Source organism: Schistosoma haematobium, chromosome 2 (assembly GCF_000699445.3).
Source record: "Schistosoma haematobium chromosome 2, whole genome shotgun sequence".
NCBI lineage: Eukaryota > Metazoa > Platyhelminthes > Trematoda > Strigeidida > Schistosomatidae > Schistosoma > Schistosoma haematobium.
Genome location: NC_067197.1, coordinates 5903471 through 6028113, shown reverse-complemented (window position 1 = coordinate 6028113; position 124643 = coordinate 5903471). Strand labels below are relative to the sequence as shown.

General features: G+C 34.9%; 5 protein-coding genes across 12 annotated transcripts; 3 read left to right on the top strand and 2 right to left on the bottom strand.

The window, feature by feature from the left end:
- Nucleotides 1-7432: 7432 nt before the first annotated feature.
- Nucleotides 7433-12666, top strand: NST1_1 (Stress response protein nst1; the record flags this gene model as incomplete). Of its 3 annotated transcripts, XM_012939605.3 has the most annotated exons (11): nt 7433-7534; nt 7570-7622; nt 7658-7715; nt 7751-7827; nt 7860-8091; nt 8120-8261; nt 8291-8497; nt 8532-8643; nt 9497-9705; nt 9739-9812; nt 12568-12605. In XM_012939605.3, the coding sequence occupies exons 1-11, from the start codon at nt 7516-7518 to the stop codon at nt 12603-12605; spliced, it is 1221 nt and encodes a 406-aa protein (XP_012795059.2). In that variant the 5' UTR covers nt 7433-7515. The 3 variants fall into 3 exon arrangements, with proteins under 3 accessions (XP_012795059.2, XP_051067339.1, XP_051067338.1); XM_051214190.1 differs by having other exon boundaries at nt 7860-8497; nt 12568-12666; XM_051214189.1 differs by having other exon boundaries at nt 7433-7622; nt 7860-8261; nt 12568-12666.
- Nucleotides 12667-14379: 1713 nt separating this feature from the next.
- On the bottom strand, nt 14380-27751 carry FAM32A. The gene is made up of 3 exons (XM_051214188.1): nt 27184-27751; nt 16678-16868; nt 14380-16647 (listed from the first exon to the last, which is right to left on the bottom strand). The coding sequence occupies exons 2-3, from the start codon at nt 16740-16742 to the stop codon at nt 16353-16355; spliced, it is 360 nt and encodes a 119-aa protein (XP_051067337.1). The 5' UTR covers nt 16743-16868; nt 27184-27751; the 3' UTR covers nt 14380-16352.
- A 14381-nt stretch (nt 27752-42132) lies between these two features.
- Nucleotides 42133-53398, top strand: UGP2_1 (UTP--glucose-1-phosphate uridylyltransferase; the record flags this gene model as incomplete). 2 transcript variants are annotated; one of them, XM_051214183.1, is made up of 10 exons in its annotated part: nt 42133-42261; nt 42300-42335; nt 42858-43073; nt 44556-44741; nt 45640-45773; nt 46156-46400; nt 47648-47799; nt 47941-48163; nt 49517-49785; nt 52363-52470. In XM_051214183.1, exons 2-10 carry the CDS (start codon nt 42324-42326, stop codon nt 52468-52470), a joined length of 1545 nt encoding a protein of 514 aa, XP_051067336.1. In that variant the 5' UTR covers nt 42133-42261; nt 42300-42323. The 2 variants fall into 2 exon arrangements, with proteins under 2 accessions (XP_051067336.1, XP_051067335.1); XM_051214182.1 differs by having other exon boundaries at nt 42133-42335; nt 42858-43210; nt 52363-53398.
- A 133-nt stretch (nt 53399-53531) lies between these two features.
- On the bottom strand, nt 53532-113717 carry C2CD5_1 (C2 domain-containing protein 5). 5 transcript variants are annotated; one of them, XM_051214179.1, is made up of 24 exons: nt 113599-113717; nt 113479-113565; nt 113406-113446; nt 113143-113369; nt 104764-104919; nt 101990-102050; nt 101308-101433; nt 98764-98813; nt 97872-97918; nt 94899-95004; nt 90800-91072; nt 85663-85891; nt 79898-80083; nt 77064-77121; nt 76902-76955; nt 76768-76842; nt 75326-75394; nt 74211-74306; nt 71805-71860; nt 70907-71174; nt 67731-68491; nt 61734-62030; nt 57703-57900; nt 53532-56240 (listed from the first exon to the last, which is right to left on the bottom strand). In XM_051214179.1, exons 1-19 carry the CDS (start codon nt 113635-113637, stop codon nt 71846-71848), a joined length of 1995 nt encoding a protein of 664 aa, XP_051067332.1. In that variant the 5' UTR covers nt 113638-113717; the 3' UTR covers nt 53532-56240; nt 57703-57900; nt 61734-62030; nt 67731-68491; nt 70907-71174; nt 71805-71845. The 5 variants fall into 5 exon arrangements, with proteins under 5 accessions (XP_051067332.1, XP_051067331.1, XP_051067330.1 ...); XM_051214178.1 differs by having other exon boundaries at nt 67731-71174; nt 71805-72114; XM_051214177.1 differs by lacking the exon at nt 70907-71174 and having other exon boundaries at nt 71805-72114.
- A 225-nt stretch (nt 113718-113942) lies between these two features.
- Nucleotides 113943-115890, top strand: MS3_00006080 (uncharacterized protein; the record flags this gene model as incomplete). Its single annotated transcript, XM_012939609.3, has 1 exon — nt 113943-115890. The coding sequence occupies exon 1, from the start codon at nt 113998-114000 to the stop codon at nt 115888-115890; it is 1893 nt and encodes a 630-aa protein (XP_012795063.1). The 5' UTR covers nt 113943-113997.
- Nucleotides 115891-124643: the final 8753 nt, after the last annotated feature.

Sequence of the window (124643 nt, the reverse complement as noted above, 5' to 3'; positions counted from 1 at the left end):
TTCTAGTCATTGACTAGTCGATGAGAAAGACGAGACCCTACTTTGAGTTCATTAGATTGTGGCTTGTGAACCTTCTTGCTATGACCACGGAGATTATTAATGCTTTAGTCACTGAATATCGGATAGATCATCGATCCCTGTCAAAGTCAAAAGCAACCAACGCGCATCGGCTAATCGCACGCAATGCACTGACCCATGCGATGGTGGTGCAGTTTCGCCTGTACCTACTTTAACTAATATTTCACTAATAACGTCCTTTGTGTTGCACGGCTTTCAAAGCATCCATAGTACCTTGATACGACGAAGGGGTAATCCACGTTAGGTTCTGACCTCGAGGTGCGACTTCGGATTTAGTTGTTTTGTCACGCCACTCCCCTCTAAATCGAGTAGGCCCCCAATCATTCGACAGAGATCATCAAAGTTGATGATCTGCACTTCTGTGTGTCCAGTCTTTTCTTGAATGAATTGGCTTATAGTGTCTATACCACTTCCACGGATAACAAGTTCCGACAGTTAATTATGCAATGGAAGCACCTGTGTTCCACCTGTATTTTGTCCATCCTTCGCCTTCGAACTCGCCTGTTATGTCCTCTGAATTGTCTTGGTTTATTATGAGGAAAATCAAAGGATTGATCAAGTCAAAAATGTTACATTAGTGTTTATTACACGGAAATTAGATCACCTCTTAATCTACGGTGAGGTAGATTGAAGAGGACTTACCTACCAAAACGCCCTGTATGGTAAACCTCGAGATTTCGAAATTGTATCGGTTACTGTCCTTTGTCCTTTTCCAACATATTTCAGTCACCTTTTAAGCAGTGTTTTGCCGCATGAACTCAATTTTCATGTTTGGATCGCAATACGGTCGTGCATACTGTAGTTAACATATCTGTATTCAACTTGGCAATGTCCATCTGCATTAAGCCTGGTCAACCATTGTATTATTTGTCTACCCGCTGTAATGTAGCATTGAGTATACTATGTAAAATTATGTATGGATCTGGTTGAGCGCGTTCTGCACATCAATTTCCAATCTATTCTCTCATTGTTTGTGAACAAAGACAATCAATTATTTATCCACAATCGATTAACACCCATGAATATATATATATGGATTGTTAACACTCACTTGTTTTCCTGTTTGCTTGCTGTTTGTACGATTGCGAGTTTCACTAATCTTGAACAACAAACTATTTTTATAATTGGTGCTTGGGCTTTTGAATAATCTCGAGTAAATTCATGATACTTCTAGGGTATTTAGCCTACATCAATACTCAGTTAATGGGATACTATTTATTAGAGTCAGATAGTGAGGAATTAACCTCCACACAACTTAGAGCTCATAGGGTTCTTAACCTCTTAGCTGCAACCACACAACAGTGGGTCGTCATCGTAAAGTCATGGCTCACTATTACTCCTAAATTATTTTGAGACAGAATTGAGGACGTTGACGATTTCCCAATGCTGTGACTATCTATTTTTCCGTATCTGATGCTCATGTAAACACACTTGACCACAACGACAGATATTAGCTACAACTTCAACTAGCCAGAATGTCTGAGTCGGCCTTTAGTTCATATGCACCTGGACCCCCTGTTACTTCTCAAACTGCTTCACCATAAGCTTAAAGTAACTTTGGAACATAACGATGTACAAGTGTCCGCTTACATGTAGTTTAGAAAGTAAGAGACCTAGAACAAAGCTTACAATACCCATCTAAGTATTTGTTTCCACGAAAGATTTTCGGTATTTACTCTTATTTTCTGCCTGAGATCAGCCAAGGAATCTTTGATCTACTTTAGAATAGGTCAGGCAATTCCTGGATTTCCCAGCTTTAAAAAGGGTCTATTGCGTGGCAGCTTATAAAATGCTTTGCTAAGGTCGGTGTAGACCACATCCAGTAATTTTCCATTATCTAGCAAATCCATCCACCTCTTACTATAAGGTGTGTTGTGCAAGAAAATTCTTTTCTAAAACCATACTGTCCATTGTTTAAAAAACTGGTTTCCGCTAGGGTCGTAAAAGCCTTTTTTCAGTATTCCGACTACAGTAATAATAATAATTTATTCCTAAATAACAGTTTGTTACATGAGGCATGTCAGTTTACATGTAAGATCAAACTGTTACAGCGGATACAGTTTTTACTGTAGTAAATTACTCAGCTGGGTTGATATTTTATAAGAAATGAATGTAGATGGTATGCACAGACATGTTACTCAAATTAGTTAACTGTACATAATTAAGCCGATAGGCCCAAAACACGAACTGTAGGCCAGTTAAACTTACCTAACAGAAGACAAAGGATATTGTTTTGAGACTGAGGACAACAGTCACTTGCTCATAAAAACAAAGTTTACGGCACAACAAACCTTTCTTCAGTAACATTATACAGTGACGGTCTATTTGGAGACAATCAACGATATCATAAATCTTATTGTGAATTGGGATATCATCCCATCATGCAATAAACGTACAGTGTAACGCAGTCGGATGTGGCGAATAAAAATTACAACCACAGCAAAATTCACAGAATAATCTAGTCATTTAATAAAAAATACATTATAAAACGACAAATTCTATGATAACATGAATGCGTACATGACCGTTATTACACTGGGCGGTACGTTAGGTTTACATGGAAACATTGCGGATAAATCCACCCTAAGGATCATATTGTCACTGTCATAGTTGATGAGCTTTATGAAGGTTGCATTGCGACGTGCAACTGATGGTCGAGAATAGATCCATGTGAAGTTGGAGGCTTCTAGAAACCGTAACCATATACCCCTCTGGAATATCTGAGGCTTTGATGATGGTGCAGGACGAAGCCACTCGTTCCACATCTGTTTCCGGTGGCATTGGGCCCTAACTACACAATCTTCAAAGCTGAACACTGGACAATCTGGGAAATAGATATTCGACATGTAACGCGGGAAGAACCCAACGATGGAGAAGGTGGAACAATGAATTGGATTAATTGGAGTTGATCGAATGGAATGGCTCGGCTTTGCAGGCGTGGTCCCAATTGAATGTTATTTTATATCTTTTATTCATACTAAACATATTGTTCTATCTCTAGCCTAAGCTTGTTCTATATCATGTATTGGTGATTGTTACAATACGATGAGTTGGTGTAGACGATGGCATGACTTCTACGTAAGATCTTATAGATTAGTCAGTTATATCATGACAAGTCTACAATTTTAGGATTAGGTCTATTAGTAAAGCAGCACTAATATCATAGTAGACCATAATTCTACATTGGTAAGCCCGACTAAATAGACGCAACCTATTACTACTAATCCTCATTTCCGCTCTGACTTTCTCGATCGATTTTTACTTATGTAAACCCATTATTCTAAAAGTCCTATGATTAATGCTCAAAAGTACTACCGTAATGTTATATTGAATAATACTCATAGCTTAATAATAAGAACTGGTCATCTATATTAGTTATTAGCTTTGATGGTTTATTGACAAGCTTTAATAGCATTTACATTCTTCAGCGAAATAAACTTGTTTAAACACCAAGCTCTCGCAAATATGACCTGTAAATAAAGTAAATATACATCGAGTAGCAACGTAAGCAAGGACTAAATATTTAACTGGATCTAATTCTTCATATTCGGTTTCAATTAATTTTGGACTTGAACAAATTCAGTCTACAATACTGTGTTAATCCATAAATTTAATCAAAAGTACCTCGTATGTAATCCAGATTCAAACCACTGTCTAATTCAAGTTTTTATTACTTGGAAGCGAGAATAACCCAGGCGAGTTTTGACCTTTTTCACTTTCTTGGTTCATTTACTATGATTCAAGCACTTCTTAATTTATATAGATTTTTCCCATTAGACTGGTAGTATATATTTCAAAGCAGCCACTCCCAAGACTTTTTGGTAGAAATATTTAATACTTTTATACTATAACATACTGTTAAAAGTAAGTGTGTTGTTAAAGACATTTCTTAGTCCCAGTTGCTTTTGCCACATATTAGTAAATATCACTAGGTTAAATGCAGGATCCTCTTATGGAAAGTTTATAACGCGTCGTATTTCTGCCTGAAGTTACATAAGTAGTCTCACCTTCAAAATTAGTTTTCTCCTTATATTCATTGTTTTTAAATTTTCATATACCTCCATAACCTGCATGTTAGTCTGGCTCGTACATGCGTTGTATTATGTCTCTATGTCTTTTAAATTTAAAAATCATTTGAATCGCCCTTAACATTTTTCAATGAACCCATTATAGTTGTTGTTGCTATAGGTATTTGGGTTTATAAATTGGTCTATCATATTTAGCCTAATAACAATATGTTTTAAATAATAAAGCCACCGAATTTAGGTACTAGCATACTGCACTAGTATAATAACTAAACTCTTAGGTAGTTGTTGGCCAAACATCTAAAATTAAAACTCCGGAACCTACTACGAAAATTAACATTAGACGAATATTTTTGAATTGAAATTTATGATATAATTAGGCAGCTCGGATTCTTTGACGCTACAAACTTCTGATAATTTCGATGAACCCAAAGCAACAATACCTATTCTCCACTGGCTAATCCCCAATCAACACTGCAATTAGTTAGAGATATTGGTTTCAGGATTTTGAAATAAAGTATTGCCATTACTTGACAATTACGTAATATGATTGATAAAATTAATGAAACTATTACCAAAATCGGTCAGCAAATTGACTTATAATTATCATTAATTAGTGTCGCTTTTCTTTTATTTTATTTTCATTCACTACAGATGATTACAGAATGTTTCTCTATCAGTTGCTCATTCAGTAAATATCTCAAATCCTTGTCAGTCTAATTGGAGGTTTAGCGACACAATCATGCATGCAAATAACCAGCATAAGCAGTCGAGCAATTCTCCTCCAAACCGAAAACACCAATGTCGAATTTACCCCAACACTGACTAGGGTTCAAGCCATAATCATAGACGTGAGTTGGGAGTGTGCTCCCCTTAGTCACAACTTATGTTCGACCTGATAATCACATGAGCATCACTCACTGTTAATTACCTTGTAAAAACTTAGTTAGCCAAATACATCTTGCAGCACCACATCACCTAGAAATGTGACACAGAGGCTTAGTTGATTTCAACAACTTTAATCACTATAACTCAATTAAATCGTATTCCGCCTTATGTTAAACTGCACCATCAGCCGGTAGGTATGAATGTAAATAAATAGTCTGTGGCAAATCAGAACACTGAGTCTAGAGCATCTCTCTTACAAATACACTTATGTTTAACGAAATGCTCTTAGTTATCTGTCCAAAAGTACCGTAATTTTTACTATTTTCATGCACTCGAAATCTTTTGATAACCATTCGTATCTATTAGTAGTATTAATAAATTCTATCACGGTCAAATAAAAATGAGGTCGAGAAAATATGTACTACCTATAGGTTAAGTTATTAAGCAACGGCTATTACTACGCATCTTACGGTGACTTATTAAAATATCCGTTTATGCAGTCATTTTACTATTATTATAATCCCACTTTTTAGCTCAAATAATCTACATACATTTTCATTTTGAAGATAAATGATCATTATAAATACTCAACTTAATAGAATCAGAATTACAAGACTTAATATTAGTTGTAGCAAGATGAACAGTAGTATTACTGACTGAATATATCCAATATCACCACATTTAAAGCACCCAGAATTACGAAATTTACAAGAATTAAAAGAGTGGAACCTGCCACAGGACAAACATTGACCAACCTTGTGCCCATTTTCGTGAACTGCATAGCAACTCCTCCATGAATTATCTGCATAACCTTCAGTATGCACTGGGTTGGGATGACGTGATGCAGTGGAATTTTTTATATCCTCATAAATCATTTTTCGAAATCTTCCTCCTTTATGACATTTGAAGTTTGCACGCTTAACATAGTCTAGCAGTAGATCCTTGAGAGTTGTATAAGAAAGCGAAATGGGCTTTTCCGGTAAAGCCAGAGTTTCTAATAAGCTGTATGCTTCTTTTCCGATGAATGTGAGGAAATGTGCTACAATATTAACATCCTCATCATCTTCCTTGGTCATAGCCCAGATTTCGAACCTTTCAAAATAATCCTCGAAAGCATCAAAATCTGAATGTTGTCCAACCGTTCCATCACAGGCTCCATCGCGACGCCAATATGATGATTAGAAGTATTTGAATTATAGTATGAACTAAGAATCCCAGAAATAACGTAATCGGATCATGAAATACTCGATAAACACTAACGAATGTACTGTATTTGAAATTCGAAATCAAGCATTCAACAAGTACAAAGGAATCATTATTCCATTCAAACATCACAGTAACCCAATTCTTGGTTCCTAATATTCTCACTTATATGTATATATTTCTATTTTTTCATGAAAGCTATGCTGCAAAAATCGTTTTTACGCTATTGAGTGTTTACGAAACGCGTGTATATGAGTTTGTTTTGTTTACCCGCCCACTTTGTGTCTTTACACGCACGAGAGTGTAATCAGGCATACACTCACATATCCTTTTTTTCCAGGGCGGCTAGAAAAGACGGAAAAGAAACGACGAGGTTTACGAGCAGTCAAAATATTAACTGCACGTGTTTTGTATTACTATATTGTACCACATGGCCTCTTATAATAAGGAAAATTACCAGACGCCGCTGAACATAGCAAGCTATCAGAAACGTGTTTACCAACGATAAAATCTTTGGGTTTAAACTTCTGGCTGGCCACGTTTTAGGGTCATCACTACCCCACTAGGGCAAATGATCTGTGGCGGTAAATAAATCCCCAAAATAAATAGCTCTGTAAGTCTTCGACATTTAATGCTGACCGCATTAGTTTTAATGGACCCTTCTAGCTGAAGGCACTCGGCTACGTGTCCACACCAGATCACGCGTGGGTGCACTGTGCTCAACTTCTCCTACATCGGTTAGCCAGATAATATCAGTCACTTTTGGATATATTAATGGCTTACCAACCACATCTTGGAACCTCTCTGTTTTTGACTTTTGATTTCACTGGGTTGGGACGTTTCAATTATAGGAGGTGTTACTGGTTAAGTTGTTGTCAAACCCCAAATACTTGTGGGATTTTCAAAACCAATTTACGGTTCGAATCAGTGAGTTATAGGACTCCCTACATGAAGTTATAGTAAAAGAACCCTCTACCGAGACTTTCGAAAGAAGGGTCAACGATGACCTTAGTCTTATAGATAATAAGAGGGACTACTTTGGATGTTACTTTTCGACCACTCCTGCTTTCAACTCAATTGTTTTGTCCTTCAGTTTCTTGTAGGAATATAACAAGAACCATGTATTCCCACTATCAAAATGTTCTTTTAATATCCAGACGCAAGTCTCAAGTAACAGATGTTTCGCCTAATTTTCCAAGTTGAACCTGAACTTTATAATTTGCATTGTTCAGCGGGAAGACGATCTCTCCAAGGTCACGTTGCCGTCGTCTTTTCACGTGGTGACTATCTATTTCCCTTTCTAGGCTTTGGATATTAAAAGATGGTCAGGAAATGCTTAAGTAAATTATGAGTATTAATATTACTCTGCCTGTAGAAAACAAAAGTAAGCGCGTAACCTGTCACAAGCGATACAAAATTATCAAGAAGGTAAATTCATAGATGTTTGTTCAAATACTGGTTAGGTAAAAGAGCATCACCGCAAGTTACTTAAGGAAGCTAAAAAGAACTTAAACCGACATCGTAGGTTTTATAATTTTAATTCCCAATGATTTCAGGAAAGGATCCTGGTGTCCCTAACATTCTACCCTTCAAAGAAAGTTTTCTGAAAGATGTTGCCGAAGCAAAAATGAAGGTAACGTATATTATTCTTGATGAATGGTTTAGCTAGAAGAAGCAAGACTTAAAAATATAGAGTATTCTCAAACTTATAAGTCTCTGAAACATGAAGATGTTTCTCACTCAACAGTTCAGCACGATGTTAAAGACGTTATAATCCAGTCTGACGTTATATTGGAAGTATTGGATGCACGTGATCCAATGGGTACGCGCTGTCCAGAGATAGAAGAAACTGTCCTTAGGGAGAATAAACGTTTGGTTTTGCTCATCAATAAGATTGGTAAGTGTTACATAGGTAACCGTTTTAGACCTTGTTCCGCGATCCAATCTCGAGGCTTGGGTAAATTACCTACGCAAAACTCACACGGTCATAACATTCAAGGCAAATACGCAACGCCAGAGTAACCATCTTTCGTGTGGAAAACCATATCTTCTGAAAGATGGAAAAATGTAAGTATTTAAGGTTTTGATTTGTTCAGGCCAAGTAAAGGGTTCGGAACTTCTGAATTATTGTCGTTGCTTGCAAACTACTCCCGTGATCCAAGCTCCAGTCTGTCTAACACTAACACTCGTCTTAGTTTGACCGTTGGTGTCGTCGGCCTTCCGAATACTGGCAAAAGCGCACTCATAAATACACTTAAAAGGCAAAAGGTGTGCGTCAGTGGTAATGTTCCCGGTTTAACACGGTAGTTGTTGGTATTTATTTGATTATGAGTTTAGTCAGTCTCAGCGTGTACGGATTGACAAGAACCTATTTCTTCTCGATACTCCGGGTACCTTGATTTCAAAGTCATCTGATGCTTCAGATCTTGTGTTAAAAAATTGTATAAAAGTAAGTGATACTATAAAAGTTTTTTGCTCAAACTTCACTTTTGGAATGTCGGCTTATAGTAATTAGTTATAACTAATGTGTACTCCGGTACAAATTTGGGTCAGGCCAGTTGACTATAGGATTCAACAGGACGCGATGAAATTACAATAAATCGCAGTCGATGTAGTAGTTGTATCAATGATTGTAGAAAAGATAAAAGCCCGAGAATATAGTCCTTTTATTTAACTGACGTTTATTTTTTATGTAGAATATTTTGACATGTATGTGTGACCAGACTTTTCTAAATGTATGGCCTAAATACATTACATTTCTCAGTCCAACTCTATTTGGTGCCTTATTGTACCACTATTTGTGTTCAAGTAAATAAACATTTTCATCCCATTTGGGCTGGAGTCAATATGAGTATAATTAGAAACGAAAAATAAACAACGGCGTCATTTTACAATACCAGCCGCTGACAAAAGTGCAAGGAACATAATAAGGAAATCGCAAAATAACTTTAAATTTAGCTCTACTATCCACATTTCGAATTGTGATTCTATCTGTGACGTGAATATAACATTTTCCATTGGGTTTTAAATAGCAACGCTAGATAATGTATAATAAACAGCGTTCCATTCCAGTGGGATACTTTTAACAAGATTAACTTCACATCTGTATATACTTTTTGTTGTCCAAAATACACGCTTTGAAATCAATTTTTAGGAGTAAAGAGACAGTGTTTACCACTTCATATTTGTGAAACCATCTAGGATGTTAGCTTGTCATCAGTTGTTCCGTCTCAGTTAACATTATCAATACGTTTTATCAGCAGCTACTAATTTTGCAACTGTTTATTCAAACTTTTTAACAGCCAGAAATGCTCCCGGATCCTGTTCCAGCTGTTGAAGCCATATTGCGTCGTTGTTCACAAGCGCAACTGGTTTCTAAGTATAAGATTGAAGAGTACAATAATGTTTCAGAGTTCCTAGTTAAGTTAGCACACCGTTTGGGTCGAATGAAAAAGGGTGGTATTCCAGACACCACCATGGCAGCGCGTTCTGTAATTAATGATTGGATTATGTAAGTAACCTGTTGCTGTGACATTCTTTTTAGTGGAAAAATCACTTACTCCACGGAGCCTCCGTATACTGATACTGTCGAAGAAAATCTCGATTTATCTTTAAAAGGTAAGTTAATATTTTCTACAAAGAAATCTGAATTTCTCAACATAAGAAACATTCTTTCATAAGCATCGCTAAGCTTCACCACCATCGTTTGTTTTTAAAGCAGCTTTTGTATGGACCAATTTTTTGAGTTTAGAAATATCATTTTTCCAAAAGTGATACAATGCCCGTCTCTACCGCCAATCGATACGTTCATGCGCTGTGGTAATCATTCGCGACTTGACTTAAATACTGTGGATTTAGCTACTTATATCCTCTTCTTTTCCCTGCCCTATTTACTTATGCCTATTACCCCTTGCGGGATCATAGGTCACCGACTAAGGTTCTCCAACTCACCCTTCCAGTTGTTTTCAACTGTCATTCATCCTTTTGATGTCTGCTTCCAATTCCGGGAGCAATGTGTTCCTTGGTCTCCTACTTTTCCTTTTGCTTTCAGGATTCCAGGTTAGCGCCTGCCTCATGATGTAGTCTAATGATTTTCACAATCTGTTTCCTATCCACTTCCAACATCTTTCCTTAAATTCTACTTCAGCTGGAAGCTGGTTTCTTATCTGACATATTATGTTTTTGCTGATGGTGTCGGGCCAACAGACACGAAGTGTCTTGCATAGACAATTGTTCATAAATACCTGTACCATTTTGATGATGGTTGTAGTAGTCCTTTATGTTTAAACTCCGTACAATGAAACCGTCTTGATCTTTGCATTGAAAATTCAGACTTTGGTGTCGGTTGACAGACAGTTGTTTTGAGTCGTAGATGTTCTCCAGTTACAGGAATGCCGTCCTTGCTTTGCCGATCCTTGACCTCACATTTTCATCAAATCCTCCCTGTTCATCGATGGTGCTGTTCAGGGTACGTGAAAGTTTCTACATTTTCTCTATCAAGTGTGATTGGGTTGCTGTTCTCTGAGTTGTATTTCAGGATCTTGCTTTTCCCCTGTGTATGTTAAAGCCTACTGCTTCAGAGACTTTTGCTACATTGACTGTCTTCACTTACATTTGCTACTGTGTATGAGAGCGGAAGGTTACGTTATGTGTGAAGTTCAAATCATCTAGCTCTATCTAAGCGTTCCATTGTATTTCGTGCTTCCCATGAGACATGGTTGTATTGATAATCCAGTCAACCATTATATGAAAGAAAGGGCGAGAGTAAACAGCCTTTTCTGACTCCGATACTCACTTGGGATGTATCTGTGTTACGTCCTTGATCTGTCTACCCACTTTTGGTTCTGAGGGTAACTTGTCTAATCTAGATTAAGATTTTAACGCGATAGGCTGACTGGCTTAACCTTGAGGCTAGTATGCGTGAGTTCGAAGTAGGGTAGAAGGAAGAAAACTATTCTATCACCTGATTGGCTGACGAGTGAGAGAAGACAATTCAACTGGGACACTACTCGACTTATAACCAATTCCGATCTGGTTCCCGATTTCAGATCAGTGTAAAAAGGTACATGAATAAATAGATGACCAACCGGAGCACAACGTACAATAATTAGGAAAATATAATTATGTCCAAAACTGGAGATTAGCGTGGAAAATAGAATACAAAATATTACGTTTAAATTACAATAGTTTTGGAACAGAAAGGGCTATGGCAGTGAATTACGCATCAAACGAAAGCTTATGATCTGTAGAATAGAGTAGAAACAAAAATAAATATTACTGTTTTACAAGTTTTGAATTAAATGATATAACGTCCAAAAAATAGATTCCACAGTTTGTCAAGGCTTCTTGTTTCTCTGTTCATATCAATCTGTTAGCTGCCCTGTATGCACCACTTTGCAGTGTGATCCGTCGTACGAATCTCGTCTGTTGTTGACGATCTCAGGTACACTGTAGTGTCAAATAAGACTTCATAAGGTTCTCCTATCCACACTGTCAAATGCTTTCTCTTGATCAGGGAAGTTAACGTATGTTGGCGAGTTCCATCCAACTGATTGTTCAACAATGATAGAATGGCTAACGCTTAATACGATGTCACCAAAGTATACCATTTTTATATTGAGCCAGCGTGTTTAAATACCTCATTTGTAGTTATCCAGCTTTTTATTGAGACAGAAACCAACACAGTCGTGAACAAATATGCGTTGGCCCAAGTTTCTATACCATATTAGCACGACAAGAGATAAAAATAATGTTGTAGGAATTCTAATAAGAAAAACAAAGTAAAAAAGTCTGTATGAAAGAATATTCAAATTCAAGATCGATTGGAAGATAAGGACTGGATGCACCCGCACTATTGCGAACGATTCTGAGCAATGTTACCCAGTCTCCATCCATTAATAACCGTTGTCGCACGGACCAACCAGTGAATTTGAGTCAAGTCACCAATTAATGAACTGGTACCATGTTCTAGTTTTACCGCCCCTGGCTTTTTTTCAACCTACGACTATGCCATTAAACATCGCCCGTCAAGGTAAGTTGTGGTCAGCCATTATTGACACATGTCTTAACAGCCTTAGTTGATGTTTCACCAACGGATTTTCCCCCTCTTCCAAATATCACGCCTAACCTCAAAATTGCCATTCCGTGCGACGCAAATAATGTTTCTATTAGAGACTAGGTATAAACCTATAGCCAGCTACTAAGTCATTGTTAACGACACTTCTCATCTGCCTAAGAAAACTGCGCCGACTCCAGTGTGCCTTGCGAAAAGCAGCTAATTTATCATGACTCTTATAGACTTCCCAATTGTATTTACAATGTTGTAAGACATGAGTTTTGAGTTTTTAAATGCGTTCTAATTCGTATTTTTCAGACAATGCAATGGATATCTCTGAATTTCCGACAAACTAATAGATGTAAATGTTTGGGAGTGTAAATATAACATTTAATGTATTTTGCTTTGACTGTTAAAGATTGATTTTTAATCATTGGTACATGGTTGATAATCGTTGCAATCCTGTGCAGATGTATTCGTTTCCACGTGGTCAATTTTTTAATTATGTGCTTAAATTATTTTCCTTACTGGCTTCATTTTAGGAGACCGTTGCTAACATATTATATAAGGTCAACTGGTGGAGAATTCTTGTATATTTCAGTCGTGATTTTCATCCAACTGGGACTAGTTCATGATGCAAGTTACCTTCGAAAATCATCACTTATTTGTATTTAGTAGTGTGTATTATAAATGAGAAGCATGTGCGACTATTCAATTCTGTAGATGCATAAGTTTGTGGAAACTGAGAAACATGCAAAAAATGTTGGATACTATGTATAGGTGCCGACCTAATTTTCACTTTGATTCTGTAGACTGCTACAGCTTGAATCTGTTCATCTTTGGGTTAGATTCTACGTTTTATTGAATAAAGAATGGAAGTCATGGTAGTACTTCGATGTAGTCGCGAGCTATAGAAATGGCTCTTGTTTTTTCATTTGCAGATGTATACGAATGATTGGTGTGATTTTAGTGATAGTAGCACCAGCAGATAAATCAGCTAAGCTCGTGAGCTCTTGAAACCTTAGTAGAGGTAGTCTAAGCAATTAACCAGCATTCTAAGTTTGTGTATTTGTAACTCATTTTCAAGTGCAGTGTCGAGTCACCTAGACTGTTGGCCACATTGCAACATGATCGATAGCATTCGATCTGCACTAATAAGGACTAGACAAGCATGACATTGATCACCACCCAGTGATCAATCAATTGTGATTACATCTCAGTCCTACAGGAGGTTAGTCACGGCTCGGATAGCTCAGTGGTAACGTCTCTGACTGTGAAGCTGGGTGACACGAGATCGAATCCGCCAGGGAGCATCAGTTCCCTCAAGATTACAGGTACACCTTGCTGACGAGTGCCAAGTAGCACGAAACCCGGGTCCAGGGTTTCCTGTTGACTACCTCCAACCACCATCTAAATCTCAAACATGCAAGGTTTTAAGAGTATTTTGACCGTTCAACTGACAGTCAGTGACTACTAACTAAAAATTAAGAGATATGCTCGTAGGGAATTTACCATCGCTTCTTGATATAATCCTGATTTCCCGATAGATCTAATGAACGCTAATTCACTGGTTAAAACAATGTATCATTTTACAGTTATTCTGTTGAAGTCAGTAATGTCACGAAATAAGTTAATATCACAGGAACGTCAATTAAGACATCTAAATCTCAGCTACAACGTAGGACCAGGCACTAATATGCATCGGTCCAAATTGCCATGCCGCATTAGCACAGCAAGCTGAACACCGGATTCATAGAGGTAGTTAAGTCAGTGGTGGTAATGTATAAAAGAAAGATTGCATATAACGAAAGAGTACAGGAAAAAAGATATGAAGCGATTTTAATCTCATAGTTTAAGGGAAGACAGAGTGTATACACCTACGCCATTGTGATCGATTCTGAGCCATGTCACCAAGAGTCTCCAACCATTGGTTACGATAGTCACGCGGACCCCAACCAAGTAGTCTGCATCTACCAACATGGCTCAGACTAGAAGTTAGTGACTTCAAGCATTGATGCCACGTTTTGGTTTGGCCAACCCTAACTTTCTTCCAACCATCCCCTACACCGGTTAGCATTGCACGTCGTGGTAATCGGTGTTCAGGCATACGAAACACGTGGCCCAACCATCTCAGTCGATGAAGATTAACAACCTCATCAACTGATTTACGGGCATCTTCAACTCTTAATGGCCACGTTTCGCAGCCGTAAAGTAAGACAGAACGAACTGCCGCGCAGTATACTCGTCCTTCTATTGATAGACGGATATCTCGTTTTCGCCACAGGTGACGTAAGTTGGAGAAAGCCGAACGAGCTTTCTTAATACATGCAGAGATTTCGGCAGACACCAACTCATTAGAGCTGATAAGACTTCCAAGATTAGTTACGTTGTCGACTACTTCACTCCCTATCCTTAATTCAGGTGTTGACGCAGACCAATCCTGAAGCAACAACTTGCATTTACAGGGAGAGAAGCGCATTACAAACATATTGGTATTGTTGCTCAGCGCTACCAAGACTGCATTTTATCAACGTGTTCACCAAACAGGACTATATCATCTGCGTATTCCAGGTCGACAAATGAACCTCCCGGAAGATCGATTCTTGAAAATTTAGTCGACGACGTTATTTTCAGCAGTAGGTCTATGATAAAGTTGAACAAAAATGGAGATATCGGACAGTCTTGTCGGAAACCACTTGAGTTTGCAAAAGCAGATGACAGTTCGCCATAATCTCTGACCCGACTGGTAGTGTCCGAGTAAAGAGCCTTCACAAGGTTTATGTACTTCTGAGGTACGCCTTTCAATGACAGACACTTCCACAGAACCCCTCGGTCTACAGAGTCAGATGCTGCTTTTAAGCCAAGAAAGACCACCATTGTCGGACGCCGATAAGTATGCCTGTGTTCTAGAACCTGACGAATGGTGAATATATGGTCGATGCAGCCACGACCAGGTCTGAAGCCAGCCTGATTTTTTCGTGCTCGTAGTTTACTAATCTTAGGCGACTGATAATTGTTGACGCTAGTATTTTAAGTGCTGTTAGTCAAACTAAGCCCTCTATTTTCACAGGATAATTATGACCCTCTCTTATATATTGGGACGATAAGTGATTGTGACCAGTTAGATGGGATAACGTCTAACTCCCAGATTTTAGCTAAAATATTAGTCAACCTAGTCGCTAAAATTGGACCACCATCCTTAAAGACCTCTGGAGCCAATCCATCTGGACCAGCTGCCCTTCCTCGCAACAAATTAACTATGGCCTTTTGAACTTTAGCTAGAGTTGGGGGACCTACTTCAATGTTCCATTCACACTGTCTGTGAATGGAGGGTAGTTGTAGAGTAGCTGAAGACCAGCTGAACTGCTCCTTAAAATATTCAGCCCATCGTTCTAAAAGTCTGGGCTGAGAGCAGATGAGGGCGTCGTCTTTTTCCGAGATAGTCTCACTTCAACTGGACTTATGAATTCCAGTTTCTTTTATTAGTCTAAATCTCTCTGCATGATGCAAACCAAAAGTAGTGACCTAGTGTTGTTTTGGCCGCTAGACTCTTCTCGATTTATTCGTTTGGTACGTATTATACTGTACCTGAGTGGAGTGAACATAAATAACATGGTTGAAATTTTACAACTACATTAACCTTTATAGTGCAACGGTGAAGTGGTTGAATAGTGGTTACTCAATTTTTAGTCAGTGAGCGTTTTTATATACTTATCAGCCTAGTTCGATTTGTGTTACGGGATAGTATCACTAGCCCCAATAGAAACGACGTGGCCCAAAGCCGATTGATGATTTAGTTTATTAACCATGTATGGATTTATGTACTCGGAGCTTTGAGCTACAGTTTGTGTGACAGAGTACATGAACATGAATGTAATAAATAAGGTAAATCATCATCCCTTACCTGTTATTAATGTGTGACACCCATGCTCGAACCCGATGATTGAAATTGAGGCAATAAGTTATATATTATTACAGTTAAACACAATTCGCAAATGTTTACAAGAAGCGATGAAATTACATTTTGAGAGTCTGAGACAAAATACATGTGGATAAATATATGAAATTATACAGAATATCTTATAACGCGTGGAACTCGAAAATTATTTAGTCCAAGAAACTTTCTGTATATCGAAGTGTTCAGTGAGAGTGCTCAGGTAGTTGTTAAATTCAATTATCCTTTGTTTATGCGATTTATCTGCCTTCGACAGCACAGATTCCAATATACGTTTGTCTCTACGTTTCTCCCACTCTACTTGAGACTTAGTTAGATTTGCATATATAGGCTTTGAATTCTTCGCTTCCTTGACAGTTTCATCGTTTGAATTCACTTCAGATGTATTGACAGCCACTTCGAGATCGTTTGGTGCTAACTTTTTGCTATGCTTTTTCTTTTTTCTAAAAAAATATTGTGGTAAGGCTACTTACTTTTTTATTCCTTGCCCAGATTTGAGTTTTAGAGAACTACATAAAACATCATCATAATCTGACATTTGTTGGGCAACAGCCAAGATCAAATTTTATAGAACAGAAGGAGCACTGAGACACGAGTCAAATCAAATTGCTTAAGCAACTGGAATTTGAAAATGAAAACTTATTGTTCCGTTCCTTGTATCAACCTGCAAGCAATTACATAGAAACTTGTCTTAATATCTTTAGAAATGAAAAGTAAACGTCTGAATCTTTCAACGCGCGTCGTGAACAAACGGTTAAAAAGGTTCGACTTTAGTTATGTCAACCAGTCAGTGGTAATGTTTTAGCCTAATAAACAAAACTTTCTGATACTGTATTTGAGTTACAAGTTTGACGGAAATTTGGTAAGAAGAGTTGTAATTACATTCGCCACTAACAAATCGATTTATTTTCGGTCAAACCAAGAAAACATCGTTTTGAAATTAGTTGGCATATAAGCTGAATTGCTGCTTTGTGCCAGTTTTATATAAGTTTGTATTAAGGTTTGCGAATAGTTAGTCTCATTTTGGATCGTATTCAGATTGACTCAGTGCGATAAAGGTTACCAGTTTAGTTTAGAAAAGAGCGGACACCCGATTTCCTGCTGGCATAATTTATAACAATACTAATTGTGATGTGTGTACATTAGTTTGCTAGTGGTGGAACCTAAATTTTAGAGGACTTATCAACTGCAGAATAGTGAGACCTATAGACAGATATACTGGAAAATTCTTCAGGTGGAAAAGGGTAAAGAAGATTATCATTTTTGGTGTTGCATAAAATCCGTATCTACTATTGAAGAAAATGTTCGCCGAAGCCAAGATTCACAATCGTCAATTGACTTAAGTAGATCTAGGTATGGTTTCTTGAGTTAAACACTGGATTCCATAAAATTTACCGCATAGTGTGCATGTGCGTTATTTGGATACTCACTTAGTAATCGGGATCACTATAAACATGTCAAACCTATACGGCTTTGAACAAGTTTTGTGTCTAGGTTTAAACATGATGGCGAATACTGAAATAGCGTACCAAATAATATAAAAAACTTTGCGTTTATATAGTGAAGCAGCCTCAAGAAAACCAAAATATAAACATTACTTAAAAAGGTGAGACTATAATTTATGGACCTTTGAGCGACGTCAGACTGACCTTGAGTGTTCACCTAATAACCAGGACTAAATGAGGGTTATAGACCTGTGTGAGGAATTCGAATTATGATTTACAGAGTTAATGGTTAGGGTTTAGAAATCAGATTCAAGCTCTTCATCACGAACTGACATCAGCTATAATGCCAAAACTCTATTTATCCAAATGGATGAGTGAATTTCGCGCCAAAATCCGGGACTTGTTATCTTATATGCGATTGGTTCGTCCATAAATTATACTCTCACCCTTAAGAAAATAAGGGGAAACGCGTCAAGAGATCTTTGTCGCCTGTCGTGAGAAAAAAGGATTCTTCCTTTATTGTCGCCCTGTATTCAAAATACTACTGAATTTATAGAGTATTGTCTATTTATTCCCTAAATGTACGATAGTGTTTACACTTAGCCCACATTTACGACTCATAACTCTGAATTGCTTGATTGTCTCTCTCGTAACCTCCATGTGCTGATTTTTTTTAGTATTTTTCATGACTTAAATGGAGAGGCAGACTAAAAACCAACATATAGCTGTTACCCTCTAGATAAACAAGGGTCGTGATCCCCTGCATAATCCTGCAGAAAAGGTAACTTTTTGTAGTGAGCCTGAAGTTAGGAGTTGTGGCCACGTCAGTCAAATATGACCACAGGAAACAAATAACTACGTATGAATCTTAGATTCACCCGGGCTACGAAGTTTGGAGAATTTTGGGGAGACTCCCGAAGTCAAATGGCCTTGACCAAGGTTCAGTCTCCAGTAACGATAGCAGGTTGGTGAACTTGTGTGAACCCTGACAGACTGCCTTCTAGTGAAGGTCCAGCTTCTCCATGAAAATATTCACTGATGGGGCTGATACCACTTGTTCGGGTGAGGCGTTCTAATCATTGATTAATCGATGAGAAAAACCGGACCCCACTTTAGGTTTATTGGATCGCCGTTTATGAACACTCTTGCTAAGACCTCGGATATCATTAGTGCTGGAAGGAGCAAAAATATAAGCCATATTAACACCCAAATATGAATTAAAGATACTTTGGAGCGCGCTAATTAAAAAGGAGAGTGGTATTTTTCCTCGCTGAGTAAATTTCTTTGTTTTGATCGTTTTTACGTATCAAGACTACTGTTTTCACTTTAATTGAATTCATTTCAGTTAAAGTATTCGACTAGAGTACCGTTTTTACCGTTCTCGCAATTAGTTTTGTCGTTAGTACTCTTGAGTACCTCATTTTCAATTGTATCTGTTAGTACTTTTGGTCCTAACAATCTACAGTTCTTCACTTTTTGGTCATTGATTATTTTTTTGTTTCTGAGTATCATCGCATCTCGTTCCTTTTTGAAAAGGACTCCTTTTAAGTGACCAGACGTCCGGGTTGTCGTTATCCCGTTGAAAGCGGCATGCAGTGCGACGAGTGCAAAAGCTGGTACCACGAAGTTTGCACGAACTTAACGCCTGCGGCTTTCAAACGGTTCAGTAAGAAGGGTTGCGTATGGCTTTGTCTACAGTGCTGTTCGGATGCGAACAGCCTGTTAACCGAGGCCACCTCACTTTTTGATGCTGCAAGAAGTGTTTTAACAAGCGTAGTCGGAACACGTCAAACAGCATTCGATCTATCGACACACAAATCCACATGAGGCAAACTAAGGTTAGTTCGATAGTAGAAGATTCACTCCGGTCAAAGAAGGAAAAGCAGTCTCCAAAGGGGCCTGCCTTAAACAAAAGCTCAAGGAAAGTAGGTTCTTCTGGTCCCCGTCTCCCAGATGGGATCCCACAGGAAACGCCTAGAAGCCGCAATCGCAAGGCTCGATCGGTTTCAGGCGGTAAACATAACCTGACCTCTCAGGTCGTCGACAACCCTCCAGAATCCAACACTAGGTTTGACGCAACTGTTGTTGCTTCTCCCAGCACCGTTGACGAGTGGGTACAGGTTGTAAATGTAGTGTCAGTTACTATGTTAAGCCCATATACTGTATTCTAACTTTCGGACACCCATTCTATTCATTCTACTTGAGCCATACTTTGACCTTGTTATTTATTCGCTTATCAGTCTTCACTGTTTTTATATGAGCGTATATGTGTGTGCACATCATATCCCATGACTCATTGCATGTCTGTAGCTTATTTTTGTCTGACTATAAATATTGAGTAACGCTTGACTAAAATGGAGTTGGCTTCCCAGCCATCTTCCCTGCGTGCCATTTTGCTTTGCTCTGTTTCATTCGCTTCATATACAAAATATATGTATTCACAAATCAATTCTCGTTATTCGACTTATTTAGTTCCGTTATTGACTAACGCGATTTAAGTCGATGATTATATGCGAGGATAGGTGACATATATATTTCAACAACAATCATCATTACGATCTACATGGAGTCAGATCCACGGGCCACTAAATAAGGAAGAAAAAAAGTAGCGATATGAAAGGTAATCCTACCCCCGCGAAAGTAGTCGTAAAATCGAAAGCTGACCATAGCGACAGATCAGCTATTTTTCATAGAATCAAGGAGAGCGAGAGCTCTGAACCCAAAGCTCGTTTTGAGCATGACATTGTGCTGATTAGGCAGCTGCTTAATCAACTCATGCCTCAAAATATCACCGGGGTCACCTTGCTAAAGGTGTACAGACTAGGGAGTCTAGCGGACTTGAAACCAAATCATTCCAAACTGCTTAAAGTAGTATTCAACTCTTCGAGCGAGCGTGACCTAATTTTACAGAATGGACACAAATTAAAGGGTTCAGGAGTCTTTATACAAAAGGACTTACCGTTGGCAGACCGTGTAAAAAGACGGGAAGCCGAAAAAGAACTACAACTTAGGTTAGACGCTGGCGAAAAGGACCTAAAAATTGTAAATTTTCGGGTTGTAAGGCTTCGACAGAGAATGATGCCGAAGCCACTCTGGGTGAAGCACGAAGCCACTTAAATAGGCTTCGGATCTGCTACACTAATGCCCGAAGCTTACTTAATAAGCAATCGGAACTAGGTGTACAGATTGACTCTACAAAGCCAGACATAATCGCAGTTACAGAAACCTGGCTGACACAGGCTATAGATAGTATGGAACTTGATTTCGAGGGTTTTACGTTAGTAAGGGCCGACAGAATACAAAAGCGTAAAGGAGGGGAGTAGCTCTATTCATTAGGAATGCTATCCCATTTGCCATTATCGACAGTGTATCCCATGAGAGTGGGACATGTGAATTAGTTAGTCTCCGCTTGAAATGCAAGGGACAAGAGCTGCTGATTGGCTTGGTCTATCGCAGTCCAAGCTGTGAGGTAAATGAAGTCCTGCTAAGCAGTCTCAATACTTGGTCACAAAGTGGTCGATGTTTAACCCTAGGGGACTTTAATGCACCTATGGTAGACTGTGAAAATCTGCGAACTAAATCGTCGGATAATTCTTTCGAGCAGGAACTAGTTGATGCGGTTATCACATGTGCCCTAGTGCAACATGTGAAAGAAGCGACTAGGTACGACCCGGACACTGAATCATCCTTACTAGATCTGATACTCACTCACGATGTGGATGACGTTGCGAACCTTCATTATATGCCACCCCTAGGTAAAAGTGATCACGCACTTTTAATTTTCGACTTCATATAACTGTCAGTCACGAGCACGCGTCAGTCCAGTCCAGACCCAACGTCTGGAAAGCAAATATACCAGACATCATGCACTCAGCATCGTTAGTAGATTGGACAATAGACCCAGAGTCCTCAATTGAAACGGCCTGGGATGCATTTCGAAATTCGTACTTAAAAGTTACCACACCCCACATCCCTTGGACTATACCAAGGGAGCCGAGAAACTCCCACCATGGTTCAGTAGGGAGGTCTGCATCCTTCTCCGTAAGAGAAGAAAAATGTGGGATATATTTAGGTTATTGGGGACTGATGAAACTAAATCCCAGTATAGAAAAGTCCGGAATACCTGTGCCTCGACCCTCTGTAAGTCTAGAAAGTTGTACGAAGAAAAGATTGTTAAGGAATCCATAGAATGTCCTAAATGCTTGTATTCTTATATAAACCAAAGGACAAAGAGAAGAGGAAATATTCCTGCTCTATGGGGAGGCAGTACTGCCGCGTCACTAGTGGAGGACGACTTTGGTAAGGCTCAAGTCTTCTCAAACTACTTCAGCAATCTATACACCATAGAAGCACCCTTCCCATCAGCGCATACGGGCCATCAGGCCTCCTGTCCCCCCCAAACTGAAACTGTAATCAAGTCGCCTCTAGTTCTGCGATATGACAACGGAAAAAGGTTAAGCTTGACCAGTTGAGCTTCATACGGAAGCTTCGCTATTCCGGGAATCAGCTTAGTTGCACTCCTCTGAACCTTTTCCAGAAGCTCACTGTCTTTTTGTAAGCAGGGGCTGGCCGCTTGTATGCAGTACTCAAGTTTAGGACGTACGAACACTGTATACAAAGTCAAAAACGTCTTAACGTCGACATGACTAAAAGCCCTACGTATTGACCATAACGTTCTAAAACCTTTGGCGGCTATTGCACGGCAGCGTGCATTAGTCTTCAAGTCTTGGCTAACGATAACTCCTAATTCATTATATGTCTGGACGACAGGTAGCTCAGTGTTATTCATCGTGTATGTATCTGTGCCTTGATGACCGATATGCATCACAACACTTGGAAGTATTTATCGGCAACTGCCATGTTTGAGACCATTCAGATAACTTCTTCAGGTCATTTTGAAGTTCTAAGCTATCACTCTTACATCGTATCATTTTCCATATCTTGACATCGTCAGCATGCAGCAAGACTGATGATGATAGGAGACGAGGAAAGTCATTTACACACAAGAGGAATAGCACTGGCTCCAAAACTGTACCCTGGGGCACTCCGCTAAGCACGGTTCCCCAGCTAGATAACTTTGAGTTCACCCGAACTCTTTGTTAACGCCCAACTATGAAGTCTTTTATCCACATAAATAGAATGCCTCCAATCCCGACATTTCTTAACTTATGTAACAGCTGGTTGTGCGGAACCTCGTCAAAAGCTTTGCTGAAATCAATGAAGGCTACGTCTACAGGTAACTTTTGGTCCTTAAGAGCGCACCAGCTTTCACGAGCCACTAATAATTTAGTGAGACAAGAGTAACCTACTCTGAAACCGTGCTGCTTCTCCGAAAGGATCCGGTTTTTGTCGAGATACTTAAACAGCTCCTTCCGAATAATCTTTTCGTAAGTAACACAGTTGTTAGGAAACGGGTACTAGGTAAGGATGGCAAATTAATTGATGGCGTAGTGAAACTTCATCAGTTGAGATGGCTGGGACACGTGTTACGTATGCCCAACGACCGACTACCTCGACGTGCTATGTTCAGTGGTATAGGAGTAGGTTGGAAGAAAGCTAGGGGCGGCCAAACCAAAACATGGCCCAAGTCCATGAAGTCACTGACAAGTGGACTGAGTCATGTTGGTAGCTGTAGATGGTTGGAGACCACGAGATGATAGCAACCGATGGTTGGAGACCCTGAGTGACATGGCTCAAAATTGTTTGCAATGGCGCAGGTGCATCCACTCTCTGTGTTCTCCCAAATTCTAATCTTCTGAATTCTTCATGTCCCTTTTTTCTTCTTTCCAAATTTATTTCACTGGATTATACTCTTTAAATAACATCTCCAAACCCTAATCTTCCTGATTACTGCTTATACTCTTATTACCTCTACCACTACGGGATTTGAATCGACAACTGCATCTCTGTGCTAATGTGGTGTGGCAACTCGAACTGATGTACGTACTTACGAAGTTCTATGTTGTTACTGACTGACTGAATAATCTTTTCTAAGATTTTAACAACCACACTAGTTAGGCTAACGGGGCGGTAATTCTCAGGTTTGTGTTTCGTACCTGTCTTGAAGACAGGACTTACTATGGCGTTTTTCCAGTCTTTAGGTAAACGACCTTGCGTTACGGATAGGTTAAGCATGTACTTAAAGGGCTTGCAACGAAGTTAGATAATTCCTTCAGTAGCCTGGAATGTAATTCATCGGGCCCCGTGGATTTACCTATGTCAAGCTTATTTAGTAGACCAAAGACATCGAGTTCTTTAATGGTCACGCTATCCAGTGTATGTGTGGGGGATCTGTATGCGCTGATGGGAAGGGTGCTTCTATGGTGTATAGATTGCTGAAGTAGTTTGAGAAGACTTGAGCCTTACCAAAGTCGTCCTCCACTAGTGACGCGGCAGTACTGCCTCCCCATAGAGCAGGAATATTTCCTCTTCTCTTTGTCCTTTGGTTTATATAAGAATACAAGCATTTAGGACATTCTATGGATTCCTTAACAATCTTTTCTTCGTACAACTTTCTAGACTTACAGAGGGTCGAGGCACAGGTATTCCGGACTTTTCTATACTGGGATTTAGTTTCATCAGTCCCCAATAACCTAAATATATCCCACATTTTTCTTCTCTTACGGAGAAGGATGCAGACCTCCCTACTGAACCATGGTGGGGAGTTTCTCGGCTCCCTTGGTATAGTCCAAGGGATGTGGGGTGTGGTAACTTTTAAGTACGAATTTCGAAATGCATCCCAGGCCGTTTCAATTGAGGACTCTGGGTCTATTGTCCAATCTACTAACGATGCTGAGTGCATGATGTCTGGTATATTTGCTTTCCAGACGTTGGGTCTGGACTGGACTGACGCGTGCTCGTGACTGACAGTTATATGAAGTCGAAAATTAAAAGTGCGTGATCACTTTTACCTAGGGGTGGCATATAATGAAGGTTCGCAACGTCATCCACATCGTGAGTGAGTATCAGATCTAGTAAGGATGATTCAGTGTCCGGGTCGTACCTAGTCGCTTCTTTCACATGTTGCACTAGGGCACATGTGATAACCGCATCAACTAGTTCCTGCTCGAAAGAATTATCCGACGATTTAGTTCGCAGATTTTCACAGTCTACCATAGGTGCATTAAAGTCCCCTAGGGTTAAACATCGACCACTTTGTGACCAAGTATTGAGACTGCTTAGCAGGACTTCATTTACCTCACAGCTTGGACTGCGATAGACCAAGCCAATCAGCAGCTCTTGTCCCTTGCATTTCAAGCGGAGACTAACTAATTCACATGTCCCACTCTCATGGGATACACTGTCGATAATGGCAAATGGGATAGCATTCCTAATGAATAGAGCTACTCCCCTCCTTTACGCTTTTGTATTCTGTCGGCCCTTACTAACGTAAAACCCTCGAAATCAAGTTCCATACTATCTATAGCCTGTGTCAGCCAGGTTTCTGTAACTGCGATTATGTCTGGCTTTGTAGAGTCAATCTGTACACCTAGTTCCGATTGCTTATTAAGTAAGCTTCGGGCATTAGTGTAGCAGATCCGAAGCCTATTTAAGTGGCTTCGTGCTTCACCCAGAGTGGCTTCGGCATCATTCTCTGTCGAAGCCTTACAACCCGAAAATTTACAATTTTTAGGTCCTTTTCGCCAGCGTCTAACCTAAGTTGTAGTTCTTTTTCGGCTTCCCGTCTTTTTACACGGTCTGCCAACGGTAAGTCCTTTTGTATAAAGACTCCTGAACCCTTTAATTTGTGTCCATTCTGTAAAATTAGGTCACGCTCGCTCGAAGAGTTGAATACTACTTTAAGCAGTTTGGAATGATTTGGTTTCAAGTCCGCTAGACTCCTAGTCTGTACACCTTTAGCAAGGTGACCCCGGTGATATTTTGAGGCATGAGTTGATTAAGCAGCTGCCTAATCAGCACAATGTCATGCTCAAAACGAGCTTTGGGTTCAGAGCTCTCGCTCTCCTTGATTCTATGAAAAATAGCTGATCTGTCGCTATGGTCAGCTTTCGATTTTACGACTACTTTCGCGGGGGTAGGATTACCTTTCATATCGCTACTTTTTTTCTTCCTTATTTAGTGGCCCGTGGATCTGACTCCATGTAGATCGTAATGATGATTGTTGTTGAAATATATATGTCACCTATCCTCGCATATAATCATCGACTTAAATCGCGTTAGTCAATAACGGAACTAAATAAGTCGAATAACGAGAATTGATTTGTGAATACATATATTTTGTATATGAAGCGAATGAAACAGAGCAAAGCAAAATGGCACGCAGGGAAGATGGCTGGGAAGCCAACTCCATTTTAGTCAAGCGTTACTCAATATTTATAGTCAGACAAAAATAAGCTACAGACATGCAATGAGTCATGGGATATGATGTGCACACACATATACGCTCATATAAAAACAGTGAAGACTGATAAGCGAATAAATAACAAGGTCAAAGTATGGCTCAAGTAGAATGAATAGAATGGGTGTCCGAAAGTTAGAATACAGTATATGGGCTTAACATAGTAACTGACACTACATTTACAACCTGTACCCACTCGTCAACGGTGCTGGGAGAAGCAACAACAGTTGCGTCAAACCTAGTGTTGGATTCTGGAGGGTTGTCGACGACCTGAGAGGTCAGGTTATGTTTACCGCCTGAAACCGATCGAGCCTTGCGATTGCGGCTTCTAGGCGTTTCCTGTGGGATCCCATCTGGGAGACGGGGACCAGAAGAACCTACTTTCCTTGAGCTTTTGTTTAAGGCAGGCCCCTTTGGAGACTGCTTTTCCTTCTTTGACCGGAGTGAATCTTCTACTATCGAACTAACCTTAGTTTGCCTCATGTGGATTTGTGTGTCGATAGATCGAATGCTGTTTGACGTGTTCCGACTACGCTTGTTAAAACACTTCTTGCAGCATCAAAAAGTGAGGTGGCCTCGGTTAACAGGCTGTTCGCATCCGAACAGCACTGTAGACAAAGCCATACGCAACCCTTCTTACTGAACCGTTTGAAAGCCGCAGGCGTTAAGTTCGTGCAAACTTCGTGGTACCAGCTTTTGCACTCGTCGCACTGCATGCCGCTTTCAACGGGATAACGACAACCCGGACGTCTGGTCACTTAAAAGGAGTCCTTTTCAAAAAGGAACGAGATGCGATGATACTCAGAAACAAAAAAATAATCAATGACCAAAAAGTGAAGAACTGTAGATTGTTAGGACCAAAAGTACTAACAGATACAATTGAAAATGAGGTACTCAAGAGTACTAACGACAAAACTAATTGCGAGAACGGTAAAAACGGTACTTTAGTCGAATACTTTAACTGAAATGAATTCAATTAAAGTGAAAACAGTAGTCTTGATACGTAAAAACGATCAAAACAAAGAAATTTACTCAGCGAGGAAAAATACCACTGTCCTTTTTAAATAACGCGCGTTAGTGATAAATTTGCACATGGTATGCCCTCATTTTTGTCTTGCAAAACAGGGAATTTACTAGGGCATTCCAAAAAAGTTCACAAGCCATGAAGAAATTACTTGTCAGCTGACTATCGACTTTCCCATCGAATCGTCGAGTGGAACTCATTACCTCAGCACGTGGTTGAGGCTCCATCCGACGATTCTTTCAAAAGAAAGTTGGATAAACTGAGGGAACACTATTGCCAGGTCTAACACAGGCCATCAAGCCTCCTGTCCTTCCCAAACTGAAACTGAAATGTCAGTACAAGGTCACCTCGCGTCCTACGATACGACAAGGGATTATAGAGGGGAATTTTACCAGTTCTGGAGGAATTTTGGGGTTTTTGTGCCATTTACTAAAGTTTCCCGAAAGTTTACTATGGCGGCTTCCCCGAAATCGGGAGGATGGGTACTAACGATGTTAAGCAGTAGATATGTTTGGAGTCTTTGATGGGGATGGGAAGTTGTTTAGTTGCTTTGGGGATTTAAAATTTAGGAAGCTGAAAGAGTGCTAACTTTAATTTACTCCATAAGCATCACTAACCTGCGTAACAATCTAAATGGGGGTTAGTTCCGGATAGCGCGGGATACCGATAGCGCATCACATCAATATCCAACGCATTTGCCATGAGATTTTTTAAACCTAATAACTTCTTTCCTCTCACTCTCTGTTGCTTTGGTACGGTTTTAGACATGTGCTGGTGTCTAATGAGTAGTAGTTTAGCCGCTTGATTGCAATAATTCTGGTCAGTCTGGTATTTACTTGTGGGTTTGTATATACATGTTGCGGTAAATAAATCCCCGAAATACATAATTCTTTAAGTCTTTGACATTTAGTGCTGACCTCGTTGGTTTTAATGGATATATCTAGCTGAAGGAGGTTGTTCACGCATCTGCACCAGATCACGAGTGGGTATGCCGTTCTACCCATCCCTTTCAACTTTTAGCCAGCTCAAACCGAATGTTCTTCGACATGCCGACCGCCTTTCAAATATACCTTTTAACTTCCTCATTTTTGATTTGACAGATTTGGCATACATCTATTACCGATCGGTTTCCGGTAAAGGCTTTGTCAAACTCCTAATACTTGTGGCACATTTATACCAATGGCTACTACTTTATCAGACAGGAGGTCGGTTGGCTGCAATGTGAAAATGATAAGGTGATAATTCGAGTGCCAATAGAAGAGGAATGTTTCAGGAACAAATTAACAAGTTAACTGATTGGTAGTGTGTAAGAAGACGTGAATAAGTGAATAAGAGGGAAAACTGAGATGAGGTAGCTATTGATATGGCAAGTATAATGCTGACATTATTGAAAATTGTGTATTATTGCATTTTTTGAAGAAACCCGAAATGGTTTCTTCACAACACTTATGTGCCCATAAGATGTTTGTGAATAATAATAATAATAATGGTCATCTAAGTGATTCATGAGACGTGCATCAGGCATAGCTAGCTCATGAAGGAGATGGTAATCTATTAGTGACTGCGGATTTGTCAATTCTTCGTTCGAAGCTATCTGCTGAGGGAGTTGTAATCTTTTTGGTTGATGAAGCATTCCAAATGTGAGCAATCCGCAATGAGAAAAAGTGAGAGCCCACATAATCGTCCGCTCCTTGATGTGTAATCTTCTGACGGTTGCATCGAGGAGCATAGTGATGGTGTTCGGGTAAAATACTCTTGTCGTTGTGTCTCGGCGTACTAAATATGTTGAATGCAATTATCAGATCACCTCATATTCTCTTGTAGTTCAACGAGAACAACCATAAGTGTTGGGGTCTGTCCTCGTAAGATTCATGTTTTGTACTTGCAATCCACTTAATCTCCCGTATCTGTATTTGATCTGAGGTAGTTGTATAGCTTTTGAAGCGAAAAGATACAAGTACATTGTGGCCTTCAAGATGGAGCCGGCTTAATGTTAGGGACAACTCTAGGGATGATTGCCTCAATTTTTCTTGTATGAAGTGGAGAGTTGCATTTGTCCTGACTGGATCCACATAAAATAGTTTGAGCTGGTGTCAGAGCCATTTCAGGTCACAGGTCTGATGTCACTCTCTGAGGAAAAATTCGGAAGCGAATTTCTGTGGAGAGCGTTGTTGCATTCTATCAAATAAGGCAGAGTGTTCATGACGTTTCATTTCAAATGGTTAAGTCTGCCACGTATTCCTTTATTGTTGTAAGGTCCTTAAGGATCTCAAATGAGTCCTTCTCGCCTTTTGTAGACTTACAGACTCATGCGTAGCCTGCGTAGATCAGTGCTATCAGGTTAATTTTATCTAATAAATCTTTAATAAAGATCAAGCATAGAATTGGACTGCTCCTTGTGAAACTCCTGATCATGGGATCTTCCGACTGGCGTGCATTACATTTGCTTTGTTATAAAAAATCGTGTTCTCTAGATGGTTTTGAAGTCAGGGCAAAAGTGAGTCAGTGAAACCCGTCTTTGCAACATGCATAAAGGAAAGTACATAAGTTATCACCTCAAAGGTTTTTGAGAAATCGGGGAATGTTACATGGGCCGGAATCTCAGGGTCTCTGAAGATCATCCAGCTTTCCAATGCTATGAGGGAACTGAATGCACATGACATGACCTTCCTGAATCCGTGTTGTGATCCATGGGGGATGTTGTTTGTGTCCATCCATTCCTGGTCATGTATATGATAAGTTATTTATAGTCAGCTCGCATTTGGCTGCTAGCTTGACCTGAAGACATATATCGCAGTGAATTTTGGCGTTCAATCCTTTTCTTAATTCGAAGTTGGTACAAAGTCTATGTGACCTATCTTATGAAAACAGACTGAGACACCTCAACTTATTTTTGTTATCTTACCGTAGAATACGGGGTGATCTAATATTGGCTTATCGTATACTGAACGATAAACTTGGTATTAACATGTCTTATATTTTACTTCCGTCTAGGACTGATCATTTGAGAGGACATTCGAAGAAAGTTCAAAAACCGAGATCAAACCTTTTAGGTCTGGAGTTTCGTTTCTCGCACCGAGTACTGAATTACTGGAATTCTCTAACGGAACACGTAATATCAGCACCTTCTATCGATATATTCGAAACGAGATTGGACCTCCACAGTATTACAAACTGCAAGGATTAATATAGGTCGACAGACCTCCTATCCTCATTACTGAAGAATGAAGACTAAAGAGTAGAACAAACAGAGGTATAATAAATTAGATTACATTCATATTATCCCTTGTTAGAGTGAAATGAAGTCAGAGGCTCCATATAAGAGAAGTTAGTAATAAAGAACAATGAGTTGTGACCTTCAACAAGTTGGGGTAAGCTCACATGAAGGAAGGGAAGTCAAGGTTAGTACAAGGAAAGCGGTTTATTAGAAGGGAGTGTGCATATAGGGGGTGAAGTGTTAAGAATACTAACGACTATGTCTTTTATTATTTGATTTTCGTCTTGCTTTTCTTTTTTTGCCCATCAGATGCCAGCCACACAATCCTAGTGTAAAATTCCGAGTTAGTATGTGGTAGGTTGTTTTAGTAGTATAAAATTAGAAACATGAGTCTGAGTGGTGAGCGTAGGAAGACAATCTATATCACAGATTGATTGACTTATTCTCAATCTCAAAGAGTCTGATACATTCAAAATGTTCTGCCCACACAAACACGGGTGGATTGAAGTCATCGCCCTCACCATCAATACTTGCTGGTCAGTAACTCCACCCTCCCTCCTTTTGTGATGTTAGGCTCATTTAAGCTTACTTTTGACATATGTCATATCTCACACAATCCTCTGTTTCACATCCTGTTGGAAAACACTACTTCTATAAGTACCATTTTACAAGTTTATCAGACAGTTACAAGTTGCAAGATGCAAGACCACTGGTAGTATGCAGTCGATTGTGAATTTCTTTTGACTTTTTAGGGTGGTAGTGACTGTCCCTTAGAGACCGAGTTTAGTTGAACAGTATCGATAGGTCCAATGAGTTACTCGTCCACTTCAAGTGAAGAAATAGGGTGGGAAAGGTTACTAACACAACTGCAAAGTAGGAAAAATAGGGTAAACTGAACTTGAAGTCCGTTTTGGTCTAGACATGTAGAGAGCCTATGATGTCTGATTGGGGCGCAGATGTGTTCGTACGTGTTAGATCAGTGCAAGTGAGGGCTTAATCAAGTAGTTTTACAAACGTATGTTATTCATCTGCCATGTGTATTTCGGAGGGAAGACTGTTGCATATTATTGATGAGGAAGAAGTTTTCCCGAGTTTTTAATCTGTAGTTCTCAACTTTGACCGTAGATACTTTGTTTCAAAGTTCGTATTCATGTGAATCTCTAGCAAGAACTATCTTACATGTTGAATAAGTAAGGCTTTTAAGTAGTTTGAAGTAGAGAATCAAATTAGACTTAAGCCTTCTCTCCCAAAGGGGTGCTATTCCTAAGATTTGGCATCGGGAACTGTAGCCAATGACTGAGTCAGTCTTAAGTATTTTGTGGGTGAGGTCTCGTTGTATTCTTTCCACCTTTAGTATATCATATAGGCGTAGGTTGAAAAATAAGAACAAGCAGTATTCAACGATAGGTCTCACACAAAATTTATAAGGAAGGATTTTAGATTTATTTCGAAATAAATTACGGAGAATGAAGCCAAGCAACTTCCGCATTTTGGGTGCTTTGGCTGAGATGTGTTCAGAGAGATTAAGACTGTGTGAGTAATGTACCCCTAGGTCAGTTACTGATGCCAGTCTGGGTAGTGTGATGTTGTTAAGTGTTAGTTTTATTTTAAGAGATGTCTTCTATACATAACTAGCTGCATTTATTTGTGTTGAGCTCTAACCTCCAGCGTTTGCACTAGCCGTCTACCATACTGAGTTCATGTTGGATTGTTTGCATAGTACTACGTACATCATAAATGTCAGTTTTATAGATGACTTCTAAGTCATCGGCGTAGAGGTAGGTCTTACATGTGCTAAAGCACTTGCATATATTGTTGATGTAGATTATAAAGAGCAATGAACCCAAGACACTACCCTGCACAACACCACTGGTTATTAGTGGAGGTGTAGATGTATTAGAGTTAATCTTGGTTATTTGGTATCTGTTCGTAAGAAAAGACTTGATCCATTGCAATGGAGATTTATAATTCCAAATGACTTAAGTCTGTTGACTAGAATATTATGAGTTACTTTATCCAAGGCTTTCTTAATATCGAAATATAGAATAACCACTAGTTTCTTCTGGCCACATAGGCGAGTAACCTTGTTAAAGAAGTCTATCAGGCATGTACTGCACGACCTTGTTCTAATGAAGCCATGTTGTGACGGGTCTACTAGATCTTCCTTAAGTAGGTGATCAGATAGTTGATGTTATATCACTTTTATGTGTGATACAACTGGAGTGATATTTATGGGTCTGTAGTTTTTGACCAGGTTTCTTGGTCCGGATTTGTGTTTGAGAAGAACATACGTTACCTTCCAGGTTTCCGGATATGTACCTGTCTCTAAAGATAATGTGTATATTTTAAGTAATAGCGTCTTTATGTCCGGTCCTGACATTTTATAATGGATTGAGGGGATGTCATCGGCACCAGGACTCGCATTTGGCTTAAGGGTTTTAATGGCGGTATGTATATTCCTAATGTCGAAGTTTATGGTACTAAGATAGTTTTCACCGATGCACTTTACGTCGATATCTGGAGCACGAGATGTATTCCTATTGTGGGAAAACCATTGACTTAATAGTTCACATATGACGGTTTGGTCATTATACGTCACTCCATCGTGCAGTAAGGAGTGAATGTTGTGGTCTGCGTTCTTATGCGTTTCGTGAGGAGACGACATAGGGCTTGGGCTTTAGATGCAGCAGCGAGCGCAGTACGTTCCTCTACCTGTTTATGCTTTTTGTGTTGACTTTGTACTCCGTCAAGTATAGAGTATATCTGGTGCAGGGCACTGAAGTCTTTGGATATATAGTACATCCTTTTCAGTTTTCGCAGTTTATACCTGATCTTTTGTATTATATAGGGAGTAATTGTTTTAAAAGCGATTTTAGAGGGTACAGTAGTGTAGATTTGGTGGTGGTATTTATTGTGAATCGCGAGTTGGCTACTCTAAATTCTATCGATTGACAAGCTTCAGATATCCCAGTTCGACCCCAATACTGTTCCCAATCTCCAATATATCAGAACACGAACCGTAGATGAAAAATCGTTTATGGGGTCAGGAGCAGCAGAATAATGATTTACAAACAAATGCATATTTATACAGTTAGGATTACTATAAATATTGATCAACAGAAAGATGACACGTTAAATAATATTGACCAATAGGAAAATGACACGCGAAATAAATATTGATCAGTAGGGAAACGACCAATAGGGAAATGACACCATTTAACGTTCAAGGGCAGCGTTAGACTTAACCGGATAACTGTTTTTGGGATATTTTTCTGAGTATCCCAACAGTATTAAATATTTCTAATGTTTCTAAGAGGTTATCACTGGTAAAGAAACTGCTCCAGTCAGGGTGCTTTATTAGAAATCGAAAGTTTTCCCAGTCAGCGTTTGAGTAGTCTCTATATTGGAAACGCATGTTTAGTGTCTTGAGTTTGTTGCACATGGCAAGAATCGGAAGGGTGCAGAGGACTATTTTATGATCGCGGTTGCGAAACTTTTTGCCAACCACCACTGATGTTGGTGTGACATTATAACAGAATATCAAATCAAGAATGTTGTGATTTCGTGTATGCAGGTGTACGTGTTGTTGTCAACAATGTATGTCTAAGGACCAAAGTATACTTTCAAAGCACAATGGGCCAGAATGTGTCTTCCAGTTGATGGTGGGGAAGTTGAAATCACCACATACAATTTTGTAAGTGAAGTCAAGCGAGACAGCCTGAGCAAACGATTCACTTATAATAGTGTCAGTTGAACTAGGAGTGTTAGGAACTCGATATATGCATCCGATTAGTATTTTACGTTCATAAGTATGCTCAGTAAGCCATATCGATTCAGGAAGTTTGCTGAGGACGTGGTCGCTATAGACTTCCGCTCTCAAATTTTTTGATACATAAACAAGATAACCACCACCCTTCTTGGTGACTCGATCACAGCGGAAGAACTCATAGGTGTTTATTTGTAGATATGTATCTGTGGTATCAAAGGACAGTCAACTTTCCGTTATCAAAACAAGTGAGGGGTTGTTTAAAAGTAATAGGGTGCGTAGGTGAGCCATCCTATCTTGTAGAGATCGAGCGTTGATTAACAAGTGTCAGATACGGTGAGTGTAAGGCTTTCGACAGTGTCTCACACAAACTTCTTCTTTTAAAACTCTCTTCATTTGGCATACAGAATCCCCTTTTATCATGGCTCAAATCTTTTTTAAAAGAACGTAGCCAAATCGTTCGCTTTGGATATTACTACTCTAAACCAGTGAATGTAACCAGTGGGGTTATACAAGGAAGTGTGGTTGGTCCATTACTCTTTCTCCTTTTTATCAATGATGTGTGTTCCCTCTTTCAGTGTGGTAAGCCTTTCCTTTCTGCTGATGGCCTGAAAGTAGTTTATTCATTCTCTTCTCCCACGAAAGAAAGCTATATTTCGGCGGTAATCCAAGAGGAAATAAACAAGTTGTACGAATGGACTATTTCGTGGAATATGCCACTCAATGTTGACAAAAGTGGATTTATTCACATTGGTCGCTGCCTTAACTTAAATCTGACTGTACAGACACATACACTCAAACCTCTCAACACTGTTCGTGACCTGGGTCTAAGATATAGCAACAGTCTGAACTTTTCTGAGCACATTATATCTCAAGTATCCAAGGCTAGAAAGCTCATCGGATTGAAAATGATAAAATTCAATAATATCGAATCGAGATTATTATTATACAGAAAATGTATCTTACCCATTCTTGAATATGGTATTTTAGTTTACAGTAATTGCAGACATAATGACCTGATTAAAATTGAAGGTGTTCAAAGAAAGTTCACCAAAGCTGTTCTGGGGTATTCCGATAACAAAGACTATCACCAAAGATGTCAACAACTCAACTTAGAACCTCTTTGGATCAGACGTATCAAATTAAATCTTGTCTTCATCTACCGGCTTATTAACGGTATTTCCTACTCTTCGGTATCCACCCCTTCATACCTTATGATATCATACCACAATCTACGCAATTGCTTGAAAAGAAAAATAAAACCTTTAAATCTTTCCACATCTATCTTGTTTTATTTCTCTTTATCTTAATATCTGAAGTCTGCTTATGTTCATGTTTATCATTATTACCGTTATTAATATCATTATTAGTTCCCCGACACATTAGATATTCTTTTTGTATCTTCTTATCCTTCCAAACATATTTAACTCCAGATTGTCCTTTAAAATCAATTTTGACTTTCATAGCATCAATCTTAATTATTATCGCACAAATATTTATACTAATATCCGGTTTCACTCTGTATACTATTACATAAATCTAAATGCTTTAACGGATTTTTATTTTATTTTTTCAATTGCTGGTTTCCTTGTGAGGTTGATATTCATTACACAATTATTATTCTTATCATGAATCAAAACTTTTCACTAAGTGTTCACTTCTTTTCTCTCTTCTTTCCCTCTAAATAAATATTATTCTTAAGATTACGAAGTTTGTAATTAAAACAATAACTTGTGTTACACTTAAATTCTCAGACCCGTTTTATCTTCACTATGCATATATGACTACTCATACATATTGATATTTTATTATCCTTTTCATTTAATTGTAACTTTCATAGCATCACTCCAAACTATAACTGCACAAACATTTATTCTAGCGTCATATCTTACTGCAATTATAAGTTATTTTTTCTTAATTAGTTTTGTTACTAATTTAACGATACACACATAGTCGTTTATTCTTGTTCTGTGTTCATAAACACGCCTATTAGGCTGTTTGCGTATTTCACGTCTCCTTTATTTCTATTCCCTTATTTTCTCCATTTCCTTCTTTAAACTCAATTCAATATTCTTCTCAATTGCACAGACCCGATTTATTATTATTAATATTCTACTATTATTGCTCTAATTTTTCTAAATGGGAAGTATAATGCTGACATTATTGAAAATTGTGTATTATTGCATTTTTTGAAGAAACCCGAAATGGTTTCTTCACAACACTTATGCACCCATAAGATGTTTGTGAATAATAATAATAATAATAATAATAATGAACTCTTCGTACGAAGCGAACAACTTGAAGCTTTTTAAATTAAGATGATGGTTTTAAATACAGATGAGTAAGTTTAGGAAGCTAAACCTCTACAACTCCTAGATCAATGGAAGATAGGTTGGTCGTCCGCAAATGAACTGTTTCTTTTCTAGGATCAGTTGGATTGAAACCCCTTTAAAAATAACTCTATACTCTCACAATAGATTCATTGTCTTTTTAAAATATTCCAATCGAAAGAGTTCAGTATGAGGTATGCGTTTTCTTACTAACATGTACATTAAATCATCTTCGTAACTCCTCTTTCCTTCACAGTAAAATTGGTTTAGATAATCGAAAATCACCGCACTCTTAAGGATCTGTAAAGAACTTCCTGGCTACTACTCATGCTTCACTATTATTTTTCGGAAGCTTACCTTATGTGGCGAGATATCAGGATTTGATGTGTAGAAGGCAGGTAAAGTAAAACCACCTCCCATCACTTAAATTATCAGTTCTGTACTTACAAAGCATATAAAGACGACTTAGGTAGTATCCCATGAGGTGTCCTATATGAACCACTGTAGTTGAAGATTATTGTGTCAGTTAGGCGAGTTTATAAATCGTTGAGGCTAACCCACTGATATCATTCTACAGATGGTGAATGAGGAAGTGAAAACTGTCAGCCTACGGTGTTGAGTCATTTGTTACTAGGAAGACACGACCTATAGGTTAGTTGGGCTTCAGAACCCCCAAAATATCCACCTATCTTAATTCCTGAGAGCTTTACTCCAAAGCTGTAATCACCATAAAAAATAACGCGGTAACTTGTATGAAAGCTCATTGACAAAAACTAAAAACTAAATACCCCAGTAATAAACATCCGTGATGAAACGATAAAATACTGTACATATCAAGGAGAAATAGTATACTCGGATACTAGATAACTGACCTTTCAAGTATGACATGAAGCAGTTGATCAAAGATGGTTTAACACCTATTTTCTTGGGTTTGTCGATAAAGCAAAACATGAATCACCCAATCAAATACTTTTTAAATATCAAGATACAAGGCATCAAATTTATGCTTTAAACAGAATATACTAGTCCAGTTACCCACCAGAATCAGGAGATTCGTTATTAAGGTAAGACTCTTTTTGGAACCATCCCGTTTAGGTTAAAGGACCAGTGAAATAAAATTGAACCTCGACTAAATTCTCCATTAATCTGGATTCATACTTACTTTGAAAGAATAATAATTGACCCTTAAATGTTTTATCGAAATATCATATGGCAAACTATTACTACTGCCCTGCCATAACCTATCTTTGTGTTCGTTTAGTTTGAGCTCCTGAATGCAGACAGCCTTTATGTTGGATCCGATTTCTTTTTTGTGACAAGCGGTGTCCAAAATTAGTACTTAAATACAAACTCCCCATACAAGTTCTCTAAAACAGCTGTTGGATGAGAACTTTGATCATAAAGAAAGACGTTTTACCGGGTTAAACCGATTTAAAGGGGTATGCATTTACTCATATTCATCTGTTTACGCCTCGACCAATCACATTCAGTAGTCATTGCGAGATTTCCGGTGATCAAAAAGTTGAATCTCAGTTGACCTTTCGTGCCGGAAGGTAACCCTCGTTTTATTGATAGAAGAAACCACATTAGTAGTGAATAGGTCTTCATTTAGCTCATGAGACAGTCACAGCGGAGCAGACAAAGCACACAACACTTTTCAGTGTTCAGTATAAGATAATAGTAAATACAATGCTTATACAAAAAGGAAGTGAATGAATACTGGAGCCTTATTTTTTTGACATATACTTAGTTGTTTGATATTAACTCTTAACTATTCAACCTATGTTGTTACAGACCCACCATAACACTACTGGACGCTAAAAAAAGAGGACAGCTTGACTGCCAGGACTGAGTAGATCAGGCTACGCATTTATTCTATGAGATAATTTCAACATTCGCTCAATTACTTATACCTGTTACTCCTCATGGAGGAACATAGGTCGTCCATCAGCACTCCCCATCCAACCCTGTCCCGGGCAATCCTTTCCAGCTTTTTCCGGTTGTTATTCATCCCTGTATTTCCCGGCGTAATGTGTTCTTTGGCCTTCCTCTTTCCTACTTCCCTTCAGGATTCCAAGTTAGGGCCTGCTTCGTGATGCAGTTTGATTATTTCCGTAATGTATGTCCTATCCCCTCCCAACTTCTTTTCCTAATTTCCTCTTCAGCTGGAAGTTCGTCTGTCTTCTCCCACAGAATGGTGTTGCTGATGGTATCCAGTCAATTAATGTTGAATATCTTGCTCAGACAACAATTTATAAATACTTGTACCTCCTAAATGATGTTTGTAGATGTTCTCCACGTTTCAGCTCTGTACAGTAGAACTGTTTTGACGTTTGTATTGAAGATTCTGACTTTGATATTGGTTGACAATTGATTTGAGCTCCATACGTCCTTCATTTGTAGGACTGTGGTCCTTGTTTTGTCAATCCTCGCCTTTATGTCTACATCGGATTTTTGTCAGCGTTTCCACCAAACAGGACCATGACATCTACGTATTCTAAGTCGATAAGTGGACCTCCTGGATGGAGATCAAGTCCTGAAAGTTCAAACGACGACAACGTTTTTCCCAGCAGTAAGTCTATGATGAAGTTAAACAGGAACAGAGATAGTGAACAACCTTGACGGACACCACATGAGGTTGCAAAATCAGATGACAGTTCGCCATAAGCTCTGACTCGACTAGTAGTGTTCGAGCAAAGAGCCTTCACAAGGTTCATATACTTCTGAGGCAGGCCTTTTGATGACAGACACTGCCACAGAATCTCGTGATCTACGGAGTCAAATGCTGTTTTTAAGTCAAAAAAAGCTATCATTGTCGGACGTCAATAAGCATGTTTGTGTTCTAGAACCTGCCGGACAACTTATTTTGATATGCATATCTGTCCTTATCATGAGTCCGTGCCAAAATATTCACTGCTTGTTAAAAATACCCGTATATCCTCTCTTTGTTAGTCACACCTGATAGTTCCTTTTTAATGCGATAACGTCTAACCTAAAGTCAACCAGATGATTTCTGCGCGCCAGTTTATTGGTGCTATGTAATGCTTCCAGATGTTTGGTAGTATCCAATGAAGTTGGGTTAGCCAACTGACTGAACTTGGTAAACACGACAATTATTTACGGGTCAGTACATCATCGGTTTAAGTGAAGTTGTTTGTTCAAGGGCATTTAGGCTCACGAAACAAGTAGCTATTACTTTATGAGTCACGAGACTTGTAGGTAGCAGTATGGAAATTATAACGCTGGAATGAAATGAAGCGACCAAAATATGATTCTCAGGAGAATTAGGGAAATTAATTAGGCAAAAAAACCAATGAACTAAAACGTAAGTATAGTCAGTTGGCCGGGGATAACGGGAAGCGAAGTCGAGGGGATAATGTGTAAGAACAATAACTAAAACTATTAACACAGTGATCATTTATGCATTGAGAGATATGTGTCAGACTAGACTATGGTGAGAAAGCGTGACCTGGCAGTGGCATTAGACAATAACCATACAATCCTCAAAACTGAATACGAGATTGCTCGGAAAATAGATATTCAATATTTAACACGGAGAAATACCTAACGATGGAGAAGGCGCGAACAAGGAATTGAATGAATGAGAGTTGATCGGATGGCATGGCTCGGCCATGCAGGCGTGGTCCTTGTTGAATGTTATCTTATATCTCCTATTCATATTAAATATATTGTTCCTTCTCTAATCTAACCTTGTTCTACATCATGTATTTGTAATTGATACGATACAGTGAGTTGGTGTATTCGATGGTATGACTTCCGCGTAAGATCTTATAGATTAGGCAGTTATATCATGACAAATCTACAATTTTAGGATTAGGTCTATTATTAGAGCAGTACTAATATCATAGTAGACCATAATTCTACAACCTTTCTTACCATTTCATGTAAAATCAATTGAGGATTGCCTCGTGTGATGGGAGAGTGGGTTCTCGGTAATAATTTCGGTCATGGTGACCCAAGATGCATAATATGTCATAAACTACCATCAAGCTGCCTTTTATTCTTTTGTGTTATAACGAGAATAGTATAGGGTGGCGAAGTCAATCTTCTCATATTTTAATAAAGCCATAAATAGAATTAATTGCACAATACTTCTCATATTTGTCCTCATCGCCCGTCTCGTTTTTGTAAGAGAGAGGACACAAAAGTACTGCAAATTTTGACATGAACGCATATGTGGGTCTTAAAGAGTATCATATTCAGATCAGATGTATTGGCGTCCAACTTTAATTGAGATCTGAGTAGCCACTTTTGATGAACCTGTCACAGTGAAAACTTATAGAGGAAACTAATATGAGTCATACAAGGTTTTGTTTGGGATTTTCGGAAGCTCAAGGGACACGTTCTTCGGCATATCACCATCAATCTACTGGGCCACTATAACGTACTTCTCAGACGTCCGTTTAAAGATCTACCCACGGTAGTTTGACGAAAGCCGAAATATTTGTTAAATGAACACCCGCAAACACAGACTTAATTTTAGTGGCCCTGTATCTGACTGCAGTCAGATAATATGCTGATTGTTGTCAAAATATACACGTCGCCAACCCTCGTATACTTTTATCGATTTAATTCATGTTAGGGAATAGCACAACGAAATGGACAGATACTAGAATATAGTTCGTACACTCATTGATTTGAATGGACAATCTGAGAAACGAAGTGCGGGAAGCGAGTGAAACCAGACGAGGTGAGGTGCAGAGAATACGGCGAGTGAACCAACTCGTCTCGATCAAGCATGACTCAATATTTTCATTCAAACGAAAATAAATTAAAGACACAAAATGAATGGCGTAAGCAATCAACACACATACGATCATATAAAGAGTCAAGGATAATAAGCAAATGAGTAACAAGGTTGAAATATGGCTTGGGAATAGTGAATAAGCTGGTTGGACTTGGCATAGTACCAGACGCTACACGATAAGTCTTGATAGGCTAAAATCAGCCTATCTACACGATGAACCACCATATGTGGTATATGTATACCTGGGAGAATAATTTTAGAATCAACATGAGACAACGAGACCCATCCAAACACTAGTAAACAGATCAAGGGATGCACAATATGTGTTTTAATATTTCACGAAGTAATAAATCTAAAAAAACAGAAAAATGGAACCGTTTTAGATGGTTGGTCTACAACGTCCGGACTATTTTATTGCCACTAAGAGGGCTACAAAGCTTTAGAAGTCAAATGCAGTAATTTCGGAGCAGTAGCATATACACGGCCCGAAAGCCTATAATTCAAGCTGTCTCCTGGTTTTTGCCAAGTACTAGGATTTAATATATTCCTATGCTTGTAGCCTAGCGTCACCGTGTCAGTTACTTCATCGCTATACAGATGCTTTGACTTTACGGAAACAGAATTTGGTTGATTTAACTTGCAGCAACTACCCATCGTGATTGAAAGACAGAACGATGAAAGCTCCATGACAAAACTACCCAGATCAGAGACCAAAACTTGATCAAATTCATTTTAGTGAAGAAAGGAATATGATTGACTGTGCTCATAAGTGATACTCTGTGGTTTATTTGACTCATATTTGACACCTAAACACTATTCAGTATCTTATCATTGTACTCTTGAGCATATATTTGATGAGGTTCCAAGCAGACTTTTGAGTAAAGTGCACTCTGACAATATACATTAATTTCTTTACCATTGTAAAGCAAAGATGTGGTATATTTGGCTGGCATCCAGTCAGTAATTCAAAAAGACCCTAATATTTCCATATTGGTTAATGAATGGTAATTACGTTACGTAGTTACTCAGCTCATGCAGTTGATCTACGGGACCAACTTGGGGAAACGCTCCAATTCCGGACCAGTCTTTTAACTTGCCGTTAAATTTCATCTACTGAAAATGAATTAATGGGGAGTTATTCACAACAGGTGTTTGAATATTTTCATATAATGAACGTCTGACCTAGGACTCATTTTAAAAGATTGTTAAGATGCCGTCTGATGTAAGTGGGGTTGGTTTCTGCGTCTTGAGGATTATTTCTTTTGCGATGTCATGAAATGCTTTCCTGTAATGCTGCGAGACGAAAACATCGTTGAGCAACAAAAATAAATTCATTGGTATTTATAGGCATATGGACGGCTTTTAAGTGATAAATAATGTGATTTTTCTAGAAACTGATATCTGAATCACACAAAATTAGGGATTTTTGTCTTCCAAAAAACAACAATCGCAAATAGATGTTCGTAAATCCTTTATTTGTTCGTTTCTTTCTTATTTTGAAGGAAGATATCTCCGTGACTACCTACTTTTGGGAGTTTGAAACAAAAATAATATTGTTAATTTTCACTTCGTATATGCTGTATGAGGATTTTGTAATAACTGAAGCCCATGCTGTTCAACACGGGATGTTTAGACGTTACATTATCCCAGTGTATTGTTTGTCATGTCCATGTGTTTAATTAAAGTGTTTATGATCTTAACTGTTCTGAAAATTTGTATTTACTGTCACTTTGATGCGTTTTAGACTTCTAGTCTTTTCAAGGAACTAACACTCAAGGATGCTGAGAAAGCCTTGGCAGCGGATTTGGATTTGCTTGTTAATACTATACCAAATTCATCTCCAGAAAAAGAAGCGTTCATAAACCAAATGATATCTTTCAAAGAGTTGTTTAAGCAATATTTACATGACAAAACACAAAAATTCGATTGGAATATGATGGAACCTGTTCCATCTGAAAGTGTAAGATGGTGTTTCTCTTGTTTTTCATCTTTCAGCTCTTCCTGGAGTTTCACAACTTTTCAACATAATTCATTAAATTTTACATACGTTAAGTTTGTAGAGTTGGGAAAAACTGTTCTTGACCTGATAACAGTGTTGTACGTACTTTTGAAAACTTTCACGATATTTAATACTTTGGTCTAAATATGGTTTAGTCATGGTTGCTTATCTTTAATACATTTTGTCAAAACCCTACACAAATTTCTTTGATTAGTTTGGACTGAGAATGAGTATTCAAATTTGTAGAATGAAGCGAATGAATTTCGCTTCTAGTTTTCTCCCTAGGTGCAAAGTACCTGAAGTTACAAATAGTAATATTATCATAAATGCAGTTCTACGTACCCTAGTCAATAATTATGTTCATAGTGATATTAAAGTCTGCAGTTTTAGGTTATTTGATTATAATAAGAAAATTCGGATTAAAACGAGTTCACCTTATTCTGTGAATCCTGTTATTCTTGCTCTGCCTTGAAAGTAAATGTATCAGTCGACTCAAAAATTACAAAATTTCTACCACAGTTGTAAGTTTTCTGAAATACTACTGGTCACAAGAAATTTGTAAATATTCATTGTTTCATCTATTGAGGCTCTATTTTAACTAGTTCTGATGCATATCTAAAGCTTAAGTGAGACGTTGTGGGTTATAGAAGTGATTAAACCAGTTTACCATTACTGAACGTTGAACATTTGGTGAAACAATATCATCTCACAAAAGTGACACACCAAATATGATAAATCTTACCGAAACACAAAAGTATAAAATTGGTTTAGTAGTATATATGAGCGGTGCAGCTTACGATTAAGAAACGTTTATTTAAAGGTACCAGTATGATGAATAGAAGTGGTCAAATTTGATGAATTAACTAGTAATTCTCATGATCATCTAGCACCTACCTCAGTAATCATGAATCCACGAGTATTCAAATTGGAGGAAAAGTGATTTTTAACTTTAATTAGGTTCTCAGTAGTCTACTAAGTAACTGATGAAATACAAACACCACAAAGCGTCAAGCTCATTGTACTATGTCTATAAAGACTATGAGTTGCTAAACCGATGCAAATGGGATAAAGCTAGAATCCATAACTTATTGAAAGATAATCAATGTCTAGACAGCTTCAAAAACCTAAAAATAAACTGGTTATACATTTCCGTCAGCTTGTAATTACGAAATCTTATTACGAAATGTTCTGTATTTCTAAATCGATTATCATTGTTAATGGATGTATCTATCGTATTTACCAAAGTTTACGAAGTAAAATTACCATTAAGATGTGGTAATTTTGAGTTTTCGGTCGCACAATTGTTTTTTTTTCACCATATGAAATTTACTCATTTTTACCATCCTTTAATTTAGAAAACAATCTAACTTATTACTTGTTTAGCGTCTAAACGTTTGTATGTTATTTAAGTGTTTTTTAATTCCCACATTTTTAAATATCTAGATTAAAATGTACGATGCCCTTCAAGTTCCTACCAACCGTGAAGTAATCCGTCAACAGTTAAATAAGTTAGTAGTAGTGAAACTAAATGGTGGCTTGGGTACAACAATGGGTTGTACTGGACCCAAATCCTTAATTTCTGTCCGGAGTAATCTTACTTTTCTTGACTTGACTGTACAACAAATCGAGGTGAGCTAAAAGAATAGAAAAGTTGTTCAATACTTATTGCTGTTATTATGTTTACCTGAATTTATATGGGACATAAAATCATATGCAACTGAACAAAAACCACAAAAAATGTATTCATCTTATTGCTTTAGTCAGATTTATTAGTAATAAAATTGTATCAAATATTTTAAAATATTCAAGCTCAATAATACAAATTGTTAATCATGATAAGTGTACGATTATATTTGTTCTCAAGCTTTAAGTCTTTTATTTCGCCAATTCATAATTCAGGAACCAAGAGCGCTGTTAATTACCAAACAAGTAACAAGTTAGGTTTATGACAAACTAAATATAATCAACATACAGCTGGACACTATTTTTCTACGTGTTCAAGTTACAAGAGTCAACATCAGCAGATCTGGATGAGATTATCAATAAAGAAGCCAAAAGAATGGAAAGTTATTATACACAAGTCTAGTTCTAACTTTTCTGAATAGTGAAAATTTCTAGAAAATAAAAAGTACTTCAATATAGTTAGAATTATTGAATTTTTTCTCAAAATATTTTATAATAGCCAATTACATTTTTAACATAACCCGGATAATTCTAATGATAAACTACTGGGATATCATATTACAAATACTTTCGACTGATCATGGTAAGAGTAACTGAAAATCTCAATCAGCTTGTATTATTGATGTTTGGGTTATCTCTGAGTTGAAATAATACCATTAGAAGAAAGCGGTTTTAATACATAGCTACCTGTTTGTTGCAAATTGTAATTTGTTCTTAAAATTGAGTTAGCTACTTATTTCTAAGTTTACTACATATCCTTGTCTGAGAAATGCTTTCGCATCTTAATTCATAGAAAGTCCCACTAGCGATCAACGTAAACACTTTTATATTACCTCCGTTTTAGAGACTAAATAATGAATACGGAACTAGTATTCCCTTGGTTTTGATGAATTCCTTCAATACACATAGTGAAACTGAAAAGGTTTTACGCAAATACCAGCAAGTTAATGTTCAAATTTTGACGTTTTTACAGAGCTGGTAAGTGATTTTATTATTAAATACAAAACTTTTCACTATTGAATCTGATTTACCAACGAAATGAAACATTCTGACACTTTCAAGTTTTAGAATAAATGATGGACAATTTTTAGGATTTTTAACACAAACAGATTCAAGTCAAATAAACAATTAAAATGTAAGAGGTAGTAGAACTATTAAAAAATGCTTATCAACATCATACGCTTTTGTATCCTATTCCATTCATAAATGATTTATCTAAGAGGATTTGAACAATGTCGACTGAGTAAAATACAAAACATAGTTATTAACATTTTAAAAGTTTGACTATTTTTGCTAATTTGCCACTTTTGTATTTTGGTTTTGAAAAAATAAGTCTTGTCACTTTTTCTGCTTCGTTTAGCTATCCTCGTCTGAATCGTGAGTCATTACTTCCTATTGCTAAATGTGCTGGTCAGGAAAGTCATGATTCTGGAACAAAGACTTCTAAAGATATGAACTATAATCCTGAAGAATGGTATCCTCCTGGACATGGTGATTTCTATCGTAGTTTTGTTGCTTGTGGATTAGCAGAGAAAATGATAGCTATTGGTAAACAATGGGTTTTCTTGTCTAATATTGATAATCTTGGAGCAACTGTTGATCTAAGTATCCTTTCTTGATGACGTTAGTTATTTAAATGTTTTTTAATACAAGTTATTTGTATCGTATTCAAGTTTTCCTGAATCCAAATTATCCAAATTTATTCGACAGGTTATAGATAAAGTTTAGATGAATATTCGTCAATATTTAAAAGCACAGCTTGATAAAAATGAGTCAGTCAGTCCGCCATTAACAACGTAGAACTTCGTATGTACGTACATCATTTCGAGTTGTCATGCCACATTAGCACACAGATACAATTGTCGATTCAAATCCCATAATGGTAGAGGTAGTAAAATTATAAGCAGTAATCGGAAAGATTACGGTTTGAAGCTGTTATTCAAGGAGTATAATCCAATAAAATAACTTTGGGAAGAGAAAAAAAGAGACGAGGATTCAGAATATTAGCATTTGGGAGAACACAAAGAGTGGATGCACCTGCGCCATTGTAAACGATTTTGAGCCATGTCATTCAAGGTCTCCAACCATCAGTTGCTATCGTCTCGCGGATCCCAACCAGGTAGTCTACACCTATCAACATGACTCAGTCCACTTGTCAGTGACTTCATGGATTTGTGCCATGTTTTGTTCTGGCCGCCCCCATCTTTCTTCCAACTTACTCCTACACAATAAAACATCGCACGTCGGGACAGTCGGTGGCATAAAACTTATGTTTAAGGTAACGTCAGCAACTGAAATTCTAATCATTTTCAATGTTTGTTGTAGAAAGCCTGTCAAAACCAAATTGTTGGATAGATAACTTATAACATGTTAAATTAACCATACAGTCGACTTTTTCTAACCCCACCGCTCTTTGTGGAAAGGCAGCATCACTGTTATGCTGGTTTTTTGAAGGAAACACTTTACTACCGTCAAGCCTCTGTGCAGTCAGCAGTACGACTTTGCCTTCGGATCTTTGGTTTGCTGATTTTAGTCTTACTGCTTTTCAACCGACCTATTTGGCATGATAGGACCTTGAGGAACGATTGTTCCAGCCAGTATAGCTCGATTGGATTATCACGATAGGAGAGCCCGGCTACCACATCAAGGTAGTAACAACGGTTGGGTCACTGAAGAAGTGGCCTACACCAAGTTACGAAATGTCCAGAAAAATAACTTCATTTTTGTCATTTCTTTTCTATAAAATATAAATAGTTAAATAGACAGTAACAACTTGTTATCTATTAATTCACTTTATTATAAATTCAAATATTTTATAAAACTATTTTCCTTAATTTATATGTATTTTAAAGATATTTTAAATTTTTTAATGAATAAAGAATCTCATTATGATAAACAATCACCAGAGTTTGTTATGGAAGTAACTGATAAAACACGAGCTGATGTTAAAGGTGGTACATTAACCCAATATCGTGGACATTTGAGACTTTTAGAATTAGCTCAGGTATAATTTTTATTTTATTTGATGATTATATATTTATAAAATTTGAATATGATGAGAAAAAAAGAAGTTACAATTCCATTATGAAAAACATATCATCATCATCATCATCATCATCATTTAAAATGTTCATTTGAATTGTAGGTCCCTGAAGAACATGTGGATGATTTTGCTAGTGTACGAACATTTAAAATATTTAATACTAATAATCTTTGGATTGATTTACAAGCTTTACATCGTAGTGTTAAACAAAAAACTTTACAAATGGAAATTATAGTCAATCCTAAAACTTTAGATTCTGGTACAAATATATTACAATTAGAAGAGGCTGCAGGAGCTGCTATCAAGTCATTTAATGGTGCTTTTGGTAAGAATGAATGTATATGGTTATAATGTTCTTGACTATTGATCACCCAGAGAATCAATTACTTGATATTTTACATTATATCTTACGAATTAAAACATTCACCGTTGTTATGTTTGTGTTTGGGATGCCATCTGTTATGTAATTGCTTGCTCTTTTCTATCTATGATTCTATTGCTTATGATTGGAAATAGGAACCAAGTAAAAACAAAAAGGCTGATAGAAATGAACATGAAAAGTACTGAAAACAAGTCATCAAAATAGGTCATTTAAAATCATACCAACATTAAGCTAGGGACTCTTATTTACACATTGATTTTAAATGAACATGATAATTAGTTAGTAAACACCATATAAATGAAACGTTAACCAAGTTTAGTGTAAAGCACATACAAAATTCACACATAATAATACATAGAATATAATTGTCATATTAGATCAAAAGTTCACACTTGTCATACTGAATGAAATAAACACTTAATTGGTACACACATATTAAACTGAAGTAATGTTACACTGGAAAATATAAAACCAATATCATACTGATCAAAATTTCACTTGGAATAAAATTGATGTTATAAAATGCTACTATGGATTAAAGAATATATGAACTCGCCTTCTTATTCCGACTTACCCACTATTTATTTAGATCAGGTATTTCGGTCCACGAATATTATACCGAATGTAAAATGAGGTGAGCGATGTGTTTTAAATATAGTTAATAAGTTATATTTAAATGATGATACTGTAGTGAACAGAACACCAGTAGGGACAAACGAAAGTGCTTGACAGAGAATTACAGAACTTGTTAATAAAATCTAACAGTCATAAAGTAAATGCTTAATTTGCAAAATGTCCATCAATTGTCTTAAAATGACTCAGACTTCATTGTTCATGTATTTTCATACAAATTGCATTCTGTTTCCATGCTTTACTGTTAGATCCTCTTGTCTCTCTTCTGCTAGATATTCTGTTCCTGACTAACGTCATATACTACTTATGTTAATATAAGTAGCACACACCATAATACTAGAGAGTCGATTGTATTGATTTGAAGAAAAAATACGATGTATAATTAGTTACTTTGATGGTAATTTATTTTTAGTCAAATTAACTATCATATGACTATACATGTTATTCTTTAAATGAAAATAGTTCATTCATGGATAAACTAATGTAATTACAGAACAGGATTATCATATCTAAGAAGTTTTATAGTGTTACTTTTCTCTAACAAGGAGAAATTGTAAACTTTACCCCATGATTAATAATATACACATTTTGCTTTCATTTTAAAGATACAATTTTACTTACATTATTTCATTTATAACCTTAATAATTATCATCTATTTTTAGGTGTTAATGTTCCACGAAGTCGTTTCTTACCAGTTAAAACTACTTCAGATTTATTATTAGTAATGTCTAATTTGTATGTATTAGATGGTGGAAGTTTATCATTGTCTCCATTAAGAAGTTTTCCATCTGTGCCTTTAGTAAAACTTGGTAATCATTTTAAAAAAGTTAAAGATTTCTTAAGTCGATTTACAAGTATACCAGATCTATTGGAATTGGATCATTTAACTGTATCAGGAGATGTATACTTTGGAAAAGGAGTAGTTTTAAAGGTAATGTTTAGACTGAAAGTAACTGTATTATAGTTGTTTTGATTTTTTGTAAAATATAATTTGAACTTTAATAGTATTATGTACAGAAAACAAGGTTTATACTATTATGTTTAATCAAGTGATAACCGTATGAACTTTCCTAAACAGTATCTTACGAGATGCAAATAACTAAATAAAGCGGAAAACATGAGAAGTAATGGGGTCGATGTATGTTTATCTTAATGTTAGATGGTTAGAGATATTGAGAAAAATACCTTTGATATAGGTCTCGTTAATAAGACGTACTTGTATTCCTATGGAAATTGGTAATCTCTTAAATATTATTAATAAGCTATTCAGCCTACGACTAACCTATAAGACTTAAATATTTACGTTACTTGATCACCAAGTAGTAACCAATAATATGTCAAATCACGTAGACTAGTGGCCATATCATAACTTGATTGATAAAAATAGATTTGCAGAACTAAATGACTACTAGAGAAACAGGATATTGATCACTATTACGTGATTAATCAATCTATGTTAATCTACCTTTTATTTTGAACGGTATTCACAGTAAAACCTAGATTTTAAAGAACAGATCCGCTTGAAAAGTCACGCATCAAACTTGCTACTTGCACAATAGCAAGTAATTTGGGTTTGGAGAGCAAGAGACAATTGAAATACACTTACATGATTTCGATCACTAGATATTGTTTTTAAAGTGTTCACTAGAAGATTTCCATTTCTGTTACAAAGTCTCTGTGATTTATTTCGAATGAAATAGAATATAAACCAGTTTCAAACTTTTTTAAATGAGAGGTTGTGCTCATTAGTGACTTATGTCAAGCAGTGCTTCTTGGAAGTCTGAAGTGAAGTTGTGACCAGTGGAGTTCAACCATATCGATCATGAGGCATTTATCCACTAATGACATAGAAAGGTTTGAATAATTTTTCTGGTGAACGTTTTTCTAGTGAGTTAGTTTTCTACGGGATGGGGTCGCTAACCCCATGACCAACCCTCCTTTATCCGGGCTTGGGACCGACAGTAGCCTCTGGAGGGGCTCCAGGCAGATCCATGAACACGGTAGATCCGATGCAGATGTGAATGCGCGGATCGGCAAAGTAAGTGCAGCATATCTACAATTGAAGAACATCTGGAACTCAAAAAATCTCAGCCAACACCAAGGTCACAATTTTCAATACAAATGTCAAGGCAGTTCTACTGTATGGGACGGAAACTTGGACAACCACTAAAGCCATCATCCAGAAGATACAAGTGTTTATTAAAAGTTGTCTACGCAAAATACATCGGACCCGTTGGCCAGACGCTATTAGCAACAGCCTATTGTAGTTGAGAACAAACCAGATTGCAGTAAAGGAGGAAATCAGGAATAGGCGATGGAAGTGGATAGGACACACATTGAAGAAAGCACCGAACTGTGTCACAAGACAAGTCCTCATATGGAATCCTCAAGACCAAAGGAAGAGATGAGGAAGATCAAAGAACACATTACTTCGAGAAATGGAGACAGACATGAGAAGAATGAACAACAATTGGATAGAACTGGAAAGGTCCAGGACAGAGTGGGTTAGAGAATGCTGGCCGGCGGCCTATGCTTCATTGGGAGTAACAAGCGTAAGTAAGTAAGACATAGAAGGTTAGTAATTCAATAACGCGAATTAATTGAAGTTACATATATGAACAATTGGATGGCAGTTCAGTGATCTAAGGGTTACACACTCGCCATTATATCTGAGAATCATGAGTTTGATATGCATCATTAAGCAGTTTCCATGCTAGGATGAAACAAACTGTCCAGTGTCTTTTGGTTTCCATCTGTTTTCTTACTAAGGTCAGAGTATGATGCTAATCGTAAAATTCAAGTTTTCATCTTTCTTGCGTTACCTACAGCCGCCGCCTTTTCCATCTCTTTTGCTTTCGTTGCCCACCACTGCTCACGGTCGTTACTTAGACTTTTACCTAATCTAGATCTGATTTGTTTTCGCTCTTCATCGTGTTCAGAGCCTGATGGGATGAGTTTACGAGGATTCATCAGTGCAATAGACTTACAAGAAATCCATTTTTAAAAAAATCTTTGGCTTGAATCACTAACAGATGTCACTCCCGTTTGTATATCTTTCCAAGCAACATCTGGGTCAGCCTCGTTTTCAGGACTATCTAAGTGTGACCTCAATTGTTCCTGAAACCTAATTTTGGTTTTCTCATTACTCAATTCAATTCAAATGGATCTTCTTAGTGTCGCTTTTCTGCGTCCAGTGAGATGCAAGCAGATACGTACGTGCCCGTATTAGAGCATGGTCGAAGTCCAACCTAGTATTCTAGAATGAGCAACAATCTTCTATCGACCCTCTCTAACGATGATTGTGATGGCAATATGATCTATTTGAGTTCATCGTTGGTTTGTTTCAGGGGGTCAACATGAACCGATAAACATATATGCTTGATCCTACGTTATAACTAATTTACTGACTACATTGATAACAATTATTTGCTTTTTCTTCTATAAAACAAATTTAACAAAACAATCGTTTGTGTAAAATTCTTTCTTTTCTTTTTTTTCTTTCTTTCAGGGTACAGTGATTATAGTTTCTAATTTTGGTAGTCTTATCAATATACCACCAGGTTCAATATTAGAAAATAAAATTGTTTCAGGAAATCTACGCATTTTAGATCATTAAATTATTTAACATTTCAAGTCAATTTGAAGTATTACACTTGATTAATAGGACTTTATATTTGTCATGTTTGTGCTTTCATTATTATCATTATTTAGTATAATTCATTTGAATATCATTGCAAATGTTCTTATTTATAACTTCATTTCACTTTACCTTAATATACTTACTGTATCTTATATACCTAGACTGATTTAGGTACACATAAATTATACATTTTGCCGTTTTCATATTAACTTAATGAAGAAAGTGATGATCTTTTCTTTTTTTTTCATTTTGTTTTCAAATTGTATGTAGGAAACATTACAAATTTAAATATAATAATAATAATATTGTCTTTTTATTCGAGACTGGTTTTATTCTGTTAATCAAATATTAAAGATTAAATATTTTTCATGAAGTTTTGTTCTCTGAAATGGCTGATTTAGTCGTGGAGTTTTCACAATGTTCTTCTGAACGATATCATCAGTACAAACTTTAGGTAGAAGTGAAATGTTCGAATTTCTCCACATGTAGCTCATAACTTGTCTTGTATACCTCGATGTTGATTGGTTCTTATTGACCTTAAACCTGTTAATGTTTACTTGTTTGCTTTGGTTGTATCTCTTATTGGGAGATACAACAAGTATCAATCAATATCAAGATATACAAGACAAACTGTGGACCACATGTAGAGAAATTCGATGACGTTCAGAAGAACCATATAAGCTCTACGACCAAATCATTCAGTTCAGAGAATAAAATTTCATCAAAATCATCCATCTGAGCTACAAATCTTCTTCACTATCTCAGAATTAAACATTTTATTGCCAGCTTAAGTGTATGATGACTAATTAACTCTAATATCATTGTGTGAAAAGTATATGCCGATTTCGCGTCAGTTATTCTCAACAAGATGTATAATAAATAAGGGATATTCTTTAGTTCGGATATAAAAAAATGATGAGGTTAATTTTTGCTTCTTTGATTTACTTTCAAAGTGGATAAGATGTATTAGGTGTTTGAAATTCTGAACTTAGGTTAGATATATCTGTAATTTTCTTATTAGAAACTTATCATCTTTCAGTGACTTAAACCATTGATATTAACTATTAGTTTTTGGTTCGAATATTAACCCAATTATACTTTTATAAATAGTACTATGTCATTGTATTCAGTCGAATTTTGTTGATATTTCTAATCTTGTTTCTCTCTATATGTGACGTTACGATAATTATAAAGATAGATTATTTTCGATATTTTGATTCATATCACTTATTTACAGTTCAATCTATGGTGGGATTAATATAGTTAAACACAGTTACATCTTCATAATGTTGTAGATTGATTTTGAATGCACTTATTCGAGTAGATTATCAAAACTGTTTAAGTATTATATTTGCGCCTGACTCAAATATAAGTGCATTTTTTCACAGTGCTCTAGTTATATATTTAATTATAATTTGTACAGTATCTCTTTATAGTAACGCAGACATGTTAGCTGAGCTACTACTGCTAAGAGGTTATGATGATAAACCCGGAGGTAGGAAGAAAATATGGATATTAAATTGGGAAGAAAAATAGTGGGATTTTCTGATCGAAACTAAGGTTATATCTGGTATTCTGTACACTTAAATGTATTATTACTGGAAAGTAACATACGTAAGTTTTTGTGTTGGGGAGCACTGAGTAACCCAGGGTGAATCATGTTTAATTTAGCATGGGTAGTGATTATGATGTACTGTTGTGTTCGAAGAATTGTCAGCGTACAGTTTCTGATCACTGGTGGTTTGTAAGTTCAGTGTTCATTATATGACAGAACATTTTGATAAAAATTTCGAGGTATTTCCATCCTAATACCCACAACAGTCTTTGTGACAAACACTTAGTCACGTTGATTTTTTTAAAATAAAAATGCGGAATGAACTAATAATGAAACTTAAGCGTTGGTTGACATATACTGATCATTTTTATAAATTTCAATAGTTGAAATCATGAGTCAATTGAAGCTAGATCATCATGGAAAACCTGGAAACACTGGATGGCCGTTTCGTCCTAAAATGAGACTCCTAAGCAATGCGCACCCACGCTCGCGCGAGACTGATAGGTCTTGGGTTCGAATCTCGCGGGGGCAGGATCGTGGACGCGCACTGCTGAGGAGTCCCATACTAGGACGAGATAGCCGTTCAGTGCTCACGATTTCAACTATTGAAATTTCTAAAATCGCCACAAAATCCCTTTTGATAACATTTTTATAAACTCAGATTCAAAGCAAATATCAATTAGTTTTATCTAGGATAGATCAATCGAATTAAAATACCATACTAAGGTTTTATTTTGTCCCTATTATCTGATTCTGATTTGATCTGACTGCAGGTAAGTGTCTTGACTTGATCTCCGTAGTTAATAGCAAACGTTTTTATTTAAATTTTCGTATGAAAGTTGGATTTAGTTTTTGATCAATTTATTTGACTGTAATCCCTTTTATAAACAAAGAAAAACTGTCATTTTCATCAATTTGTATGATGTGAACAAAGGTAATTCAAGTACTGAACTGATCATTATACAGATTATATATGTATATTTATCATTTTTGCCTACTTTAAAACGAATAAACAATTTTGATAGTATTCGTAAATTTGTCTAAACAATATGAAAGGGTATGAGAAAAAGTTTTCATTATTTCACTTATTAACACACCTACTGAAGTGTTTTCGGCTTTATTACTAATCATATTCATGTAACAACTGAACTGAAGTCTTATTCAGTTTAGACTTTAACAATCCAACAATATATTTTGTACATGATTACCAATAATTAGTCGATTACATCAAAATTTGTATTATAGAAAGAAATCTGAGATAAGTAATTTTCGATATCACAAAAATGAAAGATAAGAATTATGCCTTTGGTAAACATCAAAATTACGTTCGTTTGCTAATGTTTTATATTTTGAAAACATATATATCTTACTTTATTCCCAATGATATCCTATTAAAGATGTTTGATCATCGATTAAGTAGGTCACATAATAGTAACAGTGTGGTGCGTGCTACTTATATCGATGTAAGTAGTATATGACGCAAGTTAAAAATGCAATGTCTGGCAGCAGAAAATGGGGAAAAATCAAGAAAGGAAGAGCGACAACACAATGCAATTTGTAAGAAAACGCATGAAAAATGAGATGTGAAACAATTGATTGATGTTTGCAACAAGAACAGTCCAGGTTGATATGATGGATTGGTATTTTGCAAATTAACGATTTACTATATGGTTTTTCTATTTTACCAAGTAACTCTGTAATTTTACGTTAAGTACGATCCCGTTATCCTCACCTGTGTTCTCCTTCACTATAATAGTACAGAGTTGTAATACAATACACCAGTGGTAATGAGCTTAAACTGATGAGTTCAAAAAGATAGTAAGGAAATATATACATATTTATTTATTATGCAGATTAAATAAAATCAAAGTAAATCCGATCGAATTCACAATTGAATTGTTGAAAATTTCAGTAACTGTGCAAATATGAAGTTTTAAATTGACAACTGAAATAGTTTTTTTTTTTAGATTTTAGAAATTTTCGTTGTTATTTCTTCCCAACTTAATCTAGCCATATCTCCGCAAACATTTAACAAACATTGGGCTTGATTTCTTGAAGTTGGTCGAAGAACAATAACTTCACTTAAGTGATATGATAATAATGCATTTCCACCTAGGCTAGTTGTATGTGCTCCAACAACAGCTTGTACTTCAGCTAAACTTGTATGCAAAAAACCCGATATACCACCAACCTGTAACATAAATAACGTTTCTAAATTTATTCAAATAGTTTAGATTTTGCAAGAAATAAATATAGAAACTTATATAAAAAAAAGTCATTGAAATTGCTAAATGTAACTGTTTGGTTTTTGATGATATTTCGCAATAATGTGTAGGCCGATGAACTCAGATAGAATGTAATCTAAGAAATATGTAGGTCTCAATGCTAATGGCATGATACCTAACAAAATCATTGAGTTATAGGACACAGTTGTTGATATTTCTATGTACGCTAATTAATCACTACGGAGTGATCAATATCATGTTTGTCTGGTACTTCAATACTGGTCGAATTCTATCGACCAGGTTGCAATGTGGCCGCTAGTCTAAGTGACTGAACATCGCGTTATGATATTAGGTGACGGGTAGTTAGAAAACTTTGTTTGGCTTAGATTTTGTGCTAGTTGTCACTAATCTGGAGATGGAATCTTGAGGGGACTGGTGGTTTCCGTGAGATTTGGACCGTCGTCATTGAGCTACTCAAGCTGTAACTGACCTCTAGGGTTTCCTGATGAATATTTCCAACCACATTGAGGTTTTGTTTAAGGAAATCAAACGGTCTCTTTATAAAATCAATTCACAGACATATTTTAATTCGCAATGAGTACAAACATTAAAATCAATATATTGTTCGATAGAAGACTATTTTAGTTAGTTCACTTGCATAATGGAAGTTATTCATAAAGTGAATTAGTTTAAGTATACCTAATTTACCATGAACACTAAATAATCAGTGAATAAGGATTTATTTAGGAAAAAAAGCAATAAGCCAATAATATGCCATCATTAATTTTACAGTTGTCTAACATAATCAATTTTGGCACCACCGACCTCTTTCATACTGTAATGTGTGTAATATGTGCCTGGTCCTACGTTGTAACTGACTAACTGACTGACACTGTAATGTAGTATAATTTCGAACAATATGACAATTATAACACCAGTATAGGGGTTGTGGAGATTGTTAAGTTTTGATTGAGATCATGAACCGATTGATGTTAAACTACCATTGAAAATCTGGAAGCACTGGACGGCCGTTTCGTCCTATTGCGGGACTCCTCAGCAGTGCGCATCCACGATCCCGCTCGCTGGGTTCGAACCCAAGGCCTCCAGTCTCGCACGCGAACGCTTAACCTACTGGACCACTGAGCCGGCATCCAATGGTGTTAATTTCTAACCTAAACCAATCCACAAAGTTGCGTTCGCGAGCGAGACTGAAGGCCTTGGGTTCGAATCCAGCGAGCGGGATCGTGGATGCGCACTGCTGAGGAATCGCACAATAGGACGAAACGGCTATCCAGTGCTTCAAGGTTTTCAATGGTGGTCTAACATCAATCGGTTCATGATCTCAATCAAAATTATAACACCGTTATATTTATCGTTTATTTGTAATAATTAACGTTAAAAAATATATTAGTAACAAAAGGAACTTACTTCTCTTAGATCAGTCGTTTCTCTAACAAAAAAGAAATCCAAATTACCAAGATAAGCTTCAACATATGTATTCGGTATTGATGACAATGGTGTAAGTATACAACCGGATGTATGTTGTTTATCGATGAATTGTTGTTTACATTGTTTTTGTTCAGTTGGGATATCGTCATTATTTATCATCATTCCATCAGTAGTCCTCTAAATAATATTAAAAAACAAACAAATACCAGATATTGTGGAAACAAGTTTTGTGTGAAATCGTAATGTGGAATAATGATGATAAATTACCTTGATTAAAGTACCATTACTATACGAGTAATGCCTGAAATATATGATTCATTAGGTGATAGGATATTATCTAACTGATATTAAGTTATTTTGATATTTTAGAATATTATTTAGAATATATGAACACATTCTGTTCGATGATGTGAAGACACATTGTAGGATTACTATTACATGAAGAAACGGAAAGATGGTTACCCACAAAACGTCATCAAGATATACTTAACATTATCAATAGGAAAAACCAGAAAATGGATAATACTGTCTTACACACAGGATTTCTGTGCTACAAAAATAGATTATCAATATCGCTAAAAATAAGAGTTGTCTATAAGGCTATAAAATCTCTACAAGCAATGTTATGGAAGCTATGAAATGCAATGACAATTCAGACATCATTTATATAAGATAGGCCTCAGTAAATTCCAGGATTACATAAGACAAAATAGCTATCCTCTATCTCTGAGTATATATGAACACCAGTTAACTGTTAAGTACCACGATGTAGCTTCGTCTATATCAACACATGTGGATAACTATCAACATGAGTTAGACTAGGAAATCGTTGAAATATTGGACAGAGGGAAACATAAAGAATGTCATGAAATTATTAAAAGTCTGACACTACAGTCACGCATCAATCAAGAGACATATTGGAATCAGAATACATTAAATAACCGAATCAATCTTTCTTATTTTTATATCAAAATCGAACGAATTTACCAGCCAAAAACATAAAAAGACAAACAATTTAAAGGTTAAATATCAGGTGGAAAGAAGAAAAGAAATCGAAACGAACATGCGAACAACAGCTACATGATTGTAAACAACAATAAATCAAACATCAGGTAAACAGAACGAGCTGTTAATTGTAGAGTTCTAATAGTTTACTTCTTTTTGAAGTATGTACTGATGGTGTTGCCTAAAAAGACAATGAATAGTTCCCGAATAAATCATCTAGATTAGAGAACACAACAATCGAAAATATCAGTATTTTATCATTTTGACCAAATGCACAAGGCAGAATAACAATCATTAAGTTCGTATATGATATGTCAACTTAATGATATAACATATGACATTACAGTGGCATGTTACAGTTTCAATTGATTTAGACGAACTAATGATTCGATACAAAAACTTATGTATATGTAATACAGTGAAATAGTAGTTTTTGAGGATCGCAAAGGATTTGTATCAAAGTTCTGTCTTAGAAATGTTGTAATCGTCCGTTTACTACTAACTGATGTTATGATAGAATTATCTTTCCACTCAATTTTGTTAATAAAGATATGATTACAATCTAGCACCTTTTCAACTAAAAGAATAATACAAACATCATGTGAATCACCTAGATCATATTCAATGAAAGATAGAACACTCATTCGTTCAAAGTTTCTCGATGTAGTATTGTTATGGTTATACTGATAGATCAATGAGTAGTAAACAATGTTGTGTTATAAAAAAAGTATGTACACACATAATGTGCAGTATCTGTTGGCCGTATACCATCAGCAATAATATTATACGGCAGATAACAAATCCGCTTCCAGTTGAAGTGGAAGTTAAGGAAAGACGTTAGAAGTGGATGGGAAACAAATTGTGAAAATCATCAGACTGCATCATGAGGCAAGCGCTAACCTAAAATCCTGAAGGTAAACGGAAAAGAGGGCGAAAAAAAGAACACACTGCGTCGGGAATTGGAAATAGACATCAAAATGATGACTAGCAACTGGAAACAACTGGAAGGGATTGCCTAGGACAGAGTTCGGTGGGGAATGCTAGGAAGAGGTTTATGCTTCTTCACAAGAGGTAACAGGCATAAGTAAGTAAGAATATAAAAGTGGGGTAGACAATCTTTCTGAAATTTCACTGTTGTTGAAAATATCATGATTTTGATTAAATAAAGCTCACATCACAAAAGATAACATCAATCTGTACAAGACAATTCTAACATGTTAATCACAAGAAAAATTGACTTATCATTATAAACTATGATCGAATTCTATTTAGTAATTCAAAACAGTCAACAATATATGACCTGAAACAAATCAGATTGTTACATTTGAATCACTTGACAGTATAATTAATCTGTTAAAACAATGGGAATAAACTATTTTATGAACATTTTCAGTTCACCGTCATTTTATATCGGTCAGTTTTATTCAACTGGATTATAGAGAAAACGAAACGTATACTTTATTTAATTGTACCAATAGTATATTAAATACGAAGTTGATGTCACAAATTGTTAGGTTACAAAGTTAGTTACAATGTATAGCCTTCTCTAAGGATTTTAATAATATAATATATGGATGAAGTAACAGGCATATATATAACCCGATATATATAATGCATGATCTGTTCAATGTTCAATAACGAACTCATAGCGTATTAATTAGATAGGACATTTACAAATGACTGATAATAAGCAGTAGCTAGTGCTATGTTTATGTAGCTTTTTTTGATATTAATCGAGTTTTCGATTAGATCCTCATCAGGCTTTACTCTAATATACAGTAATATTTATATGCATATACGAAATTATTAAACCAATCAAGGTAGTTCATGAGTCAATGATAACAATGAAAACGATTACATAATAAGTGAAAAGTACAAATTGATAGTGTGTCTGAAACCTTGAGGGACTTGATGTTCCTTATGGGATTTAAATGTGAGTTAAACAATCTGGGAGTCTGAAGAGTTACCACAGTTATTCAAGTCGTCTCAGACTGTGAATCTGGGTGGTATGAGTTCAGATAACACAGAGCACATCAATTTCTTCAGGATCCCAGGCAAACACTTGTTGGAGAGTGCCAGATAGGACGAAATCTAGGTGAAGAATGGTTCCCTGCAGACTACTTCAACTACTAAAATTCAAAATATAGTACACAAGGTTTCGAACAACAACTAAAGACTAGATAAACATGAAATCAGTCACCATTCACTACGTAATAAATTGCAAATGGTCTTTCCAATAAACATGTGATCCCATTTGCTAATATTTTAGTGAGAATTGGAAAAAAACTATCACGAGGCTCATGAAATATTGAAGGGTGTTTATGTAGATTACACTAGAGCTAAACAGCATTTTAGTGATCTGTAAACATCGCAACGATGATACAAGGGTCAAGATGACGACACACCAAACATGTACAGTCTTTTGTGCATTTTGATAACTAATTTATAGTGTCTGTTATTATGTTAAGCCCATATACCTTATTCTAGCTTTCGGACAGGTCAATCTACTCATTCTACTTGAGTCATATTTTGACCTTATTAATTATTCGCCTATCAGTCTTGGCTGTTTTTATTTGAGTGTGTGTGTATACACTTCTTATCCTATTCATCACATGCATGTAGTCTATTTTCGTGTAGCTATAAATATTGACTAACGCGATTTAAGTCAATGATTATATACGAGGATAGGCGATATATATATTTCGACAGCAATCATTCAATAACAATCATTCATGCGATCTACTTGGAGTCAGATCCAGGGCCACTGAAAATTCACTACCTGGATAATTGTTCATGAACTGAATCTAGAAAAATCGCTTGTGAACACAGTTTTGGAAAAATTGGTAGTCCATTCCTGATGATTTCTAAGGAAGCAGAGGATTGTGAACAAGATTGACGTATCCTAAACTTTGTAAAATAGTTTTTACGACTTCAACTGACGTATTAATTGAATATACTATGCTATATATAAAATTCATAATATATAAACAGATAAATAAACTTACTTTGCTGAGGCTTCTTGATTTTAAATCACTTTTCAATTTAGATAATAATGTAGGTTTACGTAAATGGAATTTCGGACGATTTTTTATTGATGCTTTTCGTTCATTTGTGTTGTCATCATCATCAACGTCAAAATTACTAACTGAATTTGAATTGTGATTGTTGCTTGCTGAGGAAAAACTATCATTGGTCATGGGAGGATTCTTTGTGGACTGGGCATTGAACATTGTATACTGTTCTTCGTTACTTCTCGTTATTGATGAATTAGTTGGATGAAGTATCATACCAGTAGCTATTATCTTCATTATGAAAATATTAATAAACATGAATAGACTCTATGGAATATAGAAATGTTATAATATCTATGTTTATCAGTTAGTCAGTGAGCTACAACGCAGGACCACGCATATATATGCATCGGTCCAAGTTGCCATATCTCATTAACACAACAAGATGGACACCGGATTCATAAAAGTAGTTAATTCAGTGATGGTAATATATGAAAGAAAGATTGCATATAAGGATATAGTACAGGAAGAAAGAATTAGTTCGTAGAAAGAAACATATGAAGCGATTTTAATCTCTTAGTTTAAGGGAAGACAGGAAGTGTATACACCTACGCCATTGTGATCGATTCTGAGCCATGTCACCAAGAGTCCCCAACCATTGGTTACGATAGTCACGCGGACGCCAACCAGGTAATCTGCATCTACCAACACGGCTAAGACTAGAAGTTAGTGACTTCAAGCATTGACGCCACGTTTTGGTTTGACCGCCCCTAACTTTCTTCCAATCATCCCCAACACCGGTTAGAATTGCGCGTCGTAGTAATTGGTGTTCGGGCATACGCAACACGTTTATAAACTTCTCCACGTTAAGAAGATGACCATTAGTCCGTAACGAAAAAGTAACCACAATCCAAACCATAATCTGACATTACAGTTTGTGAACTAAGTAGCCCTTGATTAAAACTAAGAAGGATAAAACTATATGATGCATAAATCAACATAAATACTTCATTCATTCAAGTTGAAAATATTAAATACACGATTCTATTCCATCAGTCTAAAAGTGGTGTGTTCTGGATATCACATTTGAAGGTTATGAACTCATAGATAACCCTTACTGCGTGGAAAACTAGGACAAAATAACTGTTCATTGCTTCCTATCTCTCTTTAGTCTCCATCGTTTCTACTAATAACATTAAATTCATCATGAATATTGTTAAAAATATCTTAACAAACTTATACTTCATTGAATTGAAAGATATTTCTGTCAGCTATTGTAGGGTTAAATTCTAAAGTTTGCCAATGGGATATTGAACGTCGAAGAATTAGTACACGCTAAAAAACGCTAACCAGAAAGGAGTATGGGATACAGTGGACAGCTAAGATGCAGCTGGACAATCTAGACTTAGCAGATGATCTGGCTCTTCTATCGCACACGCAACAACAAATGCAGGAGAAGACGACAAGTGTGGCAGCAGTAGGTCTCAAAATACACAAAGGGAAAAGCAAGGTTCTCCGATACAACACAGTATGCAACAATCGAATCACACTTGACGGACAAGACTTGGAAGATGTAAAATTCTTTACATATCTGGGCAGCATCATTGATGAATACGGTGGATCTGATGCAGATGTAAAGGCGCGGATCGGTAAAGCAAGTGCAGCAAATTTACAACTGAACAACATCTGAAAATCAAAACAACTGTCAACCAACACCAAGGTCAGGATTTTCAATATAAATGTCAAGACAGTCCTACTGTATGGGGCGGAAACTTGGTCAACCACTAAAGCCATCATCCAGAAGATACAAGTGCTTATTAAAAGTTGTCTACACAAAATACTTCGGATCCGTTGGTCAAACACTATCAACAAGAACCTACTATGGGAGAGAACATGACAGATTCTAGCGGAGGATGAAGTCAGGAATAAGCGATGGAAGTAGATAGGACACATATTGATGAAATCACCAAACTGTGTCACAAGGTAAGCCAAAGGAGAAGAGGAAGTCCAAAGAACACATTACTTCGAGAAATGGAGACAGACATGAGAAGAATGAACAACAATTGGATCGAACTGCAAAGGAAGGCTCAGGACAGAGTGGGTTGGAGAGTGCTGGTCGGCGGCCTATGCTTCATTGGGAGTAACAGGCGTAAGTAAGTAAATTTTTTCTTGTTTGAGTTAGTATGTTGAAAACAATGAGATCAATATTAATGTTCGATCCAATTTGTCAACATAAATCATACATAAACAATACTGAAGAATAAATCATTATTATGCCAAACAAAAGTAACTATAAATATTTTAAAGTGTTATTTACATACAGAAACATTAGAATAAGCAATGACTATGTATTTTATAAATAACTAACATAACAAATAGACCATTAGTAATTTTTGTATTAAATAGTTGAAACTAAACATATTTTGTATAGTTTGAGATACACAAAATGGAACGTGGAACATGTGCACATTGGTTCAAGTAACTACATCCTATTAACATAGTGAGATGAAATTATCAGGGCCAATCCCAAAATACAGATAGTAATGGTATTAGTGATAATAGACTAGACATAGAAGATAAGATTTGAGAAAATATGAATTGATGGAGAGAACAAGAAAATTTGTAAGGCAATTGAGAATCTTATATTCTAAAGCAAGTTGAGAAAAGAATGCGCCTGTGTCATCATGAATGATTGTATGATGTGTCTCAACCTAGTGGTCAGCATTAACTAACAGGGCTCAATCCAACAGTCAGTACCTTCAGTGATTAGTTTCGAATGTTATCAAGTTCTTAATGAAAATTAATTGAATCTAATGCATTAATTCATAAAAGAAAGAGAAATTGAATAATTTTCGAATTAAATAAAACGACTATTCATGTAAACAGTAAAAAAATTAGAACGAATTTGATTTTCAAAATTAGTATAACTTGATGGTAAAAGAAAGAAAACTTTAGACGACTATTTTATTCTAGTTCCACAGAAATCCACATCAACGACTGAACTAGGGAATTCAATAATCTCTAAAATCATTCGATATTAATATTTGATCATGTGCTCGCTGGTGACTAATATAGAGAGATAATTCCCGTAGTTCTAATGAGAAGCCGAAACCAGTGGGGTTAAACTATATCACATATGTGACAAACATCACCAATGGTAATGGATGATAAATGCACAATATTGTGAAATGATTTGAATTAGGAAAGCTATCTTATCGATTAAAGACGTAGATAGTCGCAGTTCCAGTAAAGCATAGCAGACAGTCATAGTAGTTATAACACATGATACTCAATTGGGTAGTTTAAACCAAAATTAAAGATTCTTAAGTAAGTCTTACGGTATTGCAGGTCAGTAAACAGATAACGGTGACTGTCTGCTACTAATATACTCAGACGGCTGTTTATTTTTAGAAAACACCAGCTTCAAGTATAATGAGAGACATCTAACACGATGATTTCCAAAATCAACTGAACGATAAGTCCAAATAGAACACCTTATTATCAGCCATCGTTCAAGAGGCTTAATAAAGGACTCACAGATTCTTAAACATACGATGATACTAATTATGCTGTAATATGAGCACACGCTTTTCTGCGTCCTACTGAACGCAGAAAAGACACAGAAGGAAGACCCCTTAGAGTTCAGCTTAACGACGAAATGTCGAGTATATTTCAGAAACAACTAGGAGAGCAGCCAGTCAATCATGAAGTCGATGCTCACCTCGATTTGGGTTGGCGTGATATTCAGATAGCTGTAATATTTACTAGTAACTTCAAAAAAAGTGAATTTCATTGATTCTTACTGAATCGGTAGATGCTGAGAAATTCATCTTATCAAACTCTAAACACAATGATAATAAACGTTTTGTAGGTTCTCTTAAGTCTAATTGTTTTTGTTGAGTCTTCTCTAGTGTCAAAGTCCATTAAATTATTGTTTTCAAATTTGTTGCCCATTGGATTGCTGACTCAGTAGTCTAATCGTTAAACAAGACTTAAATATCCCGAGTTCGATCCTCTATGGGAATGTATTAAATATTATCTGCAAAGTTTACCGAGATATCGCCAATCCAAGGTGAAAATAAAGAATTTGTAAATATTAGGTACAAACAAATTCTAGTTTCGAGAGTTTTACCAATAAACGTGTAGAATGATAGGGGTATTGAGTAAAATGAACGCAAAAAAAGCAAAAAAACTTTTGAATTTTCGACCAACTTTTATCAATAATGTACATGCAATAGAAAGATTGTCTTAAGCTTAAGCTACTTTTTCTGGAGCAACAAATACATTAATTTAAAAATGTGAAAATTAATAGAAACAGTCACAGAAAGAAAGGCCAGAAAACTAAAATCTACATGAAATGACTGATATTATTTGACCAATAATATGATGATACTTGTTTTTGTTAGTTGGTTAAAGTTGATATATCGATATCAAATCAGTATATCCTTAATGATGGTTTCTCATATATCAATCGATCAGTCAGTCATAAGGATCATAAAGTCTGGCACACATGTACCAGTTCAGTTTATTACATTATAACAACACGATGGGAGGAAATTATGAAGTAGTAACGATATCAGCGGTATTAGGGAATTAAAATACAAGGTATGAGAAAAGAAAAAAAGAGTAAGTTATTACGACCAAGTCTGAGCTGTCACCCAATGCATTCAACAATTGGTAACGATAAAAGAGGGATAGAAACCGAGTAATGTGAACTAACAAACAAGACCCATTCTAACAGTCAACAACCTGCTGGATTGATTCCATGTTTTGGTATGGTCATCTTTAGCTTTCCTCAACCTAATTCTACTCCATATAAAAATAACCATCAAGGTAACAGGTGGTTAAACATATATTAATATTACATAATTGATCTAACTTAATTACAATTTTTAGAGATTAGTTTTATTCAAAGATCATTCTTACCAGAGAAAGTGAATAAGAAATCATGATGTATAAAGTAGAAATGAAATGAAGTAGATTCACATCAATTATATGTGACAATGCTCATGCTATCATTTTATCACTATTGATCTCATTAAGATTCACACAAATCACTGTGTTACGGTATAGAAAACGGCTGAGAGTTAAAAAAAAGGACGGTTAACCGTTTCTGTTGGTTCAACGGAAATTTTACTAGGGTATAATTTAATGATGATAAAATAGGTGAAAAGAAATATTAAACTACAAAGAATGAAGATGTTTCAGCGAAGAAGTTTTTCTTTTTGACTAAGTCATTTTCTTAAGCCTTGCAATCTCATTTAGAGGTATTTTTTACATGCGTTAGTCTATAGTACAGTTTCGGATATTCGCATTAATCTATACAGACTTTTAGGAATTTGATTTTTACATTCGCAATTACAAGTTTGACAGTATATCGCAGAAACTCATTGAATTCCTTAACGGCCACAGGATCCTTGCTAGTTTCAAAACAATAAATTGGGTTTATGTATTTAGGGTTAGGATTAGAGTTTTATGGTTAGGGCTTTGATCTCTACGTAACATCAGCTATAACCTGAAAAAACTCTGCAGCCGTTTAGAGGAATGCTTTTTGATTAGTTTATCCACCAAATGATAGTTCAATTGCCTAAGGTTTGTTTCAAGATTAAGGGTTTGAGGATAGTGTTGATTATTTGATACATTTAACATGATCATTTTTTAAAAAATTCTATAGTAGTGAAAAACAATTTTTCACCATCACTCTAAACTTTTTAAGCTCGTATAAAAAGGCATTTCTACTGCTCATTAAACTTGATTTTTGAATTCCGTGAAGAAATTTACAAGTCATATTATTGATTCTTTTACCAATGCTGTTGGGGTTCGAACCTGTGACTTAAGAGTTGAAAGTTTACTTACTTAGAATAAATAAGATCAAAATCAAATTTATCCTGATTACTGAATTCCAAACATTGATTATTTTTCTTACATAATGACAATAAACATAGTATTATAGAGTCACAAATACATATATATAATAACTAGCTAACTAACTTGTATATGTTCATCATCTGTAAATGATAGACGATAATCCAAAGCATTTAATATACATGGTATATAATGACGAAATCGGAACCAAGTTAACTGATTAAATTCACGTAATGCTTTACCTAAACTATTTCCATTTATACAATGCAAAGTATTATGTTGTTTAGTTTTCACAATATTCTGATTATAATTATTATTATTATGAATAGATAAACTATTGGAACTAGGTGAAGACGATGGAGATGATGTGAAAGTACTTGTACTTGATGTTAGTGTAGTTGTTGTCATTTGTTCATTATTTGTTAAACAAGTTGAATAATAATAATCATAATGATTACTATTATTATTATTATTACGTATTGTAGTTGTTTGTGGAAAATTCAAATGTATTCCAGAATTTGAATGAGTTAAATTCTGATAATTCTGTGTAGAAGAATGTGATTTCATCGATGAACTTACAGTTGTTATTGGAGATATCGATGTAGCAATTGTTGAATTCAATAAATTTGATTCCTTATAACATGATGATGTAAAAACAGGAGTATTATTATAATTGGTCGAGTAAATAGATGTTTCAAAAAATGAATCCGGTACAGTTAATTCAGTTTCATGTACACGTATAAAACTATTTGATTGATAGTTCCAATTAAACAATTCATTAGAATTAATTGAAACGGGTATAGATGAATGAATAAACATTTTAGAATCATTTAATATTGAGTTGTCATTGGATATTGGTATAGATTCTGTAGTTGTAAGAATTAAACCTATAAAAAAAGGGAAAGGTTAGTTATTTTGAAACGAGAGATTAAAACCGAAAATGGAATCCAATTCTTTACAGACTGATCTCATTTGAGGTACAATTGAAATCTGAGGAATAACTGGATAGTTGTTTTGTTCCAGTATGGAACTTCTCAGAAGTATGTGTCAACAATCAAATAGTATTGGATGATCATCTCTCTATACTAGTAAAATGAATAGGAATGAAAATGTAATGTTGGAAGCCAATCCAGGCGGTCCCATGAGTTATGTGTTCGGTTTCCTGTAAAGTCGTGAATGGACACTTCAGAAGAGTTCCGTACTATGAGGAAACAGTTGTTCAGCGCTCCAATTGAAAACAATCTGCGACGAATATAACCTATAAATTAAACCAATCTCTACAAAATTCACTCAACTATAATATAATAATTGATTTGTTAGATATTATTCCTTCACGACGAAACCTTGACTAAAATTAGGCAATCAAACAACATGTTCTCACCAATTAAGAACTCTGTCATCTATACTTAGGTTTAGACAGCCAGGTAGCACGTCACTACCCGTCATATAAATTCCAAGTTGGTTACTATGACTGAGTTACATTATTGATTTAACTGAAGGTAAATCCATTACATCAGTTTATTTTTCAGGTAAATTAAAAAGATTATTATCTCTTATTTCCGTAACCAATAAGACAAAATGTGAGTGTCTAAGGTGAAGGGATTATCAATATGAACAACACAGATAATTATCAGTTAATTTTACATCGCCTTACTCTTTAGGTTCGTGTGCTGATACATAATTGACGTTTTTCTTAGACCTATGTAAATCTACTCCCTTAACTTTTCAAACTATGTGAATGTCTTAGTTTTCAAGGCTAAAAGTTGATATCAAACTCAACACAGTGTTCTATGCTGGGAAAAAATTGGAAATTTAATTCACAAACACGGATATATTGTATTTTAAAACTAATTATTCAACTTCGAGGAACTCTTGAATAGTACGGCTCCAATAAATCCACCGGACATCGAAGCAGCACACACAGATCTTCCCATAGATGTCAATCCACCAAAGAAGGAAGAAATCAGTATAGCCATCAGACAAGTCAAGAGTGGGAAAGCAGCAGGACCCAACAATATACCAGCTGAAGCACTGAAATCAAACATTGGAGTAACTACAAGCATGCTTCACCTTCTATTCAAAAAGATTTGAGAGGAGGAACGAGTGACGATGGACTGGAAAAAAGGACACCTCATCAAGATTCCAAAGAAAGATCTGAGCAAATGTGAAAACTACAGAGGCAACACACTACTGTCAGCACCAGGGAAAGTCTTTAACAGAGTGTTGCTGAACCGGATGAAAGACGCAGTAGACGCCCAACATCGAAATAAAAAAGCTGGATACCATAAAGATCGATCGTGCACAGACCAAATTGCGACACTACGGATCATCGTCGAACAATCAGTTGAGTGGAACTCATCACCATACATCAACTTCATTGATTTTGAAAAGGCGTTTGACAATGTGGACAGGAGAACATTATGGAAACTTTTTCGACACTATGGAGTTCCTCAGAAGACTGTCAACATTATCCGAAACTCATACGACGGACTACAGTGCAAAGTAGTGTATGGAGGACAGATGATAGATGCATTCCAAGTAAAGACCGGAGTCAGACAAGGTTGTTTACTCTCTCCCTTCCTCTTTCTTCTGATGGTCGACTGGATTATGAGGACCTCGACATCTGAGGTAAAACTCGGCATACAATGGAAAGCTCAGAATCAATTAGACGATTTGGACTTCGCAGGTGACCTGGCCCTCCTATTCCATACACACGAACAAATGCAGATAAAGACAGCCAGTGTAGCAGCAGTCTGTGCATCAATAGGCGTCAACATACACAAGGGGAAAACCAAGGTCCTCAAATTCAAAACGGAGAACAGCAATCTAATCACTCTTGATGTTGAAACTCTGGAAGATGCAGAATCCTTCACATACCTGTGAAGCATAATCGATGAACAAGGAGGTTCAGATGCAGACATAAAGGCGAGGATTGGCAAAGGTCCGCATCCCTACAATTGAAGAATACATTGAACTCAAAACAACTCAACAACAACTGTTTACTCTTGCCCTTTCTCTTTCTTCTGATGGTTAACTGGATTATCAATACCACCATGTTTCAGGAGAAGCACGGAGTACAATGGAGCGCTTAGATGCACCTAAATGATTTGAACGTCACAGATAACGTAACCCTTCGATCTCATCCACAGCAGTAAATGTAGGTGAAGACAGTCAATGTTGCAACAACTTCTGAAGCAGTAGGATTTAATATACACAAGGGAAAAACTAAGGCCCTGAAATACAACACAGAGAACAACAACCTAATCACACTTAATAGAGAAAGTATGGCAAATTTCACTTACCTTGGGCAGCATCATGGATGAACAGGGAGGGTCCGATGAAGATGTGAAGTCAAGGACGGCATTCCTACAACTGGAGAACAGCTCAAAACAGCTGTCAACCAATATCAAAGTCAGAATCTTCAATACGAACGTCAAGGCAGTTCTACTGTACGGAGCTGAAACTTGGAGAACTACTACAATCGTCATCAAGAAGGTGCAAGTATTTATAAACAGTTGTCAACACAAGGTACTCAACATTCATTGTCCGGATACCATCAGCAACAGCATTCTGTGGACGAGAATAAACAAGCTTCCGAATGAATAGGAAATTAGGAAAAGATGATGGAAATAGATAGGACATACATTGAGGAAATCGTCAAACTGAATCACGAGACAAGCACTAACTTGGAATCCTGAAGAAAAGCGGGAAAGAGGAAGGCCGAAGAACATATTACGTCAGGAAATGGAATCAGATATGAAAAGGATGAATAACTAGTGGAAAGAGCTGGAAAGGATTGCCCAGGACAGGGTTGGATGGAGAATGCTGGTGAGCGGCCTATGCTCCAACACGAGGAGTAACAGGCGTAAGTAAATAAGTATTCAACATTTCCATATCTTTACAAATTTGATTAACCTTTCGTATAAACAAACAGCTTATTTTTATAACTACATTTAACAATTATGAATTATAATTTCACATAAATGGATGGCATAAATTATCCAAATGTGTAGTTATCCGTATATCATTCATAGACAACTTGAGCTCATCTATTGACAAAATTACAAAACAAAACTTCAACACACAAAAAATATCAATTCTTCTAGCTCTTAGTTAATCTAATTGTTACAATACATACAAAGAAATTATTATTATCAAAGAGCGGTAGAGGGTTAAACGAAAAAAACAAAAGAAAGTTACCTTGTGGTTGAAAAGGATCTTGTAATAGAACAGCTAATTCTTCAATTTCCGGTTCTCTAGTTTCAAGGAATAATGTATCATCAGTATTATGTGAATGAATTAAATCCGATGTTAATAATGTTGATTGTTTGAATTTATTATAATCTTTAAAATTATTCATTGTTATATTACTATTAATATCTAGTTGATTGAATTCATTTTCAATTAATTTAAGATGATTTGTACAATTTTCAATAGTATAATGTTTGTCATTAATTGTATCTATTTCAAATTTATCATGTTTTATTAAATTACTTTGATAAACAGTATCCTGAAATAATAATTATGTAATTAATTACACACACATACATATATATGTATACTTAAATATTTACAATGGGATTATGCTTCCAAATGCCGTGATACGGCCAAGAGTAGGGAGAGTCCACTCTCGGTCTCGAAATGCTCTCACATGACCACGAGTATATAGCCTCTGCCAGGGAAGTCTTAGTCACTGCCTTTTCGTGGCGGGTGTGTTGTTTACGAAATCGAGAGGAGGAAAAACGAATGTCCGGCGCTCTAGCCGGACCGGTGAGTTCAACTAGGGAAGTTGAAAAACCAATGGTTGGATGCGTTGAATGCGCAGGTCAGAACTGGTAGGAATACCGTAGATCCATTTACTCATTTCCTTCTCTCAAATCCCTCATTTTAAATTTATCTTATGTCTTTTTAATACACGATTCATTCTCCATTTCAGAACTACATTGTCTAATGTTTTGTACTTTCAATATTTTTACCACTTCTACAAACTCGGTATTTTATTTTGATAATTTCATCTTAATGTGTTCATATGATGTAGTAACGTGAACTGATGAACATATGTGCCTTTTACCCAACACAGCCTTAAATAATCTACGCAACAACACAGCGTAGTCCAGTGAAACGTAATGTGAAACTGGCATAAGATAATGGGTATTACACAAAAATTTACAAAACATAGAAGTAAACATTCGATAATACTGTAAATACATAGCTTCTTGACATAATAAGTTAGAAAAAAATTCTCTTTATTTTAATAAAGTGTGGAAATATGAAGATAGACTACTTTCTATTAATAATCATTCTTATAACAGTAGATTTTGTTGTTATCTCAAGAAACAAGTACGATTTCACGACTGAATTGTTCTGATTTGTTGTACTCTACATTGTTGATTGGCTTATGTTTAACGGTAACTAAAAATCAGAAAATACTGGACGATTTTATTTTGCCCGAAATGGATCAATACATTCACGATACAACAACACGATCATCATTGGATGGAATACTGCCCAGGTGGTTCTCTTAAGGGGCCACTTCCCGAGCCTTTGATTTAGAGGTTTAATCCACAAGGCAGTGGAACAACGTTAAGAGATGCAATCCTATGGTAGCTGATGCCCAACAAAAGGTTTTTACGCCATATGCCCCATTGGTTTGGAATCAGAGTTTTCTAACTCCTCTAAATGGATCCTCTATACCCATTATTATTGACTGTCAGGTAACATAATTTTTAAAACTACATAGTATTAGGAAAGTTAGTGATTAGATCTTTTTGTTATTGATATTCTGGATAGTTATCTTTACAGAAAATTTTATTTCATTTATGAACATAATAAAACTTTTTATATCTAAACAGATTTTGTAGTGTATTTTACTCGACAACACGTGAACTAACAGTTTATTGAATCTCTTAACTAACATATCATTCTGCACATATAAATATGTATCGATTGTACAGAGTTTACAAATAAACATTAAAAAGTTCAATACGAATGAAGTTAATTTAGGATATAGAATTGTGACAAGACGGTAGTGACCATAAATTGGCAAAATCAATAAGTAGGGAGAGTGTGAGAGAGAGAGAGGAAGACATATATAGGTATGATTTCAAGTGATCCGTTTTGCATAAAATTCCCACATATAGACATACAGACATAATATAGAACGTCACGCAAGTGGGCGTAGGGATAGTTTGAGCCACACCTCTTATCACCACAGTGATAGGAAACCAATATGAATGCAAAAAAAAATCTATGATAAAACACGATCAGACGGTGTACATTATAAATGGTGGACTGGACAAGTAAAAGCTTAATTTCACTACACAATCCTGTGTGAACCTGTCTGTGAATCACGCCTTATTTTCTGATGACTAGTGATAACAATTAACTATTAAATATCATTTGTTGTCGAACTCCGCCTGGAGTCCTTCTAGAGTCACTGCTGATTCAAAGCTCGGGTAAAGAAGAAGGTTGAGCACGAGATCATGGGTGCTTACTGGTTTCTATTTGTTATCTAAGGGCAATTCGTTATGTAAACTATGAAACTCAACAATTTATTGGAAAAAATTCAAGGAATATGGAAGAAACAAACAAATAGTTTAACCTCACTGGGATTCGATACAATTGACGATTCGTTTTCAGATGGTCATCAATTCGCCTTTTTAATCTTTCATAACCACATCGATCTTCAGGGATTGCTGAGGTCTGCAAAGTAAAGATTAAATGTGAAATATAGTTAAAAACAGGAATTACAAATGTAATACAAATAGTGGGAATTAGAAATTTGCACTTTCAATGCAAGTCAAATTACTATTACAAACATGATAATCCAACTGATCTACCATGATGAATGACGAGAAATGTGGAAGGAATAACAAACGTTTTTCAACGAAATCATTAATATTTCTTAATATGCAATTGTAACCGCTTTAAGGGTACGAATTTGATAGAAATCAGACTGAGAGTCACTGGAGTATTGTAGGGACGACCCCCGGTGAACTCAAGGAAGTTCAGAAAGGGCCAAAGACACTCCATCTAATTATCTTTTGGAAGAACGTTTCAGAATCTTGACGTGTATCTTCTCGATTAGATAAATGCCAAAGGCCACTGAACGCGAATTGAATGACTGTAATGATGATTTCGTTTTTACTGAAAACTATAAATACCTGAGTGTTGCATCATACTTGACACTGTTTGGAATAAGATTCCTTCACACTAGTATTCTGTCTTTCAACTTGCGACTTAAGGGTTTTAAGCGTTTGAGTGCTCAAGTTGTACGCGGTGTAGCCAGAAAAATATAGGTTCTAGATATAACAGATATAAACAAACTTTACAAACATTAATTTCAACTTAATATCAATGTAATCGATCATTGGTCTGAATACTTGTTAAAAAAATAATCAAATCATTTAAGTTGAATGATGAAACTTTCTTATCTATAACGTAGTAATTAGATTTGAGATAACTGTATATGTATGACCTAAAACACACGCAGCTTACTTGTTTAGTGAACTTATGCTAATGACAAACTAAGGTCAACCATACAAACATCATAAATCTATATTATGAACAAATTTTGAATTCTCTGATATAACTTCTGTCCATTTTAATCGTTGGAATTAATGTTGGACTACATAGATTATTTATTCAGTATTCAATATTAATAAAAAGAAATAAACTGAAAATTTTATTGCCTTGATTAATAGTGAATTATTTACACTTACCTGTAAAGATGGAATAATTCTAGGCGGTGGAGGTGACGGTAAAGCACCAATGTATACACCAGTACCAGTCTGTATTAGGGGGAATCGATAAATGAAAACGGGAACATAATAGATAACAGGATATATATATATATATATATATATATATATATATATATATATATATATATATATATGCTAAGTATTATATTTTAGAATAATGAAAACGAACTGCATGAACCAGTGGAATTGCTTGATAAAAGAGAGCAAGTGATGAAACACTATTCCTGGATTCTACTACCAACAATCCATTTATAATTGATGAAACTTAAAGTAAAACTGACAATATAGAAACAGTATGTCTAAGTTGTACATATGCCAAAAAAGACTGATTAGTATTCGTTTCTGGATATCAACAAAGGGATAATTCAGATTATTACCAATATGATACAATCAATAATTAGTAGTAATTTACATTTAAATTCAGCTATTCAATAGCATTGAGTAATGTAAACAAAACAGGACATTTTGATTTATGCTATAGCTTAATTTAATTGTGGACTATTCACTGTTAAAAGAAGTTGACCTGAAATAAATTTGTTCATAAGTAAAATAAAAGTTTATTTCTGAATGAAAAAGTCTGATGAAATGATAAGTAAACATGTTTATCATTTGCTTAAACATATATTGTGGAGATTTGAATACAATAAGATCATTTTTAAAGTAGACAAACTATAGCCTTGCTAAAGAGAGACATTTAAGGATTGATGATGAGTTTGACAAGCGAGAGACTCGTTGGTTCTACAAAATACATTGCTTATGGTTTGATAATATATGCTGTACTGATCACCGAAATAAATATTGTCGAGTAGTATGTGTATGAGGGGGAGGGGTACTTAGATTAAGAATGCCTACATAAAAGCCATTCAGCTTGAAACCTTTTGTATCTGTGATATAAATCAAGGAAGTGTTGGGTCGGCTTCCGGAGAACTTCAACGGAGCCTCCAGAGGCCCAAAAAGGAGCCGAAGGGTCCCAGCCAATCAGAGTGTGATGGAACGTTCGAGAATTCCAGCGTAGCGTGCTACCATTGGTCGGTAGCATAATATGACGTTAACGGATTGGCTGAAATAAGATGTTGATTTAACAGACGACAACATCTATAAATACCCTTGATTTTCTGTACTAAAAGGAACCTTGGAATAAAGTGTTTTTCTCTCATACTCGTGTCTTCTCTCTGGAGTTCAAGTCGCGGTGTAGTTCTAGTCTGCGGGTTACGGGAATAGCTTAGGAATCGTATATAGCGTTCAACCTACACGACTTATCAGGAAGTTGATGTATGGTGACGGGTTCCATTCAATTGATTGTTCAACAATGGGCCGTAATGTTGCGTTTAGGTTGGAACATGACCGATCCCCAACAATATACAAACAGATTATATATATAATATTCATCATTGACTTACAGCGATAGCAGCAATCATATATTCTCCAATAGCTATACGATATCTCAATCCAAACAAACCATTCATATTACGTAACTATATTAGATAAAAATATATGCATAATATGTCGATGATTAGATAATAAGAAAATTTACCCTCAATTTCTGCATTAAACGATAATGTAGTTCATAATCAATGAAAGGGAGAATCTATAAATTTATGGAAAAAAAGATAAGTGAAGTGAATATGTGGAAGTTAACCAAATGAAATTAAACAAGCAAACAAAAAAGAAGAAAAAAAACACAGACAAAACTAACCTCACTTAATTCACTTGCTGCCACTTCACCTTTAGTATCTTTCTTCGTTCGACAAACTCTAAAGAAAATAATAACACCCAGTTTATTTAGTATTATATGCTTGATTACAGCAATGAATGTGTAGGACAAAAATATGCCCAGTTCTCATTTTATAAGCATTTACTTTGTGAATATTCAAAGCTATTTGTCTACAAACTTTTGTTAAACAGTAATTAACTGTCATTTACATTAATTTGTAACTCTATGATCAGTATTGCTCTCATTACGTCGTTTTTCATGTTTAAATATGTGATATATGAATTCTATAGAAAATATCTGTCATTTCTTCAAAGATTCGAGGAGGAGACGGAGAAAAATATACAAAGCATCGTGGTGATACGGTTTGAGTTTTTAAGCGATTAGATTTGAGATTGGTTGTAAACAATTAATGATGAAGGCGCATGAATGCACGCTGTTGGTAGACATAACTAGTGAATTGAAAAACGAAAATTTTGGGAATAAATGAATGTTTGGAAAATTGGTGGCCCAGAATTTTAAACAGTCTACCTTTGTAATAATAATAATAATAATAATAATAATAATAATAATAATAATAATAATAATAATAATAATAATGGTTATTGAAGCATTTAACTATTCTGAACTAATCAGTAAATGATTCTTGATGAATAGTTGGGTTTACTAGCTAAGTTTATAAAGGGAAAAATTAACCAGATCTTCAAATTTAGTGGGATGACTGTTCTATGGATAGATTAATGACTATCCGTTAGAGAGTTATGAACAATCAATAACTTGGGACATGTGCACCCAATGAAATTCAAATGTAAAATTATAATAATGACATCGAGCAATGGTTTTAAGAAGTGTATTTGAAAGGTATGAAGTAATCTTGAAACATAGGATCCCGATGAAGATGTCGAATACATGGGCTTTTTATATTAATACAAATGGTTTTTGAATTGTATCACTTGACGAATTCAATCATAGAATACGATGAGATATAGGGTTCTATCAGTTCAAGATGACACGAAGATTGAGTTTTTGTCGTATCTCATCCATTTTAATTAAAAATCTTGATTTAATATTTTTATCAATCAGTAATACAACATTGGTAAATTTTAAATAAAATCTCTGGGAGAATAAAATATTGCATGAAGTTGGAATTAAGGTTATATAATATTGCCAGGTACAGATTGGTGTACTCAGATTGAAGCCATATTTCAAATATGAGGGCTAGTGATACTACCCAGTTTGTCAAACCGACGTAGGGAAAGTCCAGTTCGAATATGTGACTAAATGTATATTTTAACATTTAATGGCTTACGATTATTTATAAATGCTTTCAGTAATATGTATTATTTAATAGACAATGTTTTGGTTAGTAGAGAAATAAATAACGTTGATGGATCAGAACAATTAATTTATACATTTGAAATGATTTTTAAACATGAAGTACCATTGAAAGTTAAGAAGCACTAAAACAGCTATTTTATATTAGTTTGAAACTATAGATCAGCGCATATCCGTGAAAAAATGTACAAAAGATTGAGCTCAATTAAACTTTCGGGTATTTCGAGGTGAGCTCAATACCTTAGTATCACGAAATCGAAAATGAATAGTCTATATATTTATCAAGATAAAATAGGTTGGGAACGATTTCATTTCTTATATAGATAAACTCTGTCAGGTACAGTTTCTTATCACATATTCTGGAAAGTTAGTCAATAGTAAGGACATAACTGCTATTAATCGTGCACGGTATATGTAGAAATCTTTAAGTTTCTTAGTCAGAATCATGAACTGATCTTGATTAAACAATCACTTGGGATCAAAAAGTAATGGATAACTGCTTCAACCTAGTGTGACTCCTTAGTAGTAGGCATCCACGACTTTACTAGAGGTCGAACAAAGGAAAAAGACTAACCCTTAACCATTGGAGCCATTGGGTGAAGATCCAATGGTTTGCATTTATAAATCCAATGACTTCGTGATATTGTGCATTGGTAGGTATATGTATCAAACCCAATATGGCTAAAATACACTTGGAACGGTTTATAGCTAGAACTCCGGGAATCAGACACTTGATTATCATAATAAAAGTAGAGGGTTTTGGATAGATTGTTTAATTTGAAATTAACTTTGTTCATGAGTTGACATTAATTTGATGTTTCAATGAATTTCCCTAGCTAAAGCTAGTAGATTTATAAATATAGTGCATATCACTCATTTATTTAACGTTTAAATACTCATAAACCAATAGACTGAAATTTGGTTTGGACCCATCTATGTGATATTTATGCATAGTGTACTTAGACCAAACGACTGATCCTTTGAATGTTTGGCACGTCTATTTAACTCTTGATTAGCCATCTGATACTAAGCGTAAATTTACTTCACTTCTGTGAGTTAACCTGTTGTTTTGTCTTCATATTTCTGAGGCGCTTGAATATGAGGCTTGATTTTGTGAGCAAACATTAGTCAAGTGACCAAACGACCTTAATCATACTATATATATAAATACATTTGTAACAGGTGGTTAGGATTTGTAGCTTGCAATAAGATGACTGTGGTGAAATTGCTTTTTAGCCAGGTTATTTAAATTTGATACCTTTCATAATCTTTGCAAAAAAACATCATGAACGTAAACATAAAGGAAATGGGACATTAACTGTCTCTGTAGAAGAGACTGACAGCTTAAACCACGTTACTTTAATTATAACAGATATTAATTAACATTATAAGTAAACTTTGAATATGAAGGATAATAAATGTGTTCTCATGTTCGAAGAATGTACTGACATCTTTCAGTTTAAATATATTTTTCATAGACTAACCGTGCTTGTACTACGGCTGGATTACCAATGATTACTAGTTCTGGAGGAAAGTCTGATGAAGAGAATAATAAATCCGGAACATTAGCGGCTTTACATATAGCACATCGTGACGACGTAACAGGAGAAGTAAATCGATTAGGATTTGCATCGGATGTTGATGGCAGATGACATATGTGACAATTAGGTCTAGTTCATGAAAGAAATTTAAGAAATAAACATTAAAAAAATGAAATATTCAATTAAAAAGTCAATACGAGATTGAGTACAAATGGTAGGAAGTAAATTTAATCAGTGGTTTGTACACATTCAGCAATAACTGTGAATGCATATTGTAATGACAAGTTAATTTGTGTTGACTTTTACTAGCTATACAGTCTCCACAGTGACAAAAAGAGGTTAGATATTCTGTTATGTAGCAATATCGGCAGTTGATATGAGTAGAAATTTCAAATAAATGCACTTGAGGGACCAGAGAGAAGCTCAGGTCTCTACAGTCACTGAAAATTTGGACATTAGCCTAACTACGGGAGAAGTATTATTAGCATCTATTATGAACGATGTATCATAAGGTCTCAAACAACTATGCATGAGGATGTGATAGAGTAAAAAATACTAGTCAAGTAAGGATAACCATTTGTAGTGTCGGTTACTATGTTAGGCCCACATAACTTATTCTAGCTTCTGGACAGTCCAATTCACCCATTCTTCTCAAGCTACATTTCGACCATGTTGATTGCTCACTTATCAACCTTGACTGTTTTTATATGAGCGTATATGTGTACACTATTTATCCTATTCATCACATGTCTGTAACTTATTTTTGTGTGACTGTAAATATTAAAAACGCTTGGTTAAAGGAAAGGGAGTCGGCTCACACGCCTTCTCCAATCTACTTTGCTCTATCCTTTTCGTTTCGTCTTCCTGATTGCCTGTTCAAATCAATAATGAGTGCATGAAATATACATATCTAAAATCCATTCTTGTATTTGGCTTATTAAATTCAGTTATTCACCAACGCGGATTAAGTCCATAATTGTATACGAGGATTGGCGCCATGTATATCTCAATAGCGATCGGAAACGACCAAACTGGAGTCAAATATACGGGTCACTAAACATTATCTAGCAGAACCATGTTATAAACTAACCATCTCTCAGCATTCTTTAAACAGTAGATTCCTCGTAAAGAGAACCTTATAATAGCTATTGTTTTGAGTAAGTTCTCTAGAATAGTTTAGTTTTGTATCAATCCTGAGAACAGGTTAGTGAACCCCTAACACGTAATCAGATGTCTTCCCAAGAAAGTTGTTTAGCCACTTTTAAGTACACAAAATTGATAAACCACTTTGAAGTGAGCACAAACCAAAGTGACTCAGCTATAAGCCGTCACATTTATAAATCTTCTTCGTGTTGATAGAAAATATCTTTGCTGTAATTAGAGGGACATCTTTAACTGACTGAACATGTATCCAGAAAATTTTTAGTAAAGTTTAATCCTCTGAGTTGGGTGGTTTAGTCGTAAAGTTTTCATCATCCATCTGGACAACATTAGCAACAGAAACATTTAAAATCCACTTGAGCAACAGGTCATCTTCATCACCTGGGAAAATCAACACATTTTGACGTACTAACTGTAAGTCTGTCAGGCGATGTAAATATAAAGAAAAGAGACTATAGTGGCCATTAGTGTTCAATTATATATCAAACCTGATTTGATTTGACCTGAAAACCACTATCAACAAAAATCACTGTCACCTTTTCAAATATTATTGCGAATAAATTTCAGTTAAACTATAGTGCAGGAAGATAGCAATATTCATGGCCAGGAAACGTTTTGCGGCAATGTGGATAAATATAATGCAGAAATAAAGTAAATTACTGACATATACAGGTATGGTGTATGCTAGTTATGCCTGTCGACATAAGTAGTATGTAACAACAATCGGGAGTGGAAAGCATGGCAGCAGAAGGCTATGAAGGTCGACTCGAAGAAAACAGAAACGGAATTAGGAAGGAATTGTGAATCGGAAGAACAATACAGAATGTGAAGGGGAAATTATGGAAATTTGCAAATGAAGTATTTAATGCATGTATAATCACTTCTCTATACTCAGCGCCCAATTTTTGACAAACTATTCGTTCTAATCTTGACGAATATTCATATAAAAAATATATTTAGTGCATGGTTCGCATATTTTGCCAACATACTCTGTAATTTCATAATAACTTACAATGGCTGTCCCCACCTGTGTTCTTGTACATAACATAGGTCCTGGTAGGCCGAGTAAGTTTCAGACATATTGTATGCGATGGTAAAGAACCATGATTACCTGAAGACTATTGATCAGAGTATCCAAACTACAGTACAACTAAATAAGGATACACTGTGAATAGACTTATTAAAGAACAAATGCAACAGTGGAATATGTGTCAACACTAATTGGTCTTGTCAACAGTAGAAAATTTATTTAGTTCAGTCAAATCTGCGTTATGCACATGATATTCATTATTAGTTGGTTGATCTATTTGGTAGACTTTAATCATATGAAATATTACCATCAAGTTATAAAAGCGATGCTGAACAAAAGCCCATCATTAAACAATCTTAAGAAAAATTCAGTAAAGTGCTCGACTGAGTAAATTTTAAACAAAAAGATTAGAAGACAACTGTCTAGTGAATATGATCACTTAACTAACTTTACGAATGAAACTTGGTCGATATATTGATTAGTAGATATCATACTTTTCTAGTTCCTTATTCCTGATAGAATTCTACTGATCAGTATATAATATGACCACTAGTATTAGCTAACATTATATTCACAATTTGGAACCAATTAGTAAGAAACACTAAACTGTGCTAGTTGTTACTTACCAGAAAGACGTACTAACAATCTTAAAGAAACTAACGCTCACACCACTAAGTGTGGTTGGACTAGACACTAACAAATGTCTCCGACTACGTGACAACAAAACACCTGACAGATGAAACTGTAAAAGAGTACAGTGGAGTTTAATAAGAACTTAAAAGGTACAGTGAAACACAATAAGAGCGAGTGCATATTAGCATCGAAATACCGAAATCTAAACTGGATCACTATGATAGTAAAGTAAATGATGTGCATCAATTGTTCGCTTTGTATATTGATCACACTGATGGACTTCAGTTAGTTTAAAACAATGAAAGATGTGACATAGGTATTCATCAGTTTGATTTGCTAGATTTACATCAACAAGATGAGACTCAAAGAAATTAAAGTAATCGCAGAATTAACGATAGTAGAAACTAAATAGTTTAAAAATAAAATTAAAGACATGTGAAGACATTAGTGAATAATAAATACCGTATTTTACGGTAACATATCAACGGTTAACTTTTTTATAACAAACACAATATTAGGAATGCCAACCTACTACCTACCTCGACGAGTGATGTTGTCCAGTCTAAGAGTAGGCTAAAAGCAAGCTTGAGACATCCAAACTAATAAATGGCATCGCCCCACGAAGCGATTGACAATCGGACTGAGCCATGCAGATGGGTGTAGACTATTTGGTTGGGGTCCGCGTGATTATCGTAAGTAATGGTTATATATTTTGAGTGACATAACTCAGAATCAATTGCAATGGACTAAGTGCATTCACACTTGTCTTCCCTTAGATTCATAGTCACGTAATCTTTTTATTAATTTATCTATGCATAATCGCTTCTGCTACTACTATTATTATTACAGATACTGTTACTACCTTTACTGTTCTGGAACTCAGCTTGGTAGATTCATCATTCGGTGCTAATGAGATGATGCAACTTGAATCAATGCATATATGTGAAGGGTTTTAGGTTGCCTGTGACGGACTGACAAAAGCAACAAAACCAATGTCTAATGTTCCACCATAAAGTTTTTTATAATTGGACTTATTGATTATTTACTGGCTATAAACTTCTAAAATGTTTAACAGTAAACAAAATGATGTACTTTAATTGTAGGTCAGATATTACATTCATGTGACCGAAATAACAGACTATTATTTATGGTAAGTCATAATTTTGATGGAGTTTTGTTCTCTGAGCTGGATGGTTTGGTCGTGGAGCTTTCATCGTTCTTCTGAACGACATCATCAGCACAAACTTCAGATAGAAGTGAAGTGTTCGAATTTTTCCATATGTGTTTCACAGCTTGTTCTGTGCACCTCGATGTTGATTGGTTCTTGTTGACCTTAAATTTATCATTGTTTACTTCTTTGTTTTGGTTGTGTCTCCCATTGGTTTGATTTTTGTTCCCATATTTATGCATGGTTTTCCTGATTGGTTGATAAATTGGATTGATTTCAATATGTTTGTTGATTGCTGATTGACCTGAGTGCCAGGCTTCTAGAAATTCTCTGGTGTTTTTGGAGTTTCCTCTGTCTAAGATTTCTACATTTTCCCAATCGAATGAGTGTCCGTAGTTATCCACGTGTATTGAAATAAGTGAAGAAATATCATGGCGTTTGACTGCTAATTGATGTTCATGTAGGCGTAGGTGGAGGGGACGTCCGCTTTGTCCGATGTAGTGTTTGTCGCAGTTGGTACAGTTTATTTTGTAGATAATGTTTGATTTGTTCTCCTTTGTTATTTCATCTTTTGGTTTGCATAAGATTGATTGTAGTGATTTTGTTGGTTTGTGTGCCACACCTATCCCGAAGGTTTTCAGCAGTCTCGTTGCAGTTTCTGATATTCCTTGTATGTACGGTAGGGTGATCCTTTTACTGATTTTTGTGCCTGACTTGGGTTGTGATGCTGTGTGCCGTTGGTGCTTTTTGATAAAGTTGATTGGGTAGCCGTTCTTTTGAAATATGTCCTTCAGGTATTTCTCTTCATTTCTTCGTGCTGCCAGTGTGTCCTCGCCCTCTTGAACAATGTGTGTACGCAGTTGATTTTGTGAGCCCTTGGGTTGTTGCTGTTGTAGTTGAGAATTTGATCTGTATGGGTTGGTTTCCTATATACTTGAGTTTCCAGTTTTCCTGTATCAGTTCTAGTGATCAATATATCCAAAAATGCTAGTTGGTTGTTTGACTCCTGTTCCATTGTGAACTTGATGTCATTGAAAACGTTGTTGATCAGTTTGTATGTGTTTTCCAGTTCATCCTTTTTGACGATGACGAAGGTGTCGTCTACGTAGCGAATCCAAATTTTTGGCTTGATCACTGGTAATATCGTGGCTTCTAGTCTTTGCATCACTGCTTCTGCGATCAGTCCTGATGGTAAGTCATAAGCAATGTAGAATCCGATATATATATTTGCAGTGGATCAAGTGGACACAACGTATCGACGCGGTGAGATCGAATTATCAAAATAAATCACAGAGTAGTGGGAATTTCAACAATTACAGTGTTAGCAAAATAGATTAGAGACAGACAATATGAATTAATGGAATAAAAAGTACAAGATAAATTTAAAAGCTAAGATCTAAAGGAAAACGAAGAGTGAATACATCAGTGTCAATACGGCCAATTCTGAATTATGTTATCCAACGTATCCAAGTATTGGCTACGAAAATTGCGCAGACCGCAACCAGATAGTCTGCACCTATCAATATAGATAAATGTAACAGTCTATGACTTCATGGTCTTATTCTATTTTTGGATTGTCACACAAAACTGGATATTTCTTAATGCAAAAATACCATGGAAAATGGAAGAAGAAAATATGATGTAAAGTCCAATAACCTTATAAATTAGTATGAACAATTTAATCCAGATAAAACTACTAAAATACGTCATATTTACTTGACTGAGTTGTTGATATCATGAAATATTTTTTTATGTGAAAGATATTTATCAGGTGTTGTTTCTTTATAAGATTCTTTGTTATATGAAGACGTAGGCGAAGGGACAGGAGTTGTTTCTGATGATGACATAGAAAGAGAATGTTTAGCGGTAGTGAATTCAGGAGAACAACTACGAGTACAAGACGTTTTTGTAGTACATTGATCAATGGTTGTGAAATAGTTAGATGCTGAATATAAAAAAAATTAAAAAAAAAAGAAACAAATATGTATTAGGTCACAGAGTTGTTTACAAAAAAATGTTGAAAAGTAGTATAATTAAATGGTTGACGATCGGTTAATGACCGATGAAAGTAATCAAAATGTAAATTACTCATTTAGAAATTAACTACAAACTACAACACAACAGATAACAGAATACCCAAACAACTAACTTAATACATCTTTGAAGAAACAAAAATCAAAATTACAAACTGAAATACTTTTAGTCCAGTAGTAATTATTCAATAACTCAAAGTTAGCGTTAAAATGAACTGCTTTGTAAAACTGACTTATTTGAAATAAATTTTATACACTATTCTTAAGTCTACATACAGTCTAAAATATCTAGAATCATTGACAGCGAATAAATAATTTTAAGCTTCATAATATATATTTGAGAATATTGAGCTAAATGTTTTTCGACAAAGTAGTACAACATTTCAAGTGAGTCAGTCTTTTTTCAACAAATGTCTTGACAAAAGAGGTGTCTCGATGCTGCCCTTAAAAAATATCTGTTCCATAAGGTAGTTAAAATGAGAAGGGATCCATTCAACATATACTTTTTTATATTAATGGAACGTTATAACTCCGATGGGTTCTGATATATAGTGAATTCCCTATGGCTTAATCAGCTGATTTATGTCTAACTTAGGTTTTAATTTGTACAGTGAACGAGGTACAATGACCATTCTAAATGAACGACACGACCGTGCCCATTTCGTTCTTCTATGTTGGAATAAGATAACTAATGAGGGTAGTATTTGTACTGGCTTAGGGTTTAGGATACAGAAAAGAACATGGTGATATTTACAGTTGTATGATCAAAGCCTAAATTGTCTAGGAAAATCCCTCCATAGTTTGCCATAATTTGAGATAAGGTTTTTACTGATGGTATGTTGATATTTTTATTACTTACTAATTGAATTTTCCTAAGTGTTTATTAACAACCATAGGTTTATTTCCACAACACGCTTGTATTCAAAGCATTTAAATTACGAGTCTGTAACTTGAATTCATAACACTGGATTTAAAAAATTCTATTTCGCTGCCGTTGAACGGTTTTCACAAAGATTATAAGGCAGAGTATATTATGTCGTATGTTGTGCAGTGAGACCAGGTGGGGTGATGAATGTGTATGGTTGAATGCTATAGAAACAACTGCCCGACGTGAATACGCGATTGAGAGGAGACTGACCAATTTCAGTCATAAAACGTCAATGGGAAGATTCAAGTAAAACAATACCAAGTGAATTAAAAAACCTATAAGTTGGTATTTGTTAAAAAAAGTTTTAATGTGTTAACATTTATTAGTAGTTACCTGACATTAAATAACATGACTAAAAGCACGATACTTGTGTGAAACTAATACAAATAATTTTTAAAATGCCATAATCGGAATGGAAAGAATCCTTCAAATTGTGTCAATATTTTTATACTACTTATAAGTAGATGATATCAATACGGAGAATTATTTTAACCACTTATTTCTAAAATGATCGTTTAGTCAATAGTAGAAAAACAAGCTTATTTATTTATTTAAACACATAAACATTGGTACAAGGAGGCACCAAGTAGATATGCGCCACATAAATTATTCGATTTGTGTGCAGGCTATGATGCTGCCCGGGTGCCCAGACCGAAGCAGGTGGTTTTCTTAGGGGGCCACACCCCAAGCCTTTGACCTAAAGGTCTGATCCACAAAGCAGTGGAGCATCGTGAGGAGATGCAGTCCCATGGTAGCCGGTGACCAACGAATGGTTCATACGCCATTTTCCCCGCAGGATACTGGAGCCCATGTGCACCATTGGTTTGGGATCCGGTTAAAGCGCCGGATATTCGCTTTTCATCCTCTTATTTTCGTAAACAACACCCCCGCCACGAGAAGGCAATGATTAGGACTTCCCTGGTAGAGGCTGTATACGCGTGGCCGTGTGAGAGCATTTCGAGAGGGAGGGCGGGCCCACCCCATTCTCAGTCATACCGGGGCATTTGGGGGGCAGAAAAACAAGCTAAATTTCCGTAATAGCTAAAAGGTAATATAATAATAATAATAATAATAATAATAATAATAATAATAATAATAATAATAATAATAATAATAATAAATTATTGTAACCTCAAGCTTATTTATAGACTCTTAGTAAAACTGACATGATAACGTGAACATGTTTTAATCAGAAAAAGTGTAAGGCAGTAAAAAGAATCAATGATACCTATGGCACCTTAAAAGAAGTCAGTTCCTAGAATTTTTATGAGTTTTGTACAATGTCATTTTTCAGATTGTATGGAATCATAGAATAGATACAATGAAGTATTCTACAGAAGAGAAATCAATCTCCATACTTCTGCTACTTTAGTCTCTCACGCACCCGTTTGTGTAAACGAATTTATTTGTGAGCAGTAATAGACGGAGGCATTTATTCATGTTTTTGGTTCTGTCTGGTCCAATAAATCACTTGTAATAAAGTGAAGTGATGGGAATAGAATATCACTGATTCAATTAGTGAGAATGCTACTGAAAAAATAGCTACCGTTTAGTAAACCAATATATATATATATATATATATATATATATGTATATATATATACAATGACTACTGAGCAGTAGTATATATTGTATTGGAGAATTTCATCATAATGAAATGGCTGTTTCTTCGTCCATTATAATCATATTATTAACTTTTGAATTTTAGATGATAAGCTCTTCTACTTCATAAATTTTAGAGAATTAAGAACAGTGAGTTAAGCAGAATAATTATTTAAATTCTTATAACTGAGAAGTTATTCAAAATCTTACCTATAATTTGGTTCGTTACTTACTATATAGCTTAGCGTCGTTGGCCAGGCAAAGTATACGCCTGACCAGCACTACTGACTTTGGGCCGGCAGCCACGTTCCTATTGGTCAACTCTTAGCTAGTTTCTCTGCATGCCTTGCTCTTAAGACTATAGGTACAAACCAGCCTCTATTTTATGTATATTTCTAACAGATGTAGTTCATGGACATATCAAACAGCATCACACCGTAAAATAAAAAATAACACTTATGAATGAACAAAAGTGACTATGTGTAGAGAAGACGGTAAATGACAGGTAGAGAACGAAATAAGAGTAACAATTCATATGACAGTAGTTTATGAGTACACTTAAAGCTTATGATAAGTGATATATATACAGTAATTATAGAAAAGAAATTCCATTCAATAATAACCCGAAAATCAAGTTCCAACCTCTATAGTATTCGCTGTTATAACACAAGGATTAATTAAAAAGTAGTATTTTTACTTTATTGCCTTTTATCTGGGTCCTTCTTAGTTAATTGATCTTTTTCGTAAACACCTGAGCTGTGTATATTTTCCATCATCTTTCTCCAGATAGATGTCTACATGGCCAACATCATTAAATCATAAACCTACATCCATTTACCATTTGACCAGTAAAAGTATTTCTATCTCTTCTAAAATTTAGATTTGATCTTATCAAACTGAGGATGATCGGAAACTTTTGGCCTGACTTCTTTTAACAACGTTTTGTAGAAATGAGACCACGTATAGTCAAAACTAAAGTTTGTCGACAAGTATCTAAACAGAATATTTCCATAAGGTTAACGTTTATACACCCAAAAGTCACTATTCCGTGGCAAAATTTCTCAAAATTCTATGATTTAATAACGTGAAATATTAACATATAACACGAGAAAAAAACTAATTCAATGACTATGGATCGTTTATTGAGGTACTTGACCAGTTTGTTTGCCTCATATCCAAAACAAACATCCTTTTTGTGTATGTGACGTATTGTTTGTGATAAACATTATCAAGGCGACAAGGGTGACTTGTGAAACTCATCTGACTGTCAGATAGGATTGTATATTTGTTAAGGCCATATATTGGTAATTATAGTGAAACATAGTACTGTTTACTCTCTACTTTTATTAACAAGGATTTGATTTTCAGTAAACAGGAATTGGATATTCTCGATCACAGAGTTGATATTACAAATAGATTATTATATTTTATGATCAATTTTGTAAAGAAAAGAGAAACAAAAGTGAATTTCAAATAGAATTATAAAAAAGCAAACTTAGACATGTGAAAAGTGATAGGTCTTACAGAAGAAGAACACTTTACTACTGACGATGGCATGTCCACTTCTCATTTTTTGAAAATTATCATTAAATACTAGATAAGAGACTTTGATTTTTGGATCATAGTGAGTCACTCCAATGAGAAGTTCTTTACCGATTCCTCTCCAATGGACACCCTATTCATAGACTCTTCAGGAACAAGTCCTGGACTATTTTTGAAGCTTGAATTTAAAGAATGTGAAGTAAGTTAGTCGTGCTCGAATCATCTAGAAAAATATGAGATTTCAAGAGATCAGGTTTAAGCTTTATAAACAGGTTGTTTATAAAGTTAATTTTCTTATGTTAGGGATTCGTATAACATTTATTAAAAAAAAATGAGGGGAAATAACTGTTTATGATTATACATGAATTAAATATGATAATTTTATCATATTGGTTTTTCAAGGAGACTGCTAAACTTGATAACTAAACCTAGGAAAGGAAACACATTTTTCTTTCATATTCCATTGTGAATATGATATTGGGATGAACTTTACCGAAAGTTTCATCTATCTAATTAGTATTGGGATTTCGAAGTTATGGTTAGGAATTAAATGTAAGGCTTTTATTCCGAATTGACATCAACTATAGTGCTAAAATGATATTTAATCATATAGATAAATGAATTTCGTGCCAAAACCCAAGACTCCTTAATTTAAATCTAAGTGGTTTATTCATAAATTGTAGTCCAAGTGTTTTTAAAAATGATCAAAAAAACAAACAAACAAAAATTAAACATTTAACAAAATTACATGACATAGATTCACAAATTTTTTCACTAGCTTTTGCCAAAGTTACAGAAATATGACCAAGAGAATTTGTAGTTGTAATTTTGTATGATAAATCATTAATCCATTTAGGATTGATTTGTACAGCTGTACCATAACTTTGAAGTATACAAACATCTTCATAGATTGTACATTCTTCACGATATGCTAGAACAGCATCACATCCAATACTACGCATATGTGTAACTATTTCAGTACGTAATTCAAGCCACCATGCATCTCGAAATTGTATTCCAGCTGATATTTATGAAATGAAAAAATATTTTTCTATTATATATAATAATAGTGAATACTAAAGTTGTGTATAGAGATATGATAAAATGTAAATTGAATTAGGTATACTCTTACTATCTGTACCACTATGAGATTTGAATCGACAACTGCATCTCTGTGCTAATGTGGTATGGCGACTCGAACTAATGTACGTACATACGAAGTTCTACGTTGTTGCTGACTGACTGAATTATGTATGTTACAATAAACTAAACAGTTTGACCTATCTATGAATTATATTGGTATTTGTGTAAAGTAGATAAATCTGAGAGATCTATTCACTGTTTGATTTATTTTGAAAAAGGGATTTACATAAAGACATACAGTATTAAAATATTATTACTGTTAGTCCTATGATTGATTGATCTCTAATTTTTGTATGTAATATAAGCAATCGTTCAGTGAGAACTAGTATTCAGTTCAACACTTATATAACATAATGATGGATTGATTATAATTGACATACGATATTTAGAGAAAAAAACCACCAAAGTGCCATCATCTATGTATTTCTCAATAGTTCACTTGAAAGGAGAACTGGTTAGTCTCCATAGAAATTTCCCTATAATCGGGGAAAAAACAGGATCTGATTGATTACTTCTCATTATAAATCCATGTAAAAATTGTCCATATAGAATAATATAGAAAAGAAACCACACTTTTTTAAAAAGTAGATTTAATCATTAAAATCCATTTTATTGTGAAGTTTACTATAACGTAAATTTTACAAGACATTATTGCCGGTTGCCTACACTGGCCGTTAATTAGTTTAGCTAAAGAACATGAAAAAAACCCTGTCAATGTATAAATCCAATGTATATTCATACTTATGTAACAGTAGAGGAATAATTAACCTTTAAGCATTAGAATGAATTTCATGGAATTATGAGAGTCAGTCAGTCAACTACAACGTAGGACCAGGCACATATGTGCATCGGTCCAGGTTGCCATACCGCATCAGCACAACAAGATGAACACCGGATTCATAGCAGTGGTTAGGTCAAAGGTGGTAATATATAAGAGAAAGATTGCATATAGAGATATAGTACAAGAAGAATTGGTTCGTAGAAAGAAAGATATGAAGTGATTTTAATCTCTTAGTTTAAGGAAAGACAGGGAGGAATTATGAGAATATCTGTTAAATAGTATATAACTGAATGTGATCCTATAGGATTAAGCTATTCATGACATATTATTTATAAAATCAAATTCGAACTGATAAATGGTGTTAAATTTTATTGAATTGTAACTTTAGATTCATCAACTGTACATGATCCAACGTTAGATTTATGTATAGTATAGAAAAAAGTTATTAATATGACTGTTTACATTGTCGTTGGTTTAGTTTTCATAAATAAGATTGTAGTGACTGTGCTTCGTTGACCAACCACCCTCGTAACCGTTACCATATAATCTTCAACGGTTTTTGAAATCAGAAGGCAAAGAGAAGCAGCGACTACAGTTTTCTTAGTAGATAACTCAGACCACAAAGCAGAGATGAATGAATGAGTCAGAGAACCGAGAGTGTAGAGTGTTAAATGTACATGTATATATATAAGGAAATGAATGGATCATCGAATCAATTAAGCAGCTAATAATAAAGCTAGCACGATGAATATATGCGTAGGCGGTAATCAATATTCAAGCATACATATTTCATACAAGCACAATAGTTATAAAGGTACGATAAGTTGTTATAGTACGGATGACTTTGTCCACTAAGTTAACAAAAGAGTTTAAATGAGTTAAATGAGAACAAACTGAATAGCATGTGAGTTGCTATTATATCCATAAATTTTTATCTTATTCTATTATTTACATTTCTTTACAATCTTAGTTTGAAAACATTCAGACTATAATTTTTTCGCTTTCTGTTATATAATTTGACCTGTCTTACTTTAATTTGTATTCATTGAAATTTAAATAAGAAACAATGTATAAGTGAAACGTGTGAGTCCATGATGAGGGAATTGAATGACCAAATCATTAATCTATGGATTCATAAGAAATAAACATCACTTTACAGCCTTATTCAGAGGTCGTAGTAAACTCTTCTTTGGATTTTTTTATATGAGGAGTATTCAGTCAGTCAGTTGTTTTCAATAGAGAACCTGACACGAGTGTGTATTGGTTGAAGTTACTAAATCTCGCATCAACTCAGTGAAAGAGAAAATTAAATTACAGTTTCATACATATACATGTTTTTCATTTCTTCTTCTACAGAGGATATTTGTCATATACAGTCTTTTCTATTACCAGTGCTACTACATTTATTTTAACTCCCATGGTATTCTGGTGTTAATTCCATCTTCTATAGATTTGTTGCGGTGACTTAGGCTTAAGCAAATTTGTTTAATGTTGAGTATGATTGACTGACCATATTTTAAGACTACCACGTGGAGGCAGATCAGGATGCTTACACCTTTCGGCATAATTCACTCTAACAATAAGTCAATTCATGAACTAGTACCATTTCTTCATTTGTTTGTCTCGTCGGCATATAGTGACTAGCTATGAATAACGCAAGTCTCAGCAACCTCAGTTGATCACAGTTCGTAACCTGATCAATTGACTAATAATCTCTATTTAATAATCACACAACACTGAGAATAACTTGAATACATAAGAATGGAGCCCGAACTATTCGATTAAATTTAGACGAAAGTTCTTATGTAAAGGAGGAAGTTGTTGATACTTAATGCAGTCGATATGATTAAAATATGGTGAGAACTAAATTAAAAGGAAAATATGAATCTTATAAGAACGAAAACTAGTGCGAACTCGATAGTACAGCCGTTGACACATACATATACACACAGAACACTTCAAAAATTATGTCCGATATGATGAAACATAAGAATGAGGGTTAATCGAGATTGTATTAATTTTAATAGTTGAATTCATGAGTTGATGGTGTTCTAGCTTAGATCATCTCATGAATTCAACTATGAAACCTAATAAGACAACAAAAGTGCGGAAGAAGCATTGATCTTCCAGAAGTCTAAATATAAAAGAAACAATACAGTATATATATTTAATACAAACATAACTATCAGTTATTGTTACTGTTATATCCCAGCGGGAATAATGAATGGTAATCTCTTGTAATCCATTTCTGGACTAAAACTATACGTATATTTTTATCGTATAATTGTTAAGTAACCGAACTATTCATATTCGTGTTCCTCTTATTCTAAGCTTTATTTTGACCTATGAACTAATATTGGATGATTTACCATTCTTCAGTTCTGTCCAGTCCATTAATTACAGTCGCCCACATTCACAGCCACTTTTGGCTAAATCTTGTACAAACGTTGTTTCCTATTTTATGGTACGATGTGATCTGTCTGGTTGGTATATAAACCAGGTATGTTTGGAATAGGTGATTCATATCGCAGAGGCTGGGATTGGTGTTCTGGATTTAACGGGCAGGGCTAGACAGGAAGAAGGGCCAATAAAAACTCTAAAGTGCTCGTACGGGTTTTATGTGTCATTGGTCAGGTCAATAATTCACTGTTCTCTAATTGTCGGTATCATTACGTTATACGTTGATAGGGGCCAAAACCCACAAGTTATAACAGTTACATGAAAGAAACTTGCATTTATGTACAAAAAGAAAACTATTACAATAATGACCAACACATTTAGATATCATTCTCTAATTTCAATTAAAGCAAATTTATCATAATAAATAATAACCGCATGATTTTTAATGAACAGTTGTCGAGCATTTAACAACACGTATTATTTTGGTAAATGAATAACAACAAAAAAGACAGAAACCATATACCTGGAGAATTTTTATCCAACAATCGTACAGATTTCGATGCAACTAAACTACCAAAATGTAATATCATACCCGGTAATGGTTGAGATATTGTTAGGAATGGAAATTCCTGTTAAATAGGAAGAAAAATAATTTGCGTAAATTGGTGATTATTTAGTTTGAAGTTTTACATCATGAACTAACCTTGACTAGACAATCAGTAGAGATTAAAGACCAATCGTAAGCCGTATTTTGTGGTAGTAGTAAAGATCAACGTTTATGCCAAAACTTTCGGACCTCAGGGTGAGCGCTTAACCTACAGGCCAATTATTTGGTATTTAGTAGTTAAAGTTTCTAAATTCTGTTAATTTACGACCATCATTCATTGTTATTGGTGATATTCGTCTTATAGTCCACGTGGTCGAGTTTCATTGATCACAAGCTTCCACTAGAACTCACTTTAAATAGGGTTACTAGAAGACATGTGATGACTATTATTACAGGGTGCTGTGGAAATGGTTTTTTTCCGACTTTAAGCGGTTGTCTAACTAAAGTCAGTTAGTGGAGTGAAACTTCCAATGGACTAATGTTTGTGAAAACCCGAAACAAAAGTATTTGTAGTTCAATTTAATTTTCTAAGGTAATAGTTGACCTTTGGACAATTAAACAGCTATATCTTATAACAGAAAGCATTGGTCTTTGAATAACAATCGATTAACATTTTAGTAGTGCACGTGATTAAGCACCGAGTTACAGAAATATGAACTGTTATAATAATATGCAGTCATCACTTATACATTAGTGAAACTGGTCTTTGAGCTAATGCTGTATTCTGGCTGTAAGTACGGAACTACAGTGGAATTTAAATTTATCAATGGTTGATAAAATTTATTTTTCTTGTCTAACTAAATTGGTTTGGAATTATTCTTTTTTCAAATGGAATTATGCCATTGTTCTTAATGTATCCAATATACATATTATAGTGATAAGTAGTAACCAAAGAAGCCGTCATTTAGACCAAGAGTAAGACTGTTACTCATCAATGAAATGACGTGGAAATCACACCATATCAAAATAGAATAAGGTTTAAAATGTGAACCATTTAGTTTTGATTCACTGGCGTCGGTGTATACAATCTCTATCTTCCCTTAAACTAAGAGATTAAAATCGCTTCATATCTTCCTTTCTATGAACTAATTCTTTCTTCCTGTACTATATCCTTATTGCAATCTTTCTTTTATATATTACCACCTTTGAATTAACTACCTTTATGAATCCGGTGTCCATCTTGTTGTGTTAATGAGGTATGGCAACTTGGACCGATGTATATATGTGCCTGGTCCTACGTTGTAGCTGACTGACTGACTGACAATGGCCTAGGGATGATAAATTTGACGGTCCCTAGTTTGGTGGTTTTTATGAGACCACAAGTGTGTGTTTTCAGAAAGACCCAAACAAGATTAATATTAGTTTGTAAAGTGAACTAATGTTAGGTACTATTTAAAAAGGTTTTAATAGCAGTCATATGACTAATGAGAACGTAGTAAAGTAGCATATCACCAATAATTTCAGAAGTTTTAGATAATTAGATTATCAAGGAATAACTCTGGTTTAAAAGATGATTGAAATTCAAAACAGGTGTTTTGAATTTTACCATACTGCCTCACTAAAGTCAGTCAGTCGGTCACAACGTGGAGCGTGGTACGTATGTACATTAGTTCAAGTTGCCATACCCCATTAGCACTGAGAGGTGATTTATGGTAAATTAAACAGCATATAAATTATCAGTAGTGTTTTAAGAAGAGGAAAACAAAAGCAACAAAGTTACCAAACTTATCTATTGACTACATCTTGGATTTTATGAATCACTGAGAGTAGATTTATGTTATCGTGTTGATAAAATACGAAAAACACTTTCTATATTCCATGATACATAGTGTTATATAAGATAATAATTTTTTTTAACGTAGATGGAATCACAATGATTGTTTATAAGAGTACTGGTTTTTTTTGAAGACAAACAGCCACTAATAAGACATAGGGATCGTCAGAATAAAATTTCTAGCCAATAACAGATTGATTTTCAACATATTTCCTATGCGGTAACCCATAGAATGTAATGGTCTACCAATTAGAGCAAACTTAACTGCTGTAAATACGATAACTATCTTAGTGAAATATATACTGTGAAAATACTAAGTCATACTATAACACATGCAGACGTTTAAGTGAAACAATATAACTTTGGATATGGGGATATATATATTAAAGACAATATTCCTCTATATTTAGTATAAAAAAGGGGAAATCTAGGCTACATTGCTTATTTATTTATTTGAACACATAAACGTTGGTACGAGAAGACAGCGAATACACACGCGTTATACAAATCATTTGATTTGTGTGTGGGCTCTGATACTGTCCGGGTACCCAAATCGAAACAGGTGGTTTTCTTAGGGGGCCACACCCGGAGCCTGTAAATTAAAGGTCTGATCCACATGGCAATGGATCAACATTAGGAGATGAAGTCCCATGGTAGTCAATGGCCAATAATTGGTTCATACGCCATTTGTTCCTTCAGGATACTGGACCCATGTGCACCATTGGTTTGGAATCAGGGTTTCCCAGCTCCCTTAGGTGGACCCTCCATACCCACCACCAACCCGGTTAATGCGCCGGACATTCGCTTTTCGTCCTCTCAATTTCGTAAACAACTAGAATGCCGCGAGAAGGCAATGAGTAGGACTTCCTTGGAAGAGGCTATATACGCGTGGACATGTGAGAGCATTTGGAGAGGGAGAGTAGACTCTCCCCACCCTCGGCCGTACCAGTGTATTTCGAGACCATTGCTTATTTAAAAACCAATAAATGTATACAGAATAACTAAGAAACGTTTACTACAATATCTCGAAACTTAGAAGAAAGTAGTTTCTTAGACAGATTAAGACTTCCAAGACATGCGAAAAATACATATTCGATAAATTATATGTTACTTACGCCAAGTTCTAAAGCTTGAGGGACATGTGATTGAAGGTTATGTACACCTAAATGATGAAAATTTAGAAAGAAATATCCACCTTTAGTGAATTAGAACAATTTAGATTGAAAATTAGTCAGAAAAGAATATAAAAATTCAATCTAGATTAACATTAAGTGGGCCCATAAAACAAACATTATATAAGATACACAACGTGACTGTTAAAACATTTCATGAAAATTAGAGAACAGAAAAATATAAATTAAACCTGGTAACCAAATTTAAAGTTAATGGAAATATTGAGTAAAGATTAAAATTCTCCTCACTTTGATTAGAGTTTAAAATTATTTTGAACTTATAAGAATTTATCGACAAAAATCATACTCTCTCAAGTTACGCTGATGATATTGTTTAAAAGAGATGATGAAAGAGATTGACAATTAAGAAAATGCCATTGAGTTTGATGAACATATACTCCTGATTATGAAGACGAAAGAAAGGAATGGAATTTATGAACAGTAGTAAAATTATTTACCAGTTGTTTATTGCCAAATAAATTTACTACATAATGTTCATCATTATAATTTATTAAGCTTGACCAATTCATATGTCATAAGTCAACGAAACGCCATAATAAACAACAAATTTACATGATCTATAAAGAATTTGGTGTGTTGAAAGAGAGAAAACTGAGCATCAGACAATTATTTTGACTATTTGCATACAATCCCCACAAGTAAAAAAGATTAAACTAATATAACTGAGTTCTTTTTTAAGAAACGCGACAACTGTTTTTAGTATTTTTAACGCATTAAGATGATTATTGAAACTTGTTGAACATTCCATAGAGTTGTAAAATTACTAATGTTATGCTTTAATATATGTAATAATAGAAAATTTATGGTAACTTACCACTTTCCTTGTATGATGCATTAGGAGATTCCCAGTTGTGTGAACTATTTCTAAAAAAATTGTGAAGAAGAAATGAAATTTAGCTAACAGTCAAATATCATTCCAAATTATTGACAGAAATGAAGTAGAATAAAACTTAAGGTTCTATATTTTGGTAACTTATGAACGATAATTTTGATATTGAACTGATAATAATGCAAATCAGAAACTTGCGGAATACTTTTAAGTTACATTATATGGTAAAAAGTGAAACAGACAGTGAGTATTATTTATAAAATAAACTTGATGAGTTGAAGGAAACAGAATAGCTTTTATAGATATCATAACCAAGGTTTGACTTGATAATTTCGAAAAAATTGAGCATTGAATAGATTGTTATAAATAGATTTATATTAAATTATTTATTCTCTGAAGAAGTGGCTTACAATGAGTTACGAAACATCAAAAAATTTAAGTTTTCTTACTCATTGTGATATTAAAAATACATTAATTTATTTAAAAGGGAGTAATTATTTTAAATAAATAAGAATTACGTGCTTTATCATTTATTAAAAGTAAATTCTTAAACAAACTAACCTATTTGTTGATATAGTGATAAGAATTTTCATATACTTAGAGTACAGATAACTGTTTCACAATTACAATTGTTGACTATTCAGATGGTTTATTTGTACAAAAAAGTTATGACATCAGTTGGAAAAAAGCCATTTCTTCTTACTTATTCTCTGAAGAAGTAGCTTACACTGAGTTACAAAACGTCAGAGAATAGCTTTTGTTTATGACTTTATCAACCAGTGTTTAAACACTATTTATATAGATAACTGTAGGGATTAATTTGACTGAATATACTGAAATAATTCTTGAAGGAGATACATTGTGCTAACAATTATTTAGGAGTTTAGTTACTCAAGTGATACTTTTAGAATATTATACACGATAACAACAACGCGTCATGTAATGTATCTTAACAAAACTATTTAATTAAATACAAATTTATTATTTAAACTTGTGTTAATTTAATTCAGTTATTTACTTATTCTGAAGAAGTGGCTTGTATTGTCACGAAACTCCAGAAATACAGTTTTTCTGCTCGTTGAGATATAACAAAAGGTATATTTATTATCTTTCTACCCAATGCTCAATTTATTTAACAATCACTATCAAGTCTAACCTTGGCATTGATACCTAAAAATATCAATGATTTTCAAGTTAAGGAAGTAGAGAAATATAATTAATGTACAATTATTTAACACTATTAATTCAACATGAAGCAGTTCAAAGAGAATTAATAAATTTCTGAGTAAATTGGTAAGTTATGCAAACGCAATCAATATGATATTTTGTTAAGGATGCTAGATCACCAGAAATTTAATTGTTGAAATTTGAATATCCTTCGGCCCAGAGGTTAAGGGTTCACACGTGAGACAGGTTTTGGGATCGAATCACGTGTGTGGGATCGTGGATGCGCACTTCTAAGGAGTCTTAGCGCTTCCAAGTTTTCAATGGTAGTCTAACATTAATCGGTTCATAATAACAATTTTAGTATCATAAATTTATAAGCAGGAAGGTGTTATTTCGATGTCATTAAAGTTTTCAAGTATTGAGTAAAAAAGATGAAATCATTTAGCATAGTAATCAAAAATCATTAAGACCTTACGTTTCGTAATGGTTTCTGAAGTTATAGGAGATAATAATTTGTAGAATAAAAGCTAAAGATAACTGTCTACTGAATAAAGGAGAAGGGAAGGAAGGTAAGAAATAGCACTTAAAACTTGTAAAACTTAAAGGGGTGCTAAGACTATAGGAGAATAAGAGATTGAACATGATTCTTCTTTACACAGAGTTCGGGTTTGAAATGCTGAATTGCCATAGCATCAGCTGTGCAAAAATTCCTGATGCAAACCTTTTTTGAGCCAGTTCAAGAACTGGGTTGTTGATTCAATCAATCACATTGAAATAACACCCTTCTATTTACAAGTCATTTTACTAAATGCTTGATAATCTTTACTGTATTATGCAACACTAATTCATTTTCATTGACTTCCACATGAATAAGTTTGACTATCTTTGATAATTTTGTAAAACTACTCCATTTTACATTATACGAAAACTATATTTAAAATTAAACCTTGTAGAAACTCATAAGAATTGTAGCAGATTTAAGTCACAACTAACAGCATTGTTTACTAAATACATATAAACACAGGAATACCAAAGGATGAATTTTAACTGATATTACTAAAAGCCTGTAACCATCGATTACCCTCAACTCTTCTATCTTCAATTTGTAGTTACATATATCGATGTGTCACATAGAGAATGACTCTATGAACAGTTTGATTACTTGTAATCTTTTTACAAACTTATTCGTGCACTTAACTACAAAGTAGATATACGTATATGTTACTAGTTCCTCGTTACCTGTTGAAATATGTGTATTGAAAATCAATAATTAGTTTTATGGAACTCATCAGCTTTTTAAAAATAAAAAATTGACTGGAAAAAAAACATGAATATTAACTAGAAATATAGTTGGTGAAATACTTTGAAATTCCTGTTGGGGTATTTGGAGGAGTTGTTACTGGATTATACTTCTTTAAACGAACAGCTGTTCCGATTCCACGAACAACTACGCCTGTTTCACCCTCTAGGTCAAAATGAAGTTGGTATCTACAGATGAATCAGCACAAAAGAATAGCCTTGAGAAAAATATTTGCGATGTTGACTGTAATAATTGACACAGATTTTATGTTTGTAAAATATTAAGATATATATAATAGATATACAGTTTCTAGTAACAGGTTAAAAACAAGAACTGATGATATAAAATAATATGTTCATCTATTTAGAATGTTACACAGCTGTTGGTGATAATGACTTAGGCAATGGAAAATAGAATATGCAAAAAACCAAAGTACCTTTAGGAGATATCACAAGAAATTTATGTTAGGACAATGGTACAATCTAAAATGGATTTTAGTGTGAATAAATCTGAATACCTTCATATATCCTAAACAATTTAGTGTGTGTTTGAACTTAGGACTTCAATCAATAAAATGATCTCAATGAAACTCAACAATCTCCACCTTACACTTATAGATTTTCTGATAATTATATCGAGTGGTAGTGTAACATAATAAACTACCTAATTAGTGAATAAAATACAAAAACGGATTTTTTCAACCGTACAAAAAGTGGGAAGTATGCAAATGACAAAAAAACATACCCAATTAAAGAATTTCCACCCAGGTTTAGGACTTTTAAACCCATTTTTCGTTGCAACTCTCCTGTAGACATATGGAAGAGAACAAAACATCGATACTGACAGTTATCAAACGCATAAACATTTTGATGTTTCTATTAAAAATGAGAACTCACACCATTTAAACAGACATCGAAAGGATTAATTTCCTACATTACGTATTTTCATAAAGTAATCATATTGCTATAGATCTCAACGTTCAGTGACATAAGGAGAAAAATAAAGAATACTAAACGACTGATAATTATTTACTTCCAGTCAATTGTAACGGCACGTAAATGATCGGAGATTAAGGCTTAGTTATAGGGCTACCTCAAAATAAGTCAGAAAGCCGTCTGGCTTATCAGGAGAAAAAACTCATTGAAAAGCATAAATATTATAAGTATTGGTATTGAGTACAACAATATGAGGGAAATAAATAAGGATCAAGTCCTCACATCATTACATCAATTAAGGCTAGTGTTCAATTTCTTGAAGTTTTGTATCCCATTCCACCATTCACATCTTACCAATATGACATTAAGTTGTCCACACACGATTTAGTATACACATTTAGATGTTGCGTTGACTCCTATAACCCAAAATCCGGAGCATGGGTTTTAGTCGTCGTTTTGGCATAACGTTAGACCTAATCGGGCTAACCAAATATCTGTATAATCAAGTCCAGAAATCAGAACGAATAGGTAAACATGTCCAGTCACATTTACTATACAAAATGTATGTTTAGTTACTTGGGATTATTAATGGGGGAATAGGATGCAATGTCTCACATTATCGGGTCCCATTCGAACACACGTCACCTAAATGTAAGGGAAAAGGCTGATGACTAAGTCCTCAAATCATTACATCAACCAAGGATAGGATTCTGGTTACCAAAATCAAGTGGTTTAGATTAAAAGAGAGTATCGGACACATGACTTTAAATAACAATAAAAACCTTATTTCCCCGCGGCTGCTTAATTTTCAACATTAAACCTTAGTGGTGTCTTATGATAGGATTGATTCACAGTGAACTTTTATTACTAATGTTGTGCTAATAAGCTAGCCTGCAGTTCTAGAACTATATAATAAAAGCAACATGTGACAGCTTTTGCTTTACCATGACCCTAACACTTAAACTTTTAATACTTTGTAAATCAGATGTCAATACTTTCATCTGTTCTTTTGATTTTTAGTTTTCATAGATTAAATCACTGAGATTTTGATTTGATCACCACTGAAAACTAGAAAGCACTAGAAGGCTTTTTTGTACTGATCCGGGACTCCCCAGTAGTAGGGATCCACGAATTCATCACCAGAAATCGAACTAAAAACCTTCGTTGTAGTGCACGAACGCTAAGAGAGAACCCGAAATTGTACGTGGTCAACTTCAATTCATTCGCGATACTGCGACACCATCTTTTATTGGATGCCGTAAATAACTGTCTCACACCCGACATAGTTGAACTTAATTGTTCACGGCTTTGAACTAAAACTTGAGGAATGGCATCTTATAGGTAGTCACTAATGTGCACAGATTTCTTATCAAGGTGGGGCTTTTTAGAAGACTGTTAAATTTTCACAGATAAAGTCATGGTCTGATTTTAGTTGCTATTATTTTTTATTATCCTCTCCACATTTTAAGTTCTTTCTGATTTCTTTTATGTACACTAAGTGGATAATTGTCTTATGTACATCTGATTATATCTTATCATTTCCCCTTAACTTTCCAACAGTTGTGTAACTCCCTTTTAATACTTAAAATTTCCAAACACTTCATTATGTAATCTTTTTTCCTATTTTTCAATAAACTACTATGTTTATTAAATCATTATAAATACCACTGGACAACTTGAGTAAATGAAATCTCTACAAAATAGAATTCTTTTTACTGAATTGTCTGTAATTTGTAGTGTTGGTTATTATGTTAAGCCCATATACCTTATTCTAGGTTTCGGACAGCCCATTCTATTCATTGTACTTGAGTCACATTCTGACCTTGTTATCTATTCACTTATCAATCTTGACTGTTTTTATATGAACGCGTAGGTGTGTGTACATCTCTTATCTCATTACTCATCACATGTCTGTAACTTACTTTTGTGTGACTATAAATATTGACTAATGCTTGGTTAACTGGGTGTTGGCTTATCAGCCATCTCCACTCTGCGTCGTTTCTCTTCTCTCTATTCCATTCGCTTTATATACGAAATATATGTATTCAAAAGTCCATTCTCGTTATTTGACTTACTTAATTCCGTTATTGACTAACGCGATTAAAGTCGATGATTTTATACGAGGATAGGCGACATATATATTTCAACAACAATCATCATTACAATCACATTGGAGTCAGATCTAGGGCCACTAAAGGGGAGAGCCCTTTCGACAACATTGTCCGACTTAAACGACGCGAAATGACGGGCCCCACTAAAAATTCTTAAATAATGAATAATTCATAAAAATAGAGGAGGCATTCATTAATTCGTTGACTATTGTTTACAACTTAATATTAGTTACATGTAGGTTTTTCAAATGGATCTTATCTAAATGATCTATAGTTCAAAAGCTACATCTGAATTATAGATTCGTTATGTAGTTGATTTAAATAAATGTGAGTAGTGAAGACACACAGGTCGATCTTTAGAAAATCACAACTTAAAACAATGAAAAATTGTTTTGCCAAGTATGAAAGTTATTATAGATATTTAAACATGAAATTCCCTTTTTAGAAAATAACAAATATTCAATAAATTTACCACTAAGACGACTAAATAAACGTTGTCTAGCTTCATTTGATGCTCTTGATGTGCGTATTTTCTCAATCCATTGATGTTCTGGATCATCATTCATAACAAGTTCTTGAATAAAACCAATAAGAGAATCTATTACAAAACCTTGTGGAATAGTACAACCTAATGAAACAAATAAAATTAAAACACATTTCAGTTAGTTAAAACAAATTTAATAAGATTTATGTACACCGTAACATAAATTTTCAAGATTCGTGAAATTCTTTCTTTGCTTATTTAAAACTCAATGATAAAAGGAAGCTTACTAGAATAAGCTTATATTGGATAGTGGCTAGTAGGAAAGTCAAAGACGCACGTTTCGCGTTTTTAATGGTGATTTAACACTGATCGGTCCATAATTTCAGTGAAACTAAAATAAACGTCATAGACACAAGATGACAAATAATAGTATTCGTTTGATGGTATAATTGTGTAAAAAACGAAAAATGATCACATCTAAATCCTCTTATCGGTTAGATTTGGCTTTCTGTACAAAATAACGGGAAGGCGATAAAGAAAAGATAGTGGTGTGAGCATGAATATGCTTATTTCTATTCTTTGAATAAACTGAGCTAATCAGGTGTAAAAAGATTGAATAGAGGAACTAAGATGTAAACTAACAATCAATCAAAACAATCTCCTTAAATCACTTATATCTCACAATTTTATCCAACAAAAAACATGGAAGGAAAAGTATGTAGAGAAATACATTGAGAACTTGCAAAGGTCAAATTGATAAACGAAATTTAAATAAAATCTGGGAACATATTTGATTGAACGGAAAATGACTAGCAGTTAAATCTAAGATGAGCGTTTCTTCCTATATGGTACTCGTCAGCAGGGTGTGCCTGGATCCCAGAGTTGTTTACTTCTGGACACGAACTCAGTACTGTTTGTATTAAACGAGTTCCAAATAGGTTGAAACGCTCGTTCTGGATTTAAACGCTGACCATATTCCATCTATTTTGTATCCACTTGTGTCACAGTGGCTTTATTGAGGCAATCTACATAGGTTGTCGATATACCAAACAAGACTAACCAAATTTCATTTAACAATATCAACTGCAGAATAATCTGAATCCTTTCAAATTAAATTAAAACATAATAGTAATATAATACTCTCAAGAGTGTAATATACTGACGGAAATCATTCTTTCCTTGAGGATGAGTTGTAATCAGTCAGTCATACGCAACGTAAAACCCAGATATATGTATATCGGTTCAAGTTGTTATATTACACTTAAAAAAATACTTAGATAACAATCTGTTCAGTTTAAAACATACGTGATTTACAACAGACTGTAAAGTACTACCCACCTTAATTTAGGTAAATTTTCACTTTATATTACATTCCTATGAGTAGTGATGGGATGATGATCTTCAAAAGGAATAAGAGAAGTAGTGAACTCAGTTAAAAAAAGGCTCCAGAGTAACAAATCTATTTACGCTGTTAGCCGTAAATAATGTAAACTGGAAAGTACATACTGGTGGACCACTACTGAAAGACTATACATTCGTAAATATTGACCATACCCATAACATTATTCCTTTCATTAATAAAAAACCAGACTCGGATAATAATTATTTAGTTCACTTTAATCAGTTCAATAAAACAAGATGAATTTACACCAGATTTTGATTTTTCCCTTTTAAAAACACATATAGCAACTGTTGCTTGTCAAGAATCGGATTTTCAATGGTAAAAAAACATATGGATTAGTTTTGTGGTTATTAATATAAACTGTGTATTACATGTACAGTATTATTGTTTCAAGTGAATATATAGAGATCAGATCATGATGATTGTTGATATGAAAAGGAGAGAAAGTAAGTGAAAATCATACAGATAATAGGTTTTTAAAATAACCGAATGAACTAAATTGTGATGCTTTAGAAAAGTAGTGAGTGATGTCTGAAGTATTTGTTTGGATTTATAGAGAAAACTAGACTGAGAATAGCAATAATAAGTGAAACTAACATAAAGAGAAATGAATTGGTGGTATACTGTTAAAACAGAATTCTGAAACAATGATAGGAGAACTGTATGAAAACAGTGAAATGAGATTCACATGCTGTTTAACTGCATATCAACTAGAAACAAATAGGACAAAGCGCTGATGCTGAACTTTCATCTTGATGATTCTAGGAAACAAGATCAATCATAAGATTTTATGTTTTATCAGGTACTATCATCCTTTTAAGGTTATGGAATAGAAGCACACTTACTGAAGCTCCACATAATTCAGATTCATGGATCTAAACGAGACATTTTAATTTGTTGGTCAAATAATTCTGTAACATTATTACTGAAAGTACGTATGAGACTTTACTTTGTATAATTGGTCAGTGGTGTCTAGGCTAATACAGAATTTACAAATGGGAGAAACGTACCTGCTGAGTACCTTAAACATATATAATTTATCATTTGTAAAATAATAGACTAATAAGTGGAAGTTAATATTACGTTAGTACGAAGAGTTATAATTTAAGTGGATAGTTTTAGTACATCTGTTGACTGAACATAATAGCAGGGTATTTACTCTGAGTAACCTGAACACTCAACTACATTGCACTTTATATTATTAGCGGAATTATTTGCATGGACCATTAACGATTGATTGGGAACATTTTGATTAATTCGTTAAGTTGTTGGTTTGCTTGTGCACTGCATACAAGTTTATATACCTTGTGCGAGTGAACAAATACAATTCCATGTGTTATCTTTCTGTTACCGAGATCTTATATTCTGGGTTTATTGTTATTCGATTAAGGAAACACTCTTGGTTAAAGATTATCATTTACGAAGCACCAATGCATGATTTAAGAAACGTTATCCGCCTAAACATAACTAAATAAATAAATTTATATGGTGGATATGAAATAGATATTTTTTTTCATAGATAGCAATACATTCTATGGATAACCATTATTAACTTCTGCATTTCAGTATCAAACTAACAATGTTTGAGAACCGAAAAATGATAAGCGTTAAAAGTGAAGCACATTCAATGGATGTCATAGTTCACTGCTAAAATTATTCCATTTTCATTATTCAACCATCAATTCCAATATTTTATAAAGCTTGCGGTTTTCAAATTCACTACATTTAGCAACAAACAGATTATCGAGCTTATAATTAATGAGGAAATACAGAAGCTTATATCTTCACTGATTATAAGTACATACTTATTGTTAGGTTCTTCGCATTAATCGTCTATCAGAATATACTTTCGTCACCCGAACATTTATATGGTTAATGATACACTTAGCTGACCAGATATAGGCAAAATGAAAAGTGAGAGATAATGACGTGTGCACGCTATTCGGCAGGATTTCACATCACTTTCTAGGAAATAGACACACTGTTGGTAGAAAATGTCGCTTAAATTTCTGAACAACATGTGTGCATGCGTTGTCCACATATTCTCAATTCAGTTAGCCAATAGTCTCAATTAAGTAGTTTGGGCACACATATAGGAAACGCAAATATCAGGATCACACTGGGATGACAGTAGAATATAACAGCAAAATATTAACAGACCGTCAATCAGCTACAACGTAGGACCAGGCACATTTATGCATCGGTTCAAGTTGCTACACCTCATTAGCACAACAAGATGAACACCAAATTCATAGAAGCAGTTTAAGGAGAAACAAAGTGTATATCCCCACGCCGTTGTGACCGATTTTGAGTCACGTCACTCAGAGTCTCCAACCTCTGGTCACGATAGTCGTATGGATCCCAAGCAGATATTCTGCACCTACCAACATGACTAAGACCAGAAGTTAGTGACTTTATAGACTGAGGCTACGTCTTGGTTTGACCGCCCCTAAATTTTTTCCAGCCATCCTCAACACTAGTCAGCATTGCGCGCCGTGATAGTCGGTGGTCGGGCACGGGTAATACGTGACCCAACTATCTCAGTCAATGAAGATTCACAACCTCATCGACTGATTTACCATCATTCCCTAACATCTTGCATCTAACCCCACCATTACTTACTCGGTGATCACAGCAGATATGAGCAATATTTCTAAGACATTTGCGATCAAATACTAGTAACCTACAAGTATCTTCTACTCATAGTGACCACGTTTCGCAGCCATAAAGTAGAACAGAACGAGCTGATGAGCAGTATACTCGCCCCTTACTCGATAGATGGATATGTCGCCTTCGCCAAACGAGCTTTCTAAATCCGTGAAGAGATTTCATTAGATACCAACCCATTAGGGCTATTCAAACTTCCAAAATAAGTGAAGTTGTCGATGCGTTCGACTACTTCACTCCCTATCCTTATTTCAGTTGATGACGCAGACCAGTCCTGATGCAACAACGTGCATTTAGATGGGGAAAAACGCATCCCAAACACCCTGGCATTGTTGTTCAGTGCCACCAAAAGACTGCATTTTATCAGCGTCTTTACCAAACAAGACTACGTCATCTGCGTATTCCACGTCGATAAGTGGACTTCCTGGATGAAGACCCATTCTTGAAACTTCAAACGACGAGAACGTTTTCCCCAGCAGTAGGTCTGTAATGAAATTAAACAGGAATGAAAATAGTGGACAGCCTTACCGGACACCACTTGAGGTCGCGAAATCAGATGACAGTTCGCCATAAGCTCTGACTCTACTGGTAGTGTTCGAGTAAGGAGCCCTAAGAGGGCTTGTGTAAGTCTGAGGCACGCCTTTCAGCGGCAGATACTGCCACAGAACCTTTACGGGTCTACATGGTCAAATGCTGCTTTTAAGTCAAGAAACCCTATCATTGTCGGACGCCGATAAACATGTTTGTGCTCTAGAACCTGAAAAATGGTGAATATATGGTCTATGCAGCTACGATCAGGTCTGAAGCCAGTCTGGTTTTCTCGTGTTCGCAGTTCACGAGTGTTTGTTAGGAGCCCAATAATTATTGAGGCTTTTTACCTGGTGCAGTAAAGGTAATTTTTTGTCTAAAAACTCTCATAAAAGGATGAGTAAAAATATATTACTTCATATAAGAACCAGTCTGTTGATCTCGGAGTTGAGCGTCTAGTCCGTTTTTCATCCAGTTCAGCAATACTCTGTTGAAGACTTTTCCTGGTACTGACAGTGATGTGATGCCTCAGTAGTTCTTACATTTGCTCAGATCTGCTTCATTTGGTATCTGGATGAGGTGTCCTTCTATCCGGTCCATCGGCACTTGTTCTTCCAAATCTTTCTGAATAGAACGTGGGGCATGTTGGCAGTTACTTCAATGTCTGACTTCAGTGCTTCAGCTGGTATATTATCAGGCCCTGCCTTGATGTCCGATGGGTTCAGTGTGGCTGGTCTATTCAAGAGTTCTTCAGAGTGTTTTGCAAACCTGTTCATCGGTCTTTGAATCCCAGTGATTACCTTACCTTGTTTGTCATCGACGGGTCTCTCTGGTACATTATATTTCCCTGCCAGTTTCTTCGTCATCTTATGTAGTTGTTTCATATTTCATTCACATGCAGCTTTTTCCACTGTCATTGCCAGCTCTTCCACATATTTCTGCTTGTCAGCTTTAATGCTCTTATTCTTTCTTCAATCTTACCCAGGGTTTGTATAGAGATCCATTCCTTATGATGCCTTTTGCGGCCCAGCACATCCTGACGTGTTGAAGTTAGTGCTTCTTCGATGCCTTTCAAATTGTCCTCCATAGTAGTTCCATTTTCTTTGAGTAGATACTGTAAGGCTTGGAACCTGTTGTTGAGAGTTATTTTGAATTCGTTGAATTTGTATCTCGTAGGAAGGCTGTTTTGAACCTTTGTACTGCTGCTTCTCCAACTGTCCAGTGTTTCTTTAGCTTCAGTTCCATTCATCGTAAAGTAAGAATTAATATTTTGTGGATATCAAAAGCATATTTCGGTTGTGAACTATTCATGTAATAGGAGGTATAACTTCAAAACCATAAAATTCGAACAATCAGAATAAGGCTGCAGTTGTTTAATTAAGGGTTACCTTTGGTTGTCTAATTGCTCTAAATAAGTAATGCCAGAATGACTTAGATTCGTCCGAGCAATACACTTTTGATTGTTTTGTGGTCACCATGAACCTTTACCTGTACTACATAACCTGAGAGACCTTCAAGAGGATTTATCACGACCTAAAGATAATGTTATGTCCCGATAAGCATAATCAATGGTAACTTTTGGGATCCATTTAAGGACCAATATTATGCGTATATTTTATAGTATAATTGTTAAATAACTAAACTATACATATTCATGTCCCTCTTATTATGAGCTTTATTTTGACCTATGAACTATTATTGGACGATTTACCATTCTTGAATTATGCCCTGTCTATTAATCACTACTTCACACACTCACAGTCACATTTGGCTAAATCCTGTACAAAGGTTGTTTCCTATTTTATGGTACGATGTGGTCTGTTTGGTTGGTATATAAATCCAATATGTTTGAAATAAACGATTCATATCGCAGATGCTGAGATCGGTGATCTGGACATAACTGGCTGGGCTAGGCAGGAAGCTGGACCGATAAGGACTCTAGAGTGCTCGTACGGGTTTTACGAGTCATTGGTCCGATCGATAATTCACTGCTCTCTAATTGGCGGTAACATTACGTTATACATTAACAGGGCACACAGGCCACAAGTTATAACAGAAAACTGGATCAATGACTTCTGTTCTCGCCATTCATTTAAAAAAGTGATACGATCTGAGCAGGAATATGTACTGTTGCTCGTAAATTCACACCAAGTAAGAATCTTTGAACTAGATGACCCGAGTAAAATGAAATCAAATGGAAAGAAGCGCTGGTAGAATTAGATAAAGACCCCACAAAATGAAGATCCCTCAATTTAGAAACCTTCAAAAAGTCAGGTTTCGAAGTTGAATATAACTGGTAATTCCATAATAAAGTAATGTTTACTGCCTATGTTTTAAGTTTTCTATACTAACCCATTTGGTTCCGAAACAAGAACCATGGACTTGGAAAGCTGATGAACAATCTGAGTCTAGCTACTGCTTTTTTAAAAGTAGAATCTGTTTCTCTCTTAAAAACAACATTAGTATGATCAGTATAAATTAAATTTGCAGTGTAATAGAGTTATACGTCGCACGGATAACAGATCGGTGCTTTATGTAAGTGGCCAACTCCAACAATCCTAGTTTACTTCTTTAGCACGCCAGCAGAACCACTGTGAAGGAATTACATGTGAATTCAAGTGTCTTGGTTATATATTTGTAATTAGGATAGTTTATTACTGTTCATTGTATCCAGCTAAAGACGTTTTACAGGTAATCATTACAAAGTGGAGTGAGAGCAGAAGCCTTGCCACACTAGGGGTTTACATATGTCAACGACTGTTTAACTGATATTAACAGCTATCGATACTGGAAATAATTATGCATCCTGACGTTATATGTCAAGTTGGTTAGTGAATCTGTGGCTCTTGATTCAATAACTTCGCTGCACAAAAATCAGAACACAGATAGGGACAATAATGTAACGATCGACGCAGTTTGCGTACATGTCTGTAAATAGTTTGCTAAGTCTAGGACTTTATATTTAGGAAGGAACTGGGAAAATTCGCAATCTAGTGTAAATCTGAAGAATGAGTTGGAAGATTTTTCATTGAAATGAGTGAAAGATATTTATCCAAAGGAAAGCTTGTAAACGTTGCGGTGTCTCAACATATAATTTAGGGTTTACTCAATTGTTTACTTCAAGTAAGAGAACCACATATATTTCTAGATCAATTGTAACATTTCCAGACGGCAGTAAACTATGGAAAACTATGAATAACAGAGACGGCAAAATAATCGTATAGTGGATTTGATCATCTAAACGAATAGGAGTATAAACAATTAAAAATAACAGGAAAGCTGTTACCATAGGAATCTAGGAGAACAGGTAATATTATCATAAGGTAAATGTAATGACAATGATTAGGGTTGATAAGCAACATTGTATTCGAACTTTAGACTGTACAGTAGTTTGTCTGTACCTTCTTGGTTTTCCTACTTAGAATCCACTATTTAGAGCATCGTGATAAAGTCTGAAAACTAAAATAGAATTACTTCCATTTCATGAATTGTTTCTTGCACAGGATTTCAGGTCCTTGAAATTTCTAACGAAAACACACGGTGCCACTACATTTTGACGATGTATTCAAGATGAAATCGAATATATGCAGCATTATTTGCGTTCATTACGTAGGCTGCGTGTGCAATAGTGACGTAATTTGGTCCATACAAAACCTTACTAGTAATATAGTTGTAATGAATCAGACAGAAAGATAATTGGTAAAAGTGACAAGTGATGAACTAAATACTATAGTATGTTTATATATAATGTAGTCATCATATGAACTCACAGTGATAGAAGCGTACTCCAAGGGAAGATTGGTGATAGCGACTAGCGTCAAGAAATACATCTACTCGAATAGCCAAACAGATTTCCCCACGAATTCCATGCATAGTGTCATAGATTGGAAACCAACCATTTAAACACCTGGTTTGGCCACGACTCAGTAAGGGATTTAAATCAAAGTAAACTCTCCCGATGGTATCATGTGCGCTATAAGTGTCATGATCCATAACTCTAATTATTAGAATTAAAAATATAATAGCCACAAACTTAAGTAGTAACGCCTCGTCTTGTAGAGCCTGGTCATCTAACTGCAAACTAAAAAAAAACAGAAAACAAGTACCTCGAAACAGAACCATTCACTATTCCATGAAGGATTAAGAGATCGACGGACTACTTCTGTTTTGTAAGTTATGCTTCCGATACACAACTGTAACCACTAATGATATCGAAATCTATTTACTTCAACAAAAGCATCTGTAAGAAATGTTGCTCTGTCCATAACTGGTAAATTTCTTGCTGATATAACCCGCACTTTGACTGTTCCAGGCATTCTACTGAATTTCACATTTGTAAGTAAACCTTGATGTTTAAAATCGCGCTTGGAAAAGTCCACTTAAAGGAGAGCTGAAAAACTACTTCATTCTACTTCATTTTACTATAAAAATAATAGTGACTTATAAAACGTTATTGAGAATTCTCGTTGACTGTTGATGGTCACTAATTGAGATTCTAACATCGACCAATAAACGTTGTCGTTTAGACGCATCATTAGTACATAATCCTCGCATTAGCACTTTATTCGTTATTGGACGTATAAATCACCTTACAAACTAGCTCCTCCCTGAAAAGGGAGAATATTATGAATCGATGTCCAAACAGAGAGAAAGTCCTTCTTAATTTGAAATGGTTTGTTAATCGCTTTATAAAATCATTTGAATCCAAATTAATACAAGCGATCTCATACGCTTCAAACAGTTGTGTTCAAAGCCCCTCTGGGTCTTCAAATGTTTCATCACCAACGTTGTCAGCATCAAAAGTGAGTATTAAAAATGAAAATGCTTCTAGTGATTTACCCTTTATTCGACGTTTGCTTGATCAACAAATAAAATGTGGAAACAACCGTTTAAAAAATGAAAGTTCTTATTCTTCTCGGGACATAAGTATTCAAATTGCCAATCAAAAGCAAACATATCATTCACCTTTGATGAAAATTCGTTCCTTAACTAACTCACCACTGTTCCGTCGACTGTCTTTCACACTCAACAATAACAAACGCCAATCTTTATTGTCTCAACATGAAAAAAATGATTGGATAAAGAATCATTCTGACTTTGATGAACCATGTGAGTTCGTAAGACGCAAACCAAAAATACCTGATGTAACCATTACTAGAAAATGTTATTCAAATGCTCAGAGTCCTTCTTGTACACCATTTGAACAAAATGTTGTCAACACATGTAGAGGACCTTTATTCCGACTTGCTGAATTAACAACTGAATCACAAAGGTTTTCAATTCTATCAGGCTTTGCACAACAACTATGCATCATATATGAATATCAGCTCGGTATGTTGAGAAACTTACCTTCAATACATGCTGCGGCGGATTATGTGGCTGATGTAGTAATAAGAGCTATCAAATTAAAGAAGATTTCAGGGATAAATCCTCAAAATTTAACTCCATTGATTCTGTTTGACAGTGAATGTCGACCAAGTACTTATAGTAAAACTGTAAAAACCCTTCCCTTAAGTGTGACTGGTGAACAAATGTCGTGGAAGCTGGGTGAAATATGGACACTTCCTGGATTAAGGCATAACGAAGTTGGTGGTGAAAATTGTCACAATCTTAGTATAGTGACACATTTCCTTTCTACAGTTACTCCAAGTGGAGATTACAGTAGGTCTGATGTATATGGCTACAGAAATTTGATTTTACTGACTAATGAGAAAAATACTGAAACAATAAATAATTCCAACTGTCATATTTATGACACTAATTTTCCATCAGCGGCAGAATCTTTTTCATTAAAATCTGATATTAGTCATAATGATAAAATGAATTCATATTTCACTATTTCTTCTTTTGATTATGCTACCATATCAAACAGTAAAATTAAACCTGGAAATATTCCTGATCCACCATCATCAGATGATTCACTTACTGATGAAAATCCTCAGAACACTAAAGGAAATGATGACACCAGGAGTTCATCTCAAAGTAGTCCAGAAAATAAAATCAAAGAATCATCGAAACGAATTCATTCATCAAGTAGTGTAGTGATGTTACGGCAGCATTTACATCGTGCTTATCGACCTGTATTTTTTCTTATTTACAATCGTCCTAGTGTTATTGAACATTTAACAGAATGTGATTCATTTGCATCATTTTGTAAACGTCAAGCTTTAAGTCCTGTAATGTTTTTAAATCAACCAACAACGCTTTTCGATAAAAAACCATATCCATGTATTTATCAAAATTTTGATTTATTTAAAGTATCTGTTGCAGGATATTTATCGCCTAATGAATGTGATATTTCAACAGATTCAACATATTTAAATAATAATAACAATACTACTACTAGTAGTAATAATAATATTATTATTAATAAAAATGATACCTTATCATCACACGTCATACAACAGCAACAGCAAATGAAAGAAGGATATAATTATAGTAAAAGTTTAATGCATTTTCCTTATTTCCCTTCACATCGAAGTGTAGCAGCGTATGATAATCCTGGATTTGCCCGGTAACCGAATAATAAATAAAATCTAATATAAAATAAATGTATAAAAACAAATTAATGTATGTAATTATTGGTTGCTTTGAGTTTTATTGTATAAAATAACTAGCTCATTCTTATTATTTTGTATCATAATGATTCTGTATAATACAAAGTATAATAATAAAAAGGAAACCCCAATAGAAATATTGTTATTTAAAAGAAAAAAGAATAATCATTTATTATAATTATTGTTGACTAATCGAATTTTAAATGATGCTTTAAACGGATGAGTGAATAAATAAATGAATAGAGTAAATTTGGGAAGAGTTTTATTCTCTAAGCTGAATGGTTTGGTCAACTAAACTTGACAAAACTTCATCAGAATCATCTATCTGAACCACAAATCTTCTCCACCATCTCAAATCCATAGAGTATATATATAGTTATTATTATTTATATGATAAGTTTAAATGGTGATCAGTGGAAAATGTATAGGGAATATGTTTATATAGTAAATTTATTATCCTATTATGAATAACAATTGATATCAGAAGGGGTTTTGTGGTGATCTTAGTAATTTCATTAGTTGAAATCATAAGTCAATTGAAGCTAGACCACCATGGAAAACCTCGAAGCACTGGACAGCCGTTTCGTCCTGGTATGGGACTCCTCAGCAGTGCACATCCACGATCCCGCTACCCGCCGCGAGACTCGAACCCAGCACTGCTGAGGAGCTCCATACTAAGACGAAACAACCATCCATTTGTTCCGGGTTTTCCATGGTGGTCTGGCTTCAATTAACTCATGATATCAACTATTAAAATTCATATATCTACAAAACCCCTTTTGATATTAATGACAAATATAAATACAAATAATAAAAAAACTAAATTTATTATTATTCATTTCATAAGTATCAAATTGTATTGTTTAAACCATTTGACATTCATTCATTAGATCTTTTTATAGCTAGATGAATGAATAAACAATAAACTGTACAAGGTTATGTATATAATCTGAAAAATTTCGGTTTTCATTACAGTTTGATGTAATAGAATAGTATCTATGCTAAACAAGTGATTATCAACATATGAATGATGATTTTTATAGTTTTTTTTTTTTGAAAAGTAAATTTTGTCTTATAAATGTGTTATATCTTAACCAGAATTATAAATGGTAACTTTTGAGAATTATTTATGAATTAATATGATACATATATTTTTATTGTATAGTTGTTAAGTGGATGAACTATGTATATTCATGTTCTTCTTATTCTAAGCTTTATTTTGACCCATAGACTATTATGATACGATTTACCGTTCTTGAGTTATGTCCTGTCTATTAATTACAGACACTCATAATCATAGCCACTTTTAACCAGATCTTGTACAAATGTTATTTTCTATTATATGGTAAGATGTGGTCTGTTTGACATGTATATAAACCCAGTATGTTTAAAATACATGATTCATATCGTAAAGGCTGAGATTCATGTTCTTGACTTACCAAGCAGGGCTAGGTGGGAAGCAGGATCGATAAAGACTCTAGACTGCTCGTACGGGTTTTATGTGTCACTGATATGATTGATAGTTCACTTCTCTAATTGGCGGTATTATTACATCATATATATCAATAGGTCACAAGTCCACAAGTTACAACAAAATACTTTGTTATTAATGAAGACAATTGTTATAAAGTTTTTCATAATACTTAACAAAATGTTGAGTAGGATCTACTTTCTTTACAACATTGCAGACGTAGCATATATATGAAAATACAGATCTTGAGTGATTTGCAAGTATTTAATCCGATGTAACTTTGAAACAGTATTAGATGACATAACGGAGACTTTGGTCATGGTACAGTAATTACATTCAAAACTTGAATTTTGTATCAATCTTTATCTGTTTTTAAAAATCTTTATCCTCATTTTCGATTGTATTTAAATAAAGCGTATTCAGTGATTTCATTTTGTGGGTACAAATGATTTGATCAATAGTAATTTTATTATCATTCTTAATTCATTTTCAAAGTAAATGAGTTTTCAGATTCTTTAAACATGTGATCTAGCTATTCAGCTTGATAATTTAGGTTTATGATTGGTTATACTTGATTGTACACGGATTTAAATTGGTTACTATACTTGATATGGTATTCGAATTGATAGTTGTTTCTTGTATTCTTACATGATAGATGGGTGAAATTTGTATTGATAGTCCTGTTGATAATTCAATAAAGCCTTGTATCGAACTGATATTCCTTGTTCCTTATTTTATAATTTTATACAGAACACAAAACTTATTGAAATAGACTGGTTTAAGTAAGAGAGCCTCTTTTCACTTTTAACTATATTTTCTCATTTACCTGTATTTGTTGTAGCATGTATATCGAGAGAATAGAGGGAACCCTATTTGAAAAATTTAAACACATGCTATGGGTACCAGTCATGTAATAAATCCAATTACAGGATTATATATAATCAATAGATTGATTCAAGACTTAATAAAACATTCCAAACAAACACTTGTGATTTCTCATATCAGTACCAATGTACATTGATAAGATGCATCTTCATCACATCTACCATTTGTCTAGTGATCTAATAATGCTCACTGATAATTCCTAATAAATACTTCGTTGAACTTAACAGACAGTCTTCACACTTTTCAATAACTTTAACTAGGTAGAAATAACACATATATCCTAGATTTTTTTGTCATTGAGTTTCCAGTTTCATTATATTTAATTTTCATATTTGGTTTCATTGTTTTGTTTCTTTCATTAACCTATAAACATTGATCCCCTGTTGATTTTTTAAAATCTAACTCTTGACATCATCTTAGAACTTTCAAAACATATTAAACTAATATTATATTTAGGGATTTTTGTTATTATTAAGATTTTACTTAGGATTTAATTAACTAAAATGAAATTACACATGTCCTATGTGGTTGGTTAAGTCATAATCTCTCTCATTTCATCTGTTCTCACAAAAAGAACTGAAGTTATGAGATTGTAGGAAGTAGTTATAAATGTCTCTTACATGTTCCATATAGGAGATTTTGTTTGTAAAATATTCTATATACATATAACTGTTTATGTATATAGAAGAGTAAATGAATCATTTAAATGAACTCATTTTATCTCTCACTATTTGTTATTCTTACTTTACAAACTTTTATCCAAAAATAAATGATTGAAGAGATATCAAACATGATCATTTCCACTAATCATGTTAGGATCTATTAATGGAAAAAAAATGTAACACGGATCTAATTGATTCAACAAAAAGACAAATCATACGCATAGTGAAAAACACCTCTTAAAACAAATGATGATTGATGATTATATAAGCAATGATCTAAGCCCTCATGAATGTTATTTGACTTATATATATATTTATTTCACAAGTTGAAATCATGAGTCAATTGAAGCTAGACCACCATGGAAAACCTGGAAGAACTGGACGGCCGTTTCGTCCTGGTACGGGACTCCTCAGCAGTGCGCATCAACGACCCCGCACCTCGCGGGATTCGAACCCAGGACCTATTGGTTTCGCGCGAGCACTTAACCATTAGACCACTGAGCCGGCATCCAACGGTGTTAATGTCTAACTTCAACCAATACACGAAGATGATTTACTGAAGTATGATTTACTGAAGATATATAAACAAGATATTCTGCTACGGTTTAATTTTTCGATCAATTATATACTTTTTCATAAATTTGCTCACTGACTAGTTTGGAAGTCACAATCTGTTCGTCAGTCATTTACGTCTACATTTAAATTTTCATTTTCTTTCCTCTCACCTTGTTAAAGAGTGTTAGCTAACATGAAACTTAAGTTTAAGGTTTTCTGTTCATGGTCTATAACCACTTGATATGTATATGAATTTTGAAATCATTTTGTGGCTCTTCAAGCTGTTATTGGCTTTACCTTTTTTTCTTTTTCGTTGATTATAAGTGAAGAGAAAACAGAAAACTAAATAGCTTCAGGCATTACTGGATTAATGAAAAAAGAAAAGATCAATTTTGAAATTTTCCATGATTATTATTAGTATTAGTATTGGTAGTCCAATTATCTTTCTTTTTCCTACTTAACATTTAAACTGGATACACGATTTTGTGTTGTCGAGGCAACAAGAAAAAAACTATAAGTAGAAACAAATGTTAGGGGTGACAATAGAAAAAAAAGAGGGAAAAACTTGCAAACATCTTTTTTGAAATAATAAGTAAAATTGCTTACGGGACCACAATATTCACTGTCTACATTAATATCTATATCTATGCATATCTATATATTTTTACATAAGGTTTTTGTTCGATTAACAATAAAGATGAAATACTTTATTACTTCTTTACTAAGAAATTATGAAAACAAGGCAATATAGTACTTACTAGTAACCAATTTTATTATTACTATTATTATGATTATTATCTAGAAACTGAAAACTGTAATGGTCATTTATAAACTGTTATAGACAAAATTTGTGTAGTAGGATGATATAGCATAGTAACTAAGTGAGAATATATGAGAAGTTAGAGAAATAATTGATAGTAAATATATTAAATAGATAACAACAACAATAATCAATTGAAAAGGGACATAAACAGAAATGATTTAAAAGGGAAAAAGAAAAATATATATATATTTGCTTGGTTTTAATATTTATACAATAGTTACACAATTCATAATTCACATGAGTGAAATGAAGAGAGAGAGAGGGAGAGGGTAGTGTGAAGTGAGGAAAAAGTAGCGTAAGACAATTTGAAAATTGATTAACTAATTGTCCTTCAACTAAAAACAAAAAAATAGAGAAAGAAAAATAGAGATAAACAAAAAAATGAATAACCTATAAAGTAAGTGGTAAGTTATTATTATGTGAAGAAAGATAAAAAAAATTTATAACGAGTTGTTAGTCTCTATGAGTCATCTATTCATTTTAATGGAGTGAAATTTTGTAGATAAGATAAAATATGAAGAAATAAAAACAAAAAAGGAAAACAAAAGTGTAATGGTTATTTATTTGGATTATGAATTAGTATTCTATTGAAAACTAAGGATTATTGTAGAATTTGGCAATTGATGTAGATTGTCGTTGAAAACATGAAATAATGGTTGAATAGTTTTTCGTATTTATTGTAAGATCTGAAAATTCTGAGTTCCACTACCAGTAGTTAAGGTCATGAGTACAGTTTGTTAAGGAATTCTGAGCCATGATTAGACAGCTATCAATTACCCTGTGATTTTCACTGTTTCAGTAGTTGAGAATGAATGATTTTGGCGAGCTTGTTAGCTTACTTACTCACTATTATGTTTTGCTGTCATCCGAATGTGATCCTGATGTTTGTGTTTCCTATATGTGTGCCCAAAATACTTAATTAAGTGAGAAAACTAAGAGAAAGTAAGAAGACTATTAACTAACTGAATTGAGAATATGTGGACAACGCATTTATAAATGTATACACATGTTGTTCAGAAATTTAAGCGACATTTTCCACAAACAGAGTGTGTCTATTTCCTAGGAAGTGATGTAGAATCCTGTTGAGCAGCGTCCATTCGTCATTATCTCTCACTTTTCATTTTGCTTATATCTGGTCATCTGAGTGTAACATTAGCTATCTAAATATTCGGGCGACGAAAGTATTTTGTATCAGAAAGGCCATAGTGGACGATACGATAGACGATTAAAGCGAAGAAGTTAACAATAAACATATACTTATAACCAGTAAAGATAAATGGAAATTGTATTCTTGGAGTAACAAGAATTCTCCAACAATTTGCTTAACAGAATTTATGAACAACGATAAAGTTAAGCAAATAAATGTAAAATAAATTGTCCACTCTGAGAAAATCAATAGAATAGTCTTTATAATTTATCCCATATTACGGTTGTTTGAAGTAGCCGTTCAAATTTAAACATGATAAATATCTATACACATACTGTGATGTGTGCTACTTATGTCGACATAAGTAGTACGTAACGCTAGTCAGGAATCAAATGTCTGGCAGCAGAAGGTCGAGAGGATCAAGGAGGAAAGAACGGGAACAGGAACCAATTAATATGGGAATGAAGAAATAATGAAGTTGAGACAATTAATGAACATTTTACAATCGAAGTATTTACTGTATGGTTCTCAGATTTTATTAAGAAGTTCTATAATTCAATTGTCCATAATTGTGTTTTCGCTCATTACAATACAAGTACTAAATTTCCAATCTATTTTTACCTTATTATCACTTTTTTTGATTCGTAAATTTTGTTAGTGTTTGCGGTGTAATATACGATTTATAATGTGTAATTTGGCCGTAGCTAGTGTTGTATTTTACCATTTTGGGAGCCGACTATTCTTGTCTGAAATGTATTTTATATTATACCATTAACACTCAGTAAGCTGATTGCATTATGCTGTTAATGTAATGCAATCGATAACCGATGTAAATCCACTTACGTTCTAAATATTCCATTTCAAGAATCAGAATAATTATAATTGTACATGATTCAACAAACTTTTTATCCCGTCAGTCATATGCATAAATTATAGGGCCATAATGGAAAAAAGGAATAAATCTCATCAAGTATGTTAGCTAGAAATTTTGCGACACAGATTGAGTTTATATAAAAATAAATTACCTATAATATCTGAATGAATAAAATATTTAGCAACAATTATTAAGTTGAATAAAAGCTTCTACATGAAGGAAGTAACAAGATCATTTCGACTGATGATTTCATTCAGAACAGTGGTAAAGGCTCCTCAATTAGCTTATATAACTTGGAGTGCTCAACAACACCAAAATGTTATTTAATCAGTTGTGTATTATGTTTTATAATTGGAAATAGAACTTAATTTTGATTCAAATAACAGAAATGTACACTGTCTTCTATAGAGATAGAATGGAACTTTCATTCTGAGAACAATTATGAACGACTTTACATTTTTTTTCTAAATCTCTTAATCCAAGTGTAATAACTATATGTTAATCGGACGACTCTTGACTCTTGATAGTATCATATAAATGAACCAGTTGCTTAGTAGCTTTAAAATAGACAAGTTATTTTGCGATAGAACAAACTAAATAATAAAATAGAATAGGAGGTCTGTAGAAAACATTCGTCAAAGAATGACTTAAATAAACAACTATTAAATACTAAAGGATAGTAGTATTCACTTGGTGTTGCTTACTAGGACAAAACGCTCACACTAGATTCCACTACTAACTAATATCCATCTTTGTTTGTAAAGGATAGTAGGTAAGTAGTTTTTTTCTATTCATCAGTGTGTATAACTTAAAACTTCTATAAGGAGTCGAAACGTTGAACCAGTGATCTCTATTTTACATTGATTTGTATCCAAAGTCAGTGTATTGTATAAACTGGTTTTGGGATAAAAACTATCATGGGACTATATTAATAGCTAATTGAATTGAAACCACTTTGTAACGTGAATATTTATGTAGATTAGGAAATGACGGTGGCTCCGGATGGGAAATGATTATAAGTATTTAAGTACTGCACAATGGTTCAGAAAAGAAGAGAATTTATGAAACATTATCAGTATAGGGGTTGTAGAGATTATTAGGTTTTTGATTGAGATCGTGAACCAATTGATGTTAGACCACCGTTAGAAACCTGAAAGCACTGGACGGCTGTTTCGTCCTATTGTGGGACTCCTCAGCAGTACGCATCCAGGATCCCTCTCGCGGGATTCAAACCCATAGCATTCAGTCTCGCGCACGAACGCTTAACCTACTGGACCACTGAGCTAGCATTCATTGGTGATAGTGTCATCAATCGGTTCATAATCTCGATCAAAAACTTAATAATTTCCACAACACGTATACTGATAATTAACATTTGCTCACTGATGAATAGCTTTTGGGGAAATTCTCAGAAATCTAGTGAGAAGCCGTGACCAGTGGAGCTAATCCGTGTCGGATAGAGACAGGTATCTACCTCAGTGCAATGGAAGATGGTCGAGCAATTTCATGGATTGATTGGTGTTAGACACTGACACCATTGGATGTCGGCTCCGTGGTCCGGTAGGTTAAGCAGTCGCGCGCGAGACTGAAGGTTCTGGGTTCGAAGCCCTCGGGCGGGACCGTGGACGCTTACTGATGAGGAGTCCAACAATAGGCCGAAACAGCCGTCCAGTTCTTCCAGGTTTCCAACGGTGGTCTACATCAATCGGTTCATGATCCCAACTATGAAACATTGTTATGATTAAAATGATTTCTTTAGGAAAATAAATAATTTAATGATGTTTTTCTTTCTGATTGGTAACAAAGATCAATTCACAATGATCAGACTAGTGTATGGAAGATCATTAATACAGTCAGTAATTCTCGAAACTGAATTAAAATATTTCGTTGAAATGTTTTGTTTCAAGATAAAGGTTTGATACTAGTAAGATCACACAATGACAAATTACTTAGCTCATAATAGTAGTCATTATTATTATATGTATTTAAACAGATGAACATTGATAAAAAGAAGCACCAAATAGATATGCTCCACATAAATTATTCAATTTGTGTAAGAGTTGGGATACTGCCCGGCTGTCCAAAGCAGAGCGGGTGGCTTCCTTAAGGGGTCGCTCTTCGAGTCTTTGGTCTACAGGTCTAATCCGCAAGACAGTGGAGTAAGATGAGGAGATGCAGTCCCATGGTAGTCGGCGACTAACAATTGGTTCATATACCATTTATTCCCTCAGGGCCCTGGAACTTATGTACACCATTGGTTTAGAATCACGGTTTTTCAACTCCCCTAGGTTGATCCT

Excerpts from the sequence above, each read along its gene's own strand:
- FAM32A (XM_051214188.1), bottom strand. The coding sequence starts at position 16,742 with ATGTCAGATTATGATGATGTTTTATGTAGTTCTCTAAAACTCAAATCT. Across the intron at positions 16,648-16,677 it reads TCTGGGCAAGGAATAAAAAA|AAAAAAGAAAAAGCATAGCA; the intron begins GTAAGTAGCCTT and ends ATATTTTTTTAG.
- C2CD5_1 (XM_051214177.1), bottom strand. The coding sequence starts at position 113,637 with ATGGACAGAGCAACATTTCTTACAGATGCTTTTGTTGAA. Across the intron at positions 72,115-74,210 it reads GTCAATTGTATCGAATCCCA|GATACTGTTTATCAAAGTAA; the intron begins GTGAGGTTAAAC and ends TTATTATTTCAG. Across the intron at positions 62,031-67,730 it reads CAGATGATGAACATATACAA|ATAATAGCTACTGGTATGAT; the intron begins GTTAGTTAGCTA and ends TTCATAATGAAG.